Source organism: Bombina bombina, chromosome 3 (genome assembly GCF_027579735.1).
Source record: "Bombina bombina isolate aBomBom1 chromosome 3, aBomBom1.pri, whole genome shotgun sequence".
Classification (NCBI taxonomy): Eukaryota; Metazoa; Chordata; class Amphibia; order Anura; family Bombinatoridae; genus Bombina; species Bombina bombina.
The window spans coordinates 321,892,474-322,036,652 of NC_069501.1; the positions used below are offsets into that span (position 1 = coordinate 321,892,474).

Consider the following 144,179-nt stretch of genomic DNA (forward strand, 5'->3'; position numbering starts at 1 on the left):
ATAGAATCATGTTGCGGTCACCTCCACGTCTCAGTGGAGGGATGTGATCAATCAGAATGAAACGTAAGTCATTCACTGTATGTCCAGCTTCAACAAAGTGTCTGGCCACCGGTTGATCACTTTTCTTATTTTTCAATGCTATCCTGATGGCCGACCTGTGGTTAGCAAACCTTGTCCTGGTGTCATCAGTCGTTTTACCGACATAAAAACGCCCACAGCAACAGTTCAGAAGATAAACCACGTGTGTGGTTGTACACGTGATGAAGTGTCTAATCTTGAATCTCTTGTTGGTATGAGGATGGGCAAATGTTGGACCCATCAACATGGAGCTGCAAGTTGTGCAGCCAGTACACATATAGCAGCCATTCTTCTTCTTCTGCTGTAGCCAGTTAGATGGTGTGTAGCAATGTGCTGGATCCATGATCATAAGAGCATCTTTCAAGTTCCTGTTACGCCTGAATCCCACTCTAGGATGTTCCCACTCCTCGAATGGGAGGGAAGGATCACTCTTGATGATATGCCAATGTTGGTTGAGGCTTGCACCGATCTCCCTCATGGATGGACTATATGTAGTAGTAAAGGTAAGTCTTCTTATGTCACTTTGAGGTGTCATGTGCCCCCCTGGTTCCAAGTTAGTGACTTCATCCATGTTCTTGTTAATGAGGTGAGAGTTGTAGCCCCTCTGTTTGAATTTCTCAGCCATCGCTGTAATTTGTGTTGATATCAAATCGGGTTCGCTGTTATTCCTTACTACCCTTAGAAATTGGGCTTTAGAAATCGCCCTCAGCAGACTGTTTGGGTGGCTGCTGCTCGCGTGGAGCAGTGAGTTCCGGTCTGTGGGTTTACAGAATAATGCAGTGCCCTGGTGTCGTTGGCCTTTTTTAAAAATCCTCAAATCAAGAAATTCAATTGATGTTTCCTGCATGTTAAGTTTGAACTTCACTGGGTTGTCAAGTGTGTTGAGCTGGTCAAACCAACCTTGTAGACTCTCCGATGAACCACTCCAGATAATAAAGAGGTCGTCTATGTAACGACGATAATGGCTTCACAACTGGGTGGATTGATGAAAACACCATGAAATTCTTGGAAGTGGAATTTCCATCTTGCCCAATACTCTACACACTACCTAAAATTCACAAGGACATGAGGACACCACCTGGGAGACCTATAGTCTCTGCACAAAACTCCATTACATCAAAATTGGCAGTGTTTGTGGATTACTTCCTTCAACCACTTGTTAAAAACATACGGTCCTATCTCCGTGATTCTTCACAACTAATACTGGACCTGACAGAAGTAGAAGTGGACGATTCATGGATCTTGGCTACAGCTGATGTGAATAGCCTATACACCATCATCCCCCATGAAAGAGGTAAAAAGTGTGTTTCGGAGGCACTTGACCGGTATCCTTATATTGGTCCCCCTAGAGAGTTTCTCATAGAGCTGTTGGATTTGTGTTTGCGACTGAATTACTTCAGATTTGAGAATTCATTCTACCAGCAAATAGCTGGAACTGCCATGGTATCGAATGTGGCCCCATCCCTGGCCAATATATTCATGGATAATTATGAAACAACGGTCATGGGAATTTATGATAAACCTGAGGTGAAATATTATCGTCGTTACATAGACGACCTCTTTATTATCTGGAGTGGTTCATCTGAGAGTCTACAAGGTTGGTTTGACCAGCTCAACACACTTGACAACCCAGTGAAGTTCAAACTTAACATGCAGGAAATATCAATTGAATTTCTTGATTTGAGGATTTTTAAAAAAGGCCAACAACACCTGGGCACTGCATTATTCTGTAAACCCACAGACCGGAACTCACTGCTCCACGCAAGCAGCAGCCACCCAAACAGTCTGCTGAGGGCGATTCCTAAAGCCCAACTTCTAATGGTAGTAAGGAATAACAGCGAACCCGATTTGATGTCAACACAACTTACAGTGATGGCTGAGAAATTCAAACAGAGGGGCTACAACTCTCACCTCATTAACAAGAACATGGATGAAGTCACTAACTTGGAACCAGGGGGGCACATGACACCTCGAAGTGACATAAGAAGACTTACCTTTACTACTACATATAGTCCATCCATGAGGGAGATCGGTGCAAGCCTCAACCAACATTGGCATATAATCAAGAGTGATCCTTCCCTCCCATTCGAGGAGTGGGAACATCCTAGAGTGGGATTCAAGCGTAACAGGAACTTGAAAGATGCTCTTATGATCACAGATCCAGCACATTGCTACACACCATCTAACTGGCTACAGCGGAAGAAGAAGAATGGCTGCTATAGGTGTACTGGCTGCACAACTTGCAGCTCCATGTTGACGGGTCCAACATTTGCCCATCCTCATACCAACAAGAGATTCAAGATTAGACACTTCATCACGTGTACAACCACACACGTGGTTTATCTTCTGAACTGTTGCTGTGGGCGTTTTTATGTCAGTAAAACGACTGATGATGCCAGGACAAGGTTTGCTAACCACAGGTCGGCCATCAGGATAGCATTAAAAAATAAGAAAAGTGATCAACCGGTGGCCAGACACTTTGTTGAAGCTGGACATACAGTGAATGACTTACGTTTCATTCTGATTGATCACATCCCTCCACTGAGACGTGGAGGTGACCGCAACACGATTCTATTGCAAACTGAAGCGAGATGGATCCATCACCTGAAGACAACACAACCAAATGGACTCAACACTGTGGTAGATTGGCACTGCTTTTTGTAATTTGTAATTTCTACATCAGAATAATTGTCTATGGACCTATTGTTTGAGGGTCTTAATCCAGAGGGCCATGTTCCATTTTTTACAAAAGTGAAAGTCCAGACCCATTCTTGAATTAGGTTGAGACGCGTGGACGCGTGTGAGTGTTAACTTTTTATACTATGGTTTCCCTCTGTCTGTTTATGTGGGGACTAGTTATTCACTACTTTACTTGCTTGTTGATCCCCAAATTTTCAGTACTCACACAATTGTTCTAAGTCTAGACTTGATGCATATCAACAGATGGTTTATTGTGTTTTGTTCCCTTTTTTCCCATTATTTTTGTCCCCTTTGCATGTTGGTTCATCACCTACTTTATAAATCTTTTTTACGTTTTAGAATTTGTTTGGTCCTATCTTTTAAGTTTGTGCCCTACCACTTGTGGTGACAACTGTATTATATTGTCCATTGCTTGCACTGTCCCATCGGTTTATGTAGTCCTATTAAATTAATCTGTTAATCAGGACCTCTTGTTTCCCCCCCCCCCCTGTATAGTGGCGCTGCTGTGTATACAAGTGTGAGATTAGCAATGTTACTCACTAAGCTATACTGGGTGTGAACTGTGGTACAACATCCTGTGTGTTTGGGCTCTTAACCCACATAGGTTCTTTTCACTTTTTGTCCTCTGTTTACTTTCCTTTGCGGTCCGCGCATGCGCAGTGTGCGCACCACGCTTTTGCCATTGCCTTGGTAACGTGACGTCACTATACGCCCCTGTCCTTCCGGTATTCGGTATTACCGGACTTGGATGATTGTTCCAGCCTTAGAAACCCATTTTTACGCAGTAAGTGTACATTAGAGCTTTGAAATAGGCGTTATGTGATTGTTCATAGGAAGTACTCACCTCTCTTATTCTTTAACCCCATTATGTTGTGCATGCACACAGTCCCTGACATGTGAACGATCAAACAGTGAGATATGTATGTTTGTATGTGAGTATGGGCTTCCCAATTTATTTACTACGCAGTTTCCCCACCAAACTGTTTTGGAATGTGATATGCGTGTGAATATAAAATCTATTATTATTTTGAATTTATTACTCCATATAAGTTGGATATGTGTATATATAGATTTTAATTATGGTTTCACATTTATATAGTGCTTCACTTTTGAATTTTTATCACTTGATCATTGAATCTTTATCACTTGATCATTGAATTTTGCAAACTAGTTGTTAAAATTAATTGTTTGGTTTTGCAATACTGACACTGTGTTTGGAGTGGTTGTCAGGACTACCTTTTTGGCGTTTTTTTGTCTTAATTGGGGGGAGGGGTTATCACTTTGTTTGTCTTTTTATACTGCTTGTTTTGCCATTTCACCTTTTTCTGAAGAAGGGGATACTTTGTCTCCGAAACATTACATTAAAACATTTTTTTTGGTGTTTGAAAAAGTCCAGTGAGTGCAAGTTTTTGTTACTATTATATATATATATATATATATATATATATATATATATATATATATATATATATATGAAAAGCAAAAGCCTCAGTAGCAGTTGCTCTGTTAACAACATACAAAGTAACCACTAGCTACACCAGGGAAACAAGCTACAATTTTCCCGTTTTCCTGCAGTTGCGATCCACAACCTCAAGCAACCTCTAGTATTATAATAGTATTCTATCTAGCATTATAGATATACAGTATATTTATTTCATGATATATAATGAAAGTTTTAAAGTTTTAAAACATGACAATAATATATAGATACACAAATATCTGATAGGATGTAAATGTGGTGAATAATCTGTGAATACCCACATAATTTAGCTATCTTTGAGCTAAGATAACATCAGTTTTTAACAGAAAAGCAGTGTATTTGGTAACTTGCAAATAAATGTTTGTTATTAGTCATCATTTATTTTATTGTGACTTTTAATCACTTTAGTAAATGTAATATAAATAAAATGATTTATTACGTAAAACCAAGTATTCTTCTTACACAGGATTTAATTAGTTTCTGTTTTTTTATTAGGTTTTCATATGAGAAATCAACCTATTTAACAATGATCCCCAGCTGTTTTTTGTTTGTGACAATAATACTGCAGGTTTTTCGCATCATTGCAATAGAAGGTAAGTTGTATAACCATAAAACCAGAAGTAATGAGGTAAATTACTCACTTTCAGTTAGATTATGAGTTTTGAGCGGCATTATTTCACCGCCCTATAGCGCTGCTATTACAAGTTTACAAAAAGCAGGCATGCGCGGGCGATATGATTGTAACAGCCAATAGAATACGAGCTCAATCCTATTGGCTGATTGGAACAGCAAATATGATTTTTTCCCCTTTAATTCCTATTGGCTTATAGAACATTTTCAGCCAATAGGAATGTAAAGGACGCCATCATCATTTTCCAGCGACGACTGTAAGAAGAGGATGCTCTGCGTTGGATGTCTTGAAGATGGACCCGCTCCGCCCCGGATGGATGAAGATAGAAGATGCCATCTGGATGAAGACTTCTTGCCGTTTGGATGAGGACTTCGCCGGCTGCATGAGGATGGATGTCCGGGCTTCGATAACTGTAAGTGGATCGTCGGGGGTTAGTGTTAGGTCTTTTTAAGGGTTTTTTTGGGTGGGTTTTTTGTTAGGTTAGGGTTTTGGGCAATATAAAAGAGCTAAATGCCCTTTTAAGGGCAGTGCCCATCCAAATGCCTTTTTCAGGGCAATGTTTAGCTTAGGTTTATGGTGGGTTTTACTGTTGGGGGTGTTTGTATTTTTTTTTTTAAAGGTAAAAGAGCTGATTTTTTGGGGGCAATGCCCCGCAAAAAGCCCTTTTAAGGGCCATTGGCAGTTTAGTGTAGGCTAGGGTTTATTATTTTGTGGGGGCTTTTTTATTTTGATAGGGCTATTAGATTAGGGGTAATTTGTTTTTATTTTTTCATAATTTTGTTTTTATTTTTTGTAATTTAGTGTTTTTGTAACTTAGAAAATTGTATTTTAATAATTTAATTTATTTTATTTTATTGTAATATTAGGTTTTAGTGTAGGGCAGGTTAGGTTTTATTTTACAGGTAACTTTGTATTTATTTTAACTAGGTAGCTAGTAAATAGTTAATAACTATTTACTAACTAGTCTACCTAGTTAAAATAAATACAAACTTACCTGTGAAATCAAAATAAAACCTAAGATAGCTACAATATAACTATTAGTTATTTTGTAGCTATCTTACTCCTAGATTTAGAGTTTTGTGTTAGAAGGGGTGCGTTAGCTACGCATGTTTTTTTCCCCTGCACCTTTTAAACAACGCTGGTATATAGAGTTCACTGAAGGGCTGCGTTAGGGCTGCGTTAGGCTCCAAAAAGGGAGCGTACAGGCATATTTACCGCCACTGCAACTCTAAATACCAGCGTTGCTTACGGACGCGGCCAGCTTAAAAAACATGCTCGTGCACGATTCCCCCATAGGAAACAATGGGGCAGTTTGAGCGGAAAAAAACCTAACACCTGCGAAAAAGCAGCGTTCAGCTCCTAACGCAGCCCCATTGTTTCCTATGGGGAAACATTTTCTAAGTCTGCACCTAACACCCTAACATGTACCCCGAGTCTAAACACCCCTAACCTTACACTTATTAACCCCTAATCTGCCGCCCCCGCTATCGCTGACCCCTGCATATTATTTTTAACCCCTAATCTGCCGCTCCGTACACCGCCGCAACCTACGTTATCCCTATGTACCCCTAATCTGCTGCCCCTAACACCGCCGACCCCTATATTATATTCATTAACCCCTAATCTGCCGCCCCCAACGTCGCCGCCACCTACCTACAATTATTAACCCCTAATCTGCCGACTGGACCTCGCCGCTACTCTAATAAATGTATTAACCCCTAAAGCTAAGTCTAACCCTAACCCTAACACCCCCCTAAGTTAAATATAATTTTATTCTAACGAAATAAAATAATTCTTATTAAATAAATTAATCCTATTTAAAGCTAAATACTTACCTGTAAAATAAACCCTAATATAGCTACAATATAAATAATAATTATATCGTAGCTATTTTAGGATTAATATTTATTTTACAGGCAACTTTGTATTTATTTTAACTAGGTACAATAGCTATTAAATAGTTAATAACTATTTAATAGCTATCTAGTTAAAATAATTACAAAATTACCTGTAAAATAAATCCTAACCTAAATTACAATTAAACACTACACTATCAATAAATTAATTAAATAAACTACCTACAATTATCTACAATTAAATCAACTAAACTAAATTACAAAAACAAACAAACACTAAATTACAAAAAAAAAAACACTAAATTACAAAAAATAAAAAAAGATTACAAGAATTTTAAACTAATTACACCTACTCTAAGCCCCCGAAAAAAATAACAAAGCCCCCCAAAATAAAAAAAATGCACTACCCTATTCTAAAATAAATATTTTACAGCTCTTTTACCTTAAAAGGGCCTTTTGTGGGGCTTGCCCCAAAGAATTCTGCTCTTTTGCCTGTAAAAAAAACATACAATACCCCCCCAACATTACAACCCACCACCCACATACCCCTAATCTAACCCAAACCCCCCTTAAAAAACCTAACACTAAGCCCCTGAAGATCTACCTTGTCTTCACCACGCCGGGTATCACCAATCCGTCCAGAAGAGGGTCCGAAGTCTTCATCCTATCCGGCAAGAAGAGGTCCAGAAGAGGCTCCGAAGTCTTCATCCTATCCGGCAAGAAGAGGAGATCCGGACCAGCAAACGTCTTCATCCAAGCGGCATCTTCTTCCATCCGTTGCGGAGCGGGACCATCTTGAAGCAGCCGAAGCGGATCCATCCTCTTCTAACCACGTCCTAAGTGCGAATGAAGGTTCCTTTAAATGATGTCATCCAAGATGGCGTCCCTCGAATTCCAATTGGCTGATAGGATTCTATCAGCCAATCAGAATTAAGGTAGGAAAAATCTGATTGGCTGATTGAATCAGCCAATCAGATTCAAGTTCAATCGGATTGGCTGATCCAATCAGCCAATCAGATTGAGCTTGCATTCTATTGGCTGTTCCGATCAGCCAATAGAATGCACGCTCAATCTGATTGGCTGATTGGATCAGCCAATCCGATTGAACTTGAATCTGATTGGCTGATTCAATCAGCCAATCAGATTTTTCCTACCTTAATTCTGATTGGATTGGATTGATAGTGTAGTGTTAGGTTTAATTGTAACTTAGGTTAGGATTTATTTTACAGGTAATTTTGTAATTATTTTAACTAGGTAGCTATTAAATAGTTATTAACTATTTAATAGCTATTGTTCCTAGTTAAAATAAATACAAAGTTGCCTGTAAAATAAATATTAATCCTAAAATAGCTACAATATAATTATTATTTATATTGTAGCTATATTAGGGTTTATTTTACAGGTAAGAATTTAGCTTTAAATAGGATTAATTTATTTAATAAGAATTATTTTAATTAGTTAGAATAAAATTATATTTAACTTAGGGGGGTGTTAGTGTTAGGGTTAGACTTAGCTTTAGGGGTTAATAAATTTATTAGAGTAGCGGCGAGGTCCGGTCGGCAGATTAGGGGTTAATACTTGAAGTTAGGTGTCGGCGATGTTAGGGAGGGCAGATTAGGGGTTAATACTATTTATTATAGGGGTTTTGAGGCGGGAGTGAGGCGGATTAGGGGTTAATACATTTATTATAGTATCGGTGAGGTCCGGTCGGCAGATTAGGGGTTAATAATTGTAGGTAGGTAGCGGTGACGTTGGGGGGGGGCAGATTAGGGGGTAATAAATATTATGTAGGGGTCGTCAATGTTAGGGGCAGCAGATTAGGGGTACATAGGGATAATGTAGGTTGCGGCGGTGTGCGGTCGGCAGATTAGGGGTTACAAAAATGTAATAGAGTGGCGGCGATGTGGGGGGCCTCAGTTTAGGGGTACATAGGTAGTTTATGGGTGTTAGTGTACTTTAGAGCACAGTAGTTAAGAGCTTTATGAACCAGCATTAGCCCAGAAAGCTCTTAACTCCTGGCTTTTTTCTGTGGCTGGAGTCTTGTCGTTAGATTTCTAATGCTCACTCAGCCAAGACTCTAAATACCGGCGTTAGAAAGATCCCATTGAAAAGATAGGATACGCAATTGACGTAAGGGGATCTGCGGTATGGAAAAGTCGCGGCTGGAAAGTGAGCGTTAGACCCTTACCTACAAGACTCTAAATACCAGCGGTAGGCCAAAACCAGCGTTAGGACCCCCTAACGCTGGTTTTGACGGCTAACGTGGAACTCTAAATCTAGGCGTTAAAGTTTTTTTTTTACAGGTAAGTTTGTATTTAGTTTTAAGAAGGAATTATTTAGGTAATAATTGTAAGGTTTATTTAGATTTATTTTAATTATATTTAAGTTAGGGGGTGTTAGGCTTAGGCTTACGTTAGGGTTAGGATTAGGGGTTAATATATTTATGTAGAGTTAGTGATGTGGGAGGCCAAAGGTTTAGGGGTTAATTATTTATTTAAGTATATTTCGTTGTGGGGGGCTTGTGGTTTAGTGGTTAATAGGTTTTTTATTGCGGTGGTGTGGGCGGACGGCAGATTAGGGGTTAATAATAGTGGTGGCGATGTCCGGAGTGGCAGATTAGGGGTTAATAATTTTATTATAGTGTTTGCGGTGCGGGAGGGCCTTAGTTTAGGGGTTAATAGGGAGTTTATGGGTGTTAGTGTACTTTGTAACAATTTACCTATGAGTTTTATGCTACAGCTTTGTAACATAAAACTCATAACTACTAACTTTAGATGGCGGTACGGATCTTGTGGTTTAGGCTGTACCGCTCACTTTTTGGCCTCCCAGGCAAACTCGTAATACAGACGCTATGGAAGTCCAATTGAAAAAGGACTTTTTTAAAAAGTGCGGTACTAACGTTGCGTGACGGCCAAAAAGGTCTGCGGTGCAGCTATACCGACAAGACTTGTAATAGCGGCATTAGGGAAAAAGCAGCATTATGGGCCATAACAATGCTTTTTCACTCATAACGCAAAACTCGTAATCTATCTGAATGTATACACACTCCTAATGGATATAACTGGTAGCAAGTTAAAGTCAGTCCTCATTTAGTGGGAGTGATGCGTGCATCAATGCATAAGAGCATTTAAATAACACTTATTGAAGCATAATGTCTAGGTCACATACAACTATGACATAAATGCAGCAGAATAGATGCTCTACCGGATGTGGCTTTGGATACTGACATAGTAAATATAGTTATGAATTGTTATACTGAATAGGACTATGCCTTTAATCTTTTTGAAACAATATTTGTGTTAGATCTTAGATCGACAGATCAGGCTATATCCCAACTTTTGGATTTCACAAAATCATAGTCTGTTTCATCTAGGACTCATTTTGACTTGAACTGTCTAACACAATGGGTCTTCTATTCAGTTTTTGATGTCTCCTCATATACTAATGGATGCTTTACCCCTGGTCTCATTGAAGAGACAATAGTTTTGTGTTTTAATTGTTTTTAATCTTCAGTATTATATATACTGTTTTAAAGTAATAATTAAAAGTTATGTTTTATCTCAGAGCATTTCCTTTGTTGTTTGATACTGTTTGTGTATACAGTGTTAAAAGTGAGTGCTATAAGGGTGTTACTTTTTCTTTGATTTTCTTCTTCAAATTTAACTTTGCTGCCTTGCACCCAGTACCACCAGCCCCCCCCCCCCCCCACACACACACACACACATATGCCTCTGGTTAGTTAAGGTATATCAGGAGCAGCATCTGGGTTTAGATATAGTTTGGGTTAATTTGATAATATGGTTCTAAATACCTTTAAAATATTTTACAAAATGCCTGTTATATTTAGAAGTGAGTGACCCATATTTAATTAAGAATAATCTTTTGGATTATATCTGCATGGTCTGATTTTGTTTTTCACTATTGTCGCAGCAGGTAAACTCCATTACCTTAGCTATTCCAAACTGCGTATCTGGCACCTATTATTACAATAATTAATTCATTGTCATTTTGGTACTCAGAGATACTACACTATGAGAGTGCCCTTTCTTTTTATTTTGTAAATTCTATATATATGATGTGAAGCTAATACATTGGCATCCTTCTTAACGAAAACATCCTAGGACACTTGGTCATCTGGTGGAATCTTAACTCTGTCCAAATGTTAATCTTTAGATAGTGTATATAACTGGCATATATATATATATATATATATATATATGACAATTTTGTTTAAAGTAACTGAAGGTGAAATAAACTTGCTGAATACTCTATATCATCAGAGGCATTAAGTTTCGTAAGCCATGGGAGAACAAAAACAACAGGATATGTAAGAGACAACATTATATTAAAGGACAACAATTCCAAACGCTTGGCATCATAACCTAACACTGTACTTAAACATTGCTTTAAAAACAATTTATTATATGCAAAAAAGAATAAGAGTGCACTAACAAAGAAGCAATATTAGGATAAAAACGAATGTGTACAATATAAAATGGACATGCAGATTTTATTATATATGTACAATTTGATAATAGAAACAGTTAATCTAACTAAACCACTGGTGGTAAAAAAAGATATAATTAGGGACGTGTCTCTGGGCAGCACCTTGAATGGTTGCAATATTGGTTGCTTTAAGTGGATCACTGATAATCTGCCTATTATCAGTGAATTTGAAGACCATCCAACTACTTCACCCTGATATTTAAACTCTACAGATCAAGCCAATGTGAATGATATGTTCTTATTGGGAATTCCACCTTTGCTAGCCAATCTGTTGAGGCCTAAGGCAGACTCTTCATCGAGAGGCTCTCAACACTGGTCCCCGGTAAATCTGCAATCTGCAGGCAGGGTAGACAGTGCGTAGATACTGATAACTTTTTTTTTATTTTTTATCCACAAATATATATTTGAAGATCCAAGTCCAGACTACTCCTAAAATAATTTGCAGCCTGACGATATCCACCTCGAAGCAACAGGGAAGTGCTTGTTCCCGAAGATGCCATATTATTTACCCCCCCCCCCCCCCGGAGCTCTCAGAGCCAGAAGGACGCAGTGGTGCCGACATGTAGCCGCAATCCGGTCAATGTTACATGGCCGAGTGTGAAGGGAATATTGTTTGCTGCTTTGCAGTATAGGTATTAGCAGATACTTCCCACATTCTTACCCCACTATGACCAAACTAGAGCTGGATATTGGGTCATCTGTCCTGAGATGGCTTGAAGACATTTCATACCGGCCTTTTGATCCAGGGGGATTCTCAGGACTGCTACTGAACGAGCTGCTCTATGAGGTTTGCACATACTTTTAGACTGCACTTGCGCCTTGGCTGCAATATGGACATATATCTGCACTCTTATGTTCCAATGTAATGGACGCTTAACACATCTGAGATTTTCACATTATGCCCATCTGTATTTACTTTACTCCCTGAAGTCACTGTATGTTTGAATACCAGATCTAATAACCCATAGTCACAGTTTAGAGAACTCAATTCTCCCCTGGTATTATTGCTCAAAATATGTTCTCCCTTCAGAATAGATGCAGACACTTAATTATATTGTCCTCATACCCGTGCTCCATAGTACCCCAGGTATAATACAGATGCTCATGCTCTTTAAGCGATGCAACTTCATAGCAAGTTCAGTAGGTTTACTGACACCTCTCACAAGCTGGTAATATGAAGAGACATAGCCATACCAAGTAAACACATGTGAGAATAGCAGAGTGACTAATACCAGTTACACAGTGTATAGACATAAAGGGGCCTATTTATCAACCCGTCAACTTACTTGCATTCACTGGCACCAATACGCTCGCCTAAGATCGCCTAACATCGCTGCCGTGGATCTGAATACGCTCTCAATATTTAGCAAAAAAGCTGTCAAAAAGCTGCGCACCAAGTACGGGGCGATGAGCAGCGGACTGTTGTTAACTAACAGTCATCGATCTCGCTGCTCTTCGGGTTTTCCCCAGCTTTATTTATACCCTGTCACTAAACACCCACACTATACTAAAACTGTTTAACCCCTAAACCGCCTCTCCCTGAGCCCACCACCACTTGAAAAAAGTTATTAACCCCTAAACCGCCACTCCCGCACCACGCCGCAACAAAATAAACTGTTTAACCCTTAAACCGCCACTCCCGGAGCCCACCTCCACCTACATTATACTTATTAATCCCTAATCTGCCGCCCCCTACACCGCCGCCACCTACATTACATTTATTAACCCCTAATCTGCCGCCCCAACGTCGCCGCCACTATTCTAAATGTATTAACACCTAAGTTTAAACCACTAACCCTAACACCCCCTAACTTAACTATTATTTAAATAAATCTAAATAAAAATTAATATTATTAACTAAATTATTCCTATTTAAAACTAAATACTTACCTATAAAATAAACCCTAAGCTAGCTACAATATAACTAATAGTTACATTGTAGCTATCTCAGGGTTTATTTTTATTTTACAGGCAAGTTTGTATTTATTTTAACTAGGTATAATAGTTATTAAATAGTTATTAACTATTTAATAACTACCTAGCTAAAATAAATACAAATTTACCTGTAAAATAAAACCTAACCTAAGTTACAATTACACCTAACACTACACTAAAATTAAATTAATTCCCTAAATTAAATACAATTAATTACAATTAAATAAAATTATCTAAAGAACAAAAAAAAAAACCCCATAAATTACAGAAAATAATAAACAAATTACAAGATTTTTAAACTAATTACACCTAATCTAATCCCCCTAACAAAATAAAAAAGCCACCCAAAATAAAAAAAGCCCTACCCTACACTAAATTACAAATAGCCCTTAAAAGGGCCTTTTGCGGGGCATTGCCCCATAGTAATCAGCTCTCTTACCTGTAAAAAAAATTACAAATCCCTCCCCCCAACATGATATCCGACCCGGAGCATCCTCTTCATCCGAAGTCTTCTTACTAAATGACGGTTCCTTTAAGTGACGTCATCCAAGATGGTGTCCCTTCAATTCCGATTGACTGATATAATTCTATCAGCCAATCGGAATTAAGGTAGAAAAAATCCTATTGGAACAGACAATAGAATGCAAGCTCAATCCTATTGGCTGTTCCAATCAGCCAATAGGATTGAAGTTCAATCCTATTGGCTGATTGCATCAGCCAATAGGATTTTTTCTACCTTAATTCTGATTGGCTGATAGAATTCTATCAGCCAATCGGAATTGAAGGGACGCCATTTTGGATGACGTCACTTAAAGGAACCGTCATTTAGTAAGAAGACTCCGGATGAAGAGGATGCCCAGCGTCGGATATCATGTTTGGGGGGGATTTGTAATTTTTTTTATAGGTAAAAGAGCTGATTACTTTGGTGGCAATGTTTTAACAAGGGCCTTTTAATTTACAAATAGCAAGTGTCAAGATGGCAAGATGTGTTTACTGTTTGCCATCTTGACACTTGCTATTTGTAAATGAATGCCGATACGTAATTATATGTGTTAGTGGGTGTGAACAGTGGTCAACTCCAGGTGAATTTTTTATCCTATCAGGTTGCTTTATGACACATATAAGGCTCATGGGAACTTCTCACTGTAGCTACGATTACGGCCAGCAGAGCCTAAACGCGTCAGCGTACAGTCCCTGGAGTGGACATTTTCCTCCCGTTGAGCCTTTGGAGTGTATATTGCCCTTTTATATACACATGCTGATTTTAAGTATTATCTAATAAAGACGTTCCTTTACAAGCCGCGCCTACATGTGCACCTTGATTTGAGGTTGTTAAATAGCAAAAGTAGTCAGATAGTGCTGAATTTGCATTTGGAACATCTGTAGTGACGTAAACATCGATCTGTGTCAGACTGAGACCGGCGGATCTTATGTTACGTCACTAAATTCTACTTTTGCCGGTTTTAGGGTTTGATAAATATGGAGAATCAAGCTCACCACAATTATGCTGCCGAATTACAGCGTATTTGCGGTTGACAGTTTGATAAATAGGCCCCAAAGATTTATAAGATCATTTCCTGACCATGATATCTTTCTAATACTTAGTGACCCTGACTCAGACGACAGACATCTGTTTAGACTGAAGGCAAGTACATATAAAGTTTAATATTGTATTAAGGTTCCTCCTTAACAGCTCTGGCACCAGACCTCTAGGCTATAAGTATTATATATTTTACTATTCAATGAGGAATTCATGTATGTTGTCTAACCATCCACCCATGCTAATGTTACCGGTCCTCCAAAAGAAGGAGCTCAGACATAAGATAAATGAGAGCAACACAATGACATGAGGTCCCCTACCTCCCTTACCTAGTTTGTAAGTCACTATTCTAAGCCATTCCCCTATACAAGAATACTTAGAATTGCAGTGCCAGAACATACACCAGCAGTACACTTGCTGTTTAGACATATTTTCATTTAATGTGCCACTATAAGCGAGACCCAATGTCGCCTAGTCTATAGTTTTTTGTTTTTAAATTAGACACCTGGTAATATAATCTAAGGTACTTTTTCATACCAACCACTCAGTCTCAACTCTGTGAAGAAACCAGTGTTAGATATATTATTAATTTATATTTTGCTTCTCCTCTCAATGTTGTTCATTATTATTTATGCTATATTCAGTCAGTCTCATCTTGGTGAAGAAACCAGTGTTAGATATACTATCCATTCATTTTTTTATTTTTAGGCTAGGGTAGAGTCGGCTCCTGTGTGCATGTGGTGGTAACGTCATCGCTGCACGCTTCTTTCATTCTGAAGCCGGTCAGGATCTCCTGTGGCGCGAATCCTGTGCCTATGTAAGTTGCTCACTTTCTACCTATCACTGCCCAAGTATAGGTGTTACTTAGTGTAACACAAATACAGGCGCAGACAACTGCAGTATCTGGTACATTGGAAGGGTTACTCTGTGGTGGATCGTTCCTGGGTTCCTGCCCGTGATGTGCATGCTTCTTTTTTGGTCTCCAGATTCCATGCTGCCCATACTTTGAGGCCGGCTCTGGTTCCCGGAGGGAACCCTAGAGAGGTGGGCTATGTCATGCCGTGCTGCTCTAGCTGTTGCTATGGACGTGGCGCATGCTGTTCTGCTCATTGCCTAGGGTAGAATCGGCTCCTGTGTGCATGCGGTGGTGACGTTGTTGCAGCACGCTCCTTTCATTCTGAAATCTGTCAGTATCTCCTGTGGTGCGAATCCTGCACCTATGTAAGTTGCTCGCTTTCTACCTATCACTGCCAACGTATAGGTGTTACTTAGTGTGCTCCTGGGTGTCATTGTTACTGTATCCTGGATTGCCACAACATTATTGAACTCTGCCTGTCTGACTACTCTGCTTGCTTAACCCCTAAAGTACTGGATTGCCATACTGTTATTGAACTCTACCTGTCTGACTACTCTGCTTGCTTAACCCCTAAAGTACTGGATTGCAATACTGTTATTGAACTCTGCCTGTCTGACTACTCTGCTTGCTTAACACTAAAATACTGGATTGCCATACAGTTGCTGAACTCTGCCTGTCTGACCACTCTGCCTGTTTAACCCTTGAACCATTGGATTGCTATACTATTACCAAACTCTGCCTGTCTGATCATTCTATTGGTTTATTCCTGAACTGTAATAATTGGATTCCCTTTGTTGCCAATTCCTACCTGTTTCCGGACCTTCTATTGGTTTACCCTTGAACTGCCATACCACTGGATTCCCTACCTGTTGCTGCCAAAGACTACACTGCCTATTGTGAGTACCGCTTACCTCATTTTGCGAACTTTCTCTGCTCTGGGATATACCCTATCATTCTAGCTTGACGCCGGGATAAGAAGACTACTGGCCAAGTTTGGTCTGATAGTGGAATGTCCCACGAGCATTACATCCTCTCAATGTTGTTTCTTGTTATGTATGCTATATTTAGTTTTTATATAATAAGCATATGTGGTTCACATACTATCTATTAGTTAATACTATTTCATCCCATGGTCCAGAAGTGACAGTTTTTCAGAGTTTACTACCTATATTATATAAATAAATAAATGGAGGTTCATCATCTGAGGCCCAAGAGTGATCTCCTTCTGCTTGAGATTACCACCTGCAGATTTGTAATTTTTATTTTACCAAGAGGTCCATGGGTGGCCTCATACTCCAACTAGAAGGTATACAGATTCAATAGGCAAGTGATATGCAACGCTATACTAGTATGATATTCAGACACAATTATACTGTATATTCTCTTTTCCTATTGTTTATATACCATGTACCATTTTTTTTCTCTTTTATGTATTCCCTAATGACATTGATCTACATGTATGCCTTGTACTGAACCTCAATAAAAATTATTTAAAAAAAAAAAAAGATTATTAAAAATGATAATCCTAAAATTGTTGCATAACAAATATAATAACAAAATGTCAATGTTGCTGCCCCTAATATAATGTATGTAACAGTATATTGTTCATAGAATAACAGTCACTTGATCCAGACTAGTGATTTCAATAATAAAAATATAGCTTAGGATGTATTCATTCCTATAGTTTTGGCTGGATCCGATATGTAAACATGACTCCAAAAATGGTGTATCACCCAGAACTCACCGGAATACAAATCTTACTTTGGTTAACGATTTCTCTACTCACTGAATCACAGCTAACACTCTCGACCTCTCCAGCCTTCTGCGATATTCAGCTTATGAAAAAGAGAGTATCTCCAGCATTTGTTGTGGTCACGTGCCTTCCAGTGACCAATGGGATGGGTAGATTACCGGTTCTAACTGCTGGAACATCTTTTAGCTGTTTCTTTTGTAATTAATTGTCAATTTTAAAATCAGAGCACTCTAGTTAAAATGGCAAGACTTGAAATGTAAGTGTAGGAAAAACTCCTATCTTCATCATCAACGCGTTTTAGCTAATGAAGCTTTTTCAAGGTGAGCTGTTCTTACCAGGGGCTTATTACTGCCTAGGCCTACAAGGCACGGGCCTAGGGCGGCAGCTTGAGAGGGGCGGCATTTTTATCACTATGCAGTCAGACAAACTAAATAAAGCAACTTAGAAAGAGAAAAAAAAAAATTGGTGCTATATATTTTTTTATTAGTAATGTGTGTCATGCCGCCGCTGTGTTTAACAGTCAGGACTCAGGAGCCTTATCTGAGTAATTATAAAAGTTACTGCTTATTGAGCACGAGCAGGACTCAGGAGACATACTCATACTGTCTTGCATACAGCGGCTGTGAGACTGAGTATCCACTTACAGTCGCTGTATGCAGGAGAGACAGGTGCTGCTGGCTGCCTGCTATGGATCCTGAACAGGGGCTTCCGAGATCTGTGCACTGCTGACGTGAAATCTCCTGAGTACTCCCCTACCCAGAGCTTGCAGCGGTCCTTTTCCTCACTTGATCATCCTAATCTTCAGAGACAAGCAGTGATGAACAGCTTCTGGCAGCAGTCTCAGTACAGCACTCCCAACCAAATGTCGGCACAGCTCAGTTACACTCTCAGCAATACTATATGAGTACAACCAAAGCTCCAGCTACTCTACATTACGATATGATGCTGCTGCCCCTGTCCCTGCCACGCGAAATAGCAGGTCACTCAGTTCTCTCACCCTTATAGAAGTGAGAGCCTGGAGCAGGAGCCATCATTATAGCAGAGAATCCTAATTAAAAAAGGACTGTGATTTTTCCATTTATTTTAGACTTACGGTAATCAAAGGTTTTGAAGAATTTACTGCTATCACAGTTACACAAAAATAAGTTGCATGAGCAGACAGGCTGTTCACTTTCCTTACTATGGCAGTGTTTATACTCAGATCTGTATTATTGTGCTTACTAGTCTGTCTGTCTACCTATCTTATCTCTCGCTCTGTCTATAGTAACATGTAGTATAGTGCAGTGAGTGAATACTTCTGGTAGTGTGAATAATTTAACACAAACATTAACTTGAGAAACATGAAGATTTAGATTACTTAAAAAACTGCTGGCTGGTAGGAAGTGACTGAATGAGAACATGACAGACTGACCTCCTGCTCCCTCATCACTTCCTCCCAGCTTGGCAGCTTCCTATGTATCTCTGCACTGCGCGGGAAGAGGGCTAGCAAACAGGCAGCAGCAGGCACACAGTGAGGCTGGTAAGAAAAACATTTTTTTAAATAATATGTCAGCACAGTCAGCAGGACAATTCCAAGTCAACCGCCGGTCTGAGGATCTGTCTCTGCAGATTGTCTTATTCTGCTCTCAGCCTTCCCGGACCCCAGGTAATAAATCAAGTCTATCTTTATCTCGGATGTCTGCTCCACCTCCTACACTTGTACAGTACTGTCTGTGACTGATTTGTAGTCTGCACAGCCACAGATTTTATTAACCTTATCCCTGCCTGTTATGCTTGCATGCAAGGATAAACATATTCACACTGCAATATCATTAGCTACTTTATTGCCCACCTAAATCAGAGCACTAATAAAGTTTTTGTGTGTGTAAATCTGTTTGTGTGTGTGTAAATATGTGTATGTGTGTTTGTGTGTAACTGTAAATGTATGTTTGTGTGTGTGTAAATATGTGTATGTGTGTTTGTGTGTAACTGTAAATGTATGTTTGTGTGTGTGTAAATATGTGTATCATTACCAAATCTTGCTTTTTATTTTGAATTTCAGATCCGCCTCCACCTCCACTCCAGGACAGATTCTTCACATGTCCTATCCCTGTAATTTTATTAACATTACACTGTTACATACAGTATGGGCAGCAACATTGATAGTTTGTTATTATATTTTTTTTGCAACAATTTTAGGATTATCATTTTTAATTATATCTTTTTCACCACCGGTGGTTTAGTTAGATATTTCTATTAACAAATAGTTCATGCATGTCAATTTTATATTGTACACATCCATTTTTATTCTAATATTGCTGCTTTGTTAGTGCACTCTTATTCTTTTTTGCATTTTATTTTTGAGAGATTTGGGGAATTATCTGTCACCAAGAGGAGCCACGCAATAGGGTATTGTTTTGTCAATATTAAAGAATTTATTATACACTGGTCACTTTTCCTATGTTCAAGGCTTTGCTATAATGGCTGTAAAAAAACTGTTGTTGTTTTTAGATTTAAAGGGACACTGAACCCAATTTTTTTCTTTCGTGATTCAGATAGAGCATGCAATTGTAAGCACCTTTCTAATTTACTCCTATTATCAATTTTTCTTCGTTAACTTGCTATCTTTATTTGAAAAAGAAGGCATCTAAGCTTCTTTTTTGTTTTAGGACTCTGGACAGCTCTTTTTTATTGGTGGATGAATTTATCCACCAATCAGCAAGAATAACCCAGGTTATTCACCAAAAATGGGCCGGCATCTAAACTTACATTCTTGCATTTCAAATAAAGATACCGAGAGAAGGAAGAAAATTTGATAATAGAAGTAAACTAGAAAGTTGATTAAAATTGCATGCTCTATCTGAATCATGAAACAAAAAATTTGGGTTAAGTGTCCCTTTAAGTAAGGAAGATTAAGTCAATTACCCAAAAATATAAAGATAGTATTATGATTCATTTAAAGTGGCTTGACCACTATATTTGTGATCATGTGCTTTTAATTATACCAGGAAATTTATATTTGAACATTTAAAAAAGACTAAGCAATCATAAAAGCAAAGTGGTGCTATAAAAAATGTGTATTTGATCTGGTCACTTACCTAGATTAATGGAATATGTTGTTTTGTTGAAAACGCCCGTCCCATTAATAATTTGTATGATGGATGTGAGTAATAGGAGTTGCAGTATTGGTATCACTGTCGGATTTATTATTTTTAGTGAAAAGAGTGAATAGGGAGAGGCAGAAAAGAGAAGGAAAAGAGGAGGGAAGAGAATACAAGAGCAAGATAATTGGAGAATATGAATAAGTGGAAAGCCATCCTGACCCTCATACAAAAAAGAAAATCTAAAATAAAATGCAAGAAAAACAAAAATTAAATCAAGCAAACAGAAATGTCTATATCATGGCTCATATGCCTAGATAATAAACGCCAAAAATAATTTCAGGCTCCGGTGGTGGGGGGAACAAATTCCAGAGCTGGAAATGCATGCTGCAGACTTCTAGAGGCTAACCCTGCCATATATGTGTTTTGTTGTTTACAGATTTAACCGTCTCCACACAAGGCCTCTATACGCAATGCAAGTGGTGGGCGGAGTATTGCTAATGGAAAAACAATTGCAGAAAAAAAGATGTTAAAAGAACAGTTTACTTGAAATGTTTTATTGTTTAAAAAAATAGATAATCCCTTTATTACACATTCCCTAGCTTTGCATAACTAACACACGGCCAGATTACAAGTTTTGCGTTATGAGCGGCTCGGTAATAACTTGCAAGTTATTTCCACCGCTCACCTTTAATAGCGCTGCTATTACAGGTTTTTCAAAAACCTGCGTTAGCGGGCAATATGGTTGCGTTGAGCTCCATGCCGCACACAAATACCAGCGCTGCTTTGAGCTGGTTTTTTGTGCTTGTGCATGATTTCCCCATAGACATCAATGAGGAGAGCCAGCTAAAAAAAAGCCTAACACCTGCAAAAAGGAGCGTAAAGCTCCGTAACGCAGCCCCATTGATTTCTATGGGGAAAGAAAATTTATGTTTACACCTAACACCCTAACATAAACCCGAATCTTAACACCCCTAATCTGCCGCCCCCAACATCGCCGACGCCTACATTACACTTATTAACCTCTAATCTGCCGCCCCTAACGTCGCCGCCACCTACATTACAGTTATTAACTCGTAATCTGTCGCCGCCACCTACCTACACTTATTAACCCCTAATCTGCAGCCCCCAATCTCACCGCCACTTACATAAATTTATTAACCCCTAATCTGCCGCCCCCAACGTCGCCGCTACCTACATAAATGTATTAACTTTATTCAATTTATTTATTTTTTATTTTGTGTCATTTAGTTTTTTTTTTTATATTGTAATTTAGTTAATTGTATTTAATTAATGTAATTTATTTAATTTTAGTTTAATGTTAGGTGTTAGTGTAAGACAGGTTAGGGTTTTTTTTACAGGTACGTTTGTATTTATTTTAACTAGGTAGATAGTAAATAGTTAATAACTGTTTACTAACTAGTCTACCTAGTTAAAATAAATACAAACTTAGCTGTGAAATAAAAATAAAACCTAAGATAGCTACAATGTAACTATTAGTTAGTTATTGATAGTAATTTTTATTTAGATTTATTTTAATTATATTTAAGTTAGGGGTGTTAGGGTTAGAGTTAGACTTAGGGTTAGGTTTAGGGGTTAATATATTTATTTAGAGTTAGTGATGTGGGAGGCCAGAGGTTTAGGGGTTAATAACTTTAGTATAGTGGTGGCGGTGACGTTGGGGATGGCAGATTAGGGGTTAATAATATTTAACGAGTGTTTGCGATGCGGGAGTGTGGCGGTTTAAGGGTTAATATGTTTATTATAGTAGCGGCGATGTCCGGAGCGGCAGTTTAGGGGTTAATCATTTTATTTTAGTGTTTGCAATGCGGGAGGGCCTCAGTTTAGGGGTTAATAGGTAGTTTATGGGTGTTAGTGTACTTTGTAACACTTTAGTTATGAGTTTTATGCTACAGCTTTGTAGCACAAAACAGATAACTACTGACTTTAGATGGCAGAACAAATCTTGTCGGTATAGGCTGTGCCGCTCACTTTTTGGCCTCCCAGGCAAAACTCGTAATACCGGCGCTGTGGAAGTCCCATTTGTATGGGCATTGCCCTTAAAAGGGCATTCATCTCTTTTACTACCCTTAAAAGGACAATCAGCTATTTTCCAGCCCAACAATCCCTAATCTAAAAAAAAGCCACTCCAAAAAATAAAAAAAATCCTAAAACTAAGCCCCAAATAGGTACTCACCATTCCTGAAGTCTGGTGGAGATCTTCTTCTAGGCATCTCCATCATCTTCTATCTTCATCCGGAATGAATGCGTTGTGGAGCGGAGGTGCAGAGCTGTCTTTTCCGATGTGTGGATCCTCATCGGCGATCCTCAACAGCAGCGGTCCTCGGTGGCATTCCTCGGCGGTGTGGATGCTCCTCTTCATTCGATATCCGTTGTACACTGAAGATTGAATGCTAGGTACCGCATTCAATTTTGGGTACCTTGCATTCCTATTGGCTGAAATTTGGAAATCAGCCAATAGGATTAGAGCTACTGAAATCCTATTGGCTGTTCAAATCAGCCAATAAGATTTCAGTAGCTCTCATCCTATTGGCTGATTTCAAAATTTCAGCCAATAGGAATGCAAGTTACTCCAATAAATATGGGGTACCTTACATTCAATCATCAGTGTGCCACAGACGATCGCATGAAGAGGAGCATCCATGCCGCTGAAGACCGCCACCACTGAGGATCCGTGCATCGGGGAAGTCAGCTCCGCACCTCTGCGGCGCCTTCGCTCCGGATGAAGATAGAAGATGATGGAGCCGCCTGGAAGAAGACCTTCTCCGCCGGACTTCAGGAATGGTGAGTACCTATTTGGGGCTTAGTTTTAGGAATTTTTAAAAAAAAATTAGTTTTTTTTTTATTTTTAAGATTAGGAATTTAATGGGCTGTAAAAGAGCTGATTGCCCTTTTAAGGCCAGTAATAGAGCTGAATACCCTTTTAAGGGCAATGCCCATACAAATGCCCCTTTAGGGGCAATGGGTAGTTTAGGCTTTTTTAGTGTTAGGTTTTTTATTTTGGGGGGTTTGGTGGGTGGGGGGTTTTTACTGTTAGGGGGGACTTAGTATTTTTTAAATGTAAAAGAGCTGTTTAACTTAGGGCAATGCCCTACAAAATACCCTTTTAAGGGCTATTGGTAGTTTAGTTTAGGGGGTGTTTTTATTTGCGGGGGCTTTTTTATTTTCATTTTAGGTTTAATGTTTTTATTTTTGATAATACTGTTTATTTTTTTCTGTAATTTTAAAGTTTATTATTTTTTTGTAATTTTAGATTATTATTTTTTGTAATTTAATGTTAGATTTTATTATTTTAATTGTAACTTAGTATTGAGGTTAATTTAGGGGGTGTTAGGTTAGGAGGCTTAGTAATTAAATTAGTTATTTGCGTTGTGGGGGGGGGTTGGAGGTTTAGGGGTTAATAGGTTAATTAGGTTTATTGTGATGTGGGGGTTTGGTGGTTTAGGGATTAATAGGTTAATTAGGTTTATTGCGATGTGGGAGGTTGGCGGTTTAGGAGTAAATAGGTTAATTAGGTTTATTGCGATGTGGGGGTTTAGCGGTTTAGGGGTTAATAGGATAATAAGGTTCATTGTGATGTGGGGGTTTGGCAATTAAGGGGTAAATAGGTTAATTAGGTTTATTGCGATGTGGGGGGTTGGCGGTTTAAGGGTTAATATTTTAATTATGTTATTTGCTGATTGGGGTTAATTACTTTTGTTTGTTAATACTTCGGGCAGGCGGTTAGCTTTTTTTGTTATACTTCATGCGGGCAGTTAGGTTTTTTAGTTATTTTGTGCGGTCGGTTATGTGTTTTTTATTTCTTGCGGACAGTTACGTGTTTTTTCGTTATTTCGTGCGGGCGGTTGCATGTTTTTTTTTTTTTTAAGGCTTCTGGTTTGCCTACGCTGCAACCAGGTGGATTCTTTTGGCTGCGCGCACAGCCAACATTCTTTGAGGATGCGTGCGCAACTGGCGTCGGACGAGTTACATCTAGTATAGATGTGAAAACCATAACTATATTTTTATATTGATTTCTTATTTTTTTAATATAATGTTAAGCATCATCTATCTTTTCTTACCAGAGATCGCCCCAGTACCTTCAGATGTCAAAGTGACTGTACAACCAAGGCTTGTTAATATGACCTGGGATTGCAACATAACGGAGGAAATGCGGAAATACAACTATTCAGTTATAATATGTAAATCGAAAGAAAAAATTAATGTAAGATATGTCACAATATTTTTTGATTATATAGTTGTTTTTATTAATTGTAATTATAGTTCTAATATGTAAAGGTAAACATAATCCCAAGTCTATACCTTTTTGTTAGAATTTAATTTATTTTTTCTTTAATATTCTACTGTATTTGAATTGACTGAGATTATGGGGTTTCAAAACACAAGTTTGTTTCTTAAACTTTGCATGCAGATCTAGGGCCCAATGCTCTAAAGCTCTTTGTTGAGACTATCTAAAATGTCTTGTCAGTACTGCAAGAGTTTTAGAAAGACAAATATTTTAGCTTGAAGTGAAGGAGAGACACATACATTACAATATAAGATAAACAAATATTATTATTAGTGTGTATCTGTATAGCACAACAAAATTCCGTAACGCTGAATAAAAAAAAAGTTTCTGCGTGAGTTCTCTCCATGCCACTGAGTTTACAGTATATATATATTTGCCTTCAGCAGTAAATCAGTACTTGATATTTTTTAATGAAGGTTTTCAGGCTTCTTGAAATGCTTTGCATCTAGGTTGTCAAGGAAAATAAAATTGATTGTGCTATATATTGAACATTTTGTAGATATTCTGTAAGGAGGCAAATACACATAGTATATGCATTTAAAAAAAGACTATGGGGCCTATTAATCAAAGTGTCAACCGAAAATATGCTGGAATTCCATGTCGTATTTGTCGCAAGATTGATTCGCCGTAGTTATCAAAGCATCAAGATCGGCAAATGTTGAAATTTGTGACGTAAAATACGATCCCGAAATCTCAATCCAACACAGACCGATGCGAGTTGAATTGTGTTCATTCGCCCTCCTAATTGACTCTATTTGATTATACATTTACGCTTGCGTCTTTTCCGACTCAGCATACCTAGTTTTCAATCAACTCAATGGGAATCTGAAAACACAGAAAGCTTATGTTCGATGCTGCAAGAGAATGAAGCATATGACAAAATAAAAGTAAAATAGAAACTTTATTAAATTTGTATACCCTTTCTAAATCAAACAATATTATTGCTCCACATTTGGTGCACTAGTAGATATAGGGATAAAAATGAAATATACATTACTGCTTATGGATTATGTTACAACTTTGTCTCTCATTACAAAGCAAGGGGACAATATTTCTACAAATTTGGTGCAAAGTTTTGCCCCAAACTTGTTGCACTAATAGATCTAGAGATATAAATAAAATAAATACACAACATAATATAGCTAACTTCCTTTTTATTTTTTGGAAATATCTATGTGCACCATGTTTAAACCATGTAATACAAATCCCACTCTCCACTTTGCACCAAATTTGACGCAACACTTTACGCACCAATTATGATGCAAACTCCTTAACAACCCACACACTAGTGAATTTTTCAACCACTTTTGATTGGAATATGCATAATCAAATGATTTATGACATCTGCCAATCTGATTCAAATATACATTATAAACTATCACTAACTAATCAAATTGCTTGATACTTGTGTCATTGATCACTCGTCATCAGAACTTGTAAATGCCATTTGTTACATTGTGTATTGTTACATTGTGTATTATACTTTGAAAGTATGTATATGTGAAACTAGTATTAAAGATGAACATTGATTCTGACATTAGGACACACAGTGTAATGTTTTAGACAAGGATTTTAAAATTCGAATTGATGTTTGATTCAATACAATCTTAAGCTGATAGCTCAAAGGTATAGCCCACCTAACTTTAAACTGTCATGATTTAGATACAGCAGAAATTTAAATCACCTCTTTACCTTAAAGGGCCACTAAACCCAAAATCTTTCTTTCATGATTCAGATAGAGAATAGAAATTAAAAACAACATTACAATTTACTTCTATTATTTATTTTGCTTAGATTTTTTAGATATCCTTATTTGAAGAAAAAGCAATGCACATGGTGAGCCAATCACACAAGGCTTCTATGTGCAGCAACCAATCTGCAGCTACTGAGCATATCTAGATATGCTTTTCAGCAAAGAATATCAAGAGAATAAAACAAATTAGATAATATAAGTACATTAGAAAGATGTTTAAATTACATTCTCTTTCTAAATTATGGGTTTCATGGCCCTTTAATGCTATTTTCAGTGTATTTCTTTCTTTTCTTAAATGTATTTTTCAGTAAGAAATGTCATCTTATAAGTCAGCCCATTTTATAACACCTGTGTAGGGGTGGTTTTTTAAAATAGTTTGCAATCAGGAGGGGTTAGACAGGTTCAGAGAGAAAACTGGCCCAGCTCTTAAAGGGACAGGAAACCCCAAAATATTGTTTCATGATTTGGATAGAACATACAAATTTAAACAACTTTCCAATTTACTTCTATTATCAAATTTGCTTCATTCTCTTGTTATCCTTTGCTGAAGGAACAGCATTGCACTACTGACAGCTACCTGAACACATCTATTTAGCCAATCACAAGAGACAAATGTGTGTAGGCACCAATTAGTAGCTAGCTCCCACTAGTGTAGGATATGTTCGTATTATTTTCCAACAAGGGATACCAAGAGAACAAAGCACATTTGAAAATAGAAGTGAATTTTTAAGTGTTTTAAAATTACATGCTCTATCTGGATCATGCAACTTAACTTTTTACTTTCCTATCCCTTTAAAATATCCATTCATTGCAAATAAATACATATGATACTCTGATTACATGTTATATTTGCAATTATTCCTGTTCAGAATAATAATACATTTACAATATATACATATAGTGGAATAAATAAACACAGAGATATGACAAACAACATTATTTAGAACAAACAAAACAAACTTAGTAACATGTAAATATGTTTGCAAAAGATTTCTGACATAACACACTTGTTCATGGACAGTAATGAAATGGTATAAATAAAGTTGTGAAAAACCTGAATAACCACAACATTGATGACTGTTAGTTAACACCAGTACGATGCTCTTCGCACCATACTTGACGCGCTTGTTTTTGATGGCTTTTTTGATAAATAAGGAGATCGTATTCAGGTCCGCGGCAGCGATGTTTGCCGAGCGTATTGACGCTGGCGAATGCAACATAGTTGACGCTTTGATAAATAGGCCCTATGCATTTTTTTTATTTATTTTTTTCCATATCAATCAAGGCTATATATTTTATGTCTATTTTTATCTAATATTTGTGTGGTATTAGTTTATCTGTTTAGCTATACTGTAAAAACTTATAGTAATTTAGTAATAATTTGATTGCATTAAAGCACATAAAACATATAAACATTTAATTATGTGTCCTTTTCAGCTAGATAACTGTTTCTACACATTTATGGTTAGACCAAAAGTTTGTGTGCTACATGATGGAGAACTTCTGCAAATTGAAACAGAAAGAAATGTTACAGTGAAAAATAATTGGACCGAAATACAATTATTTCCTGAAGGTAAATACTGTACTAAATTAAGAAATGGTACTGTTTGATGTAAGAGAAAATTTGTGGAAAGCGAAATGAATGGGATGTCTAAGGAAGGTAAGTTATAGTGGAATTGTAAAGGAGAAAGAATTGTGATATGAAATAAGTGGCAGATTATGTAAGTATGACTGGAGAAGGAGTACGAAATATGGTTTGATAGCATGGTGTATCACAGAAGATAGAGAATGGTCAATAACTCTGATGAGAATTATATGGGGGTAGATGAGGAAGAGGCATGAGACCTAAAACATTTTTTAAAAGTTTCAGACAGAGTGAAAAAAATAATAATATATAAAATGCACTTTAATCAGAGAGAGGGGGCTTTAAAGGAGCACCTATTCACTCCCACTGTTTATGGTAGAGGAACAAGTGGCCTCTCAATTGAATGAGGAGCTTACCCTTTCAAGTGGTCACTTGCCCCTCTAGGACAAACAGTGGGGAACAGTGGTTCTGTTATAACCCACCTCCCTAAGGTTAAACTGCACTTCAGATAGATAGATAGATAGATAGATAGATAGATAGATAGATAGATAGATAGAAAGAAATAAAGAGGTAAAAATAAAAAACATAATTTATGTAAGAACTTACCTGATAAATTCATTTCTTTCATATTGGCAAGAGTCCATGAGCTAGTGACGTATGGGATATACAATCCTACCAGGAGGGGCAAAGTTTCCCAAAACTCAAAATGCCTATAAATACACCCCTCACCACACCCATAATTCAGTTTAACGAATAGCCAAGTAGTGGGGTGATAAAGAAAGGAGTAAAAAGCATCAACAAAGGAATTTGGAAATAATTGTGCTTTATACAAAAAAATCATAACCACTATAAAAAGGTTGGGCCTCATGGACTCTTGCCAATATGAAAGAAATTAATTTATCAGGTAAGTTCTTACATAAATTATGTTTTCTTTCATGTAATTGGCAAGAGTCCATGAGCTAGTGACATATGGCATAGCAATACCCAAGATGTGGAACTCCACGCAAGAGTCACTAGAGAGGGAGGGATAAAAATAAAAACAGTCATTTTCCGCTGAAAAAATAATCCACAACCCAAAATATAAGTTTCATTTTTAAATGACAAGAAAAACTTAAAACATCAGCAGAAGAATCAAACAGAAACAGCTGCCTGAAGAAATTTTCTACCAAAAACTGCTTCTGAAGAAGCAAATACATCAAAACGGTAGAATTTAGTAGATGTATGCAAAGAGGACCAAGTTGCCGCTTTGCAAATCTGATCAACTGAAGCTACATTCTTAAAAGCCCACAAAGTGGAAACTGATCTAGTAGAATGAGCTGTAGAGGTAATGGTATATGAGAGTATATCGACGATCTGAAAAGGGAGGTAGGAGATGAATCTCTACGACCGATAACAGAGAACCTATGAAATAGACCCCTGTTAGGGAAATCATTGTAACTATAGATGATACTCCCTTCACATCCCTCTGACATTCGCTGTACTCTGAGAGGAATCGGGCTTCAACAATGCTGAGAAGTGCATGTCAACGTAGAAATCTTAGCACAAACTTACTTCACCACCTCCATAGGAGTCAAAGTTTGTAAAAACTGAATTGTGGGTGTGGTGAGGGGTGTATTTATAGGCATTTTGAGGTTTGGGAAACTTTACCCCTCCTGGTAGGATTGTATATCCCATACATCACTAGCTCATGGACATGAAAGAAATATAATTTTCTTCTAAGTAATATATTAAATTTTATATATACTAGTCCTAAAGCCCGTTCACACAGGACATTTTTTGCAGTACAGCGGTCCCACCCCTTGCTCTCTTTCTCCCCCTCTCTTTTGTGCTCTATTCCCCTCTCTTTTGTGCTCTCTCCCCCTCTCTTTTGCGCTCTCTCTCGATCCACCTCTCTTTTGCTCTCTCCCCCCTCTCTTTTGCTCTCTCTCTCCCCCCTCTCTTTTGCTCTTTCTCTCCCCCCTCTCTTTTGCTCTCTCTCCCCCTCTCTTTTGTGCTCTCTCCCCCTGTCTTTTGTGCTCTCTCGCTCCACCTCTCTTTTGCTCTCTCTCTCCCCCCTCTTTTTTGCTCCCTCTCTCCCCCCTCTCTTTTGCTTTCTCTCCCCCCTCTCTTTTGATCTCTCTCCCCCCTCTCTTTTGCACTCTCTCCCCTCTCTTTTACGCTCTCTCTCTCCCCCCTCTTTTGCATTCTCTCTCTTGCGCTCCCCCCCCCCCCTCTTTTGTGTGCTCTCTCTACCCCTCTCTTTTGTGCTCTCTCTCTCCCCCTCTCTTTTGTGCTCTCTCTCTCCTCCTCTCTTTTGCACTCTCTCTCCCCTTCTCTTTTGCACGCTCTCTCCCCCTCTCTTTTGCGCTCTCTCTCCCCCCTCTCTTTTGCTCTGTCTCTCTCTACTTTTTTTTTGTTCTCTCTCCATCCCTCTCTTTTGCGCTCTCTCTCCCCCCTCTCTTTTGCTCTCTCTTTCCCCTCTCTTTTGCTCTGTCTCTCTCCCCTCTCTTTTGCTCTCTCTCTCCATCCCTCTCTTTTTTCTCTCTCCCCCTCTCTATTGCTGTCTCTCCCCGTCTCTTTTTCTCTCTCTTCCCTCTATTTTGCTCTTTCCCCTCTATTTTGCTCTCTCTCCTCCTCTCTTCTGCTCTTTCCCCTCTCTTTAGCTCTTTCCTATCTCTTTTTGTTTCTTCCCCTCTCTTTCTATTTCTCTCCCCTCTCTCTCATGATGACTGCGCCCAGCCACACCCTGCCACACCTGGCCTCGCCCCGACTATGCCCGGTCACGTCTGGCCACGCCCACTTTTGCCTTAAACAGCATGTCAGGTAAGGCCAGGTGTGTTTGTCCTTGTGCTGTCTCTACTGCGCAAGACAGCTTCAGACAAACACACTTGACCTTTTATATTATAGGATGTGCGTGTGTGTGTATATGTGTTTATATGTATATGCACACATACATATAAACACATACACACATATAGGTATATATATATATATATATATATATATATATTTATATGTGTGTGTGTGTGTGTTTTGTTATACTTTTATACATATACTTATATACTTTAATTTACTTCAGGTCTTAAGTAGTAATAATTTTTTTGCACTGTTATGTGTTGTGCTTTAATTTTAAGCAATTTTCTAATTTACTCAAATTCTCTTTGTTCTCTTGCTATCTTTGTTTGAAAATCAGGAACGTAAAGCTTAGGAGATGGCCCATTTTTTATTCAACACCTGGGTAGTGCTTGCTTATTGATGGCTAAATGTAGCCACCAATAAGCAAGCGTTATCCAGGGTGCTGAACCTAAAATGGGCCCGGCTCCTAATCTTTATATTCCTGATTTTCAAACAAAGATAGCAAGAGAATGAAGAAAATTTGATAATAGGAGTAAATTAGAATGTTGCTTAAAAGTGCAATTAGGAAAGAATAACATTGGGTTTAGTATCCCTTTAAATGAAAGAACATAAAAGAAAAAAACAAACATATTGGTGCAGGAATTAGCACAGGGTTTTTTTTTTATCATTGTTACTGTGTCATCCAAAAAGAAAAAAATAAACAGATTATGACCAGGAGAAAAATAGTTATCAACTTAAACAAATGCATTACAACTATTACCAGGTAAACAAACAAAAATATTGTACAGTCCACACAAAAATAAAAAGTCCAAGCACCAAAAGACTCTGTCCTTTTCCTTCAATAAACCCCTGTGTACGGAACTCCCACTGTGTCGCTCTAATGAGCCATTTTAGATTCACTTTGATTTTAAATTGTAACAATGTATTGTGGAAATAAAAGCAGGGCAGTCTTTACTTTGTTACTTTAATCAGCTTGTGTCTTACCCGCTCTCGGCGGAACGTACAGTTTCAGTCACGCCTGATCCGATTGTCGGTCCACAGGAGCCGCTTCAAATGCCGGTCTGTATATCCTTAGATCTGTTAAAGCTCTATTCAGCTTTTGGCTCCCTCCTCGATCAACTCAGTTAACGGCTGTGACTTGACTTGCTTGTATCTCTCGCCCATTCAGCTTCCACTTGCGCCACCGTGTACTGCGGGAGAACCTCTTTTTCACATAGGGTCTGACGTACCTTACGAAACCTGTGCTCACTCTCCGAGCCCCAATTCACATGTGAATATGTAGTGATCAGACGATCAAAAATAGAGGAGCACCAGGCTGGTTCGGTTAAATAAAACTTAACATTTATTTAGCTTTCTTGCTGTCAGTTAAAACATCTCACTTGAACAACATAGATACAGATAGCGTAGCATTCTCTTCTTACGCGTTTCAGCGATAGCCGTAATCATAGCATGAGAACTTTGTACATAAAACACTCTTTTAAAATCCCCACTTCTTTCTGATTGGTTGATCAAAAACTGCCTGCTTGCTATCTGATTGGTTCCATGTTCAGGACTGTGTACTCTTCGGTAATATAATGAACAGGTGTGTGTTTAGTCTGGAGGAAGCGTTAACTATGTATCGAATCACCCTAAAATCTGTGCTTTATTCAACCACTGACATACTTATTACACCTTAATTATTGTGCCTGCATTACCCATCTTTTACCGTAATTAAAAATTCTTGACAATATTTCAACTTTATTATTTCAACTTACTTTATATTGCTAGATTTACTTTATTGTGGTAAAAATAATGTTTGGGCTGATTTATTTATCTCAATGCGTGATGTTATTGCACAGTCCTTCTTCTTTAAATATCTTTTAACTGGATTTTGTTTGTGTTATTATTGTGTCACAACTTTGGATATTGTTTTCTTATTATTATTATTATTCTTGTGTTCACTGTCCATTTGTATTAACAAGATATTTATCTTTCTTTGTTATCCTCACCATATTGACGGTATCTCTCTTGTCTTTAACTTATTATGGCCATTATTGATTTTAATGGACTTTATAATACAACTCTGTGTATATAACGATTTGAATAAAATCTATATAATACAATGCAATATCTCCCCTCAACTGATTTCTACAGCATATTTTCATATATGCGGGATTGCTAAGATTGATTACTGCTTTAAAATTGTTAAACACATAGTTGAAACATACTCGTAAATAGTTTTAAATAGTTGAACTTATAGTTGAAATTTCAAATGTACTAACTGTCTGTGAACATATTCGTTCAATTGTTCTTTCATCAAAGAATTTGTTTCCCTTCTCATTATTATATTTATATTTAGTACAAGAGTTAAACACATAGTTGAACCCATCATTTAGATTTCTTGTTCTATCTCTTTAAGACCATCTCCATGTTATGCTCAATATATTACACATTCTTTACGGAAACAAGGGTGAAAGTTTATACATATATCGTGTCACATGATCAAACAATTATTCGCAACAACTTATTGTTTTAATATGAAATATGCCCCTCAATTGTTAGCTCCATCCTTTTGTTTTATTTTATTTTATTTGTTTATTTTGGTGTTCAATTTCTTTTTAAGTTGTTTTTCTTTCTTTTCTCAAGTATTCAGTATAATTTCAATATTATTGACAAAAATGTATATATATGTTTGAGAATGTGAAATTCAGAAAACTCACTTTGGATTTTGATTGAGTTTGATTATAAATGTTAAACTCATAGTTGCAACTGCTTGTTCTGCCACTATAAGTTTATTTTCCAATTTTATTTTATTTTTATTTTTGCCAAAAATTGATTAAATCAAATTTTGTATTTAAACCTAGTGGTGCCCTAGTTTTTAGCTTGTGTATCCAAAATACCTCTTTTAATGCTAAACTATTCTCTCTATTGAATTTATCTTTCTTGGGTTTCTCAATGATGGTCCATTTAGGAGAGGAAGGGTCACTATGGTGTTCATTTTTAAAGTGTTGTACCAATGGTGTTGTTAATGTCCCATTTTTTATGTTATTTACATGTTCTCTTATTCGTTCACGTACTTCCCTTGTCGTGAGTCCGACATATTGTACATCACATAGTGTGCCATTCAGTAAATATATTACATTGCTTTCTCTGCAATTAAAACATTTATCATGGTTATAAGTTTGACCTGTGACTGCACATTTAAACACGTTTCCTGGCTGTAAAAATTCACATGCTTTGGAAGTCTGATTACTGCAGCGATAGGTTCCTTTGCATGTTAGCCATGAACTTTTATTTACTTCCTTGTGTTTTAAGCGTGATGTTGCTATTCTATTCCCTATAGATCTGCCTTTTTTAAAAGAGAACCTACATCCTTGTCTTACCGTGTCCACTAGCTTTTCATTCGCTTGTAACATCGGTAGATGTTTCTGTATGATATTGCAAATTAGATGGTACTGATTACTGTATTGGGTTACAAAAGTAACCCTATTGTCTTTGATTGTATGTTTACTCTTATCCTTTAATAGATCACTCCTATTTATTTGTGATACAGCCTCTTTGGTTTTTGTTATTAGTCTATTTGAGTAACCCCTATCTTTCAACTTGTTTGTTAAAATGTTGGCATGTTTTTCATATAAAGAGTCTGTGCTGCAATTCCTTTTTAGTCTAGTGTATTGACCTTTAGCCACTGAGTCAAACACTTGCTTAGGGTGATTGCTCTTTGCATGTAATAGTGTGTTTCCACTAATTGTTTCGTGAAAACCTCTGTTTCTATTTGTTTGTTGTTATACCTCTCAGCTGTACATCTAAATAATTAATCTCATTCTTGGCCCACTCAAATGTGAATCTTAACCCTGCATTGTTATTGTTTAGTAGTGTAACAAAATCTTTGGCACTGTCAAAGGTGCCATCCCATATAAAGATGAGATCATTTATATAGCGTTTGAAATAAACTACTTTTGTCCTAAGCGGGTCTCGACATTCATAGATGTGGGACAGCTCCCACCAACCCATGTAAAGGTTGGCATAGGAGCGGGCAAATTTTGCCCCCATAGCTGTCCCACATCTCTGAAGGTAAAAGTGAATGTGGGGAACTTGTTGAGTCTTAGTCCTCTTGGGACCATGCCCAGTTTGTAATACTTGTCCAAAGTCCACACATCCCACTTTAGTTTATTTTCTTTTGTTAGAGAAAATTACAATTCTTGAAACAGTCTGGGTAAAGTAAATGTAGAATAGTCAGTTGTGAAAACAAAATTCAATTCCTCTAAACAACCCACTCTCTGTAGAGTAGAGAGGTAGAAATAGAGGAAGAAACATCAGCAATAGAGGTCCTAATAGAGACTCCATAAGCTCACACACCCCTAAGAAAACAGTAACCTTTAGTGAGAGTGAGATTGAATCAGATTTCTCAGGGGAGGGACCCTCATCAGGTGAAGAAGAGATAACTGCCATTGTACAAATACAGAATAGGGAAGAGTCAATAGTAAGACCCAAAGAAACGGCAACATCTAGTTACATTAGAACTGACACTAATCTCAATCCCAATCCAAATATACAAGGCATCCTTAAAGATTCTGATTGCAATGAAGTCTCACAGGTTTTTTACACCCCCCCCCCACAAGACCAGAAGGGGGGGTAAAAGGCAGAGGAAATTTCAGACAGGACAGGTATCCAACCAGGAGAGGCAGGGGATTAGCAAAATACAGTTAAACACTATAGTTAATCTATCTACTTATAGTTTAACAGAAAGCGAACAGAAGGTATTAGAATTAGGTTTGAATTTTGTTCCTTCAGAGAATTTCAATCTTTTTCACACTCTTTTAGATGTGAACAAACTAATACGCAATCTTACTCTAAGAAAACATTTTTCCAGTGAATCTTTAAGTGCAACCAATCAAATAGATGTAATATCAAGAGAAACAGATGACACAGAAGTCCTATCCTTTGGGGAGGCATGTGATTTGGTTGCACTTGAAGGCTTACTGGCAGAAGGTAATCAAGGTACAGAGGAAATGACATTAAAGGTATCAAGTCCAAATTTATGCAATCCATCACTTTTTTATCCAATACAAAGTAGAGGAAACCTACTAGAAAAATTCCAGGAAAGAATAGAGCAGGATTTAAATAAACTTGAATACACAGTGGATAAACATGGGATGCCAATCACAGTTGGCTCACGATTGATGTACAATCGCTATACTCATCCATTCCGCATGACATGGGTTTAAAAGCCATTCGTTTTTTCATAACAAGAATTGCTGGACATGACAAACTATTTTGTTACTACATTTATGAAGTAACAAAATATCTTTTGACACATAACTTTTTTTCGTTTGAGGGAGTCTTTTACCTTCAGAGATGTGGGACAGCTATGGGGGCAAAATTTGCCCCCTCCTATGCCAACCTTTACATGGGTTGGTGGGAGCTGTCCCACATCTATGAATGTCGAGACCCGCTTAGGACAAAAGTAGTTTATTTCAAACGCTATATAGATGATGTTACAAGCGGATGAAAAGCTAGTGGACACAGTAAGACAAGGATGAAGGTTCTCTTTAAAAAAGGCAGATCTATAGGGAATAGAATAGCAACATCACGCTTAAAACACAAGGAAGTAAATAAAAGTAATTGCAGCACAGATTCTTTATATGAAAAACATGTCAACATTTTAACAAACAAGTTGAAAGATAGGGGTTACTCAAATAGACTAATAACAAAAACCAAAGAGGCTGTATCACAAATAAATAGGAGTGATCTATTAAAGGATAAGAGTAAACATACAATCAAAGACAATAGGGTTACTTTTGTAACCCAATACAGTAATCAGTACCATCTAATTTGCAATATCATACAGAAACATCTACCGATGTTACAAGCGAATGAAAAGCTAGTGGACACAGTAAGACAAGGATGTAGGTTCTCTTTTAAAAAAGGCAGATCTATAGGGAATAGAATAGCAACATCACACTTAAAACACAAGGAAGTAAATAAAAGTTCATGGCTAACATGCAAAGGAACCTATCGCTGCAGTAATCAGACTTCCAAAGCATGTGAATTTTTACAGCCAGGAAACGTGTTTAAATGTGCAGTCACAGGTCAAACTTATAACCATGATAAATGTTTTAATTGCAGAGAAAGCAATGTAATATATTTACTGAATGGCACACTATGTGATGTACAATATGTCGGACTCACGACAAGGGAAGTACGTGAACGAATAAGAGAACATGTAAATAACATAAAAAATGGGACATTAACAACACCATTGGTACAACACTTTAAAAATGAACACCATAGTGACCCTTCCTCTCTTAAATGGACCATCATTGAGAAACCCAAGAAAGATAAATTCAATAGAGAGAATAGTTTAGCATTAAAAGAGGTATTTTGGATACACAAGCTAAAAACTAGGGCACCACTAGGTTTAAATACAAAATTTGATTTAATCAATTTTTGGCAAAAATAAAAATAAAATAAAATTGGAAAATAAACTTATAGTGGCAGAACAAGCAGTTGCAACTATGAGTTTAACATTTATAATCAAACTCAATCAAAATCCAAAGTGAGTTTTGTGAATTTCACATTCTCAAACATATATATACATTTTTGTCAATAATATTGAAATTATACTGAATACTTGAGAAAAGAAAGAAAAACAACTTAAAAAGAAATTGAACACCAAAATAAACAAACAAAATAAAACAAAAGGATGGAGCTAACAATTGAGGGGCATATTTCATATTAAAACAATAAGTTGTTGCGAATAATTGTTTGATCATGTGACACGATATATGTATAAACTTTCACCCTTGTTTCCGTAAACAATGTGTAATATATAGAGCATAACATGGAGATGGTCTTAAAGAGATAGAACAAGAAATCTAAATGATGGGTTCAACTATGTGTTTAACTCTTGTACTAAATATAAATATAATAATGAGAAGGGAAACAAATTTTTTGATGAAAGAACAATTGAACGAATATGTTCACAGACAGTTAGTACATTTGAAATTTCAACTATAAGTTCAACTATTTAAAACTATTTACGAGTATGTTTCAACTATGTGTTTAACAATTATAAAGAAGTAATCAATCTTAGCAATCCCGCATATATGAAAATATGCTGTAGAAATCAGTTGAGGGGAGATATTGCATTGTATTATATAGATTTTATTCAAATCGTTATATACACAGAGTTGTATTATAAAGTCCATTAAAATCAATAATGGCCATAATAAGTTAAAGACAAGAGAGATACCGTCAATATGGTGAGGATAACAAAGAAAGATAAATATCTTGTTAATACAAATGGACAGTGACCACAAGAATAATAATAATAAGAAGAAAACAATATCCAAAGTGACACAATAATAACACAAACAAAATCCAGTTAAAAGATATTTAAAGAAGAAGGACTGTGCAATAACATCACGCATTGAGATAAATAAATCAGCCCAAACATTATTTTTACCACAATAAAGTAAATCTAGCAATATAAAGTAAGTTGAAATAATAAAGTTGAAATATTGTCAAGAATTTTTAATTACGGTAAAAGATGGGTAATGCAGGCACAATAATTAAGGTGTAATAAGTATGTCAGTGGTTTAATAAAGCACAGATTTTAGGGTGATTCGATACATAGTTAATGCTTCCTCCAGACTAAACACACACCTGTTCATTATATTACCGAAGAGTACACAGTCCTGAACATGGAACCAATCAGATAGCAAGCAGGCAGCTTTTGATCAACCAATCAGAAAGAAGTGGGGATTTTAAAAGAGTGTTTTATGTACAAAGTTCTCATGCTATGATTACGGCTATCGCCGAAACGCGTAAGCAAGAGAATGCTACGCTATCTGCATCTATGTTGTTCAAGTGAGATGTTTTAACTGACAGCAAGAAAGCTGAATAAAAACATAATTTATGCTTACCTGATAAATTTATTTCTCTTGTAGTGTATCCAGTCCACGGATCATCCATTACTTGTGGGATATTCTCCTTCCCAACAGGAAGTTGCACTAGGATCACCCACAGCAGAGCTGCTATATAGCTCCTCCCCTCACTGCCATATCCAGTCATTCGACCGAAACAAGACGAGAAAGGAGAAACCATAGGGTGCAGTGGTGACTGTAGTTTAATTAAAATTTAGACCTGCCTTAAAAGGACAGGGCGGGCCGTGGACTGGATACACTACAAGAGAAATAAATTTATCAGGTAAGCATAAATTATGTTTTCTCTTGTTAAGTGTATCCAGTCCACGGATCATCCATTACTTGTGGGATACCAATACCAAAGCTAAAGTACACGGATGATGGGAGGGACAAGGCAGGAACTTAAACGGAAGGAACCACTGCCTTTAGAACCTTTCTCCCAAAAACAGCCTCCGAAGAAGCAAAAGTGTCAAATTTGTAAAATTTTGAAAAGGTGTGAAGCGAAGACCAAGTCGCAGCCTTGCAAATCTGTTCAACAGAGGCCTCATTTTTAAAGGCCCAGGTGGAAGCCACAGCTCTAGTAGAATGAGCTGTAATCCTTTCAGGGGGCTGCTGTCCAGCAGTCTCATAGGCTAAGCGTATTATGCTCCGAAGCCAAAAGGAGAGAGAGGTTGCCGAAGCTTTGTGACCTCTCCTCTGTCCAGAGTAAACGACAAACAGGGCAGATGTTTGACGAAAATCTTTAGTAGCCTGTAAGTAAAACTTCAAGGCACGGACTACGTCCAGATTATGCAAAAGACGTTCCTTCTTCGAAAAAGGATTAGGACACAATGATGGAACAACAATCTCTTGATTGATATTCCTGTTAGAAACCACCTTAGGTAAAAACCCAGGTTTGGTACGCAGAACTACCTTGCCTGAATGAAAAATCAGATAAAGAGAATCACAATGTAAGGCAGATAACTCAGAGACTCTTCAAGCCGAGGAAATAGCCATCAAAAACAGAACTTTCCAAGATAAAAGTTTAATATCAATGGAATGAAGGGGTTCAAACGGAACTCCCTGAAGAACTTTAAGAACCAAGTTTAAGCTCCACGGGGAGCAACAGTTTTAAACACGGGCTTAATCCTAACAAAAGCCTGACAAAATGCCTGGACGTCTGGAACTTCTGCCAGACGCTTGTGCAAAAGAATAGACAGAGCAGAGATCTATCCTTTTAAAGAACTAGCTGATAAGCCTTTGTCCAAACCCTCTTGGAGAAAGGACAATATTCTAGGAATCCTAACCTTACTCCATGAGTAACTCTTGGATTCACACCAATAAAGATATTTATGCCATATCTTATGGTAGATTTTCCTGGTGACAGGCTTCCGAGCCTGTATTAAGGTATCAATGACTGACTCGGAGAAGCCACGCCTTGATAGAATCAAGCGTTCAATCTCCATGCAGTCAGTCTCAGAGAAATTAGATTTGGATGATTGAAAGGACCTTGTATTAGAATGTCCTGCCTCAGAGGCAGAGTCCATGGTGGAAGAGATGACATGTCCACTAGGTCTGCATACCAGGTGCTGCGTGGCCACGCAGGTGCTATCAGAATCACCGATGCTCTCTCCTGTTTGATTTTGGCAATCAGTCGAGGGAGCAGAGGAAATGGTGGAAACACATAGGCCAGGTTGAAGAACCAAGGATCTTCTAGAGCATCTATCAGCGTTGCTCCCGGGTCCCCGGACCTGGATCCGTAACAAGGAAGCTTGGCGTTCTGGCGAGACGCCATGAGATCCAGTTCTGGTTTGCCCCAACGATGGACCAGTTGAGCAAACACCTCCGGATGGAGTTCCCACTCCCCCGGATGAAAAGTCTGACGACTTAGAAAATCTGCCTCCCAGTTCTCTACGCCTGGGATGTGGATTGCTGACAGGTGGCAAGAGTGAGACTCTGCCCAGCAAATTATCTTTGAGACTTCTAACATCGCTAGGGAACTCCTGGTTCCCCCTTGATGGTTGATATAAGCCACAGTCGTGATGTTGTCCGTCTGAAATCTGATGAACCTCAGTGTTGCTAACTGAGGCCAAGCTAGAAGAGCATTGAATATTGCTCTTAACTCCAGAATATTTATTGTGAGGAGTTTCTCCTCCTGAGTCCACGATCCCTGAGCCTTCATGGAGTTCCAGACTGCGCCCCAACCTAGAAGGCTGGCATCTGTTGTTACAATCGTCCAATCTGGCCTGCGAAAGGTCATACCCTTGGACAGATGGACCCGAGAAAGCCACCAGAGAAGAGAATCTCTGATCTCTTGATCCAGATTTAGTAGAGGGGACAAATCTGAATAATCCCCATTCCACTGACTTAGCATGCATAATTGCAGCGGTCTGAGATGCAGGCACGCAATCGGCACTATGTCCATTGCCGCTACCATTAAGCCGATTACTTCCATGCACTGAGCCACTGACGGGCGTGGAATGGAATGAAGGACATGGCAAGCATTTAGAAGTTTTGATAACCTGGACTCCGTCAGGTAAATTTTCATCTCTACAGAATCTATAAGAGTCCCTAGGAAAGAGACTCTTGTGAGTGGTGATAGCGAACTCTTTTCCACGTTCACTTTCCACCCATGCGACCTCAGAAATGCCAGAACTATCTCTGTATGAGACTTGGCAATTTGAAAGCTTGACGCCTGTATCAGGATGTCATCTAGATACGGAGCCACCGCTATGCCTCGCGGTCTTAGAACCGCCAGAAGTGAGCCCAGAACCTTTGTAAAAATTCTCGGGGCAGTGGCCAACCCGAAGGGAAGAGCTACAAATTGGTAATGCCTGTCTAGAAAGGCAAACCTTAGGAACCGATGATGATCTTTGTGAATCTGTATGTGAAGGTAGGCATCCTTTAAGTCCACTGTGGTCACGTACTGACCCTCTTGGATCATGGGTAGGATGGTCCGAATAGTTTCCATTTTGAATGATGGAACTCTGAGGAATTTGTTTAAGATCTTTAGATCCAAGATTGGTCTGAAGGTTCCCTCTTTCTTGGGAACCACAAACAGATTTGAATAAAATCCCTGTCCCTGTTCCGTCCGCGGAACTGGATGGATAACTCCCATTACTAGGAGGTCTTGCACACAGCTTAGGAATGCCTCTTTCTTTATCTGGTTTGCTTGAAAGATGAAATCTCCCTTGTGGAGGAGAAGCTTTGAAGTCCAGAAGATATCCCTGAGATATGATCTCCAACGCCCAGGGATCCTGAACATCTCTTGCCCACGCCTGGGCGAAGAGAGAAAGTCTGCCCCCCACTAGATCCATTTCCAGATAGGGGGCTGTTCCTTCATGCTGTCTTGGGGGCAGCAGCAGGCTTTCTGGCCTGCTTGCCCTTGTTCCAGGACTGGTTAGGTTTCCAGGCCTGTCTGGAATGAGCAACAGTTCCCTCTTGTTTTGAAGCGGAGGAAGTTGATGCTGCTCCTGCCTTGAAATTTCGAAAGGCACGAAAATTAGACTGTTTGGCCTTTGATTTGGCCCTGTCCTGAGGAAGGGTATGACCCTTGCTTCCAGTAATGTCAGCAATAATTTCCTTCAAGCCAGGCCCGAATAAGGTCTGCCCCTTGAAAGGAATGTTGAGTAATTTAGACTTTGAAGTCACGTCAGCTGACCAGGATTTAATCCATAGCGCCCTACGCGCCTGGATGGCGAATCCGGAATTCTTAGCCGTTAGTTTAGTCAAATGAACAATGGCATCAGAAACAAATGAGTTAGCTAGCTTAAGCGTTCTAAGCTTGTCAATAATTTCATTCAATGGAGATTGCTGTGCAAAAAAACGCTAAAATAGGCCCCTCCCACTCATATTACAACAGTGGGAAGCCTCAGGGAACTGTTTCTAGGCAAAATTCAAGCCAGCCATGTGGAAAAAACTAGGCCTCAATAAGTTTTATCACCAAACATATGTAAAAAACGATTAAACATGCCAGCAAACATTTTAAAATACACTTTTATAAGAGTATGTATCTCTATTAATAAACCTGATACCAGTCGCTATCACTGCATTTAAGGCTTTACTTACATTACTTCGGTATCAGCAGCATTTTCTAGCAAATTCCATCCCTAGAAAAATATTTTAACTGCACATACCTTATTACAGGAAAACCTGCACGCTATTTCCCCTCTGAAGTTACCTCACTCCTCAGAATATGTGAGAACAGCAAAGGATCTTAGTTACTTCTGCTAAGATCATAGAAAACGCAGGCAGATTCTTCTTCTAATTACTGCCTGAGATAAACAGTACACTCCGGTACCATTTAAAAATAACAAACTTTTGATTGAAGAAATAAACTAAGTATAAAACACCACAGTCCTCTTACGACCTCCATCTTAGTTGAGCGTTGCAAGAGAATTACTGGGTATGGCAGTGAGGGGAGGAGCTATATAGCAGCTCTGCTGTGCGTGATCCTCTTGCAACTTCCTGTTGGGAAGGAGAATATCCCACAAGTAATGGATGATCCGTGGACTGGATACACTTAACAAGAGAAAGTTAAGTTTTATTTAACTGAACCAGCCTGGGGCGCAATCCGATATAGATCGTAGTTTGCGGCGCAAGCGAGGGAACCCGCGTCGCCCGCAGTTTCAGCTCGCAACTCGAGCTATCCCATATACGGCGCCGTCAGATGCTAAAGTGCCGTAAGTCTGACAAATCAGCGATGTCCAGAAATCTGCGCAAGTACAAATTTCTGGCGTCGCCAGTGACTTACGGCACGTTAGAAACTTCCGGCGCCTACAAAACCTGACTAGTGACTAATGTCTAAATCACCCGCACTGTCTAACATGCCTCACTAACATAGCCCGACACGTCTAACCCTCTATCCGCTATCCCCCCTCACTATCCTAACAATAAAATATGTATTAACCCCTAAACCGCCGCTCCCAAAGCCCGCCGCAACCTAATAAAGTTATTAACCCCTAAAACGCTGCCAGCTATATTAAATCTATAACCCCCTAAAGTGAGCCCCTACCCCGCCGCTATCTATTTTAAAATAATTAACCTCTAATCTAATCCCCCTACATCGCCGCCAGCTATATTAACTATATTAACCCTAATTATATTAGGGTTAATATAGTTAATATAATTATTATATTATATATATTAACTATATTAATCCTAATTATATTAGGGTTAATATAGTTAATATCGTTATTATAATATATATAGATATATATATATATATATATATATATATATATTAAGTATAACAACCCTATCTAACTCTAACGTCCCTAACTAAACTCTTATTAAAATAAACCTAATATTAATATTATTAATTAAAATATTCCTATTTAAATCTAAATACTAACCTATAAAATAAACCCTAAGATAGCTACAATATAATTAATAATTACATTATAGCTATGTTAGGGTTTATATTTATTTTACAGGTAAATTGTTAATTATTTTAACTAGGTATAATAGCTATTAAATAGTTATTAACTATTTAATAGCTACCTAGTTAAAATAATTACACAATTACCTGTAAAATAAATCCTAACCTAAGTTACAAATACACCTACACTATCAATAAATTAAATAAACTACAAATATCTATTTAAAAATACAAATAGCAAATCGGCATCCAATCGGATTGAACTTGAACTTGAATCTAATTGGCTGATTCAATTAGCCAATCAGATTTTTATAGCTTAATTCCGATTGGCTGATAGAATCCTATCAGCTAATCGGAATTTGACGGACGCCATCTTGAATGACGTCATTTAAAGGAACCTCATTCGTCGGGAAGTCGTCGTGCTGGATGGATGCTCCACAGCGGAGGAGCGAAGAAAGAAGATTGAAGATGCCGATTTGCTTGAAGACATCGCCGATGGAAGAAGACTCTCTGCCGCTTGCTTGAAGACATCCCGCGGATGGAAGAAGACTTCACTGCCGCTTGCCCAGATCGGATGAGGAGTTCGGCCCGGTTGGGTGAATACAAGGTAGGGAGATCTTCAGGGGGGTAGTGTTAGGTTTATTTAAGGGGGGTTTAGGTTAGATTAGGGGTATGTGGGTGGTGGGTTGTAATGTTGGGGGGTGGTATTGTGTGTTTTTTTCAGGCAAAAGAGCAGTTTTCTTTGGGGCATGCCCCAACAAAAGGCCCTTTTAAGGGCTGGTAAGGTAAAAGAGCTTTGAACTTTTTTAAATTTAGAATAGGGTAGGGAATTTTTTTATTTTGGGGGGCTTTATTATTTTATTAGGGGGCTTAGAATAGGTGTAATTAGCTTAAAAATCTTGTAATCTTTTTTTTATTTTTTGTAATTTAGTGTTTGTTTTTTTTTGTAATTTAGTTTAGTTTATTTAATTGTATTTTTAGATAGATATTCGTAGTTTATTTAATTTATTGATAGTGTAGGTGTATTTGTAACTTAGGTTAGGATTTATTTTACAGGTAATTGGGTAATTATTTTAACTATGTAGCTATTAAATAGTTAATAACTATTTAATAGCTATTATACCTAGTTAAAATAATTAACAATTTACCTGTAAAATAAATATAAACCCTAACATAGCTACAATGTAATTATTAATTACATTGTAGCTATCTTAGAGTTTATTTTATAGGTAAGTATTTAGATTTAAATAGGAATATTTTAGTTTATAATATGAATTAGATTTATTTAATAAGAATTTAGTTAGGGGTGTTAGGGTTAGATAGAGTTAATATAGTTTATATAAATACTATAGTAACTATATTAACCCTAATATAATTAGGGTTAATATAGTTAATATATATAATGTAATAACTATATTAACTATAATATACTTAGGGTTAATATAGATAATATAGCTGGCGGCGCGGGTTTGGTATACCTGCCTATGGCCCAAAAAACTACGGCGACGGCAGAAATATACACAGCGTAACTTCTAGGTTACGCCGTATATAGGATACCAAACCCGCGCAAATATTGGCGTCGCCGACTTTTGCGGGCGACAATTTTTATCGGATCGACCCCCTGGTGCTCCTCTATTTTTGATCGTCTGATCACTACATATTCACAAATAAAAATATTGGTCACAGCAGTACTGGTTTTTGTCTGATTCCTCCTTAAAGGGACACTAAACCCAAATGGTTTCTTTAAGGATTCAGATAGAGCATGCAATTTTAAGCACATTTCTAATCTACTCCTATTATCAATTTTTATTCGTTCTCTTGCTATCTTTATTTTAAAAGTAGGAATTTAAAGCTTAGTAGCCGGCCCATTTTAGATTCAGCACCATGGATAGCGCTTGCTTATTGGTGGATACAGTTAGCAAACCAATAAGCAAGCATAGCCCAGGTTCTCAATCAAAAATGGGCCGGCTCTTAGCTTTACATTCCTGCTTTTTAAATAAAGATAGCAAGAGAACAAAGAAAATTTGACAATAGAAGTAAATTAGAAAGTTGCTTAAAATGGCCTGTTATATCTGAATCATTAAAGAAAAAAATTGGGGTTAGTGTCCCTTTAACATCAGTCTTGATTCATGCAGGGTGTTTTATTTTGGCTACAGTATGTAAAATGTATCATTTTGGGGAAATTGATAGATTATATAAATAAACTGGGACTTTTCTTGTATCTAATTCTATGTAAAAGATAGATATGAATAGAGCAAGGCATCTATTTTTTTAATTAAAATGTTTAAACTATTTTATTCTATACCATAAAAGAATAGTAGATGATACATAATTAAATGCATAAAAAGTGTTAAGAATAGAAGTCATGTTAACCATTTATAGTGAACTTTAGACTAGTGATACCCATAGCAGCTGAATAAATGAAAAGTGGTACAGAAGAAATATTAGCATACTTTTTTATCTGGACTTGTATGGGACCGGTATATACCTGGACTGAATCAATGCATAGCTATAATGGCAGTTTTTAAAATATATTAAAAATATATTGACCTATATTTACTAATAACTTTCTTTTAAAACTTTTTTTAACTGCATTAAAGGGAAAATAAACACGTTGCAATGACAATATGACAACATATTAGATGAGTGTGAACATGTTTTAATGCATGAATGCCTTGTTTGCTGCATTTGTTTTTTAATAGCCAAACTAAACCCTCCATTTACCTTATTTGGAGGAGCCAATAATGACAGTCTGTAATTAGGGATAGATATGTGGTGGGTTTAGTTGTGTGAAGTCTGCCAAGTGCACCAACAGTTTTACATTTAAATGACAGGAAATGGGAACAAAATACATAATAAACACATTGCAAAATTGTTTTACTATACATAGTTAAATATTTGGTATCCAAATCTCAAAGTGTGTACTGTCCCTTTAACTCCCTAAGAAGTTCAGCTTTCTTTGAGACCCTTATTAATTTCTCATCAAAGGTTTTATGTTATTTAATAAGTTAATATTTAAACCTGTTTGAAGCCAAAATAGAAGTATTTTAAAGCTTTAAACAATTACAAAAAGATACTAAACTACATTTTAGACATATATCTTGCAATGATTGTGTTTATTTGTTATAGAGATCATTATTATGTAATTACAGCAAAGCAAAAGCATTTTACTGCTACCTTGATGCATATAAATCTACAATGGCAAAATATTGACATTTAAAACAAATTAACTAAAGTGTTTGATACACTCTGCATACTGTTTTATGTGATGTTTCCTAGGAACGACAAGAACATCTGCCCAAAATATTTCCTGCACAGTGTTTAATGTTTCCTTTATGAACTGCTCATGGGAGGTCGGCCAAGATGCTCCAGAAAATACAAAATATTCATTTTATTTGTAAGTAGGAATAAATCAAGCATATATATTCATTCTATAATATGTGATTGTTAATACAAAAAAAGAGTGAATTATATTTATTTCCTATTTGTTTTCTGTTGTTTTATAGGGAAGATCACCGTGAAGACTGTAAACAATACAAATATGATTCATTTGGAAGAGAGACTGCATGTTACTTCATCAGTCTTATCAGTGTATCCACTAAATATCTTTATATATATGTGGCAGGAAAAAGCAATACAACCAAAATTCCATTCTATGATAAATGGATTATTCCCTATGAGCACGGTAAAATAAGTCACTTTACCTTTGTATATTTGTGTGCATATTGATAATTTTGCTAAATTCAACACTGTGTTTTAATGTGTTTGCTCATATTTTTCTTTATTTATACTTCATAGTGTTAAGTGGTAACAATGGTTATGGCATCTGTGCTTGGATGAGAAAATATTTAAAATAAATTATATTTGGTATAACAAATGTTCCCCTTGATGTTTGGTTTTCCCATTAAAGGGAAAACTTGTAAAAATTGCATGCTCTGTATTTTTGCATCAATGAATTAGGCAACTGTGTTCAGCCGCTTGCATAGGTAAAGTTCTGTTTATTGACACAACTCTGTCAATAACCAGCGGTGTCCTGAATGGGACTTCACTTTATCCACGTTAACCCCTTTTTGGTGGTAAAACATAGTAGTTAATCACAATCTATTATTTAATAATTAAGGTGCAGAAAAAATACCAAGGAGGCAACACATCCAAAATGGGATAATTATCAGTGTAACAGCTACCGATGGAACGTTTTCGATGTCCACAAAATCACAACCATTTTCATTGTTTATCAGCAGCATTTTATATCATTAACATTTCAGTAAATACATTGTTTTATGCTTAAAGTGATTGTAAAGGTTAATGAATCACTACCTAGTATCTAAAAAACAGAATTTATGCTTACCTGATAAATTACTTTCTCCAACGGTGTGTCCGGTCCACGGCGTCATCCTTACTTGTGGGATATTCTCTTCCCCAACAGGAAATGGCAAAGAATCCCAGCAAAGCTGGTCACATGATCCCTCCTAGGCTCCGCCCACCCCAGTCATTCGACCGACAGACAGGAGGAAATATATATAGGAGAAACCATATGATACCGTGGTGACTGTAGTTAGAGAAAATAATTCATCAGACCTGATTAAAAAACCAGGGCGGGCCGTGGACCGGACACACCGTTGGAGAAAGTAATTTATCAGGTAAGCATAAATTCTGTTTTCTCCAACATTGGTGTGTCCGGTCCACGGCGTCATCCTTACTTGTGGGAACCAATACCAAAGCTTTAGGACACGGATGAAGGGAGGGAGCAAATCAGGTCACCTAAATGGAAGGCACCACGGCTTGCAAAACCTTTCTCCCAAAAATAGCCTCCGAAGAAGCAAAAGTATCAAATTTGTAAAATTTGGCAAAAGTGTGCAGTGAAGACCAAGTCGCTGCCTTACATATCTGGTCAACAGAAGCCTCGTTCTTGAAGGCCCATGTGGAAGCCACAGCCCTAGTGGAGTGAGCTGTGATTCTTTCAGGAGGCTGCCGTCCGGCAGTCTCATAAGCCAATCGGATAATGCTTTTAAGCCAAAAGGAAAGAGAGGTAGAAGTCTTTAGTAGCCTCTAAATAGAATTTTAGAGCACGGACTACGTCCAAATTGTGTAACAAACGTTCCTTCTTTGAAACTGGATTCGGACCCAAAGAAGGTACAACTATCTCCTGGTTAATATTTTTGTTGGAAACAACTTTCGGAAGAAAACCAGGCTTAGTACGCAAAACCACCTTATCTGCATGGAACACCAGATAGGGCGGAGAACACTGCAGAGCAGATAGCTCTGAAACTCTTCTAGCAGAAGAAATTGCAACCAAAAACAAAACTTTCCAAGATAATAACTTAATATCTACGGAATGTAAAGGTTCAAACGGAACCCCTTGAAGAACTGAAATAACTAGATTTAGACTCCAGGGAGGAGTCAAAGTTCTGTAAACAGGCTTGATCCTAACCAGAGCCTGAACAAATGCTTGAACATCTGGCACAGCTGCCAGTCTTTTGTGAAGTAAAACAGATAAAGCAGAGATCTGTCCCTTCAGAGAACTTGTAGATAATCCTTTCTCCAAACCTTCTTGTAGAAAGGATAGAATCTTAGGAATTTTTATCTTGTTCCATGGGAATCCTTTAGATTCACACCAACAGATATATTTTTCCCATATTTTATGGTAAATTTTTCTAGTTACAGGCTTTCTAGCCTGAATCAGAGTATCTATTACAGAATCTGAAAACCCACGCTTTGATAAAATCAAGCGTTCAATCTCCAAGCCGTCAGTTGGAGGGAAACCAGATTCGGATGTTCGAATGGACCCTGAACAAGAAGGTCCTGTCTCAAAGGTAGCTTCCATGGTGGAGCCGATGACATATTCACCAGGTCTGCATACCAAGTCCTGCGTGGCCACGCAGGAGCTATCAAGATCACCAAGGACCTCTCCTGATTGATCCTGGCTACCAGCCTGGGGATGAGAGGAAACGGTGGGAACACATAAGCTAGGTTGAAGGTCCAAGGTGTTACTAGTGCATCTACTAGGGTCGCCTTGGGATCCCTGGATCTGGACCCGTAGCAAGGAACCTTGAAGTTCTGACGAGACGCCATCAGATCCATGTCTGGAATGCCCCATAATTGAGTTATTTGGGCAAAGATTTCCGGATGGAGTTCCCACTCCCCCGGATGGAATGTCTGACGACTCAGAAAATCCGCTTCCCAATTTTCCACTCCTGGGATGTGGATCGCAGACAAGTGGCAGGAGTGATCCTCCGCCCATTGAATTATCTTGGTCACTTCTTTCATCGCCAGGGAACTCCTTGTTCCCCCTGATGATTGATATATGCAACGGTCGTCATGTTGTCTGACTGAAACCTTATGAATTTGGCCTTTGCTAGTTGAGGCCAAGCTCTGAGAGCATTGAATATCGCTCTCAGTTCCAGAATGTTTATCGGGAGAAGAGACTCTTCCCGAGACCATAGACCCTGAGCTTTCAGGGATTCCCAGACCGCGCCCCAGCCCACTAGGCTGGCGTCGGTCGTGACAATGACCCACTCTGGTCTGCGGAAGCTCATTCCCTGTGACAGATTGTCCATGGTCAGCCACCAACGGAGTGAATCTCTGGTCTTTTGATCTACTTGAATCTTCGGAGACAAGTCTGTATAATCCCCATTCCACTGTCTGAGCATGCACAGTTGTAATGGTCTTAGATGAATTTGTGCAAAAGGAACTATGTCCATTGTTGCAACCATCAATCCTATTACTTCCATGCACTGCGCTATGGAAGGACGAGGAACAGAATGAAGTACTTGACAAGAGCTTAGAAGTTTTGATTTTATGACCTCTGTCAGAAAAATCCTCATTTCTAAGGAATCTATTATTGTTCCCAAGAAGGGAACTCTTGTTGACGGGGACAGAGAACTCTTTTCTTTGTTCACCTTCCATCCGTGAGATCTGAGAAAGGCTAGGACGATGTCCGTATGAGCCTTTGCTTTTGACAGGGACGACGCTTGAATCAGGATGTCGTCCAAGTAAGGTACTATTGCAATGCCCCTTGGTCTTAGAACCGCTAGAAGAGACCCTAGTACCTTTGTGAAAATCCTTGGAGCAGTGGCTAATCCGAATGGAAGTGCCACAAACTGGTAATGCTTGTCCAGAAAAGCAAACCTTAGGAACTGATGATGTTCCTTGTGGATAGGAATATGTAGGTACGCATCCTTTAAATCCACGGTAGTCATAAATTGATTTTCCTGGATAGTAGGTAGGATCGTTCGAATAGTTTCCATTTTGAACGATGGTACCCTGAGAAATTTGTTTAGGATCTTTAGATCCAAAATTGGTCTGAATGTTCCCTCTTTTTTGGGAACTATGAACAGATTGGAATAAAAACCCGTTCCTTGTTCTCTTATTGGAACTGGATGTATCACTCCCATCTTTAACAGGTCTTCTACACAATGTAAGAATGCCTGTCTCTTTATTTGGTTTGAAGATAATTGAGACCTGTGGAACCTTCCCCTTGGGGGTAGTTCCTTGAATTCCAGGAGATAACCTTGAGAAACTATTTCTAGCGCCCAAGGATCCTGAACATCTCTTGCCCAAGCCTGAGCAAAGAGAGAAAGTCTGCCCCCCACTAGATCCGGTCCCGGATCGGGGGCTATCCCTTCATGCTGTTTTGGTAGCAGTGATAGGCTTCTTGGCCTGCTTACCCTTGTTCCAGCCTTGCATTGGTTTCCAGGCTGGTTTGGGTTGTGAAGTATTACCCTCTTGCTTAGAGGATACAGAATTAGAGACTGGTCCGTTTCTGCGAAAGGGACGAAAATTAGGCTTATTTTTAGCCTTAAAAGACCTATCCTGTGGGAGGGCGTGGCCCTTTCCCCCAGTGATGTCTGAAATAATCTCTTTCAAATCAGGTCCAAATAATGTTTTACCTTTGAAAGGAATGTTAAGCAATTTTGTCTTGGAAGACACATCCACTGACCAAGACTTTAGCCAAAGCGCTCTGCGCTCCACGATAGCAAACCCTGAATTTTTCGCCGCTAATCTAGCTAATGCAAAGCGGCATCTAAAACAAAAGAGTTAGCCAATTTAAGTGCTTGAACTCTGTCCATAACCTCCTCATACGAAGATTCTTTACTGAGCGATTTTTCTAGTTCCTCAAACCAGAAACACGCTGCCGTAGTGACAGGAACAATGCATGAAATTGGTTGTAGAAGGTAACCCTGCTGTACAAAAATCTTTTTAAGCAAACCCTCTAATTTCTTATCCATAGGATCTTTGAAAGCACAACTATCTTCAATAGGAATAGTAGTGCGTTTGTTTAGAGTAGAAACCGCCCCCTCGACCTTGGGGACTGTCTGCCATAAGTCCTTTCTGGGGTCGACTATAGGAAATAATTTCTTAAATATAGGGGGGGGGAACAAAAGGTATGCCGGGCCTTTCCCACTCTTTATTTACTATGTCCGCCACCCGCTTGGGTATAGGAAAAGCGTCGGGGGGCACCGGAACCTCTGGAACTTGTCCATCTTACATAATTTCTCTGGAATGACCAAATTGTCACAATCATCCAGAGTAGATAACACCTCCTTAAGCAGTGCGCGGAGATGTTCTAATTTAAATTTAAATGTCACAACATCAGGTTCAGCTTGATAAGAAATTTTTCCTGAATCTGAAATTTCTCCATCAGACAAAACCTCCCTCATGGCCCCTTGAGATTGGTGTGAGGGTATGTCAGAACAGTTATCATCAGCGTCCTCTTGCTCTTCAGTGTTTAAAACAGAGCAATCGCGCTTTCTCTGATAAGTAGGCATTTTGGATAAAAGATTTGCTATGGAGTTATCCATTACAGCCGTTAATTGTTGCATGGTAATAAGTATTGGCGCACTAGATGTACTAGGGGCCTCCTGTGTGGGCATAACTGGTGTAGACACATTAGAGGGTGATGTAGTATCATGTTTACTCCCTTCATTTGAGGAATCATCTTGGGCAATATCATTATCTGTGGCATTACTGTCCTTACTTTGTTTGGACACTATGGCACAATTATCACATAAATTTAAATGGGGAGACACATTGGCTTTCATACATATAGAACATAGCTTATCTGATGGTACAGACATGTTAAACAGGCTTAAACTTGTCAACAAAGCACAAAAAACGTTTTAAAATAAAACCGTTACTGTCACTTTAAATTTCAAACTGAAAACACTTTATTACTGAATATGTGAAAAAGTATGAAGGAATTGTTCAAAATTCACCAAAATTTCACCACAGTGTCTTAAAGCATTAAAAGTATTGCACACCAAATTTCAGAGCTTTAACCCTTAAATTAACGGAACCGGAGCCGTTTTTACATTTAACCCCTATACAGTCCCAGCTATATGCTTTGCTGAGACCCAACCAAGCCCAGAGGGGAATACGATACCACAAGACGCCTTCTATAAGCTTTTACAGTGATTCTTAGCTCCTGACACATGCATCTGCATGCCTTGCTCTCCAAAAACAACTGCACATTAATGGCGCGAAAATGAGGCTCTGTCTATAACTAGAAAGGCTCCCATCTGAAAAAAGGTGTCCAACACAGTGCCTGCCGTTTTTCTAAACGTTCCCCAAGATTATAATACCAATAATTAGTTAGAATCTGCATAATATGCCTAGTAAAGCAATCGTTTTAGCCCAGAAAAATGTCTACCAGTTTTTAAGCCCCTTTTGAAGCCCTTTATTCTTTTATGTTTAACTAAGAAAATGGCTTACCGGTCCCCATGAGGGGAAATGACAGCCTTCCAGCATTACATGGTCTTGTTAGAAATATGCCTAGTCATACCTTAAGCAGAAAAGTCTGCTAACTGTTTCCCCCAACTGAAGTTACTTCATCTCAACAGTCCTGTGTGGAAACAGCAATCGATTTTAGTTACTGTCTGCTAAAATCATCTTCCTCTTACAAACAGAAATCTTCATCCTTTTCTGTTTCAGAGTAAATAGTACATACCAGCACTATTTTAAAATAACAAACACTTGATAGAAGAATAAAACTACATTTAAACACCAAAAAACTCTTAACCATCTCCGTGGAGATGTTGCCTGTGCAATGGCAAAGAGAATGACTGAGGTGGGCGGAGCCTAGGAGGGATCATGTGACCAGCTTTGCTGGGACTCTTTGCCATTTCCTGTTGGGGAAGAGAATATCCCACAAGTAAGGATGACGCCGTGGACCGGACACACCAATGTTGGAGAAATAATATTAAAAACAGGGGCACTTTAATTCATTAAACGTTACATTGCGGTAAACATACCGCCAATCCTCTGCCCACATCTCCTACTGTATTTAGCACAATGATGATGATGAATACAGCTTTCTCCAATCGTTTCGTGACCCACGAGCTGGACACCAAAGGGGGCAGATAGATTCCCAAATTGAGACCCATTTTCCCCACAACATTTCATACATAAGGATCTTTGTGCTGTTTTGGAGGTAACAGTTTTGAGCTTTGAGTGTATTAATGGGATTGTGGTCACTAGAAAAATACAATAGAATACCTGTTGATGTTCACAATTCATTCATTACTGAAAAAGTCTCCTGATCTAATTCATAATTTTGGAATTATTATATCTCTTTAAATGTTTCTAAACAAATGATAACCCAAGATTTTTTATTTTATTTTGCTATTTCCAATGTTAACAGATCACTATAATGCAGGAAAACAGTTTCAGTAACATTCTTAAGGAAAAAACACATTCTAAAAGCCTTCATATCAGAGATTAAATAATTTTTTTAACATTCATTGAAATCTACACGTTTTGACTACAAATAAGTTTGATTGTTTGGCAAACATTGAACGTTATTTCATTCAAATGCTTATGTTATCGTTTCAATATATACAGTATATATATATATATATATATATATATATAAAGAAGATAGAACTCCCACCAGGGAGGAGTGAACTAAATGAGACACTGCCCCCAGAAAATGAGTTGGAGTTCAGTATACCCTTATCTGGCACACAACCTGTTAAGGGAAAAAGTTATTCAAATCAGTAGAAAAACAGAATTGGTATGCATCAAACATGTATTTTAATTATACTATCCTCTATAATGCCACATAGCAATATAACATTTCTTAAAAAAAGTCCCATCAGGGTACCCTTGAAAGTTCAGGGAGCTCCCAAATAACAGCAGCACACCAGTCTAGATAGATAGATAGATAGATAGACACACACATTATAAACATGTGTTCTAAACTGAAGAAGTTTTTTGAAGCCATATTTTTTATTTCATATAATGGATTTTTTGTACCTTAGATTGGCTGCCATTTAAGCGCTGGATTACAAGTGGAGCGTTAAATTATTGCGCAGCCACAAACGGGCAAATTAACCAGCCATTACAAGTTGCTGGTTATTGCTACCATGAGCTTGTGGTAGCAATTAGTGCTTATAAAACTAACCAGAGATCAGATCTGTGGTTAATTTTATAAATGTGCCCCAAATGCCCTCAAAATACAGCCTACTTTATTTTATTAACATATAAATATAGCACAATCTTTATTTTTTAATTAAAAAAGAACTGCACTAGGCTGTATTTTGGAGCTTAGGTTGGCAGGTGCGGGGTGTTAGAAATAATAAGGCACTAAAAAGTGCTTTTACCATGCGGTCTATGGGAACTGTGTGTTCCCTGTAAATATATATGTATATGCTGATATACATATATATGTATGTGTTAATATGTGTATATAATTTTATACATATATATTTAAGTTTGCTGCCATCACTGCGCGACTTACCCCCTTCGCTGTGCAATGTTCTCAGGAGCCTATGGAAGCGTGTTCTCGTGAGCCCAATACTTTCCCACACTGCAAAATCAAGGTCACGTTTGCATTGCTGAAAACTTGTAATGACAGTGCACATTACAAGTGCTGGTATTACACAGTGGAGGGCTAATATCGCTTTCATGAAAGCGATTTTTAGCGCTCCACTCGTAATCTAGCCCTAAGGCATCTACTTATCAAGCCGTCAGCTTACTTGCATTTGACGGCACCAATTCGCTCGCCTAAGATCGCCTAACATCGCTGCCGCGGACCTGAATACGTTCTCCAAAATTATCAAAAAAGCTGTCAAAAAGGTGCGATGAGCAGCGGACTGTTGTTAACTAACAGTCATCAATCTCGCTGTTCTTCGGCTTTTTCCCAGCTTTATTGGTACCCTGTCACTAAACACCCACACTATACTATACTGTTTACCCCCTATACCGCCACTCCTGGACCCCGTCGCAACTCAAATAAATGTATTAACCCCTAAACCAACGCTCATGGACCCCGCTGCAACTAAATAAAGTGTTTAACCCCTAAACCACCGCTCCTGGAGCCCACCGCCACCTACATTATACTTATTAACCCCTAATCTGCCGCCCCCTACACTGCCGCCACCTACATTATATTTATTAACCCCTAATCTGTCCCCACCTACACCGCCGTCACTATATTAAATTTATTAACCCTAACCCTAACACCCACTAACTTAAATATAATTTAAATAAATCTAAATAAATATTCCTATCATTAAATAAATTATTCCTATTTAAAACTAAATACTTACCTATAAAATAAACCCTTAGGTAGCTACAATATAACTAATAGTTACATTGTATCTAGCTTAGGATTTATTTTTATTTTACAGGCAAGTTTGTATTTATTTTAACTAGGTAGAATAGTTATTAAATAGTTATTAACTATTTAATAACTTCCTAGTTAAAATAAATACAAATATACCTGTAAAATAAAACATAATCTAAGTTACAATCACACCTAACACTACACTATAATTAAATAAATTCCCTAAACTAAATACAATTAAATAAAATTATCTAAAGTACAAAACAAACAAACACTAAATTACAGAAAATAATAAACAAATTACAAGATTTTTAAACTAATTACACCTAATCTAATCCCCCTAACAAAATAAAAAAGCCCCCCAATATAAAAAAGCCCTACCCTACACTAAATTACAAATAGCCCTTAAAAGGGCCTTTTGCGGGGCATTGCTCCAAAGTAATCAGCTCTTTTACCTGTAAAAAAAAATTACAACCAATAGGATTTTTTCTACCTTAATTCCGATTGGCTTAATTCCGATTCTATCAGCCAATCGGAATTGAAGGGACGCCATCTTGGATGACGTCACTTAAAGGTACCTTCATTCAACAAGAAGACGTCGTCAGAAGAGGATGCTCCGCGTCGGATTTCTTGGAGATGGACCCGCTCCGCGCCGGATGGATGAAGATAGAAGATGCCATCTGGATGAAGACTTCTGCCCGTCTGGAGGACCACTTTTGCCGGATTCGTTGAGGACTTCGGCCCGGTTGGGTGAAGACTTCTCACGGTAAGGTGATCTTCAAGGGGTTAGTGTTAGGTTTTTTTAAGTGGGTATTGGGTGGGTTTTAGAGTAGGGTTGGTTGTATGGGTGGTTGGTTTTAATGTTGGGGGGGGTTGTAATTTATTTTTTACAGGTAAAAGAGCTGATTACTTTGGGGCAATGCCCCGCAAAAGGCCCTTTTAAGGGCTATTTGTAATTTAGTGTAGGGTAGGGCTTTTTTATTTTGGGGGGGCTTTTTTATTTTGTTAGGGGGATTAGATTAGGTGCAATTAGTTTAAAAATCTTGTAATTTGTTTATTATTTTCTGTAATTTAGTGTTTGTTTGTTTTTGTACTTTAGATAATTTTATTTAATTGTATTTAAAGGGACAGTCTAGGCCAAAATAAACTTTCATGATTCAGATAGAGCATGTAATTTTAAACAATTTTCCAATTTACTTTTATCACCAATTTTGCTTTGTTCTCTTAGTATTCTTAGTTGAAAGCTTAACCTTGGAGGTTCATATGCTAATTTCTTAGACCTTGAAGGCCACCTCTTTTAAGAATGCATTTTAACAGTTTTTCCCCACTAGAGGGTGTTAGTTCACGTATTTTATATAGATAACACTGTGCTCGTGCACGTGAAGTTATCTGGGAGCAGGCACTGATTGGGTAAACTGCTAGTCTGTCAAAAAAACTGAAATAAAGGGGCAGTTTGCAGAGGCTTAGATACAAGATAATCACAGAGGTTAAAAGTATATTATTATAACTGTGTTGGTTATGCAAAACTGGGAAATGGGTAATAAAGGGATTATCTAGCTTTTAAAACAATAACAATTCTGGTGTAGATTGTCCCTTTAATTGTATTTAGTTTAGGGAATGTATTTAATTATAGTGTAGTGTTAGGTGTAATTGTAACTTAGGTTAGGTTTTATTTTACAGGTATATTTGTATTTATTTTAACTATGAAGTTATTAAATAGTTAATATAACTCTTTAATAACTATTCTACCTAGTTAAAATAAAATTGCCTGTAAAATAAAAATAAACCCTAAGCTAGCTACAATGTAACTATTAGTTATATTGTAGCTAGCTTAGGGTTTATTTTATAGGTAAGTATTTAGTTTTAAATATGAATAATTTATTTAATGATAGGAATATTTATTTAGATTTATTTAAATTAAATTTAAGTTAGTGGGTGTTAGGGTTAGGGTTAGACTTAGGTTTAGGGGATAATAAATTTAATACAGTGGCAGCGGTATAGGAGGGCAGATTAGGGGTTAATAAATATAATGTAGGTGGCGGCAGTGTAGGGGGGACAGATTAGTGGTTAATAAGTATAATGTAGGTGTCGGCGGTGTCGGGGCGGCAAATTAGGGCTTAAAAGTATAATGTAGGTGGCGGCAGTGTAGGGGGGGCAGATTAGGGGTTAATAAGTATAATGTAGGTGGCGGCGGTGTAGGGGGGGCAGATTAGGGGTGTTTAGACTAGGGGTACATGTTAGGGTGTTAGCTGTAAATGTTAACATAGGAATCAATGGGATATCGGGCAGCAGCGAACATGAGCTTTCGCTGCTTTCAGACTCCCATTGATTCCTATGGTATCTGCCGCCTCAAGGGCAGCGGATTGAAAACCAGGTACGCTGGGCCGGAATAGTGGCGAGCGTACCTGGTAGAAATTTGATAACTAGCAAAAGTAGTCAGATTGTGCCAAATTTGCATTCGAAACATCTGTAATGATGTAATCATCGATCTGTGTCGGACTGAGTCCGGCGGATTGTATGCTACGTCACAAAATTCTACTTTTGCCGGTCTGTATGGTTTGATAACTAAGGGGAATCAGGCTCGCCACAAATTCGCTGCGGAATTCCAGCGTATTTGCGGTTGACGGCTTGATAAATAGATGCCTAAGAGGCCCATTTATCAAGCCCCGAATAGAGCTTGAGGGCCCGTGTTTCTGGTGAGTCTTCAGATTTGCCAGAAACGCAAGTAATGGAGCAGCGGTCTAAAGACTGCTGTTCCATAACCTGTCCGCCTGCTCTGATGAGGCGGACAGAGATCGCCACAATTCAACCCAATCGAGTATGATCGGGTTGATTGACACCCCCCTGCTGGCGGATGATTGGCCGCGAGTCTGCAGGGGGCGGCGTTGCACCAGCAGCTCACAGGAGCTGCTGGTGCAATGCTGAATACAGAGAGTGTATTGCTCTCCGCATTCAGCTTTGTCTGTTGGACCTGATCCGCACTGTCGGATCAGGTCAGACAGACCTTTGATAAATAGACCTCTAAGTCTTTAGTGGAAGCAAATGGGGTTAAATGCAAGACAGAGCAATAGGAGGGGTTGAGTTCTTGAAATAAAATTAATGGGCTGTGCCTGGTGCCTATCCCCAGCTGTATTTGTAGGAGAGCTACATTAACCCTGCACAGACAGCTATGTGAGCGGCAGACCCCCTCTCCCTCCCTCAATCCTCTTACATGATAGCCTGCAGGATACAAGAAACAAGAGCAATACATTAGCTTAGAAAACTATCCACATGAGTGTGATCCACGACAGACGGACCCTACAGGAGGCTGGGCCTGGTTGCAAATGTAACTAAGCAGCCTCTATAGTTACACCCTTGAAACATAGAAGTCAAAAATATTTTTTATAGCTAGAGGGCTGCTTTACCAATCATACAACCGCTGCTTAACCACATATTCATTTGTGGTGATTGACTGGTCGCATAAGAGCAGGGGGGGGTGTTGCGCAAGGCAATCCTTGTGCAATAGTATATGCAGGCAGTGCTCATCGCAAAGGCAGGTGGAAAGGTTTCCAACCTTATCCATCTGTTCCTTTGTACATATGGCCCCAAGTATGCAAATAAAAAAAACTAATAAAAAACACAGACCTTTCTCTTTTCATACTTTGCAAGACTATCTCCTTTTCATGAGAGCATAACTAGGCAGGCTCATGAGTGTGCACCTGTCTTAAACACTATATGGAAGCAATGTTTTTGTTAATTTATTTTCTCCATTTAATAGATAGTTCCCCCAATCTATTAAGTAGATAAACCAGACTAATGAATAAACTCATTGGGCCAGATTACGAGCTTTTGCAAAATCGATATTTGCGTTCCACTCATAATTCCAGTGCACACAAATGTGCACTGGTTTTTAAGGTGGACACAATGCAAATGCGAGCTCATGTTTGCATGTCATGGAAGCTTTGCGTTCAATAGTGCGTGCTTCCATAGGCTTCAATGGGACCCTCATTCTCTTGCTGTGAGACATGGCAGTGAAGCGGGTAAGTTGCGCAGCGATGGACAACAAATGTTATATATATATATATATATATATATATATATATGTATATGAATATATACATATATATGTATGTGTTTATAAGTTTATATACACATATTAACACATAAATATATATATATGTATATAAGCATACACATATATATTTATAGTGAACACACATTTCCCCATAGAGTGCAATGTACAGGGAGTGCAGAATTATTAGGCAAATGAGTATTTTGACCACATCATCCTCTTTATGCATGTTGTCTTACTCCAAGCTGTATAGGCTCGAAAGCCTGCTACCAATTAAGCATATTAGGTTATGTGCATCTCTGTAATGAGAAGGGGTGTGGTCTAATGACATCAACACCCTATATCAGGTGTGCATAATTATTAGGCAACTTCCTTTCCTTTGGCAAAATGGGTCAAAAGAAGGACTTGACAGGCTCAGAAAAGTCAAAAATAGTGAGATATCTTGCAGAGGGATGCAGCACTCTTAAAATTGCAAAGCTTCTGAAGCGTGATCATCAAACAATCAAGCGTTTCATTCAAAATAGTCAACAGGGTCGCAAGAAGCGTGTGGAAAAACCAAGGTGCAAAATAACTGCCCATGAACTGAGAAAAGTCAAGCATGCAGCTGCCAAGATGCCACTTGCCACCAGTTTGGCCATATTTCAGAGCTGCAACATCACTGGAGTGCCCAAAAGCACAAGGTGTGCAATACTCAGAGACATGGCCAAGGTAAGAAAGGCTGAAAGACGACCACCACTGAACAAGACACACAAGCTGAAACGTCAGGACTGGGCCAAGAAATATCTCAAGACTGCTTTTTCTAAGGTTTTATGGACTGATGAAATGAGAGTGAGTCTTGATGGGCCAGATGGATGGGCCCGTGGCTGGATTGGTAAAGGGCAGAGAGCTCCAGTCCGACTCAGACGCCATCAAGGTGGAGGTGGAGTACTGGTTTGGGCTGGTATCATCAAAGATGAGCTTGTGGGGCCTTTTCGGGTTGAGGATGGAGTCAAGCTCATCTCCCAGTCCTACTGCCAGTTTCTGGAAGACACCTTCTTCAAGCAGTCGTACAGGAAGAAGTCTGCATCCTTCAAGAAAAACATGATTTTCATGCAGGACAATGCTCCATCACACGCGTCCAAGTACTCCACAGCGTGGCTGGCAAGAAAGGGTATAAAAGAAGAAAATCTAATGACATGGCCTCCTTGTTCACCTGATCTGAACCCCATTGAGAACCTGTGGTCCATCATCAAATGTGAGATTTACAAGGAGGGAAAACAGTACACCTCTCTGAACAGTGTCTGGGAGGCTGTGGTTGCTGCTGCACGCAATGTTGATGGTGAACAGATCAAAACACTGACAGAATCCATGGATGGCAGGCTTTTGAGTGTCCTTGCAAAGAAAGGTGGCTATATTGGTCACTGATTTGTTTTTGTTTTGTTTTTGAATGTCAGAAATGTATATTTGTGAATGTTGAGATGTTATATTGGTTTCACTGGTAAAAATAAATAATTGAAATGGGTATATATTTGTTTTTTGTTAAGTTGCCTAATAATTATGCACAGTAATAGTCACCTGCACACACAGCTATCCCCCTAAAATAGCTATAACTAAAAACAAACTAAAAACTACTTCCAAAACTATTCAGCTTTGATATTAATGAGTTTTTTGGGTTCATTGAGAACATGGTTGTTGTTCAATAATAAAATTAATCCTCAAAAATACAACTTGCCTAATAATTCTGCACTCCCTGTAAAGGCACTTTTCAGTGCCATTTTTTTCTTTCTGATACCCCACAACTCACCAACATTAAGCCCAAAAACTGCTTTCTGCAGTTATTTTTATTAAAATTAAAGATGTTATATATTTGTTTTATTACAAGCACACTATACATAATTTTGGGGCCAATTTGGGGACATTTACAAAATTAACCAGAGATCTGATCTCTGGTTAATTTTATGAGTGTGAGCTTGCAGTAGCAATAACCAGCCACTTGTAATGGCTGGTTATTTATCACAAGCCTGTACACTGAAGAATTTGCCCATTTACGGGCACGTGGTAAATTAGCATTCCACTTGTAATCTAGCCCATTTTGTATTAGTTGATTAGTTTGTTTAGTCAATGAACACATTTTGTTTAGTTTATGAACAGTTTTCAGACAAAACTACTTCAATAACTAAAAAAGATGTTACTATAAAATTTAAGCTGGATTCTACTATTGATTATTATTTCATTTTCAGAAATTTTGAATGCTCCAGGGAACATAAAATTCAATTTTGATTCGAATGAAATTACATGGGATAAACCAGTCACAAGAAATAAAAGATCAGATCATTGTTTTCAATTTGAAATTAACATAAGCAGTAAATATGAGGTAACTATTTACATTATTTATATTAAATTTTTTGGCAAATGTTGTAATATATATCTTATTACTTCTGTCATGTCTGTACCAAAACAATTATAATTAGCTAATCACAAAAACAAGGGTGACATAAAAATAACAATGAACTCCTGATTGTTTTCAAGCGAGGAACAAAATGTAAGAGCCTATGGGGCCGAATTATCAATGTCGGTCTGACATGATACGCTGCAGCGTATCACGTCCGACAGACATCGCACTGGTGAACTGCTTGTGCAGTGCAACCACCTACAGATTCGCAGCCAATCGGCCGCTAGCAAGGGGTGTCAATCAACCCAATCGTATAGGATAGGGCGGATTAATATCCGCAGCTTCAGAGCAGGCTGACCAGTTATGGAGCAGTGGTCTTGGCTTCATAACTGCTATTTCCGGTGAGCCTTCAGGCTCGCGCGGAAACAGGGGCATCAAGGGCTGTTCGGACCTTGATAAATTGTACCCTAAGAGCACATATACAGATTTAACTTCTCACGCACTCAGTCAGTACTAAAGACTTTGATGGGGCTTTAAAAATAAATGATGATTATGATGATAATAATTAAGATGATAATAATAATAATAATAAAGCACCCTGGGTTCTGCAAGAATGAAATTACATTAAAATTTGAATAATTAAAGGGACATTAACTACCTTGTAATTACAAATACATTTCTGCTACCTTGAATTAAATTAATATATTTGGTGAGTGTGAAAAGAATTTGTATGAATTTACCTTATTTGCTGCAAATAATTTTCAATATTAAACATCCTTCTACCACTTGCCTTATATACTGTATAGTGGAGCCATTTGTTACTGTAGTATACAAGGCTAGCCACTGTCATTTTGTTAGCACATTTTCTATTGTTTTGCAGTTTCTCATGTGAAAATCTTTTGCTCTGGTCGATTAGAGACAGATAGGTAGCAGGGCTATGTTTGTGAAGCCACATGCACTTCCATCCTCAGAACCTGAAAAAATCTTAATTTTATGAGTTAAACTACTTTATAAATTCTAAATGCAAAGTTTTGCAGTGCATAATTAAACATGTATACAAAGTATTAAGTGTTAAAGGAGACTTAAAGGGACAGTCAAGTCCAAAAAAAAAAATTATTTTTCAAATAGGGCATGCAATTTTAAACAACTTTCCAATTTACTTTTATCAACAATTTTGCTTTGTTCTCTTGGTATTCTTAGTTGAAAGCTAGACCTAGGAAGGCTCATATGATAATTTCTAAGCCCTTGAAGACAGCCTCTAATCACATGCTTTGTATTTGCTTTTCACAGCAGGGGAGAGCTAATTCAGGTAAACCCTATAGATAACATTGTGAGCATGCCCGTGGATTGTGGCAGACACTGCACTAATTGGCTAAAATGCAAGTCAATAGATAATAACTAAAAGTCATGTGATTAGGGGCGGTCAGAAGATGCTTAGATACAAGATAGTCACAGCAGTAAAAAGTGTATTAATATAACAGTGTTGGTTATGCAAAACTGGGGAAGGGGTAATACAGGGGTTATCTATCTTTTTAAACAACAACAATTCTGGTGTTGACTGTCCCTTTAAATATAGGATAATTAAAAATAATTATATAAGATGGGGGTTTTTTCTCCAGAAATATCCAAAGTAGTTCTAGATTTAGAAGTGCTGTGTCTGTGTCTATTTAAATATAGCAATACATGTATTTCTAAGTGGTTACATTTTGCATGGAAATCAGTATGAGAGAATATCTCCAACATGTATATGTTATAACCCAGGGCCAGTAATGTGTGGGAAGGAAAAGTAAATCAGGAGCAAAATCTGAAAGGTCCAGGTGTGGGGTTTTGGAGTTCTTGAAAGGGTTTGGGTAGTGTCTACTTTTGCAAATGAAATTGGGGCATTAATAAGAGTGGAATGGTGGATGGACAGCAGAAGAGACTTCTCAAGTCAAGATATTTCATAAAGTAGTGGAACGAATCCCTTGTGGAATGAACGGGTTAGTCAAACTTGATCTTGAAGACAACTTTGGAATTGGTGAATTCAGAAAATCCGAAGAGAAATTTATAGAGTCTTCTCTCTTAAATTCCTGGAGTTGAAGAAGGTGGAGCTGAAAATATATATAAAAATGATTAAATAATAAATATAAAATATATAGGGAGGGAATAATAATAAACAATGAAAGAGGTGGGAAAATATTCGTCTCTGTCTCTTTAATAAAATCTAGATTATTCCGTCATAATATTAGGATAATCAGAATTTTATTACAAGGACAGAGACTTCATATTTTGCTAGTTTAAAGCAAACAAAAAATTAAGATACCAGGTGGTGTGGAATAGAAGAAATAGGTTTAAAATAAAATTGACGAAAAACAGAATCAGAGGACCAATCTGCTGCATTCAAAATATCTTGTAAAGAAGCAGATTTTGAGAAAGCTTTAGAAGCTGAGGCTCCTCTAACTGAATGAGAAGTAAAAAATGTATCCACACCAGCTTGCATCATAATCCATTTAACCCACCTACTAATAGTAGTAGAGGAAACAGGAGAGTGAGGAAGAGAAAAAAAAAAATCAAAAGTTGACTAGAAGAAGAATTTCGAAGAGAAATAGTTTTAGATTCATAGATTTTTAAACAAGATACAACACAAAGTTTAGGCTGTTCATAGAAATAAGGATAAAATATAGAAGAGGATAAAGTTTTAGTACGTCTAGACAAGGAGAAAATGACACCATGAGGAGAAAACATCTTTGCATCATAATCTATAGCTCTAACATCTGAAATTCTTTTACATGATAAAAGACATAATAATGTAGCTAATTTACATGTAAGTTGTTTTAATGATAAATCAGAGTTATCAGGCCAATATTTAAAAAGGTTTATAACTAAGTCTACATCCCAAAAATATTTGTATCTTGGTACTGGAGGTTTTTTAACTCTAATAGCCTTCAGAAGTTTACATATAGTAACATGTTGACCTATAGGAGTATTATGAAGAAGTTCATGTCCAGCTGAAATAGCAGAACGTGCAACATTAATTGATCTGTAAGCCAAACCAACCTCAAATAAAGAAGTGAGATAATTAATGACTTCATTTAAAGGGGCTGAAAAGGGATCCAGACTCCTGATACTGCACCAGCTAGACCATTTAGACCAGGAGGTAAGATAAAAATTTTTGGTTCCTGGTGCCCAAGACTCTTGAAGGAGGAGTTTAGCTCCTGACGAAAGACCATCGGAGGACCAGGATCCCCTGAAATGTTCCAAGCAATAAGTTGAAGGGAACCTAGAAGAATTAGTTCGTGAAACTCTCCTATGGGATTTGTGAGGAGGTCTTGTTGAAGAGGAATTAATATTGGAGGAAGGAAAGACATCTCCAGAAGAGAAGGGAACCAAGATTGGGTTGGCCACCAAGGAGTTATTAGAAGGAGAGATAATAGATTCCTTTTCACAAATGAGATTGTTCGAGGAATCATCGAAAAAGGTGGAAATGCATAAGCTCCTTTGACTGGCCAGTGTTGCAGGAAGGCGTCTGTCGCTAATGCTATGGGATCTGGTCTCCAACTGAAAAAGGGAAGAATTTGAAAATTCAGACGAGAGGCAAAAAGATCTATAGAAAAAGGACCTCTCAGAGATTGTAAAATAAGAAAAATATTTCTGTTCAATTTCCAGTCGCTGGCATCCGATAAATATCGAGAACCCCAATCTGCAGCTTGATTGTTGAGACCTGGTAAATATTCTGCTTGCAGAAAAATATTTTGAGAAAGACATAGATGAATAAAATCCTTGGTAAGATTGGATAAAATCTTTGAAGTCGTACCTCCTAAACGATTGACATATTTGACTGCTGAAATATTGTCCATCCGAAGGAGAATTGAAATTGGTTGATTGTTTTTTACAAAACTTTGAACTGCAAAAGAGCCTGCTAAAAGTTCTAGACAATTGATATGAAGATTCTTCTCTGACCAAGACCATTTTCCTCCTGTAATATGAGGGCCGCATCTTGTACCCCAACCTGATTTGCTTGCATCCGATTCCAGAATAATGTCTGGAGATTTCCCGAAAATTGCTTTGCCATTCCATGCTTCTATGTTTGCAAGCCACCATTGTAATTCTATTCTGGCTTCCTCTGACAAAGAGATTTTGTGGAAATAGGAGAAACCTTGACGAAGATATTGAATCTTCAATCTTTGAAGGGCTCTGTAATGAAGAGGAGCTGGGAAAATAGCTTGAATTGAAGCCGACAAAAGTCCTATAATTCGAGCAAGAAAGCGAATGGGAAAAAGATCTCTTTTGAGAAGATACATAATTTCTTTCTTTATTTTCTTTATTTTCTCTAATGGAAGACTCAATGTAGCAGATTGAGTATTGATATGAAAACCTAAGAAGATAAGATTCTGGGAAGGAATAAGAACAGATTTTTTGAAATTTATGATAAAACCTAAGTTCTGAAGGAGAGAAATAGTGAGGTGTAAATGATCCAGAAGTTGAGAATAATCTTGGTGGAGTAAAAGAATATCGTCTAAATAAATAATTAGACGAACACCTCTTGTTCTCAACCAAGCTACAACATGTTTTAAAACTTTCGCAAAAGCCCAAGGAGCTGAAGAAAGACCAAAAGGGAGACAAGAAAATTGCCAAACACAATCTTTCCAAAGGAAGCGAAGATAATTTCTGAATTCTGGATGAATAGGAATGGTTAGATAAGCATCTTTTAAATCCAGGCGAACCAACCAGTCGAAATCTAGAAGACAATCTCTGAGAAGATGAATACCCTCCATTTTGAAGTGATTGTATTCTAGAAAACAATTTAAATCTCTTAAATTTATTACAGGTCGAAAAGATCCTTCTGTCTTCTTCACCAGAAACATATTGCTGATGAAGGAGTTTGAAGGGAAATGTACTTTTTCTATTGCTTCTTTTTCTAAGAGGTCTTGTAATTCTAGATTCAAAAGGGACAAATCTAATTGGGAAAATTTTATTGGATTTGGAAGAAATGTTTGAATTGGAGGGGAAGTGAAAATTAAATGAAGACCTGAAATTGTCTGTAGAACCCAAGGGTCTGAAGTAATAAGGTGCCAATTTTGAATAAAAAAAGGGCTAATCTTCCTCCTATTCTTTTTTGGGAAAAAGGAGTGAGTAGAGAGATGTGAGAACTTACCTGAGAAAGGTCTGCGGGATGATCTGTTTCTGAAGTTCCGATTTGCCCATTGTCTGTTCCTTGATGGGAAGAAATATGAATGGGAAGTTGCTGGAGAGGGCATGTTTTGAAAATAGGACCGGGAGATTGCTGGGGTACGGCTGGGAAAGCGGCCCCTGCCTTTCCCAGCCCTGTCAAAAATTCTATTTTGTTGAGGATAAAATATTTTTCTAGTACTCATTTTAATTTTGTTAAGAGAATTAAAACTATTAACATAATGACCCAGTTCTTTCAGTCCGGCGTCACCAAAAAGTAACCCATTAGCTTTAGGGCCCATCTCAGTTAAAGCGAAGTCAGAGATTTTAGGATCAATACGTCTTAGAACAATGCGTCTACGTTGTGAGGCTAAAGACGTGTTAGCGTCACCTAATAAATAAACAACTCTCTGAATCCATTCTCTTAAAATGTAAGGATCAACATGTGAGTCTACAGAAATAGCCTCTTCAGAGATTTCAAACAATTTTGTTACAGGTCCTAAAACATCAAGTAGTTTATCTTGGCATGCTTTTAAATAATGGTCAGGACCTTTTCTCAAATTATAATCTTTAGAACCAATAAATTTTAATAAATTTACATCAATTTCAGGTGTTAAATGAGTATTATGAGGAAGGTCAGGCCTAGGGCATTCTGCCTTCAGAGTAGATTTTGTTTTCTTAGATAATGGTTTCCTGATATAATAATCTAAAAACTTCGCAACACGTTTAGATGGTCTCCATTGGGAGGATCTAGGATGTTGGAGTTCATCAGGATCAGTAAATAAATCTCCTTTATTATCAATGAGTTTAGGTTTAGGAGAATTAGAAATTTTTCTCTTTTTCTTTTTAGATTCTTCTTCAGAAGAAGAATCAATAATATCTGTAAAATTATTATCATTGTTATTATCATCATTATTATCATCCTTATCATCATTCTTAAATTCTTCATCAGAAAAATCATAGGAGTCATTTGACTCAGTTGTAGAAACTAAGTCTACATGTTTTCTGTAATCAATTATTTTCTGAAATTGAGAAGCAGATTCAGAATCAGATTCTGAGTTAGAAATATCATCACGTTTTTGTAATGTAGAATCTTTATTGTCTGAACCAGGCAGACGTAAAACAGACTTTAATTGTCTTTTAGATTTTTTAGGTAAAGGTTTATGTATAATATGTTTTGTTTTCTTAGAAGTCTTTTTGTGAACAGCAGACTGAGAACTATTAACTGTAGCAATAACACTTTGCATCTGTTCAGACATTTGCTGTTTAAATTTCTCCATGGATAAAATAATATTACTTAAATTTGTTTCATTTAAAGATGGAGATGTATCTTGAGACATTTCAATTAAATATAGGATAATTAACTGTAAAAAATAATCTCAAAAGATATAATTTAAAATTATATAAGGAACAAAACTAAATATAAAATTTTAAACCAAATAAAATTAGTCAAAAAAGATCCTTAAACCACTTAACTATTGAATTAAATGCACAACAGTTCAAAGAACAAATAAAGAAATAATTGTTGCTAATCACAGTAAACTAGTTGAGCAGAAAAACTGTCAGAGTCTTGTCAGGGCGTAGCTGAATGAGGTAATGAGGAGGCGGGAGATTGTGAGTGAAGGGAAACCTAAAAGGAGGCGGGAAAATGAGTCCCGTGACGTAGGAGAGAAAGAAGCAAAGGAAATGGCGGCCGGAGCCTAAGACAGTTACAGGGAACAAACGAGCAGAGTAAGCAAGGAAACAACTGTAAAGGGGGAATAGCAGAAAACGGATCTAGCGAAAATGCTAAATAAAATAAAAGCGAATGAAAAAAGCGCTTTAAAATGAAAGTAAAAAACGAAGCAATTAAAATCAATGTTAAACAAAATAAAATAAAAAACGGCAGTAACATAAAGATAATAACATGAAATAGACCTCAAAACACCTATACATAAGTATAAAAGTATACAGTATGCAAATAAAAAACGAAAGGAACAAAGTTTTATTAACCATATATGAGAGCAAAAATAATACTTATCTTTGTCAAGCAGCAAAAGAAAAGAGGATGTTTAACTGTCTACTTGGACTATTTATACCTATTACTGTTTACTGGACATTCAAATACTGTCCTATGTTATCCTATTCTCATTGGATGTTATTTATGTTTTTTCTTTTAAATGATGGCAGTTTATATGTTATACTTTGAAAAGCTGTTAAGCAGTAAAGAAAAGTTATAAGCAAAATATGAAGTCTCTGTCCTTGTAATAAAATTTGTCAGTTCTTATTTTAGAAGAGCCTTGCAGGAATTAAACAATGAGGGTAGTCCTTTCCTACTAAAAGTAGTCTAAGAGAAAAAGCAGTACTGCTGGCCAAGATATAATATTGACATGCTAAAAGCGCCAAACCCATGATCAAACAAAAAATAATATGTGAAAAAATATATAAAAGAACAAAAGTCTATATCACATAAAAGAGTCCACTTGGTGATAACATTCACCTAGATTACAAGTTTTTGTCGATAAGGCTGTGCGGGGCTAACAAGCCTTTTTTTCTTACCGCTCACAAGCCAACGCTGGTATTACGAGTTTTCTTCAAGCCGGCGTTAGCCTCAGAAAAGTGAGCGTTGAGCAAAATTTAGCTCCACATCTCACTGTAATACCAGCGTTGCTTACGGTAGCGGTAAGCTGGCAAAACGTGCTCGTGCATGATTTCCAAATAGGAAACAATGGGGCTGAGCTGGCTGAAAAAAAAACTAACACCTGCAAAAAAGCAGCGTTCAGCTCCTAACACAGCCCCATTGTTTCCTATGGGAAAATTAATTTTATGTCTGCACCTAACACCCTAACATGAACCCCGAGTCTAAACACCCCTAATCTTACACTTATTAACCCCTAATCTGCCGCTCCGGACACCGCAGCCACCTACATTATCCATATGAACCCCTAATCTACTGCCCCCAACATCGCCGACACCTACATTATAGTTATTAACCCCTAATCTGCCCCCCCCATGTCGCTGCAACTATATTAAATCTATTAACACCTAATCTGTCGCCGCCACTATAATAAATTTATTAACCCCTAAACCTAAGTCTAACCCTAACCCTAACACCCCCTAACTTAAACATAATTTAAATACATCTAAATAAATTTACTACAATTAAATACATTATTCTTATTTAAAACTAAATACTTACCTATAAAATAAACCCTAAGCTAGCTACAATATAACCAATAGTTACATTGTATCTATTTTAGGATTTATATTTATTTTACAGGCAACTTTGTATTTATTTTAACTAGGTACAATAGTTATTAAATAGTTATTAATTATTTAATAACTTCCTAGTTAAAATAAATACAAATTTTACCTGTAAAATAAACCCTAACCTAAGTTACAATTACACCTAACACTACACTATAATTAAACTAATTACCTAAGCTACCTACAATTAATTACAATTAAATTAAATAAACTACATTACGAAAAAAAATAAACACTAAATTACAGAAAATAAAAAAAGAATTACAAGAATTTTAAACTAATTACACCTAATCTAATCCCCCTAATAAAATAAAAAAGCCCCCCAAAATAATAAAATTCCATACCCTATACTAAATTACAAATAGCCCTTAAAAGGGCCTTTTGCAGGGCATTGCCCCAAAGTAATCAGCTCTTTCACCTGTAAAAAAAAAAATACAATACCCCCCCAACATTAAAACCCACCACCCACACACCCAACCCTACTAAAAACCCACCCAATCCCCCCTTAAAAAACCTAACAATACCCCCTTGAAGATCACCCTACCTTGAGCCGTCTTCACCCAGCCGGGCACAAGTGGTCCTCCAGAGGGTCCGAAGTCTTCATCCTATCCGGCCAGAAGAGGACATCCAGAACGGCAGAAGGCTTCATCCAGGCGGCATCTTCTATCTTCATCCTTCCGGAGCAGAGCGGATCCATCTTCAAGACATCCGACGCGGAGCATCCTCTTCATCCGACGGCCGATGACTGAATGACTGGTCCTTTAAGTGACGTCATCCAAGATGGCATCCCTTGAATTATGATTGGCTGATAGAATCCTATCAGCCAATCGGAATTAAGGTAGGAAAAATCCTATTGGCTGATGCAATCCGCCAATAGGATTGACCTCGCATTCTATTGGCTGATTGGAGCAGCCAATAGAATGCAAGCTCAATCCTATTGGCTGATTGGATCAGCCAATCGGATTGAACTTCTATTTTATAGGTAAGTATTTAGTTTTAAATAGGATTAATTTATTTAATTGTAGTAATTTAATTTCATTTTATTTAAATTATATTTAAATTAGGGGGGTTAGGGTTAGATTTAGGGGTTAATACATTTAATATAGTAGCGGCGACGTTGGGGGCGGCAGATTAGCCAGATTAGGGGTTAATAAATGTAGGTAGGTGTTGGCGATGTTAGGGATGGCAGATTAGGGGTTAATAAAATTTAACTAGTGTTTGCGAGGCAGGAGTGCGGTGGTTTAGGGGTTAATACATTTATTAAAGTGGCGGCGATGTCGGGTCTGCAGATTAGGGGTTAAACATTTTAGTGTTTCTGATGTGGGGGGGGGCCTCGGTTTTGGGGTTAATAGGTAGTTTATGGGTGTTAGTGTACTTTTTAGCACTTTAGTTAAGAGTTTTATGTTACGGCGTTAGCCCATAAAACTCTTAACTACTGATTTTTAAATGGGGTAGGAGTCTTGCCAGGAGAGGGTCTACCGCTCACTTTTTCAGGCGATCGTAATACCAGCGTTAGGCAAATCCCATTAAAAAGATAGGATGCGCAATTGACGTAAGGGGATTTGCGGTAAGCTAAAATCGCGGAAAAAAAGTGAGCGGTAGACACTCTCCTGCCTGACTCATAATACCAGCAGGCGTTGAAAAGCAGCGTTGGGACCCCTCAACGCTGCTTTTTAAGGCTAACGCAAGACTCGTAATCTAGGTGATTGTGTTTAAGGGGTTCGTGATACAAATAAGCCAGCTTCCTCTTAAAATGATCACTCATGGGATCCAAAGCTAGAAAACTGAAAACAGAAAAATGGTGTGATATCTTCGGATTATATCTTTGGATAGAATAAGCAAACGTACTCACAGATTTACAAGCATTTAAGTGCTATTTATGCAGGCTGGACAATTGGAAGTCGGCCAGCTGACTTGTGAACATTCGTTGGTAAAGTGTGGATCCTCCGTCTGCTGGGAATATGTCATGCAGAAGCTCTGTAAGGTGTAGTGAGCCCAATTAATTATTTTAATTTTATTTATTATTAAAAAAATAAATAAATAAAATTACATAAAAAGTGATGAATCTCACAACGCATTTCTCAGATTTACCCTTTTATCAGGTGAGCATCAAGAGCCTCTAGTATCTGCTTAATGCGCTCTTCTTCTATGATGGTGAAGGAAGCTCCTTCAACAGCAATCAGATGTATAATAGGCTGTGTCAACTTAATGGACTGCTGTTTGAATGTAAAACACTGAATTGTTCAAGTGTTGCTTGCCCCACTGCTCTCTGTTCTTGAAAGGTCAGTGGACGTGAAAGCTTGATCATGTCCAATGTTCTGGCTAGCAATGTTTTATTCTAAATGTAGAACAGCCCTGTGGTATGTGGGTACATGGTGTTTCATCCCAGAACTAGTGAGTTGTTCCAACACTTTAAGTAAAGAGGATGGTGCTGCTTTGTTCCTAACTTGATATACCAGGACTGCTAGTGGTATAAGAGGAACACTGAGTCTAGCACCTATGCGGGAAAAGACTTTATGTGATTCCAACCTGCTGCAGTGGACTTGGCATGACAACAGATGGAGTAAAGGTAGGATGAGATGGTATAGAAAGAGATAGTGTTTTATGACTCTTCCACACACTCATTATCTCCCAAGACTTGTAGTCCCTCCACATGTAAGGCAAATGTAAGGTTGTTGCATATTTGTGCAGAGATAGGGATGAGAATTTCATCTACAACACATTTTGAAAGTGATGTCAACATTATACTAGCATCTACAGTGCTTCCTCTAATTCCATTATACTACTGCTGCTTATGCTGTCCTAACTTCTTAAATCTGGGGAGTCTCAAACAAGATAGTGCTGCTGCTTAGTAAGGTAATGGAACCAGTAATGGAGGATGCATAGGAAACAATGGCAAACATGGCAGGTGTGGTGCAGATGCTGTAGATAGTTGTAAATAGTAGAATTGGTGCTGCTGCTCTTACCCTGGATCACATACAAAGAGTTTAAATGAAACACTGGGTTCAGTGATAAATGGCCCCTTGCTACTGGAAAAATGGTGGTGGGGTGTGACCATGTCCACTAGTGCTGGTCCTGATAAGTTGACCAACACCCCTCTACTACTAATGCTAGCAGCAGGTTGGTCCATTGCCCGGCTGAGGCTGATGATTTTGCAGCTTCTGTGATATCTGTGAAGGCTTGGACTTTGAGGGGATAGTTCTCTTGGTGATGGGCTTCATGAAGTGGAATGGGTCAGAAGCAGCTGCTTCATAAAATGACCCCATTGTCTTGGTATCCTTTGTTACAGAAGCAGCAATGCACTACTGGGAGTATACTGAACACATTGGGTGAGCCAATAACAAGAGACATATATGTGCAGCCACCAATCAGCAGCTCCAGAGCCTACCTAGGTATCCTTATCAACAAAGGATACCTAGAGAACAAAAATTAGATAATACAAGTAAATTAGAAAGTTGTTTAAAGCCACATGCTCTATCTGAATCATGAAAGAAAAAATTGAGTTTCATAACCCTTTAATTCTCATATTTAAATGTTGTGATTTTTTAGCTGACATTTGCCTATAAAACATTTGTTTATAAATGCTTTTCATAACTCATGTTATAAGAAACTTATTATGCTTAAGAAATAAAATGGACCTTACTATGTTTTATGAATATCATTGAAATTTAAAAGACCTTATTTTTCTTTTAGAAAAAAAACATTATTCAAAGGGCAAAACGTAACATTTCACTTGATAATTTGAATCCAAAGAGGGAACATATTTTAAAAATAAGAGCATATCTACTAACTACATGTAACGGTGGTAATATACCGGGTATATGGAGTGAACCACTGAAATTTGGTAAGTATTATAATTTTCAGACTAAAAAATTATTGTAATTAAATAAAGGCATTTTTATAGTACAAAACTAGGTCAATCAGGGATACTTTGATACAATTATTAACAAAAATATTACATCCTAACTAATCAGGCTAGATTCACTGCTCATCATCCCATTTCTGCATTACACTGTAATAGCTGCTATGTAATTGGATTTCTTCGTCATTGTTTTTCTATATTCCACATATGCACAATAATCTCTCTCTTTCTCCCATTGTCTTAAATCCCCAAGATCTTCCTTTACAAGCCTTGCCATTTTAACAAATAGCATCACTATTATACTCATTGATACACATTAAGCCGTTCCACTTCTGAGGGTATAGTATGTTTTTGTTTCCATGATTTATAATCAGTTTAGTGTCTTTTTGTTGTTCTTTATGTTACTCACTGCAGCTAAAATATGTTTATAGTTACATTAGGAGTGTTTGGAATAATCAAGAATTTGTTATTCGTTTTGACAGAAGAATCCTTAGTTATGATGAAACTGTCTACCCTGTGGGGAGAGAACTATGAACAAGTGTCTTAGGAATAAAAAAAAAAATTATGCTTACCTGATACATTTATTTATTTTTAGACACGATGAGTCCACAGATTTCATCCTTACTTGTGAGATTTCACCTCCTGGTCAGCAGGAGGAGGCAAAGAGCACCACAGCAGAGCTGCTATATATAGCTCCTCCCTTCCCTCCCACTCCAGTCATTCGACCGAAGTAAGGTAGAGAAAGGAAAAGCCAAGGTGCAGAGGTGTCTGAAGTTTACAAAAAATAATAACCTGTCTCAGAGAACAGGGCGGGCTGTGGACTCATCGTGTCTAAAAACAAATACATTTATCAGGTAAGCATAAATTTTCTTTTCTTTTTAAAGACACGATGAGTCCACGGATTTCATCCTTACTTGTGGGATACAATACCAAAGCTAGAGAACACGGATGATAAGGGAGGGACAAGACAGGGAACCTAAAACGGAAGGCACCACTGCTTGAAGAACCTTTCTCCAAAAAACAGCCTCAGCCGAGGCAAAAGTATCAAATTTGTAAAATTTAGAAAAAGTGTGAAGAGAGGACCAAGTTGCAGTCTTGCAAACCTGTTCTACAGAAGCTTCATTTTTGAATGCCTATGAGGAAGCAACAGCCCTAGTGGAATGAGCCGTAACTCTTTCAGGAGGCTGCTGTCCAGCAGTCTCATGCAAAATGGAGTATACTCTTCAGCCAAAAAGAAAGAGGGCTAGACGTAGCTTTCTGACCCTTACGTTTCCTAGAGAAAACGACAAACAAAGAAGACGACTAACGAAAGTCCTTAGTCGCTTGTAAATAAAACTTTAAAGCACGGACCATGTCTAAATTGTGCAAAAGACGTTCCTTTGGAGAAGAAGGATCAGGACACAAGGAAGGAACTACAATTTCCTGATTAATGTTCCTGTTTGAAACAACCTTAGGAAGAAACCCTAGGTTAGTACGTAAAATTGCAACAAGAAACAAAACTTTCCAAGATAGCAACTTAATATCTAAGGAATGCATAGGCTCAAATGAAACCCCTTGAAGAACCTTGAAAACTAAATTCAGACACCATAGAGGAGTAATTGGTTTAAATACAGACCTGATTCTAACCAAAGCCTGACAAAAGGATTGACCATCAGGAACATCCACCAGATGTTTATGTAACAAAATAGACAAGGCAGAGATCTGACCCTTAAGAGAACTTGCTTATAACCCTTCTACAATCCTTCTTGGAGAAAAGACAAAATTCTAGGAATCCTAACTCTACTCCATGAGTAGCCCTTGGAATCACACTTATGGTAATTCTTTCTAGTCACAGGCTAATGAGTCTGGATCATGGTCTCTATGACTGAATCAGAAAACCACCACTTGGATAGGATTAAGTGTTCAATCTCCAAGCAGTCAGCATCAGAGAAACCAGATTTGGGTGAAGCAAGGGCCCTTGAATGAGAAGGTCCTTCCTCAACGGAAGTCTCCAAGGTTGCAGAGATGATATGTCCACCAGATTGGCATACCAAATCCTGTGAGGCGATGCTGGAGCAATGAGGATAACTAATGCCCTCTCCTGTTTGATTTGAGCAATGACTCGAGGAAGAAGCGCAAATGGAGGAAAAAGGTATGCAAGATTGAAGGATCAAGGAACCGCCAAAGCATCTATCAGTTCAGCCTGGGGATCCCTGGACCTCGACCCGTATCTCGGGAGCTTGGCATTCTGATGAGATGCTGTAACATTAACAGTATTAACTTGAGTAACTGTTAAATTTAAAGACAATAAAATTGTGTTTTGTAACACCAAATCAGAAAGTGAACACTATGTGAAGTGACACCAGGTTGATTTGGTGTAAATTTAGCCTTTTAATATTGGTAGGATTCTGAACTGTTTAGCTAACAGTCAGATACAAACAGCACAGGAAATTAGTAAGTTAGCAAGGTACTTTGTAGTTCAGGAATAAATGCAAGTAGTAGTCATACAGTCATTAGACATAGAAATCTTATACTTTAGTTAACTAACCAGATCAGATATGCTTGTCTCCCTTCAGTTGAAGCTGCAGCTGACATGCAGAGATGAGATCCTGTGTTGAGGGAGAGAGGCGCGGTGTTTGGAGTGTGATGTCACCACAATCACTTATCCAGAGCTCAGAAGGATTTCTGACAATATTAAAGCTGAAACAATTATGGAACAAGGTTTGAGAGTTACCTTTGATGAGATTGGATATTACACTCCTTAGTTAGGTAAATCAGTCTGTGAAAATGTGGAACAGGCTGCAGTCTGATTAGCTGAGTGCAGCTGGAAGTCTGTGAAAACTGCAGGCATCCGGTTCAGGGAGAGATGAAACAGAAAGGCTGAATCAGTCTGAAATATAAATAAACACTCTGAAAGGATTAGATTAGGTTTGCTCACACAGATAGAAATAGTTGAATAGTACTTTGAAATCCTTAGGTTGTTTAAAGTATAGTTAAATTGGTAGTTAGCTCAGGAACAAGTATGTCTCTCAGGGAGTTTTACAAATTACTAAGCAAAGCTTGGGGGTGTGAGCGGGTGTGATAAAGGGAGTGTGTACCTGTGATTGGTTAGTACACCTTAAAGGAAAAGCAGCATAACTGAAATACTCTGACAGGACCCCCTCCTCAAGCAAGCTGATCCTCAGCTTGAGGTCGAGGACGGTCTGGGTTGCGACGATGGAAAAGGGATACCAATCTAGGTGCAGAAAGATTGCTAGATGGTTCCCAACTATCCTCCTCCTCTGTGAAGTTTTTCCATCTAATTAGATATTGGAGAACCCCACCGGACGTTTGGGAAACCAAGATCCTTTCAACTTCAAAGACATCATTTTCAGATGGTACCAACGTTGTGGGCAATGGGGGAACAGAAGACCTAGTGGGATGGTAGGGTTTCAACAGAGAAACATGGAAAGTGGGGTGGATCTTCATGGTTGTCGGAAGCTGTAACGTGACAGCATTGACATTTACCACTTTAGTGATAAGGAAAGGACCACAATATTTCTGAGTGAACTTTTTACTTGGCAGATGAAACTTCAGATTCTTCGTCGACAACCATACTTGATCACCTATTTTATATTCTGGTGGTTTCCTATGTCTCAAGTCATAGTAAAATTTCTGGGAATTTTGCGCCTTTCCAATATTTTCTTTGATGATACGGAAGTTTTCTAATAGGGTGTTCTTTAGTTCATCCACCATAGGTGAGTCTGCTGGTGTTGAAGATAAAGAAGTGAAGCTGGGATGGTACCCATAATTTGCATAGAACGGGGTCATCTTTGTAGAGGTGCTTGTTAAGTTGTTATATGCAAATTCTGCATAAGGTAAGTATTTCGTCCAATCTTGTTGTTGACATGAACAGAAACAGCGGAGGTATTCATCGAGCCACTGATTCACTCTCTCAGTCTGTCCATTCGCTTGAGGGTGATATGATGTTGTATAATGGTGTTGAATATTTAAGGCTTTGCATAGGTCTTTCCAGAAACGGGACGTAAACTGAGACCCTCTATCAGAAATAATTACGGAAGGTACCCCATGTAATTTTAGGATATGATTCAAGAAGAGAGTAGCAGTTTCCGATGATGATGGAATTTTGTGATATGGTAAAAAATGTGCCATTTTGGTGAATGTATCAATAACAACCATGATGGTATTCTGGTTATTGGAAGGTGGTAACTCTACAATAAAATCTATACCAATCTGCTGCCATGGAGAATTCGAAACTGGGAGGGACATAAGCAGTCCATAAGGTGTTGACCGGTCATTTTTTGAGATCTGATATATTACACAACTTTTAATGTATTCCTTGATTGTATCCTTCATGTGAGGCCACCAGTAATTCCTGGAAATTAGTTCCAGAGTCCTATTTACCCCTGGATGTCCTGCTAAAGGAGTGTCATGATGTTCGTTTAGAATCTTTAAACGTAAGTCAGTTGGTAAGAATATTCGATCATTATAGTAGTAAACACCATCTTTTTGCTTGATGTTTTTGTTATGAACTTGTTCAACAGGAGCTGAGATATTTCTTATTTCTGTTAAGAGATCTGAAGTGAAACCAATGAATTTTTCTGCTGGTATAATAGCAGTTGGAGTTGGAGAGTCATCGATCTTTAGAAGTTGTCTTGAGAGGGCATCAGCCTTTCGATTTTTGTTAGCAGGTCTGTAAATGATGTGAAAGTCAAATCTAGAAAAGTATAAACTCCATCGCACCTGACGTGAGGACAGTGTTTTGTTATTTTGGAGGTATTGTAAGTTCTTGTGATCCGTATAAATTAATATGGGATGCTGGGCTCCCTCCAAGAGATGTCTCCAAAATTCTAGTGCCCTCCTAATAGCTAGTAGTTCTTTATCACCGATGGTATAGTTCTTTTCAGCAGGAGACATAATCTTGGAGAAAAAGGATACAGCATGAAGTGGGGAGCTTTCTGAAGTACGTTGTGATAGAATGGCACCGATTGCGTAGTCTGATGAGTCTACCTCCAAAACATATTGTAAATTTACATTTGGAAATCTTAAGATTGGTGCTGAGATGAATCGATTTTTTAAATGTTGAAATATTTCAGTATGTTTCTGGGTCCAATGGAATGATACTGTGGAGCCGGTGAGTTGCGTGAGTGGTTTTACTATCCCCGAAAAATCTCTAATAAATTTGCGATAGTAATTAGTGAAGCCTAGGAATCTCTGTAGTTCTTTTTTATTGGTTGGTACTGGCCAGTCTCTAACGGAATCTACCTTTTCGGTTTGCATCTGAATTCCTGAGGAGGAAATTGTATAACCTAAAAATGAAATTGTTGATTTGTGGAATGAACATTTTTCCAATTTAGCATATAATTTATGTACTTTTAATCTGGCAAGCACCCAACGTACATGTTTGATGTGATCTGTCATATTGTTGGAGTAAATGAGAATGTCGTCTAGGTAAACGACTATGCATATATCCAGTAAGTCACGAAAAATGTCGTTAATGAAATGTTGGAAGGCTGCGGGCACATTACAAAGACCGAATGGCATCACTAAATATTCATACAGACCATACCTGGTTCGGAAAGCAGTGAGCCATTCGTCACCTTCTCTAATGCGAATTAAATTGTAAGCGCCGCGCAGGTCAAGCTTTGTGAAAATCTTGGCATTGGTAAGTCTTTCAATTAGTTCCGGAATTAATGGTAACGGATATCGGTTTTTAACGGTTCGTTTATTTAGCTCTCTGTAATCAATTATTGGTCTCAAACTAGAATCCTTATTTGTCACAAAGAACATACCTGCTGCTGTTGGGGATGAAGATGGTCTAATTAAACCTTTTTTAAGGTTATCTTGTAGGTATTGTTTTAAATAATCGAGTTCGGCTTGACTTAATGGGTATAAATGGCCAACTGGTAGGGTGGAACCTGGTATTAGTTCTATAGGGCAATCGTATACCCTATGGGGAGGTAAAGATTCAGCTTCGGTTTTGCTAAAGACATCTGCAAACTCATTATAAACTTTTGGGATGTTAAATTCTTCAGTAGAAGTTAGCATGATAGATTGTTGAGGATAACAAGTATTCTTACAATATGCAGAGTGTAAAGATAACTTAAATGTAGACCAATCTATTGTGGGATTATGAAGTTGTAACCAATGAACCCCTAAAATAATTGGAAAATGAGGAGAAGGTATGACATCAAAGGTGATGTATTCTGTATGTCCTTTGGGTGTAAGTACAAGTAGTGGGACAGTGTGGTGTGTGACTGGACCTTCTGTTAGTGTTGAACCATCAATAACTTTGAGGGACACCGGTATCTTTTTCAAAACAGTTGGAATTTTATTTTTTGTTACTATAGTAGCATCAATGAAATCGCCAAAGGCGCCCGAATCAATGATAGCAGTTGTCTCCAATCTTCTAAGGTCCCACTGTAGTAAAAGAGAGAGGTTACAGTAAGCTGTTGAACTGTTACTATAGTGTGAATTATGTAACATAATTAACTTACTCTTCTTGTTCTTGCGAAGAACTGGGCATTCAGAAACGGTATGGTTAGGGCTGGCACAGTACATACACAGTTGTTTAGATCTTCTTCTCATCCTCTCCTCTGGGGTAAGCGGCCCTTTAATCACTCCAATTTCCATAGGAGTAATGGTTTCTGAACTGATAGTAGTAGTTGGAGAATAAGAAGATGCATGAGATCGTGGTGTTGTTTCTGTCTGCATTCTTTCTGCCTTTCTTTCTCTCAGTCTTCTGTCTATCTGTGTGGCTACCTTAATCATAGCTTCTAAAGTATTGGGCATTTCTATACGAGAGAGTTCATCCTTTATACTTTCGGATAACCCTAACCTGTACTGATTTCTTAAAGAAATCATACTCCAAGAGGAATCAGAAGCATGCAACTTGAATTCTGCGGTGTAATCTTCAATAGGCTTCTTCCCTTGCTTTAGTTGTCTCATTTTATGTTCAGCTGTTAGTTGTACATCTGTATCTGTATACAATTCATCCAATGCATTAAAAAAATCTGTTAATTGATTTAGGATAGGTGAATTGGTTTCAAATAATTGATCATCCCATTTCCTAGGCTCTGCTCTTAAATATGATACAGTGGTAAGAACCTTCACTCTATCAGTGGGATAAGTGAGAGGCTTTAGGTTGTACAATAGATAACATGCATTTTTAAACTGTCTGTAATTCCTTCTGTCACCAGAAAATGCTTCTGGCAAACTCACTTGTGGTTCAGGTGTAGGAAATCTTTGTTCTCTATTGTCCTTGAACATATCCTTTAACACTTTATTCTCCACTTGTAAGTCTCTAATAGCTTGCCCCATCTGGTCGATTTTCTGACTCAAATTATAAACAACCTGGGGTAATTCAGCTGGATCCATAACTTTAACCAGCTTACTTTTCTTTTTCAGGCTTAGTAATATGTAACATTAACAGTATTAACTTGAGTAACTGTTAAATTTAAAGACAATAAAATTGTGTTTTGTAACACCAAATCAGAAAGTGAACACTATGTGAAGTGACACCAGGTTGATTTGGTGTAAATTAAGCCTTTTAATATTGGTAGGATTCTGAACTGTTTAGCTAACAGTCAGATACAAACAGCACAGGAAATTAGTAAGTTAGCAAGGTACTTTGTAGTTCAGGAATAAATGCAAGTAGTAGTCATACAGTCATTAGACATAGAAATCTTATACTTTAGTTAACTAACCAGATCAGATATGCTTGTCTCCCTTCAGTTGAAGCTGCAGCTGACATGCAGAGATGAGATCCTGTGTTGAGGGAGAGAGGCGAGGTGTTTGGAGTGTGATGTCACCACAATCACTTATCCAGAGCTCAGAAGGATTTCTGACAATATTAAAGCTGAAACAATTATGGAACAAGGTTTGAGAGTTACCTTTGATGAGATTGGATATTACACTCCTTAGTTAGGTAAATCAGTCTGTGAAAATGTGGAACAGGCTGCAGTCTGATTAGCTGAGTGCAGCTGGAAGTCTGTGAAAACTGCAGGCATCCGGTTCAGGGAGAGATGAAACAGAAAGGCTGAATCAGTCTGAAATATAAATAAACACTCTGAAAGGATTAGATTAGGTTTGCTCACACAGATAGAAATAGTTGAATAGTACTTTGAAATCCTTAGGTTGTTTAAAGTATAGTTAAATTGGTAGTTAGCTCAGGAACAAGTATGTCTCTCAGGGAGTTTTACAAATTACTAAGCAAAGCTTGGGGGTGTGAGCAGGTGTGATAAAGGGAGTGTGTACCTGTGATTGGTTAGTACACCTTAAAGGAAAAGCAGCATAACTGAAATACTCTGACAGATGCCATGAGATACAACTCCAGCCGACCCAATTTGAGAATCAGGTTGGAGAACACCTCCGGATGGAGTTCCCACTCTCCCGGATGAAAAGTCTGCCTGCTCAGAAAGTCCGCCTCCCAATTGTCCACCCCTGGGATATGGATCGCTGACAGATGACAAGAATGGGCCTCCACCCACCGGATTATTTTGGCTACCTCAGTCATCGCTAAGGAACTCCTCGTTCCTCTTTGATGATTGATGTAGACCACTGTTGTTATGTTGTCCGTCTGGAATCTGATGAACTGGGTTAAAGCCAACTGTGGCCAGGTCAGAAGAGCATTGAAGTTTGCTCTCAGTTCTAGGATGTTTATAGGAAGAACAGACTAGGCCGGAGTCCACACTCCCTGAGTTTTTAGAGGACCCCAGACAGCCCCCCACCCTAGAAGGCTGGCATCTGTTGTCACAATTACCCAGGATGGTCTGCAAAAGCATGTTCCCTGGGATAGATGATCCAGAAACAACCACCATTGAAGAGAATCCCTTGTCTCCTGCTCCAGGGTTATTTGAGGAGACAAGTCTGCATAATCTCCATTCCACTGCAGAAGTCTGAGGTGAAACCGAGCAAACGGAGTGATGTCCATTGCCGCCACCATCAATCTGATTAATTCCATGCACTGGGCCACTGACGGCCTAGGATTAGACTGAAGGGCTCGGCAGGTATCTAGAATCTTTGTTTTCCTGACCTCTGTCAGAAAAATCCTCATGGATATAGAATCGATTACGGTTCCCATGAAAGTCACCCTTGCTTTCGGAATTAAAGAACTCTTTTCCAGATTTACTTTCCACCCGTGAGTCCTCAGGAAGGACAGTACAATTTCGGTATGGGACCCTGCTTGTTGACAAGATGGCACCTGAATCAGAATATCATCCAGATAAGGCAACACCGCAATGCCCTGTGGCCTTAAAACTGCCAGCAAAGACCCCAGAACCTTTGTGAAAATTCTGGGTGTCTTGGCCAGCCCGAAAGGAAGAGCCACAAACTGAAAGTGCTGGTCCAGAAAAGCCAACCTTAGGAACTTGTGATGATCTCTGTGGATAGGAACATGAAGGTATGCATCCTTCAAATCCACTGTCATCATAAATTGACCATCCCGGATCAATGGAAGAATGGTCCGAATAGTTTCCATCTTGAATGATGGAACTCTGAGAAACTTTTTTAGACTCTTGAGATCTAATAGGTCTGAAGGTTCCCTCTTTTTTGGGAACTACAAACAGATTTGAATAAATCCCCTGCCCTTGTTCCTGTGCTGGAACGGGAACAATTACTCCCAGGGAGGAAAGGTCTTTTACACAATGTAAGAGCCTCTCTCTTTTTATCTGGTTTGCAGACAATGTTGAAAGAAATTTTTTGAACTCCAGTTTGTATCTCTGGGACACTATTTCTATAGCCCAGGGATCCTGAACATCTCGCACCCAAGCCTAAATGAAGAAAGAAAGTCTGCCCCCACCAGATCCGGTCCCGGATCGGGGGCATGCCCTTCATGCAGTTTTGGAGTCAGCAGCAGGCTTCTTGGACTGTTTACCCTTGTTCCAAGGCTGGTTGGGTCTCCAAGTGAGTTTTGACTGTGAATAGTTTCCTTTCTGTTTAGAAGAGTAAGAGAAAGAATTTCCCTTGAAATTGCGAAAGGAACGAAAATTATTTTGTCGTCCTTTTTGTTTATTTCTCTTATCCTGAAGAAGGAGAAGACCCTTACCTCCCGTGATGTCAGAGATAATTTCCTTCAAGCCAGGTCCAAACAAGGTCTTTCCCTTGTAAGGAATCGCTAGAATCTTAGACTTAGATGAAACGTCCATAAAACCATAAAGCTCTGCGGGCTAGGATAGAGAACCCTGAACTCTTAGCTGCTAATTTAGTAATTTGCAGAGAAGCATCCGTAATAAAAGCATTGGCTAATTTCAGAGCTTTAATCCTATCTTGGATCTCCTCCAAAGAAGTCTCAGACTTAAGAGACTCAGACAGAGCATCTAACCAATAAGCTGTCACACTAGTGACAGTAGCAATGCACGTAGCTGGCTGCAACAGCAGACCCTGGTGAACATAAATATTTTTAAGTAGACCAGTGTTCCAACTTCTTGTCCATGGGGTCTTTAAAGGCACAACTGTCCTCAATAGGGATAGTAGTTTGCTTGGAAATAGCCCCTTCCAACTTAGGAACCATTTTCCAAGTTTCCCTGATAGATTCAGCTATAAGAAACATCTTTCTGAAAATAGGAGATGGAGAGAAGGGAAATAGCCCCTTCCACTTTAGGAACTGTTTGCCAAGTTTCCCTGATAGTGTCAGCTATAGGAAACATCTTTCTGAAAATAGGAGACAGAGAGAAGGGAATACCTGGTCTCTCCCATTCCTTAGAAACAATCTCCGAAGCTCGCTTAGGAACTGGAAAAACATCTGAGAAAGTAGGAACTTCTAAATATTTGTCCAATTTACTTGCCTTCACAGGAGTGACTACTACTGTGGAATCACAGTCGTCTAAGGTAACCAACACCTCCCTGAGTAGCAGACAGAGGTGTTCAAGTTTAAATCTGAAAGAGACAACCTCTGAATCAGTCAAAGGTTCTGAATCTGAAATCTTGACATCTGATAAAACCTCTATACCCTCCATCTCTGTTCCCTGGGAGGGTACCTCTGAGACTGCTACCATGGCATCAGAAACCTCTCTGATAACATGTAACATGCTTGTCTTTCCTATTGTGCTTACCTGAAAACATAGGAAAAGCAGACAACGCATCAGAAATTGTGGAAGACATTACCTCCGCTATGTCTTTTAAAGTAGCTACAGCAGGTACTAGCGCAGAAGTGCAGGGCACTGCTGGTGGAGGCGTTCATTTTTGGGACGCTGGGGAGAAAGTTGCAGCATAAATTGACCCTCATCCAAAGATTCCTGGACAACCTCTGTCTGAGAAGAAATTGGCTCAGTAAAAATGTTATCCCTAAAATTTACAGTCCTTTCAATACATGTAGGACAGAAAGGGATTGGTGGTTCCACATTTGCATCCAGACATAAGGCACATGTAACAGATTGCACACTCTCTTGATCCATTATTCAATACAATATAACAAATAATCAACAGAAAAAAACATAAAGATTAGAAAAAAATAACTGCACAAAAACCGTTACTGTCCCTTTAAATACAAACGGTTTCTATATTTTTCTGCAAAACTGTCAGATTCTTCTTAAGCACATCGATTAAAAAACTGACTTCACAAAAAAGAAAACCTCTGCACCACAGCAGTCTGCTGAGGTGCTCCTACCATGCCAAATTACACCGGATCCCCTTTTTCTATGCAGGTCCGTTCAGACACACTGTGCAGCTCACAAACCGAGACCGGACTTAACGTATCTGTACTAGAGGCGCATGAAAATACACTACATGCAGCTCTAGTACAGACAAACAAGTAGCCCAGCTATGTCGCACTAATCCTGTCAGGAAAACAGCGCTCTACTTAGTGGCTCGCAAATACCGGAAGCCCCGCCCATCGTGGGCGTACCTAAAACTCAATGTCTCCCCTCCAGAAAAAACATCAAGTGAAACCACCAGAGCCAAAAAAATTAAAACAACACATCTCCAACCCCAGTGCCTGCTATATAATACTGCCCAGAAACACTATTCACATAAAAGTTGTATAAAGTCCCAACCTAATAAAGGCTTTGTTGTTAACCCTTTATGTTCCATAGTACTTTTTTTTTTTTACATAAAAACTGAGTCTCCTTATGTCCCAGAAAGGTAGCACTTACCTTCACCACTGCCTGACAGGAAGGCAGTTCCCAAGCTTGAGAGGTCCTCTCCCTCACATTGGCCTGAGAAGAAACAAATGCTGAGTTAGTGTGAACCTCAGACTGAAGGATATAGGGCAGCACAAATATGGGAGGCACAGTGAGAATTATGTCCCACAAGTTCCCATTGCTTTAAAGCCACCAAAAGCTCTACTGTAGAGACTGAAATGGAACCAGGCTATACCCCAGAACAAAGTAGCACTCTCTGGCACTACTTTAAAATAACAAACTCTTGATTGAAGAATCTAAAACTAACACCTCACTTTACCTCTTCCTATCACTAACGTAGGCAAAGAGAATCACTAGAGTGGGAGGGAAGGGAGGAGCTATATAAAGCAGCTCCTCCTGCTGACCAGGATGTGAAATCTCACAAGTAAGGATGAAATCTGTGGACTCATCGTGTCTTTAAAAAGAAATGTTGCTTTCTGGCAAAACATATTTCTGCTAAAATGTAGCATTATGGTTGTGCTATTAGGAATGAATTTATTAGTAAACTTCTATTAGTCATGTAGTTGTGGGTGGTCTTAGGTTTTTGAGTCTTATATACTCAGTGATCTCAGTGTCAGCGGATAACCATAGAAGGCTTTTGGTCTAGTTTCCATTGCTGTTGTAAACTGTGTAAAACTGATGTTAACAACAAATATCTCACTTGACGTCTATAGATTTGTTTTATGTTACCACAAGTTTACACCTTTTAAAACAGCAATTGAAACTAGGCCTTTGTCTTATCTTAAATTTTCTTGGACATGTTCATCTATTTCCTTGGTTATTTGTCATATGTGAGTCCAATCACTGTCTTTGATATTTAGTTTGCAATGATGACTCGGTTCTCCCTCTGGCTGATAAAGTTGTGTTTTTATCTGGCTCCCTTACTTAATACAATTTCTCTGATTCCTCTTTTTCTCATTAAAATAAATTATACATTTTGGGCCAGATTACAAGTGGAGAGCTAATTAACACTCCCGCTTGAGCATTAATTGTACTAGAAGAAAGCTTTTTGCGTGTCAGGTTGCGCTCGAATTATGGGTTGGCAGTAAACTGTTTTTGCTCGCCTCTAACCTGATGAGCGCAAAAAGCCGAACTTTGAATATCGCATGCGCGTTCACATATTCCACCATATAAGTCAATGGAAAAAAGCGGAAAAAAACACCCAACTTTTGCGCAAACCTGATTGCATATTCTCATGTGTGCTAACCTGACATGAAAATATGAATATTTCACATTCCAATGTTCCTCACATAGCAGAATATAGGTATATATATATATACATTTATATATATAAAAAATATATTTAGGAATATATACAGTATGTAAAAATACTTAGAACATATTCTGCTATGTGCAGAACATTGGAATGTGAAATATTTACAGTAAATACATAGTTAAAGGGAGAGTAAAGTCATAATTAGAAATTCATGATTTAGACAGAGCATACAACTTTAAACAACTTTCCAATTTACTTCTATTATTTAATTTGCTTCCTTCTCTTGTTATCCTTTGCTGAAAGATTTATCTAGGTAAGCTCAGGAGCAGCAAAGAACCTAGGTTCTAGATGCTGATTGGTGGCTGCATATATATATATATATATATATATATATATATAGTAGTGCATTGCTGCTCCATCAACAAATGATACCAAGAGAATGAAGCAAATCTGATAATAGAAGTAAACTATAACATTTTTTAAAATAGTATGTTCTACCTAAATCATGATTTTTTTTTGGTTTCATGTCCTTTTAAAACCTTTATTAAAAATTAATATTGCATAAATAGTGCATTAATATGTTTTTTTTCATGTTTTCATCTACATAACTGAAAATGCACACACACATGTATGTATATATATATATATATATATATATATATATATATATATATGTATACATATATATATTTATGTGTTTATATGTGTATGTATATCTGTAAATACATATATTTCTCCTGTTAAGTGTAGTCAGTCCACGGGTCATCATTACTTCTGGGATATTAACTCCTCCCCAACAGGAAGTGCAAGAGGATCACCCAAGCAGAGCTGCTATATAGCTCCTCCCCTCTACGTCACACCCAGTCATTCTCTTGCACCCAACTAATAGATAGGATGTGTGAGAGGACTGTGGTGATTATACTTAGTTTTTATATCTTCAATCAAAAGTTTGTTATTTTAAAACAGCACCGGAGTGTGTTGTTCCTTCTCAGGTAGAATTTGAAGAAGAATCTACCTGAGTTTTTGGATGATTTTAGCCGGCGTAGCTAAGATTCATTTTGCTGTTCTCGGCCATTCTGAGGAGTGAGGTAAACTTCAGATCAGGGGACAGCGGGCAGGTTCACCTGCAAAGAGGTATGTTGCAGTATATTATTTTCTGAGGAATGGAATTGACTGAGAAAATACTGCCAATACCGATATAATGTAAGTTCAGCCTTAAATGCAGTAGTAGCAACTGGTATCAGGCTGCTATGTATATATGTTTAAACTTCAGTATTCTGGGGAATGGCACTTCACTGGGATAATACTATATGCATATAACTTTTAGCCTAACTTGCAGTGGGAACATCTAGCAGCAGGCTGTTTAATGACATTTCATATTATTTGATTTTAAACGTTTTGCTGGCATGTTAAATCGTTTAATTATCTGAGGTACTGGGTGAAAAATTGTTTTGGGCACTGTTTTTCCACTTGGCTGTCGTTTATTTTAATTTAAGACAGTTTACTGAACTTCCCTCACTGCTGTGTGTGAGGGGGAGGGGCCTATTTTGGCGCTTTTGCTACGCATCAGAAATTCAGTCACAAGTCTGTTTCTCTCCCTGCATGATCCGGATCGTCTCTACAGAGCTCAAGGGTCTTCAAAAATTATTTTGAGGGAGGTAATCACTCACAGCAGACCTGTGAGATTGTGCTTTGACTGTGATAAAAAACGTTTATATTTTGTACATTTTTTTCTGCTATTAAGGGTTAGTTATCCATTGCTAATGGGGGCAATCCTTTGCTAAATTTATGCCTTTACCGGGAAAAATTTGGTTTTTATAATTTCTCCGGTTCATTGTTATTCAACTGTCATATTTTTTTTCTGTGCTTCTTAAAGGCACAGTGCGTTTTTCATATTACTTGTAAATTGAGTTGAAAAGTATTTCCAAGCTTGCTAGTTTAATTGCTAGTTTGTTAAACATGTCTGACTCAGAGGAATATCTCTGTGCTATATGTGCAAAAGCCAAGGTGGAGCCCAATAGAAATTTATGTACTAATTGCATTGATGCTACTTTAAATAAAAGTCAATCTGTACAAATTGAACATCATTCACCAAACAACGAGGGGGAAGTTATGCCGACTAACTTGCCTCACGTGTCAGTACCTGCATCTCCCGCTCGGGAGGTGCGTGATATTGTAACGCCGAGTACTTCAGGGCGGCCATTACAAATCACACTACAGGACATGGCTAATGTTATGACTGAAGTTTTGTCTAAATTACCAGAACTTAGAGGTAAGCGAGATCACTCTGGGGTGAGAACAGAGTGCGCTGATAATAATAGGGCCATGTCAGATACTGCGTCACAATTTGCAGAACATGAGGACGGAGAGCTTCAATCTGCAGGTGACGGATCTGATCCAAATAGAGTGGATTCAGACATTTCAAATTTTAAGTTTAAACTAGAAAACCTCCGTGTACTGCTAGGGGAGGTATTAGCGGCTCTGAATGATTGTAACACTGTTGCAATCCCAGAGAAATTATGTAGGCTGGATAGATACTATGCAGTACCAGCGAGTACTGACGTATTTCCTATACCTAAGAGGCTTACAGAGATAATTACTAAGGAGTGGGATAGGCCCGGTGTACCCTTTTCCCCCCCTCCTGTATTTAGAAAAATGTTTCCAATAGACGCCACCACACGGGACTTATGGCAGATGGTCCCTAAGGTGGAGGGAGCGGTTTCTACTCTGGCTAAGCGTACCACTATCCCGGTGGAGGATAGCTGTGCCTTTTCAGATCCAATGGATAAAAAATTAGAGGGTTACCTTAAGAAAATGTTTGTTCAACAAGGTTTTATATTGAAACCCCTTGCATGTATTGCGTCTGTCACGGCTGCGGCCGCATTTTGGTCCGAGTCTCTGGAAGAGACTCTTGACTCAATAACTATAGATGAGATTTCAAATAAGCTTAAAACCCTTAAGCTAGCTAATTCATTTATTTCAGATGCCGTAGTACATTTAACTAAACTTACGGCTAAGAATTCCGGATTCGCCATTCAGGCACGTAGAGCACTGTGGCTAAAATCCTGGTCAGCTGATGTTACTTCTAAATCTAAATTACTTAACATACCTTTCAAAGGGCAGACCTTATTCGGGCCCGGTTTGAAAGAAATTATCGCTGACATTACAGGAGGTAAAGGCCATGCCCTGCCTCAAGACAGAGCCAAACCTAGGGCTAGACAGTCTAATTTTCGTGCCTTTCGTAACTTCAAGGCAGGAGCAGCATCAACTTCCTCTGCACCAAAACAGGAAGGAGCTGTTGCTCGCTACAGACAAGGCTGGAAACCTAACCAGTCCTGGAACAAGGGCAAGCAGGCCAGAAAACCTGCTGCTGCCCCTAAGACAGCATGAATTGAGGGCCCCCGATCCGGGAACGGATCTAGTGGGGGGCAGACTTTCTCTCTTCGCCCAGGCTTGGGCAAGAGATGTCCAGGATCCCTGGGCGTTAGAGATCATATCTCAGGGATATCTTCTAGACTTCAAAATCTCTCCCCCAAAAGGGAGATTTCATCTTTCAAGGTTGTCAACAAACCAAATAAAGAAAGAGGCGTTTCTACGCTGTGTACAAGATCTTTTGCTAATGGGAGTGATCCACCCGGTTCCGTGGTCGGAGCACGGACAGGGGTTTTACTCAAATCTGTTTGTGGTTCCCAAGAAAGAAGGAACCTTCAGACCAATCTTGGATTTAAAGATCTTAAACAAATTCCTAAGAGTTCCATCGTTCAAAATGGAAACTATTCGGACAATCTTACCCATGATCCAAAAGGGTCAGTAAATGACCACAGTGGATTTAAAGGACGCTTACCTTCACATACCGATTCACAAAGATCATTACCGGTATCTAAGGTTTGCCTTCCTAGACAGGCATTACCAGTTTGTAGCTCTTCCATTCGAATTGGCTACGGCTCCAAGAATCTTCACAAAGGTTCTGGGCGCTCTTCAGGCGGTACTAAGACCGCGAGGAATTTCGGTGGCTCCGTACCTAGACGACATTCTGATACAAGCGTCAAGCTTTCAAACTGCCAAGTCTCATATAGAGTTAGTACTGGCATTTCTAAGGTTGCATGGGTGGAAGGTGAACGAAGAGAAAAGTTCTCTCTTTCCACTCACAAGAGTTCCCTTCTTGGGGACTCTTATAGATTCTGTAGAAATGAAGACAGGTTAACAAAGCTTCAAAATGCTTGCCGTGTCCTTCATTCCATTCAACACCCGTCAGTGGCTCAATGCATGGAGGTTATCGGCTTAATGGTAGCGGCAATGGACATAGTACCCTTTGCACGCCTACATCTCAGACCGCTGCAATTGTGCATGCTAAGTCAGTGGAATGGGGATTACTCAGATTTGTCCCCTACTCTGAATCTGGATCAAGAGACCAGAAATTCTCTTCTATGGTGGCTTTCTCGGCCACATCTGTCCAGGGGGATGCCATTCAGCAGACCAGATTGGACAATTGTAACAACAGACGCCAGCCTACTAGGTTGGGGCGCTGTCTGGAATTCCCTGAAGGCTCAGGGATCATGGACTCAGGAGGAGAGTCTCCTTCCAATAAACATTCTGGAATTGAGAGCAGTTCTCAATGCCCTTCTGGCTTGGCCTCAGTTAACAACTCGGGGGTTCATCAGGTTTCAGTCGGACAACATCACGACTGTAGCTTACATCAACCATCAAGGAGGGACAAGAAGCTCCCTAGCGATGATGGAAGTATCAAAGATAATTCACTGGGCAGAGTCTCACTCTTGCCACCTGTCAGCGATCCACATTCCTGGAGTGGAGAACCGGGAGGCGGATTTCCTAAGTCGTCAGACTTTTCATCCGGGGGAGTGGGAACTTCATCCGGAGGTCTTTGCCCAAATACTTCGACTTTGGGGCAAACCAGAGATAGATCTCATGGCGTCTCGCCAGAACGCCAAGCTTCCTTGTTACGGGTCCAGGTCCAGGGACCCGGGAGCGGTCCTGGTAGATGCTTTGACAGCACCTTGGACCTTCGGGATGGCCTATGTGTTTCCACCCTTCCCGATGCTTCCTCGATTGATTGCCAGGATCAAACAGGAGAGAGCATCGGTGATTCTAATAGCGCCTGCGTGGCCACGCAGGACCTGGTATGCAGATCTAGTGGACATGTCATCCTGTCCACCTTGGTCTCTGCCTCTGAGACAGGACCTTCTAATTCAGGGTCCTTTCAAACATCAAAATCTAATTTCTCTGAAGCTGACTGCTTGGAAATTGAACGCTTGATTTTATCAAAGCGTGGATTTTCGGAGTCAGTAATTGATACCTTAATACAGGCTAGGAAACCTGTTACCAGAAAGATTTACCATAAAATATGGCATAAATACTTACATTGGTGCGAATCCAAGAGTTACTCATGGAGTAAGGTTAGGATTCCTAGGATATTGTCTTTTCTACAAGAGGGTTTAGAAAAGGGTTTATCTGCTAGTTCCCTAAAGGGACAGATCTCAGCTCTGTCCATTCTTTTACACAAACGTCTGTCAGAAGTTCCAGACGTTCAGGCTTTTTGCCAGGCTTTGGCCAGGATTAAGCCTGTGTTTAAAACTGTTGCTCCACCATGGAGCTTAAATTTAGTTCTTAACGTTTTACAGGGTGTTCCGTTTGAACCCCTTCATTCCATTGATATTAAATTGTTATCTTGGAAAGTTCTGTTTTTAATGGCTATTTCCTCGGCTCGAAGAGTCTCTGAGTTATCGGCCTTACATTGTGATTCTCCTTATCTGATTTTTCATTCAGACAAGGTAGTTCTGCGTACTAAACCTGGGTTCTTACCTAAGGTAGTCACTAATAGGAATATCAATCAGGAGATTGTTGTCCCATCATTGTGTCCTAACCCTTCTTCAAAGAAGGAACGACTTCTACACAATCTGGATGTAGTTCGTGCCCTGAAATTTTATTTACAGGCAACTAAAGATTTTCGCCAAACTTCTTCCCTGTTTGTCATTTATTCTGGACAGAGGAGAGGTCAAAAAGCTTCTGCTACCTCTCTCTCTTTTTGGCTTCGTAGCATAATACGTTTAGCCTATGAGACTGCTGGACAGCAGCCTCCTGAAAGAATTACAGCTCATTCTACTAGAGCTGTGGTTTCCACTTGGGCCTTTAAGAATGAGGCATCTGTTGAACAGATTTGCAAGGCTGCAACTTGGTCTTCTCTTCATACTTTTTCCAAATTTTACAAATTTGACACTTTTGCTTCTTTGGAGGCTGTTTTTGGGAGAAAGGTTCTTCAGGCAGTGGTCCCTTCTGTATAAAGATCCTGCCTGTCCCTCCCTTCATCCGTGTACTTTAGCTTTGGTATTGGTATCCCAGAAGTAATGATGACCCGTGGACTGACTACACTTAACAGGAGAAAACATAATTTATGCTTACCTGATAAATTCCTTTCTCCTGTAGTGTAGTCAGTCCACGGCCCGCCCTGTTTTCTATGGCAGGTCTAAATTTTTAAATTATACTCCAGTCACCACTGCACCCTATAGTTTCTCCTTTCTCGTTCGGTTCTCGGTCGAATGACTGGGTGTGACGTAGAGGGGAGGAGCTATATAGCAGCTCTGCTTGGGTGATCCTCTTGCACTTCCTGTTGGGGAGGAGTTAATATCCCAGAAGTAATGATGACCCGTGGACTGACTACACTACAGGAGAAAGGAATTTATCAGGTAAGCATAAATTATGTTATTTAGAGATGTATATGTGTGTATCTCAATGTTAAAGCCCTTTACCTGCCTATTTTTTCTCTAACACCTGAGATCTTATATCTTTGAACACTTATAACTTTTGTGTGCGATATATTTTTAAATATTTTTTATTAATAGTGTTATTATGAGTGTAAGTTTGTAACTATTCTTTGTAATGTATTTTTGATGTGTTTTGTGCAACTTTTTAGGTTTGCAAACAATTAACCAGAGCACTGACAACGCGGTAATCATTCTAGCATAAATCGCAATTGAGCTCAAGTGATTGTGTTTACTTTCAACTCGTAATACGAGCGGTAAACCTGACGAGTGCAAACCCCCACGATAAACCCTTTATCAATCGCGTGCAAAGTTTTGCACTCCACTTGTAATCTGGCCCTTTGTTTGGCTTAAGATACTGTAAATTATTTTTTAAAGCCTTGGATCTTAATACTTTCATGATACACATTCAATATAAGTTTGCCATTCTTCCATTTGGGCTGGCAAGGGTTACAATCATTTTTTTTTATATATATATATGATTTTTACTAGAGGTCTCTAAGAGGACTTTTGCAAGCTCCATAAAAGTATATCATCCTAGTTAAGGCTGTGCACGTTAAGGAAGCAGCCAGCCATGCCTCAGTAGAAATCCAGTTTCTTTACAGATTAGGGTCGCGATCCGATATACGGCGTAGTTTGCGGCGCAAGCGAGGGAACCTGCGTCGCCCACAGTTTCAGCTCGCAACTCGAGCTATCCAATATACGGCGCCGTCAGATGCTAACGAGCTGTAAGTCGGATAAACCAGCGATGTCCAGAAATCTGCGCAAGTACAAATTTCTGGCGTCGCCAGTGACTTGCGCCACGTTAGATACTGCCAGCGCCTACAAAACCTGACTAAAGTATGAAATCACCCGCACTGTCTAAAGCACCTCCCTAACATAGCCCGACACGTCTAACCCTCTATCCGCTATCTCCCCTCACTAGGCTAACAATAAAATATGTATTAACCCCTAAACCGCCGCTCCCAAACCCCGCCGCAACCTAATAAAGTTATTAACCCCTAAACCGCCGCCAGCTATATTAAATCTATAACCCCCAAAAGTGAGCCCCTAACACCGCCGCCATCTACCTTACCTACCCCCTAAAGTGAGCCCCTACCCCGCCGCTATCTATTTTAAAATTATTAACCCCTAATCTAATCCCCCTACCCCGCCGCCATCTATATTAAATTATTTAACCCCTAAAATACTAAACTATCCCTACCACTAAACCTAAGTCTAACCCTACAAATAGCCCTGAAAAGGGCTTTTTGCGTGGCATTGCCCCAAAGTAACAGCTCTTTTGCCAGCCCTTAAAAGGGCTTTTTGCGGGGCATGCCCCAAAGAATTCAGCTCTTTTGCCAGCTCTTAAAAGGGCTTTTGGCGGGGCTTTGTCACAAAGTAAACTGCTCTTTTGCCTACAATCTACATCCCCCTACACCGCGGCCACCTATAATAAATGTATTAACCCCTAATCTAATCCCCCTACACCGCCGCCACCTATATTAAACACATTAACCCCTAATCTAATCCCCCTACACCGCCGCCAGCTATATTAACTATATTAACCCAAATTATATTAGGGTTAATATAGTTAATATAGTTATTATATTATATATATTAACTATATAAACCCTAATTATATTAGGGTTAATATAGTTAATATCGTTATTATATTATATATATATATATATATATATATATATATATATATATATATATATATATATATATATTAAGTATAATAACCCTATCTTACTCTAACATCCTAACTAAACTCTTATTAAAATAAATCTAATATTAATAATTAAAATATTCCTATTTAAATCTAAATACTTACCTATAAAATAAACCCTAAGATAGCTACAATATAATTAATAATTACATTGTAGCTATGTTTAGGGTTTATATTTATTTTACAGGTAAATTGTTTATTTTAACTATGTATAATAGCTATTAAATAGTTATTAACTATTTAATAGCTACCTAGTTAAAATAATTACCCAATTTCCTGTAAAATAAATCCTAACCTAAGTTACAAATACACCTACACTATCAATAAATTAAATAAACTACAAATATCTATCTAAAAATACAATTAAATAAACTAAACTAAATTAAAAAAAAAAAAAACACTAAATTACAAAAAATAAAAAAAAGATTGCAAGATTTTTAAGCTAATTACACCTATTCTAAGCCCCCTAATAAAATAATAAAGCCCCCCAAAATAAAAAAAATTCCCTACCCTATTCTAAATTAAAAAAGGTTCAAAGCTCTTTTACCTTACCAGCCCTTAAAAGGGCCTTTTGTGGGGGCATGCCCCAAAGAAAACTGCTCTTTTGCCTGAAAAAAAAACACAATACCACCCCCCAACATTACAACCCACCACCCACATACCCCTAATCTAACCCAAACCCCCCTTAAATAAACCCCCCTGAAGATCTCCCTACCTTGTCTTCACCACACCGGGCCGAACTCCTCATCCGATCCGGGCGATGTCTTTATCCAAGCGGCAGCAAAGTCTTCTTCCATCCAGCAGCATCTTCCATCAAACGGCATCTTCAATCTTCATTCGTCGCTCCTCCAACGCGGAGCATCCATCCCGGCCGACGACTGAACGATGAATGAGGTACCGTTAAATGACGTCATCCAAGATGGCGTCCGTCGAATTCCGAATTCCGATTCCGGAATTAAGGTAGAAAAATCTGATTGGCTGATTGAATCAGCCAATCAGATTCAAGTTCAATCCGATTGGCTGAACTAATCAGCCAATCAGATTGAACTTGAATCTGATTGGCTGATTCAATCATTTAACGGTACCTCATTCGTCGTTCAGTCGTCGGCCCGGGATGGATGCTCCGCGTTGGAGGAGCGACGAATGAAGATTGAAGATAACATTTGATGGAAGATGCTGCCGGATGGAAGAAGACTTTGCTGCCGCTTGGATAAAGACATTGCCCTGATCGGATGAGGAGTTCGGCCCGGTGTGGTGAAGACAAGGTAGGGAGATCTTCAGGGGGTAGTGTTAGGTTTATTTAAGGGGGGTTTGGGTTAGATTAGGGGTATGTGGGTGGTGAGTTGTAATGTTGGGGGGTGGTATTGTGTTTTTTTTTCAGGCAAAAGAGCAGTTTTCTTTGGGGCATGCCCCCACAAAAGGCCCTTTTAAGGGCTGGTAAGGTAAAAGAGCTTTGAACTTTTTTTAATTTAGAATAGGGTAGGGAATTTTTTTTTATTTTGGGGGGCTTTATTATTTTATTAGGGGGCTTAGAATAGGTGTAATTATCTTAAAAATCTTGTAATCTTTTTTTTTATTTTTTGTAATTTAGTGTTTTGTTTTTTTTGTAATTTAGTTTAGTTTATTTAATTGTATTTTTAGATAGATATTTGTAGTTTATTTAATTTATTGATAGTGTAGGTGTATTTGTAACTTAGGTTAGGATTTATTTTACAGGTAATTGGGTAATTATTTTAACTACGTAGCTATTAAATAGTTAATAACTATTTAATAGCTATTATACCTAGTTAAAATAATTAACAATTTACCTGTAAAATAAATATAAAACCTAACATAGCTACAATGTAATTATTAATTATATTGTAGCTATCTTAGGGTTTATTTTATAGGTAAGTATTTAGATTTAAATAGGAATATTTTAGTTTATAATATAAATTAGATTTATTTAATAAGAATGTAGTTAGGGGTGTTAGGGTTAGATAGAGTTAATATAGTTAATATAAATACTATAGTAACTATATTAACCCTAATATAATTAGGGTTAATATAGTTAATATATATAATGTAATAACTAAATTAACTATAATATACTTAGGGTTAATATAGATAATATAGCTGGCGGCGGGGTAGGTAGATTAAATTAGGGGTTAATAATTTTAATATAGATGGCGGCGGTGTAAGGGGCTTACATTAGGGGTTAATACCATTAATATAGGTGGTGGCGGTGTAGGGAGGGCAGGTTATAGGGCAAAAGAGCTGTTAACTTTGGGGCAAAACCCCGCAAAAGGCCCTTTTAAGGGCTGGTAATAGAGCTTATTACTTTATGGATATTAGATTAGGGGTTAATAATATTAATATAGCTGGCGGCGGTATAGGGAGATTAGATTAGGGGTTAATAATATTAATATAGCTGGTGGCGGTGTAAGGGGTCAGATTAGGGGATAGATCAGTTAGATGGTGGCGGTTTTAGGGGCTCACATTAGGGGATAGATCAGTTAGATGGTGGCGGTTTTAGGGGCTCACAGTAGGGGGTTAGTTTATGTAGATGGCGGCGGTTTAGGGGTTAAATACTTTATTAGGGATTGCGGCGGGGGATCGCGGTTGACAGGTAGATAGACATTGCGCATGCGTTAGGTGTTAGGTTTTATTTAGCAGATAGCGGTTGACAGGTAGATAGACATTGCGCATGCATTAGGTGTTAGGTTTATTTAGCAGCTAGTTTAGGTAGTTACGGGGCTCCAATAGTCAGCGTAAGGCTTCTTACGGCTGCTTTTTGTGGCGAGGTGAAAATGGAGTAAGATTTCTCCATTTACGCCACGTAAGTCCTTACGCTGTATATTTGATACCAAACTGCGCTGGTTTGGTATACCTGCCTATGGCCCAAAAAACTACGGGCGACGGCAGAAATATACGCGCGTAACTTCTAGGTTACGCCGTATATGTGATACCAAACCCGCACAAATATTGGCGTCGCCGACTTTTGCGGGCGACGATTTTTATCGGATCGACCCCCAGGTTGACAGTGAGTCTGGTCAAAAGTGCTGCTAAAAGGTTTCTTCAGATTGCCAAAAGGCATATTTAATATCTAAAACACACAATAAAATAATAACATTACATTAATAGGTCACGTAATTTGAATTTTAGTTAAGGATTTAAAGTTTTATGCATATTTGCCAAATAGATTGAGCTCTTTTGTTAGGTGAGTTTTCTTAACTAGTTGATGGAAGGCACATTTTACTTAAAGGAACATAATACTTATATGCTAAATCACTTAAAAGTGATGCAGCATAACTGTAAAAAGCTGACAGGAAAATATCACCTGAACATCTCTATGTAAAAAAGGAAGATATTTTACCTCACATTTTCCTCAGCTCACCAGAGTAAGTGTTCTTTAAAAAGGTATCTGTCAGTTACTACCCAGCTGCAGGTTAAAAAAAAAATGAAAGAAATGAACAGCAGCCAATCAGCATCAGCAGTGCTGAGGTCATGAACTGTGATCTCATGAGATTTCCTAGTAAACTTCCTTAAAGGGACTGGAAACCCAAATTTTTTCTTTCATGATTTAGAAAGAGTATGCAATTTTAAAAACTTTCTAATTTACTTCTAGTATCTAATTTGCTTTATTCTGTTGATATAGTGTGCTGAAAAGCATATCTAGATATGCTCAGTAGCTGCTGATTGGTTTACTGTACATAGATGCCTTGTATGATTGGCTCACCCATGTGCATTGCTATTTCTTCAGCAAAGGATATCTAAATAATGAAGCAAACTAGATAATAGAAGTAAATTGAAATGTTGTTTAAAATTGTATTCTCTACTTGAATCATGAAATATTTTTTTGGGGTTTAATGTCCCTTTAAACTGAATAGGGAAATAACATGAGTGTGCATGAGGCACACTCCCTTGCAGGTCCCAGGACAGGCATACTGATTTGTTGATTAAAGTCCTTAACAATGGGGTTTTTTATTTAAAATATCTTTCTTTTTTACATAGAGATGCTCAGGTGATATTTTCTAGTCAGCTTTTTACAGCTATGCTGCATCACTTTCAAATGTTTGAATATTTGGGTATCATGTCCCTTTAAGACTGAGTTTTCGACACCCTGTCTGTATTTCAGCAAACATCTGTACAAATAACTATATCTGTGGTCTAGAATCAATACTGAGCTCCTACAGACTCAATAAAAAACACTGAACAAACAGAAAATTCAACCAACTCTACACATATCATAATTATCTGGTACTTGTCTTTTCTATCAGGACACGTTTTGTTTTGTTTTGTTTTTTTGCAAAGTGGTTAATACTCATAACATCTATTTGACAGAATTAACAATTATCATAAAGACAAAGAGCTTCTTAAAGGTGAAGTCCATTTTGTTAGAGATGTGGCTTGGTCCAGTATCATAATTCATCAGTTGAGCATCTTTCCATGGCAGCCACCTGATTTTCCTTGTACACTGTCCATACATTTTATCAATTGAATGTGTTTTAGCTTTCCCAGACTACTTTTGCATTAAAGGTCTTGCTATTTTTTTCTTCCTAAGGCTTAAGGGTAGTTTATTTAACCTGTTGGTAGGTATAATAGTGGTCTCTCTGAAACATGAATAGGAGTGAAAGAGAAAACACGACAAGTGGTAATATATGATTGCCAACTTGTACACTTCTTTATTTCAAGTATTTTAGGTATTTTGTTTGATCACTGGCAAAATATCAAACAGAAATTAATTGGAGTTGTTGGGATATATAAAAGTGGGGGAAGTATGTCCATGACTTATGGGAGATTTTTTGCCTACGCCAAGAAGGCATGAGGCGGTATATTTCTCTATTATTAGAATATGATGTTATCAAGTTACCATTTTCAGGGTAAGAACACATATATATTAGGACATATTTTTATTATTTTTATTTCTTCCAGGTAATGAAGCAAAAATCACACAAAAGCACCTTGGGATAATCTTAACAATATGTATAGTCTTTCTTATATGCCTTCTGGCATTCCTGTGTCACAGGTAATGTATGCAGATTATAATATACATTTTACATTTGATTGCTTTTGCTGTACCTATCTTGACTCTGCACTAAAGCAGCCAGATTAGCACTACACTGGCATGAGGGAATGTGCTTTTAAACAAGCATGAGAAGCAAAACGAGGAAGCATTTTTTAAGCTCATTTGCATAACATCACTCAGAACTCTTGCTCTAGAGGAAACCCTGTTTTCTATTAAAGGGCCATGATACCCAAATGTTAAAGCACTTGAAAGTGGTGAAGCATAGCTATAAAAAGCTGACTAGAACATACCATCTGAACATCTCTATGTAAAAAAAGAAGATATTTTACATCAGCTTTTTACAGTTATGCTGCATCATTTTCAAGTGATTTAGCATATGAGTACTATGTCCCTTTAAGTGACCTGCAGATGTGATATACAAAGTTCTATTATGTGTCACGTTTTCCACAACAAAAAAATCACAATAGTTTATAGCAAGACTGGACACGTACAAATGAATTTATAAAATAGCTATCTCAAATATATTTTACTTCATTGCGCAGTCTTCTCCTATTAGAGTAAGACGTTTATTATAGGGATATGACCATATTAGGTTCACCTGGTCACATGTTTTAACATCTACACACGTACAAAATCTGTAAAACAAATTCATTGCTGTTGCACAGCAAAATGTGAATGTGAACACTTAGGACAATAAAGTAAATCAGTGCAAGGGATTTGTTTTGTAATGGAAGCTAAACATTAGTATATTTAAAAGAAAATCTATATTTAACTAAAAGCTATAATTCTCTTGAAATAAATGATGTATATAAAATGAGTCACCGATGATAGAAAGGTTTCTGGTTTTATCCTGTGGCGACTTTTTCTTTAACCTTCAGTTTTTAAATAACATTTAGGGAACCTAAAGAAATATGAGCTGCAAATTGTTGCTAAGCAAACGTTTTAACTTTGACTGAACATCAAAGAATAAAAAAAAAAAACATTTTTTTCACAATACATTGAAATGTAATCATATTTCTGAAAATCTTCAGATGAATTTAAATGTAGTTCTAAAATATATTTATAAAATACATTAAAATATTTTTCTATATAACTGCTTAAATATACTGTATATAATTTTTAATACTTTGTTTTCTACAATAAAATTGCACTGTTCATGACCTCATTTAATCCCCTCATACATTTTGTTTTTTGTTCTGATGTTTTGTTCTGGGGCTGTAACAAAATCCTTTCAGATTAAAGTGATTATGCAATTACACAGTTTATTATTGATTATAAAAACAGTCAAATATGCAATTACCTGAATATCAAACAACTTATTTTTAAACAGATTATATAGAAAAACTGGTTTATTCAGTTTACTATTTGTAAACAGAGAGTATTCAAATCACCACAAGAAAGAATAACACATAATGCTATATTCTATAATAGCCATCACATATCTGTTATATTCAGTCAAACCAAAAAGTTATTCCTAATTATAAGGAAGTAGTAAAAGAGGTTTTAGGTTATACAGTTTAGTACTTAATCAGTAGCTTTCAGCTTCTAAAATCGTGTTATTCTTCCTTGTCTTATTGATTTCTGCATCTATCCAATCAGACCCTTTATGTGCAGAAAACTGTTATAAGAATCTAAAGTTATTAAGGGCTAGATAACGAGTTTTGTGCTAACTGTAGCGAACAAGATGTTTTTTTTCATCTTTTTGTGCGCAACAGAAATAGCATGCACATTACAAGTTGAAAGTAAATGCGTTCAGTTGAGCACAATTAAATTTAATGCGCGTCAAGTTAGCGCAACTTAAGAGCTTGCATAAAGGGTAGGGGACGAAAACAAAATACATGTATAAGTACAGTTACACTCATATAAACACTGTCTGATAAAAAAATATTTTTAAAACATTTATAAAAAATGTATAAGTGCTCATGGATAGATGGTATAAATTATTTAAAAAAATATATTTATAATTTATATATACAGTAAATATTTAGCGCTCTTGAATAAATGCAGTCTGGTTAATGGGCGAGTATGGGTGTTCGGGTTTTTTGGCAGTTTGAGCACTTCATTAAAGTCTTTTGGAGAATATGATAATGTGGTTGCAATATTCGAAATTCAACTTTTTGCACTCATTGAGTTTTCGCTTGTGCACTGACTTTTAAATTCAACTTGTAATACAAGTGCAATCTGACACTAGCAAAAAGCTTCCATCTAGCAAAGTTAATGGGCAAGCGGTAGCCCTTAATAAGTATATTTTTGCAAGCACATCATTAGTAATACCTATAGTTTCCTGTATGTGAAAGTTAGAAATTCCAATAATTCTAAGAACAATGGTGAAGACAATTTGTTACCACCAAAGCCTGTTTTCTTCCTGAATTCCTGAAGCCCAATGAGACTTATATGTTATATTGTGTTAAAGTTTTAACCCCCCTGCAATAAACATTCCATTTTGTTAATCCCTAATTTTATGAACTACAAGCGACAATATGTTTTGTATCATATATTAAGAAGACATATAAATAAAACAAATTCGTATTCTACCAATGTTAATGGTTAGATGCATAAACATTAGCTCAAGTTATCTAAGCCAAAGTATATTGTTATCAGGGTCGCAGAATTTAAGTACAGGCTATGGTAAAGACGCAAAAGCTGTAAAAGTTTGAATAAACATATCAGCAACAGTTTTTGTTTTTTTAATTTTCAAAAGAGCTTTATTGAAATCAAATGAGGGTACATATAATAAATGGAATATAGATGGCTTACATCAGATAAATTGCAATAGGGTATATCACAGAAGGGAGCATATAATAGCTAGAGGATAACATGGTTCATGCATTGTGTTATACAACATTATAATTTTGGACCCTGTAACATTAACTAGTGGCATAAAGGGTTAGTATGGTCCTTTCTAACTAAAATTGGGACCTCTGTCATAATGAAATCTTAGATGTTGTAAGGTAAGCTTATAGTGAGGATAGCTGTAAGTAAAACAATTTGACACTAAGGGATATAACATTAACTCATTAAGGTAAGTATTGTGTTCTTCTATTGTAACTGTGAACAGGGTCCAGTCCACAAGGCAATATTCACTAGTTCAATGTATCTCATTCTTGGCCCCATCGATAACTAATAAGACCTCTCTTGGGTCTTTAATAAAGTCACTTATGAGCTGTATTGGGGTTATATAGAAATAAGATTTAATAAGATAGAAAAATAAAGTAAAGAAAGTAAAGAGTTATCTTTTCTAAGTAATGTGGGTCATTGGAGCTTATAGTCCAAATTGAACTAACAAATTATATTTCTAGTTTCCATATGATGATCACTTTGTACCTGTTACAATCTATCTGGTAGTAGTCTTTGGGAGATAGAGAAGGGTGTACGAACGAGCATGAAAGTGAGGTGTTATATTTACAGTTCTAAAATGGTAAAAACGTGATTGCACCTCCAGCTAGTTCTTAGTATTCAGTGCTATATGGTATGGTGATGTCACCCTCTAGTGGGCATGGGAGCGTTAGAGTGTCAATAAGCAGAGATTAAGATGTTTAACTGTTTAGGAATTATAAATGAACGGGCTTTTTCTTTAAGTTTATGGCTAGAGATGTCACTTTATACAGTTACATTATCCTTTCTGCCCCTCTGCAGCCCTGGCTGTAGGCCACAGAGTAGGGATCAGGTACAGATTGGACAACTATGCCTTATATGTCAACTGAAGTATAGCAAGTCCCAAATAAACTATTTAAAGGGTTAACTCACAGTGCCCTTATAACTTTACTAACAAAGGCCTAGATTATGAATCTTGCGTTACAGTGCGGTACGCTATACCACTGAAAAATTGGCCATTGCATGTGAAATGGCCGGTAACGCATATTATGAGTAACGGCCGTATAGGCTGTAATGCAAGCATTTTAGCCTTAACACAACCCTCCATTTCGCACTCCAAATATGAGGTTTGAGTGCAGGATTTTCCATAGCACCGTATTACAGGTTGTGTGGTCCGGCTAATAAGCTTGCGTTACAGCCTATACCGACACGAGCCGTTCCGCATCTGAAACCAGTAGTTATGGATTTTTTTTCCGAAACAAAAATGTTTCACAAAACTCATAACTAAAATGTTACAAAGTACACTAACACCCATAAACTACCTATTAACCCCTAAACAGCCATTCTCCTGCATCGAAACCACTATATTAAACCTATTAACCCCTAATTTGTCGCCCACCCACATCGCCGACACTAAAATAAACCTATTAACCCCTAAGCCGTCCGCCCCCCACATCGCCAACACAATATAAACCCTTTAACCCCTAAACCGCCAGCCCCCCACATCATAACTAATAAACTAAACCTATTCATCACTAATCCTCTGCTCCCCGACATCGCCAACACTAAATTAAGCTATTAACCTCTAAACCGCCAGCCCCCAACATCGCAACTAATAAACTAAACCTATTAACCCCTAAACCCCTGGCCCCCCACATCGCAAAACATTAAATTAAACCATTAACCCCTAAACCAAACACCCCCTAACTTTAAATTAAAAGTTACAATATAAGTATCTTAAAATAAATAAAAACTTACCTGTGAAATAAAAAAAAATAAGATTAAACTATAAATTAACCTAACATAACTATTCTAATAAAATAAAAAACTACCAATTCAAAAACTTAAATTATATGATTAAAAAAACCTGACACTACGAAAAAATAAACAAACCTAAATTAAAAATTTTAAAAAACCTAATACTACGAAAAAATTTAAAAACGCTAACATTACAAAAAATAATAAACACTAAAATTTACGAAAAATAAAAAAACTCTAAGATTACAAAAAATAATAAACGAAATTTTAAAAAATGAAAACAATTACACCTAATCTAATAGCCCTGTAAAATAAAAACACCCCCTAACCTACAATAGACTATCAATATCCCTTAAAAGGGCCACGTTTGTAGGGCATTGCCCTAAGTTAAACAGCTCTTGTACATTAAAATATTTCAAAGTCCCCCCTAAAAATAAAAAGCCACACTTAACCAACAAACACACCATCCGCCGCTGCAGATCCTGAGTGAGGCTGTATGACTTTGTAGAGCAGGTGACAGGACTAGTGCTATTGGGGTGCAGCCTGTAAAAACGGCCAGGAGGACCGTAAATAGATCAATAAAACAGTGTAACAGCCGCACTAAAAAAGGCTTCAGAGAGAAGGGCTGATGCAATAAAAAAAAGGAAATTTATTGTAACAGTTTGAAAACCAGGTACGTGGCAGGCAAACATCCTGACTAGTTTTGTGCTCTCAGGAGCACTTAATCATAATAACTTCAAGTATTAACCCCTAATCTGCCGACCGGACCTCACTGCTACTATAATAAATGTATTAACCCCTAAAGCTAAGTCTAACCCTAACACCCCCCTAAATTAAATATAATTTTAATCTAACAAAATAAATTAACTCTTATTAACTAAAGTATTCCTATTTAAAAATAAATACTTACCTGTAAAATATTACAAAACTAAATTACAAAAAAACAAACACTAAATTACAGAAAATAAAAAAATATTACAAGTATTATAAACTAATTACACCTAATCTAAGCCCCCTAATAAAATAATAAAAAAAAAATAATAATAAAAGTCCCTACCCTATTCTACATTACAAGGTAATCAGCTCTTTTACCAGCCCTTAAAAGGGCTTTTTGCGGGGCATGCACCAAAGTAATCAGCTCTTTTGCCTGTACAAAAAAATACAACCCCCCAACATTACAACCCACCACCCACATACCCCTACTCTAACCCACCCAAACCCCCCTTAAATAAACCTAACACTACCCCCTGAAGATCTCTCTACCTTGAGTCATCTTCACCCAGCCAAGCCGAAGTCTTCATCCGATGGGGCAGAAGAGGACATCCAGACCGGCAGAAGTCTTCATCCTATCCGGGCAGAAGAGGACATCCGGACCAGCAGACATCTTCATCCAAGCGGCATCTTCTAGAAGAATATCTGTAAGATGCCTATAGGAATCGGCGGATTATCTAGAAACAAGCTGGAGCTCTGGAGAGAGGTGACCGTTCAAGGCCATTGTTCGGGACATGCCCCCTGCAATAGGTTTTTTATAGTGAAAAATAGAGGCGTAACTGTTAATTACTGGGTTCCAGGGTAAAATATGTGGCCCCCCTCATATGAACAAATACAACATACATACACACATATATACACATACACAAATATATACAGTATATATTTTTTTATATATATATATATATATATATATATATATAGACACACAAACACATTTATACATGCACACATACAAACACATACATACACACAAACAGATGCACATACAAACACGTACACAAGAGGGAGTTGATGCATAAATTAGCAAACACCCCTAACAAATACTACAGTACTAAGAAAAACTTAACAAAGCAAACTGTTTGCTTTCTTTGCAAAGATTTCTTTTTCTCAGTTGTTTATCAGTAACCACAAGTTTAGCAACCTCTAATGGTGAAAAACTACAGCCCCATAAACAAGCTGCTCTGAAATCTGATTCTGCTTCAGCAGCTGCGGCCAGGATGCCTAAAGAGACAATAAAGTCCTTATAGGCAGGGTGGCAGCAGCTGCTCAAGCAGAATCAAATTTTGGAGCTGCTTGTTAATGGGGCTGTAGTTCTTCTAATTACCACTAAAGGTTGCTAAACTTGTGGTTTGAGTTCTAACAGCAGCTTGCTTGATAATGCTGCTTTGCGCTCAGTGTGTTCACCTGTAATGAAGGAGTCGTTCTAACTGGGGGGGGTCCTTCATAGTATCCTGCCAACTTTGCGCTACAGAAATAATAAATATATTCTAAAGATGTGCAAATGTACATAAAACATACTGAGCTGCAATATTAGATAGACAAGCAAGTGTAAAATGTCACATCAGGTATTATTGTCGTGCGGTCGCGGGATTGGTATGTATTAAATGAAGAACGTTCACCTAATATTTGTGTGTAGATAATTTTTGCAATGCACTTGTGTGTGTCAATATTACTATTGGAAATGCGTTCAAGAGTGAGCAGCCATAATTAATATTAAGCTAATGCTCATTATGCAGAGCGCATGAATTGGACTGTTCCAATCCATGTCTTTCCTGATTTTCCGTTAGGCAGTGTGGAGCCCTAGAAAAAAAACAGAGGATTTTATAGTAAGTATTTTATTTATTTAGAAAAATCGTTAACATTTTTTAATGAACAATGATCAGAGATATCAAAGGAAATATATGTTATGTTTAAAATCTATTTATAAATACAAAGATTACTGGTCCTTAAAACTTCACTGAGGCTGTTCATTCTTCACTGAAATGGCTCCAAAGAATATAACTGAAACTTATGAGACTGGAGAGTCATAAAAGGTTGGACTGGCTAGAAAGACTGACTAATGAGTGAACCTTAACATTAAACTATAGACTTAATTTCTCTAGCATTGTATGAAGATGTTTAGATTGGAAGTAGAACTGGGAACATGAGGCAAGAACCAGTAATAGACAAATTCATTAGAACTATGCAAAGTTTTTTCTTCTTTATATGATAGCCGTGTCAGGGTTTTTTCCCTGCCTTGTTTGCTGTGTGCTACTGGCAGCCATTTTACTCACCTCTCTTGCTGACTCTGGTGCATACTGTGTGATGCTGCTCATTTCCTGCACTTCCTTTTATGGTCAGACTGGTGTACATCATCCGTGTGAGACAGGATGCAGTCTCAGAATTGTGATGTCATCACTTTTTATTTAAAGGGCATAATAAAAAGACAAGGCAATAACATCTACTTTGAATTTCAAATAAACAGCAGATTTTTTTTCCAACAAATTTATTTCTTCTCCCATTTAGCCATTCCCCGTATCATGTGGCAGACATCAGCCAATCACTGACTAGTATACGTATACACTGTGAGCTTGTGCACATGCTCAGTATGATCTTGATCCCCAGAAAGTGTGTATATAAAAAGACTGTGCATATTTTGATAATGGAAGTAAATTAGAAAGTGTCATAAAACTGCAAGCTCTTTCTGAATCATGAAAGTTTATTTGGATTTAAGTGTCCCTTTAATATTTTTACAAAGTGTCCATAAAGTACTAAGGACAGATGTATCTTGTTTCACTCTTTACCATATGAAACATTTGCAAAGGCCGAATTCCATAAAGGATGTTGGCATCATCATGATTGAATTCTACAAGTTTGTATCTTGAGCTGGGTTATCAGTAAAAATGTATTTGCCTGTTTATTTTGTGCCTCTGGATGGGATCGAAGCCTGGTGTTCTTCCTTGATTGAATAATGGTCACAGATATTTGTGTGTTGCACTTTTTCTTTATTAAATCTAGAGCTGAAATTAGCTGAATTCTGCAGACAGACAGCCACCAGCATTCGTTTCACTAACATCCCTACATATTACCCTAAGTATATGGTAAAACATAGCAAAACTACCCAATCCATAAGAATATTGTTAATATAACATGAAACTTTTGTTTTCTTAAAGGTACCAAATATTTGGAAAGATATTTCCTCGGATACCAAAACCAATAGATAAATTAAAAGACTTTCCAATCAAAGACACCGATACTTTGGTATGTTATTCATTTAAGATTATTTTACATATTAATACTAAAAAAATGTTTAAATGTCCATATTTTTATAAATGTAAATATGAATATTTTTTTTTTATTTATATATATATATATATATATATATATATATATATATATATATATAATATAAAAGTAGAATCCTAGAAAAAATTCCAGGAAGCTCTGGGTCCACTAGCGCTCCTGGAAAAGGGGGTATAAAACCAAATGTCCCTAAAAAATAAAAACAGTTAATTAATACTGTAAATGCAAATGGCTGCAGCTAACCTCAAGCGAGGGGAGATTCTCTGTATCACCCTTCTATATGAAAATAAATAGGTATAGAATAAAAGGTAAGCGCTGCCTAGCATATAAATACAAGTGTACAAAAGTATACACACAATGCAAAAATAATATATAATAAAAACAAAATTTCATAAACACATAGATAAAAACATAAGTAAAGTTCATAAAAAATTCCTGGTATTCTTAATTCATCCGGTCCCCATAAGGGTGTGCACTTACTTGAAGTTACCTCATTCAGTATGAGGTAAGTAAAGACGTAATCACTTGTATGTTTCACACTGTCTAGAAAAGCCTCTTGTATGGAGTGAGATGGCCCCTTTATAACTTGCAATATCCACCGGTAGAGAAACGTTCAGATCCTCTAATCCTTAGAGTGAGGTAGATACTCGATAGGAAGGCATGCAAAAATAAAAGGACACTGATAGTGCATTAACCTTTTATTAAATGTGACACATAACACACCTGTAGATTAAGCCTACTCACAAGTAAACCCTCAATTAATGAGGTAAATCAAGAGCATATAAACAAGTAATGGCCAATAGCAGCAGTAGTGAAGCATTCAATCGATAGCAGCAGAAAAATCACCTTACGCGTTTCAAAGGCATATAAGACTTGTGTCTGCCTTCTTCATCAGAGGTATGATTTGCTATGAGACTTGCGTGTCTATTTACGGACACCAAGCGTGATTACATGGTCTTAATAAAGATATTGACATTGCTGCTTTCCTCTAAATGTAATTTTGACCTCTTTTATTTATATTCCTTTATAATTTTAGGAATTCAATATATATATATTTATTTATTTTTTAAAGGTTTTTAAACAATATTTATTTTTAGCTCTATATTATAAGTCTAGATTGTTTGTTCCCTATGCAAATGATCTCGCTTTTACAATTAATGTTTGCATTTTAGATTTACATCTCGCGTAAGGTGATTTTTCTGCTGCTATCAATTGAATGCTTCACTTCTGCTGTTATTGGCCTTAACTGGTTTATATACTCTTGATTTACCTCATTTATTGAGGGTTTACTTGTGAGTAGGCTTAATCTACAGGTGTGTAATTTGTCACATTTAATAAAAGGTTAATGCACATCAGTGTCCTTTTATTTTTGCATGCCTTCCTATCGAGTATCTACCTCACTCTAAGGAATAGAGGATCTGAAAGTTTCTCTACCGGTGGATATTGCAAGTTTTAAAGGGGCCATCTCACTCCATACAAGAGGCTTTTCTAAACAGTGTGAAACATACAAGTGATTATGTCTTTACTTACCTCATACTGATTTAGGTAACTTCAAGTAAGTGCACACCCTTATGACCGGATGAATTAAGAATACCAGGAATTTTTTATGAACTTTACTTATGTTTTTATCTATGTGTTTATGGAATTTTGTTTTTATTATATATTATTTTTGCATTGTGTGTATACTTTTGTACACTTGTATTTATATGCTAGGCAGTGCTTAACTTTTATTCTATACCTATATATAGATATATATATATATATATATATATATATATATATATATATATATATATATATATATATATATATATTTGTGTGCTACAAGCAGCATTCAGCAATTTTCGGAGCCGGATTTATTCTTGTGAAAGTGCGATACGCTAACGTCTGGATTTGCACTGATCATAGTGTGTTGCACTTTCACAAGAATAAATCCAGCTCAGGTACCACGTCAAGGTCCTTTCCAATACCTGAGACCCTAAAACAGCCACACAATGCAAGCTTTCAAATCCAAACAAACTGAAAACAAGGGAAGGGTGCACATGAATATGTAACCACCCTAGACATATACAAAACACGAAAGTGAACTGCACTCTCATACCGGACCGGGTACACATCCCATGACCCTGCAATATGCTCAGCCCTGGGTGCCACTGGCACTCACAGGAGGCTGTGCTGTCCCCAGAGCCACAAGCAGTTAACCCCAGACAGTTCTGGGTGCAAGAACCATAGGGAAAATGACAAAACAAATTAATACAACACACAGAGAAAACCCAGCACTCACTTACAAGCTCTCAGCTAAGATTTAAAAGCAAAAATGTCCCATTTGGCCAGATGCGGTGACTAACCTTTCCATTTTTGCTTTTAAATCTTAGCTGAGAGCTTGTAAGTGAGTGCTGGGTTTTCTCTGTGTGTTGTATTAATTTGTTTTGTAATTTTCCCTATGGTTCTTGCACCCAGACCTGTCTGGGGTTAACTGCTTGTGGCTCTGGGGACAGCACAGCTTCCTGTGAGTGCCAGTGGCACCCAGGGCTGAGCATGTTGCAGGGTCATGGGATGTGTACCCGGTCCAGTATGAGAGTGCAGTTCCCTTTCGTGTTTTGTATATGTCTAGGGTGGTTACATATTCCTGTGCACCCTTCCCTTGTTTTCAGTTTGTTTGGATTTGAAAGCTTGCATTGTGTGGCTGTTTTAGGGTCTCAGGTATTTGGAAAGGACCTTGACGTGGTACCTGAGCTTGTCCCATTTGGCCAGATGCGGTGACTAACCTTTCCATTTTTGCTTTTAAATCTTAGCTGAGAGCTTGTAAGTGAGTGCTGGGTTTTCTCTGTGTGTTGTCTTAATTTGTTTTGTAATTTTCCCTATGGTTCTTGCACCCAGACCTGTCTGGGGTTAACTGCTTGTGGCTCTGGGGAGAGCACAGCTTCCTGTGAGTGCCAGTGGCACCCAGGGCTGAGCATGTTGCAGGGTCATGGGATGTGTACCCAGTCCGGTATGAGAGTGCAGTTCCCTTTCGTGTTTTGTATATGTCTAAGGTGGTTACATATTCCTGTGCACCCTTCCCTTGTTTTCAGTTTGTTTGGATTTGAAAGTTTGCATTGTGTGGCTGTTTTAGGGTCTCAGGTATTGGAAAGGACCTTGACGTGGTACCTGAGCTTGTCCCATTTGGCCAGATGCGGTGATTAACCTTTACATTTTTGCTTTTAAATCTTAGCTGAGAGCTTGTAAGTGAGTGCTGGGTTTTCTCTGTGTGTTGTATTAATTTGTTTTGTAATTTCCCCTATGGTTCTTGCACCCAGACCTGTCTGGGGTTAACTGCTTGTGGCTCTGGGGACAGCACAGCTTCCTGTGAGTGCCAGTGGCACCCAGGGCTGAGCATGTTGCAGGGTCATGGGATGTGTACCCGGTCCGGTATGAGAGTGCAGTTCCCTTTCATGTTATGTATATGTCTAGGGTGGTTACATATTCCTGTGCACCCTTCCCTTGTTTTCAGTTTGTTTGGATTTGAAAGCTTGCATTGTGTGGCTGTTTTAGGGTCTCAGGTATTGGAAAGGACCTTGACGTGGTACCTGAGCTTGTCCCATTTGGCCAGATGCGGTGACTAACCTTTCCATTTTTGCTTTTAAATCTTAGCTGAGAGCTTGTAAGTGAGTGCTGGGTTTTCTCTGTGTGTTGTATTAATTTGTTTTGTAATTTTCCCTATGGTTCTTGCACCCAGACCTGTCTGGGGTTAACTGCTTGTGGCTCTGGGGACAGCACAGCTTCCTGTGAGTGCCAGTGGCACCCAGGGCTGAGCATCTTGCAGGGTCATGGGATGTGTACCCGGTCCGGTATGAGAGTGCAGTTCCCTTTCGTGTTTTGTATATGTCTAGGGCGGTTACATATTCCTGTGCACCCTTCCCTTGTTTTCAGTTTGTTTGGATTTGAAAGCTTGCATTGTGTGGCTGTTTTAGGGTCTCAGGTATTGGAAAGGACCTTGACGTGGTACCTGAGCTTGTCCCATTTGGCCAGATGCGGTGACTAACCTTTCCATTTTTGCTTTTAAATCTTAGCTGAGAGCTTGTAAGTGAGTGCTGGGTTTTCTCTGTGTGTTGTATTAATTTGTTTTGTAATTTTCCCTATGGTTCTTGCACCCAGACCTGTCTGGGGTTAACTGCTTGTGGCTCTGGGGACAGCACAGCTTCCTGTGAGTGCCAGTGGCACCCAGGGCTGAGCATGTTGCAGGGTCATGGGATGTGCACCCGGTCCGGTATGAGAGTGCAGTTCCCTTTCGTGTTTTGTATATATATATATATATATATATATATATATATATATATATATATATATATATATATATATATATATATACATACATACATACATATGCAGTATGTATATATATATATATATATATATATATATATATATTTAAATAAATATATATATATATATATATGTACAGGGAGTGCAGAATTATTAGGCAAATGAGTATTTTGACCACATCATCCTCTTTATGCATGTTGTCTTACTCCAAGCTGTATAGGCTCGAAAGCCTACTACCAATTAAGCATATTAGGTGATGTGCATCTCTGTAATGAGAAGGGGTGTGGTCTAATGACATCAACACCCTATATCAGGTGTGCATAATTATTAGGCAACTTCCTTTCCTTTGGCAAAATGGGTCAAAAGAAGGACTTGACAGGCTCAGAAAAGTAAAAAAAAGTGAGATATCTTGCAGAGGGATGCAGCACTCTTAAAATTGCAAAGCTTCTGAAGCGTGATCATCAAACAATCAAGCGTTTCATTCAAAATAGTCAACAGGGTCGCAAGAAGCGTGTGGAAAAACCAAGGCGCAAAATAACTGCCCATGAACTGAGAAAAGTCAAGCGTGCAGCTGCCAAGATGCCACTTGCCACCAGTTTGGCCATATTTCAGAGCTGCAACATCACTGGAGTGCCCAAAAGCACAAGGTGTGCAATACTCAGAGACATGGCCAAGGTAAGAAAGGCTGAAAGACGACCACCACTGAACAAGACACACAAGCTGAAACGTCAAGACTGGGCCAAAAAATATCTCAAGACTGATTTTTCTAAGGTTTTATGGACTGATGAAATGAGAGTGAGTCTTGATGGGCCAGATGGATGGGCCCGTGGCTGGATTGGTAAAGGGCAGAGAGCTCCAGTCCGACTCAGACGCCAGCAAGGTGGAGGTGGAGTACTGGCTTGGGCTGGTATCATCAAAGATGAGCTTGTGGGGACTTTTCGGGTTGAGGATGGAGTCAAGCTCAACTCCCAGTCCTACTGCCAGTTTCTGGAAGACACCTTCTTCAAGCAGTGGTACAGGAAGAAGTCTGCATCCTTCAAGAAAAACATGATTTTCATGCAGGACAATGCTCCATCACACGCGTCCAAGTACTCCACAGCGTGGCTGGCAAGAAAGGGTATAAAAGAAGAAAATCTAATGACATGGCCTCCTTGTTCACCTGATCTGAACCCCATTGAGAACCTGTGGTCCATCATCAAATGTGAGATTTACAAAGAGGGAAAACAGTACACCTCTCTGAACAGTGTCTGGGAGGCTGTGGTTGCTGCTGCACGCAATGTTGATGGTGAACAGATCAAAACACTGACAGAATCCATGGATGGCAGGCTTTTGAGTGTCCTTGCAAAGAAAGGTGGCTATATTGGTCACTGATTTGTTTTTGTTTTGTTTTTGAATGTCAGAAATGTATATTTGTGAATGTTGAGATGTTATATTGGTTTCACTGGTAAAAATAAATAATTGAAATGGGTATATATTTGTTTTTTGTTAAGTTGCCTAATAATTATGCACAGTAATAGTCACCTGCACACACAGATATCCCCCTAAAATAGCTATAACTAAAAACAAACTAAAAACTACTTCCAAAACTATTCAGCTTTGATATTAATGAGTTTTTTGGGTTCATTGAGAACATGGTTGTTGTTCAATAATAAAATTAATCCTCAAAAATACAACTTGCCTAATAATTCTGCACTCCCTGTATATACATACATTAATAGCATCTATTCTTCTTTACATGCAGGAAAACAAAGGCACAGGAACTGAAAGACAATCAACTCATCAAAAAAATGAATTTACTTTATTTCCTGTAGATGAAGAATCAGATTAGCTAAAAGAAGATACAAAAGTTTATAACAGCGCTTATGTCATTAAATAGTTAATGTATAGATACAGTATAAAAAATTATCAAACCTGTCAAAAGTTAAGAATGCAAACTATATAAAGTATCTGTTTTTGTTGCCCTGTTTATGTCTTATTACCTGCTGAAATGCCAAAGACATTATTACTATTATTGGTATATCTAAAGGGACAAAAAGTTGCAATAAAAATGTTTGAAGCAGGTTGTACATTTTCCTTTTGCCCTTTTCTATACACAAAATTAAATTAGTTCTACAGCCAAAATGTGCTGCTAGTTCTAAGCTGACCATGAGCCAGTGAGCCAATCATGAGTTCCATAGACTTAGTTATAAGTAAAACAGTAGTGCAAAAGGAAATTATATTATGGGGCTGATTTATCATTGTGCTGGCGGACATTGATAAATGTCGACATTTATCATTGCACAAACCTGTGCCCCCTGCACATTCGCGGACAATCGGCCGCTAGCAGGGTGTGTAATTCATCCTGATCATATGTGATCGGGATGATTGCTGTCCACTGCCTCAGAGGTGGTGGACGAGTTAAGGAGCAGCGGTCTTAAGACCGCTGCTTCTTAACTTCAGTTTCAGAGGAACCTGAAACTATGGGATAGATTGCAGCATTCGCTGCTTGATAAATCTACCCCTATTAACATCTTAATGTCCCTTCAGAGAGATGGGGTGTAAGCTGAAATATATCCGAGAGCATTAAAGTTTTGCATAGAACCATCCTTGCTATACACTATTAGCTAAAATGCTTCTCAAGTTATATTATTTACTGTAAATATTTCAAATTTCAATGTTCTGCACATAGTAGAATATGTTCTATGTACTTATAAATATATATTCCGATATATATCTGTATATATCTATACCTATATATAATCATGTATACATATATATATATATATATATATACCTGTATAGATAGATATTGTACCAAAATGCCATCAGATATATGCAGAAATATGTATTTATAAATAAATAGAACATATTCTGCTCTGTTAAGATTATTGGAAGGAGAAATATTCATATTTTCAAGTCGGGTTAGCGCACTTGAGGATATGCGAACAGGTTTGCAGCTTTTTTTTTCTCAATTGACTTCTATGGGGAATATGTTAATGCCCGCGCCATATCTTAAGTTCGGCTTTTTGTGCGCATTGGGTTAGCGCTCATGCAAAAACAGTTTACTTTCAACTTGTAATACAAGCACTACTTGACGGCGCACAAAATGCTTAATTCTAGCAGAGTTAGCGAGCAAGCGGGATCCACTTGTAATCTGGCCCTTAATAGGAATATGAGCAGACACTGGGGCCTATCTATCAAGCTCCGAATGGAGCTTGATGCCCCGTGTTTCTGGCGAGCCTACAGGCTCGCCAGAAACAGCAGTTATGAAGCAGCGGTCACAAAAACAGCTGCTCCATAACCCTGTCCACCTGCTCTGAGCAGGCGGACAGACATCACCGGAATTCAACCCGATCTAGTATGATCGGGTTGATTGACACCACCCTGCTGGCAGCCCGTTGGCCGCGAGTCTGCAGGGGGCGGCGTTGGAGGGGGCGGCGTCTGTTATAAAATATGCTTCATTGTCAAGGTATTTTACAGGATTATCAGTTTTAAAGCAAGTAGAATTGGTTGCTTTCATAGAAATTGAAGGGTCATTATAGTCATCTCTATGTGTTTAACTCCTGCAGTTTCAGCTTGGAACCAGCAGTTCTCTGCGTCTTTTGAGCAATGCATATAGCTGCAGGGTCAGTAGTGATAAAATGACATGCTCTACTGAATGAGAACATGCAATTGCTTCACTATAATGGCCCTTTACATGAATATTAATGGTACTAATTAACTGATCTGATACATTGCATACATTGCAATTTACAAATAAATTCTATATGAGGCGCCAAGAGTGAAGACGAGGGCAAAATTAAGAGAGCAGTAGAAATGTAAAGAAATAAAAGAAAATGGGAAAATGCAGGGTGCAAAAAGTTAGAATAATATAAATGTGTAATAAAGAAGAATAAGGAGACAAAGCGGTGAGGTAGAAAATGAAAGTTAGAGAAAAAATAAATAAATAGTAATACAAAATAAACAAAGTGGAAGAGATAGAGTGCAAGGTGATATATAAACATAAATACATTTCCCTTGTATACAGTATATGTATATAAATGTATGACGCACTCTATTTCAGACATCACTGCTGTATATTCGTATAACGTAAAACTCATTTTTGCAAAACTGCTGCCATATAGAGCTTTAGAAACATGCATGCTCCTGAGTTTACATACCTGCATTTAAGGTTTGTACCAATGCATTTCTGCAACTTCTATGCGTTGATGTCTGCAAATAAACAACATTGTTCATGTCAACTGTCATGTGATTTTTTTTTTAACAAATAAAATACTTGCCAACCGATTTAAATTCCATAGCAATATTTTTGCACATGGACATAGCATTATCAGTGTTGAAGCAAATAGTGTAAGTTGGTTTCACAGAAAGGGTTATTAAAATAATAAAACTGGCACATTCTCGTTCATTAGAGCATGTAATTTAATCACTATCTACCCTCAAACTCTATGGGCTAGATTAAAAGTTGAGCGCTAATGTATCGCGCACCCCTAAATGGGCAAATTTGAATTATTTTTCCATTTATTAGTATCTAAACTTTTTTTGTTAACCTCTTGCAGTTTACTTTGCAGGTTATTTACTGGCCTTGAACTGCTTAAACTTTAATAAAAACTGACAAATTGAGGTGTTCTTAATCACTGAATCATTTTCACCACAACTGATTTGCAGGTTTTAAGATGCTTCTCACATTTAAGCCCAACTGTAGGGCATTTTTCAGTGGGAAACCCACACATACTATATATGTTTTTTAGGCAACCCAGCAGATTCAAAATATACTATTATTTTATGTATATATTATCACATGTAAGAAAATGTTTTAAAAAGGCATTTTTAATTAAAATTTGAATAAACAAGTTTATAAACAATTGTGTGTGTTACATATTTAGGAATCAGTAAAATACAAGAACCTTGATATTTCTATTAAAAAGTTTCAAAATGTAGTAAAAATTCCTATAAAAAATGGAAGGGATCATCTTTGAAAAACTAGATCCTGTATCCTATCATATGAAACTTTATAATGTAGCATGAATTATCTCTATAACAATCATACCACCTATCCTACTGTATATAATAAAAGGCCAAGTGTGTTTGTCCGAAGCTGTCATGCGCAGTAGAGACTGCACGCAAGGACAAACACATCTGGCCTTCCAACTGACCTGGTGTCGTGTGGTGGAGTAGGCGTAGACGGGCAGGTGCGGAGTGGGCGTGGCCGGATGTGGACGTGGCCGGGCGTGATGTGGGCGTGACTTGGGAGGGGCAGGGTGTGCCATGGGCGGGGCCAGGCGGGCCAGGTGCCAAGAGATAGAGAGCAGAAGAGGGTGGATAGAGAGAGCAGAAGAGGGTGGATAGAGAGAGCAGAAGAGAGGGGGAGAGAGACAGCAAAAGAGAGGAGGGAGAGAGACAGCAAAAGAGAGGGGGGAGAGAGACAGCAAAAGAGAGGAGGGAGAGAGACAGCAAAAAAGAGGAGGGAGAGAGACAGCAAAAGAGAGGGGGAGAGAGACAGCAAAAGAGAGGAGGGAGAGAGACAGCAAAAGAGAGGGGGGAGAGAGACAGCAAAAGAGAGGAGGGAGAGAGACAGCAAAAAAGAGGAGGGAGAGAGACAGCAAAAGAGAGGGGGAGAGAGACAGCAAAAGAGAGGGGGGAGAGAGAGCAAAAGAGAGGGGGGAGAGAGCGCAAAAGAGAGGGGGGGAGAGTGCGCAAAATAGAGGGGGGGAGAGTGCGCAAAATAGAGGGGGGAGAGTGCGCAAAAGAGGGGGAGAGAGCGCAAAATAGAGGGGGGAGAGTGCGCAAAAGAGGGGGAGAGAGCACAAAAGAGAGGGGGAGGGAGCACAAAAGAGAGGGGGAGAGAGCGCAAAAGAGAGGGGGAGAGACCGCAAAAGAGAGGGGGAGAGACCGCAAAAGAGAGGGGGGAGAGAGCACAAAAGAGGGGGAGAGAGCGCAAAAGAGAGGGGGAGGGAGCACAAAAGAGAGGGGGAGAGAGCACAAAAGAGAGGGGGAGAGACCGCAAAAGAGAGGGGGAGAGAGCGCAAAAGAGAGGGGGGAGAGAGCGCAAAAGAGAGGGGGGAGAGAGCACAAAAGAGAGGTGGGGAGGGAGCACAAAAGAGAGGGGGGAGAGAGTGCAAAAGAGAGGGGGGAGAGAGTGCGAAAGAGAGGGGGAGAGAGCGCAAAAGAGAGGGGGAGAGAGTGCAAAAGAGAGGGGGAGAGAGCGCAAAAGAGAGGGGGAGAGAGCACAAAAGAGAGGGGGAGAGAGACAGCAAAAGAGACGGGGAGAGAGACAGCAAAAGAGAGGGGGGAGAGAGACAGCAAAAGAGAGGAGAGAGAGAAAGAGATCAAAAGAGAGGGGGGAGAGAGACAGCAAAAGAGAGGGGGAGAGAGACAGCAAAAAAGAGGGGGGAGAGAGCGCAAAAGAGAGGGGGGAGAGTGTGCAAAAGAGAGGGGGAAGAGAGCGCAAAAGAGAGGGGGGAGAGTGTGCAAAATAGAGGGGGGGGAGTGCGCAAAAGAGAGGGGGGAGAGTGCGCAAAATAGAGGGGGGAGAGAGCGCAAAAGAGAGGGGGGAGAGTGCGCAAAAGAGAGGGGGGAGAGAGCGCAAAAGAGAGGGGGGAGAGAGCGCAAAAGAGGGGGAGAGAGAGCGCAAAAGAGAGGGGGAGGGAGCACAAAAGAGAGGGGGAGAGAGCGCAAAAGAGAGGGGGAGAGAGCGCAAAAGAGAGGGGGAGAGAGCGCAAAAGAGAGGTGGGGAGAGAGCACAAAAGAGAGGGGGAGAGAGTGCAAAAGAGAGGGGGGAGTGAGTGCAAAAGAGAGGGAGAGAGAGTGCAAAAGAGAGGGGGGAGTGAGTGCAAAAGAGAGGGAGAGAGCGCGAAAGAGAGGCGGAGAGAGTGCAAAAGAGAGGGGGAGAGAGCGCAAAAGAGAGGGGGAGAGAGCACAAAAGAGAGGGGGAGAGAGCACAAAAGAGAGGGGGAGAGAGCGCAAAAGAGAGGGGGAGAGAGAGCAAAAGAGAGGGGGGAGAGAGTGCAAAAGAGAGGGGGAGAGAGCGCGAAAGAGAGGGGGAGAGAGTGCAAAAGAGAGGGGGAGAGAGCGCAAAAGAGAGGGGGGAGAGAGCGCAAAAGAGAGGGGGGAGAGAGCACAAAAGAGAGGTGGGGAGGGAGCACAAAAGAGAGGGGGGAGAGAGTGCAAAAGAGAGGGGGGAGAGAGTGCGAAAGAGAGGGGGAGAGAGCGCAAAAGAGAGGGGGAGAGAGTGCAAAAGAGAGGGGGAGAGAGCGCAAAAGAGAGGGGGAGAGAGCACAAAAGAGAGGGGGAGAGAGACAGCAAAAGAGACGGGGAGAGAGACAGCAAAAGAGAGGGGGGGAGAGAGACAGCAAAAGAGAGGAGAGAGAGAAAGAGATCAAAAGAGAGGGGGGAGAGAGACAGCAAAAGAGAGGGGGAGAGAGACAGCAAAAAAGAGGGGGGAGAGAGCGCAAAAGAGAGGGGGGAGAGTGTGCAAAAGAGAGGGGGAAGAGAGCGCAAAAGAGAGGGGGGAGAGTGTGCAAAATAGAGGGGGGGGAGTGCGCAAAAGAGAGGGGGGAGAGTGCGCAAAATAGAGGGGGGAGAGAGCGCAAAAGAGAGGGGGGAGAGTGCGCAAAAGAGAGGGGGGAGAGAGCGCAAAAGAGAGGGGGGAGAGAGCGCAAAAGAGGGGGAGAGAGAGCGCAAAAGAGAGGGGGAGGGAGCACAAAAGAGAGGGGGAGAGAGCGCAAAAGAGAGGGGGAGAGAGCGCAAAAGAGAGGGGGAGAGAGCGCAAAAGAGAGGTGGGGAGAGAGCACAAAAGAGAGGGGGAGAGAGTGCAAAAGAGAGGGGGGAGTGAGTGCAAAAGAGAGGGAGAGAGCGCGAAAGAGAGGCGGAGAGAGTGCAAAAGAGAGGGGGAGAGAGCGCAAAAGAGAGGGGGAGAGAGCACAAAAGAGAGGGGGAGAGAGCACAAAAGAGAGGGGGAGAGAGCGCAAAAGAGAGGGGGAGAGAGAGCAAAAGAGAGGGGGGAGAGAGTGCAAAAGAGAGGGGGAGAGAGCGCGAAAGAGAGGGGGAGAGAGTGCAAAAGAGAGGGGGAGAGAGCGCAAAAGAGAGGGGGGGGGTGCAAAAGAGAGGGGGAGAGAGCGCAAAAGAGAGGGGGAGAGAGCACAAAAGAGAGGGGGGAGAGAGTGCAAAAGAGAGGGGGGAGAGAGTGCAAAAGAGAGGGGGGAGAGAGTGCAAAAGAGAGGGGGGAGAGAGTGCAAAAGAGAGGGAGAGAGCGCGAAAGAGAGGGGGAGAGAGTGCAAAAGAGAGGGGGAGAGAGCACAAAAGAGAGGGGGAGAGAGCACAAAAGAGAGGGGGAGAGAGCGCAAAAGAGAGGGGGAGAGAGAGCAAAAGAGAGGGGGGAGAGAGTGCAAAAGAGAGGGGGAGAGAGCGCGAAAGAGAGGGGGAGAGAGTGCAAAAGAGAGGGGGAGAGAGCGCAAAAGAGAGGGGGAGAGAGCGCAAAAGAGAGGGGGGGGGAGTGCAAAAGAGAGGGGGAGAGAGCGCGAAAGAGAGGGGGAGAGAGCACAAAAGAGAGGGGGGGGTGCAAAAGAGAGGGGGAGAGAGCGCAAAAGAGAGGGGGAGAGAGCACAAAAGAGAGGGGGGAGAGAGTGCAAAAGAGAGGGGGGAGAGAGTGCAAAAGAGAGGGGGGAGAGAGTGCAAAAGAGAGGGGGGAGAGAGTGCAAAAGAGAGGGAGAGAGCGCGAAAGAGAGGGGGAGAGAGTGCAAAAGAGAGGGGGAGAGAGCACAAAAGAGAGGGGGAGAGAGCACAAAAGAGAGGGGGAGAGAGCGCAAAAGAGAGGGGGAGAGAGAGCAAAAGAGAGGGGGAGAGAGTGCAAAAGAGAGGGAGAGAGCGCGAAAGAGAGGGGGAGAGAGTGCAAAAGAGAGGGGGAGAGAGCACAAAAGAGAGGGGGAGAGAGCACAAAAGAGAGGGGGAGAGAGCGCAAAAGAGAGGGGGAGAGAGGGCAAAAGAGAGGGGGGAGAGAGTGCAAAAGAGAGGGGGAGAGAGCGCGAAAGAGAGGGGGAGAGAGTGCAAAAGAGAGGGGGAGAGAGCGCAAAAGAGAGGGGGAGAGAGTGCAAAAGAGAGGGGGGGGAGTGCAAAAGAGAGGGGGAGAGAGCGCGAAAGAGAGGGGGAGAGAGCACAAAAGAGAGGGGGGAGAGAGTGCAAAAGAGAGGGGGGAGAGAGTGCAAAAGAGAGGGGGGAGAGAGTGCAAAAGAGAGGGAGAGAGTGCAAAAGAGAGGGGGAGAGAGCGCGAAAGAGAGGGGGAGAGAGCACAAAAGAGAGGGGGGAGAGAGTGCAAAGAGAGGGGGGAGAGAGTGCAAAAGAGAGGGAGAGAGTGCAAAAGAGAGGGGGAGAGAGCGCGAAAGAGAGGGGGAGAGAGCACAAAAGAGAGGGGGGAGAGAGCGCGAAAGAGAGGGGGAGAGAGTGCAAAAGAGAGGGGGAGAGAGCGCAAAAGAGAGGGGGAGAGAGCGCAAAAGAGAGGGGGAGAGAGCACAAAAGAGAGGGGGAGAGAGCACAAAAGAGAGGGGGAGAGAGCGCAAAAGAGAGGGGGAGAGAGAGCAAAAGAGAAGGGAGAGAGACAGCAAAAGAGAGGAGAGAGAGAGCAAACGCGAGGAGAGAGAGAGAGCAAATGAGAGGAGAGAGAGCAAACGAGAAGGGGGAAGAGAGAGAGCAAAAAAGAGGGAGAGAGACAGCAAAAGATGGAGAGAGAGAGTGAAAGAGAGGGAGAGAGACAGCAAAATAGGGGGAGAGAGCAAAAGAGAGGGGGAGAGAGCAAAAGAGTGGGGGAGAGAGAGAGCGCAAAAGAGAGGGGGAGAGAGCGCAAAAGGGAGAGGGAGAGAGAGCGCGCAAAAGAGGGGGAGAGAGAGAGCGCAAAAGAGGGGGAGAGAGAGCGTGCAAAAGAGGGGGGAAGAGAGAGCGCAAAAGAGAGGGGGAGAGAGCGCAAAAGAGAGGGGGAGAGAGCGCAAAAGACAGGGGAAGAGAGCACAAAAGAGAGGGGGAGAGAGCACAAAAGAAAGGGGGAGAGAGCACAAAAGAGAGGGGGAGAGAGCGCAAAAGAGTGGGGGGAGAGAGTGCAAAAGAGAGGGTGAGAGAGCACAAAAGAGAGGGAGAGAGAGCACAAAATAGTGGGGGAGAGAGCGCAAAAGAGAGGGGGGAGAGAGCACAAAAGAGAGGTGGGGAGAGAGCACAAAAGAGAAGGGGGAGAGAGTGCAAAAGAGAGGGGGAGAGAGCAAAAGAGAGGGAGAGAGACAGTAAAAGAGAGGAGAGAGAGACAGCAAACGAGAGGAGAGAGAGAGAGAAAACTAGAGGAGAGAGAGCAAATGAGAGGAGGGAAGAGAGAGAGCAAAAGAGAGGGAGAGAGACAGCAAAAGAAAGGGAGAGAGAGTGAAAGAGAGGGAGAGAGACAGCAAAATAGGGGGAGAGAGCAAAAGAGAGGGGGAGAGAGAGAGCACAAAAGAGAGGGGGAGAGAGAGAGCACAAAAGGGAGGGGGAGAGAGAGCACGCAAAACATAATTTATGTAAGAACTTACCTGATAAATTCATTTCTTTCATATTAGCAAGAGTCCATGAGCTAGTGACGTATGGGATATACATTCCTACCAGGAGGGGCAAAGTTTCCCAAACCTTAAAATGCCTATAAATACACCCCTCACCACACCCACAAATCAGTTTAACGAATAGCCAAGAAGTGGGGTGATAAGAAAAAAGTGCGAAAGCATAAAAAAATAAGGAATTTGAATAATTGTGCTTTATACAAAAAATCATAACCACCACAAAAAAGGGTGGGCCTCATGGACTCTTGCTAATATGAAAGAAATGAATTTATCAGGTAAGTTCTTACATAAATTATGTTTTCTTTCATGTAATTAGCAAGAGTCCATGATCTAGTGACGTATGGGATAATGACTACCCAAGATGTGGATCTTTCCACGCAAGAGTCACTAGAGAGGGAGGGATAAAATAAAGACAGCCAATTCCTGCTGAAAATAATCCACACCCAAAATAAAGTTTATTGAAAAAAAGAGCAGAAGATTCAAACTGAAACCGCTGCCTGAAGTACTTTTCTACCAAAAACTGCTTCAGAAGAAGAAAACACATCAAAATGGTAGAATTTAGTAAAAGTATGGAAAGAAGACCAAGTTGCTGCTTTGCAAATCTGATCAACCGAAGCTTCATTCCTAAACGCCCAGGAAGTAGAAACTGACCTAGTAGAATGAGCTGTAATCCTTTGAGGCGGAGTTTTACCCGACTCGACATAAGCATGATGAATTAAAGATTTCAACCAAGATGCCAAAGAAATGGCAGAAGCTTTCTGGCCTTTTCTAGAACCGGAAAAGATAACAAATAGACTAGAAGTCTTTCGGAAAGACTTAGTAGCTTCAACATAATATTTCAAAGCTCTAACAACATCCAAAGAATGCAACGATTTCTCCTTAGAATTCTTAGGATTAGGACATAATGAAGGAACCACAATTTCTCTACTAATGTTGTTGGAATTCACAACCTTAGGCAAAAATTCAAAAGAAGTTCGCAACACCGCCTTATCCTGATGAAAAATCAGAAAAGGAGACTCACAAGAAAGAGCAGATAATTCAGAGATTCTTCTGGCAGAAGAGATGGCCAAAAGGAACAAAACTTTCCAAGAAAGTAATTTAATGTCCAAAGAATGCATAGGTTCAAACGGAGGAGCTTGAAGAGCCCCCAGAACCAAATTCAAACTCCAAGGAGGAGAAATTGACTTAATGACAGGTTTTATACGAACCAAGGCTTGTACAAAACAATGAATATCAGGAAGATTAGCAATCTTTCTGTGAAAAAGAACAGAAAGAGCAGAAATTTGACCTTTCAAGGAACTTGCGGACAAACCTTTATCTAAACCATCCTGAAGAAACTGTAAAATTCTCGGAATTCTAAAAGAATGCCAGAAAAAATGATGAGAAAGACACCAAGAAATATAAGTCTTCCAGACTCTATAATATATCTCTCTAGATACAGATTTACGAGCCTGTAACATAGTATTAATCACAGAGTCAGAGAAACCTCTTTGACCAAGAATCAAGCGTTCAATCTCCATACCTTTAAATTTAAGGATTTGAGATCCTGATGGAAAAAAGGACCTTGCGACAGAAGGTCTGGTCTTAACGGAAGAGTCCACGGATGACAAGAGGCCATCCGGACAAGATCCGCATACCAAAACCTGTGAGGCCATGCCGGAGCTACCAGCAGAACAAACGAGCATTCCTTCAGAATCTTGGAGATTACTCTTGGAAGAAGAACTAGAGGCGGAAAGATATAAGCAGGATGATACTTCCAAGGAAGTGATAATGCATCCACTGCCTCCGCCTGAGGATCCCGGGATCTGGACAGATACCTGGGAAGTTTCTTGTTTAGATGAGAAGCCATCAGATCTATTTCTGGAAGTTCCCACATTTGATCAATCTGAAGAAATACCTCTGGGTGAAGAGACCATTCGCCTGGATGCAACGTTTGGCGACTGAGATAATCCGCTTCCCAATTGTCTATTCCTGGAATATGAACCGCAGAGATTAGACAAGAGCTGGATTCCGCCCAAACCAGAATTCGAGATACTTCTTTCATAGCCAGAGGACTGTGAGTCCCTCCTTGATGATTGATGTATGCCACAGTTGTGACATTGTCTGTCTGAAAACAAATGAACGATTGTCTCTTCAGAAGAGGCCAAGACTGAAGAGCTCTGAAAATTGCACGGAGTTCCAAAATATTGATCGGTAATCTCACCTCCTGAGATTCCCAAACTCCTTGTGCCGTCAGAGACCCCCACACAGCTCCCCAACCTGTAAGACTTGCATCTGTTGAAATTACAGTCCAGGTCGGAAGAACAAAAGAAGCCCCCTGAATTAAACGATGGTGATCTGTCCACCACGATAGAGAGTGTCGTACAATCGGTTTTAAAGATATTATTTGAGATATCTTTGTGTAATCCTTGCACCATTGATTCAGCATACAGAGCTGAAGAGGTCGCATGTGAAAACGAGCAAAGGGGATCGCGTCTGATGCAGCAGTCATAAGACCTAGAATTTCCATGCGTAAGGCTACCGAAGGGAATGATTGTGACTGAAGGTTTCGACAAGCTGAAATCAATTTTAGACGTCTCTTGTCTGTTAAAGACAGAGTCATGGACACTGAATCTATCTGGAAACCCAGAAAGGTCACCCTTGTCTGAGGAATCAATGAACTTTTTGGTAAATTGATCCTCCAACCATGATCTTGAAGAAACAACACAAGTCGATTCGTATGAGATTCTGCTAAATGTAAAGACTGAGCAAGTACCAAGATATCGTCCAAATAAGGAAATACCACAATACCCTGTTCTCTGATTACAGACAGAAGGGCACCGAGAACCTTTGTAAAAATTCTTGGAGCTGTAGCTAGGCCAAATGGCAGAGCCACAAACTGGTAATGCTTGTCCAGAAAAGAGAATCTCAGGAACTGATAATGATCTGGATGAATCGGAATATGCAGATATGCATCCTGTAAATCTATTGTGGACATATAATGCCCTTGCTGAACAAAAGGCAAGATAGTCCTTACAGTTACCATTTTGAATGTTGGTATCCTTACATAACGATTCAATATTTTTAGATCCAGAACTGGTCTGAAGGAATTCTCCTTCTTTGGTACAATGAAGAGATTTGAATAAAACCCCATCCCCTGTTCCGGAACTGGACTTGCATAATTACTCCAGCCAACTCTAGATCTGAAACACAATTCAGAAATGCTTGAGCTTTCACTGGATTTACTGGGACACGGGAAAGAAAAAATCTCTTTGCAGGAGGTCTCATCTTGAAACCAATTCTGTACCCTTCTGAAACAATGTTCTGAATCCAAAGATTGTGAACAGAATTGAACCAAATTTCTTTGAAAAAACGTAACCTGCCCCCTACCAGCTGAGCTGGAATGAGGGCCGCACCTTCATGTGGACTTAGAAGCAGGCTTTGCCTTTCTAGCAGGCTTGGATTTATTCCAGACTGGAGATGGTTTCCAAACTGAAACTGCTCCTGAGGATGAAGGATCAGGCTTTTGTTCTTTGTTGAAACGAAAGGAACGAAAACGATTATTAGCCCTGTTTTTACCCTTAGATTTTTTATCCTGTGGTAAAAAAGTTCCTTTCCCACCAGTAACAGTTGAGATAATAGAATCCAACTGAGAACCAAATAATTTGTTACCCTGGAAAGAAATGGAAAGTAGAGTTGATTTAGAAGCCATATCAGCATTCCAAGTCTTAAGCCATAAAGCTCTTCTAGCTAAAATAGCTAGAGACATAAACCTGACATCAACTCTAATAATATCAAAAATGGCATCACAGATAAAATTATTAGCATGCTGAAGAAGAATAATAATATTATGAGAATCATGATCTGTTACTTGTTGCGCTAAAGTTTCCAACCAAAAAGTTGAAGCTGCAGCAACATCAGCCAATGATATAGCAGGTCTAAGAAGATTACCTGAACACAGATAAGCTTTTCTTAGAAAGGATTCAATTTTCCTATCTAAAGGATCCTTAAACGAAGTACCATCTGACGTAGGAATAGTAGTACATTTAGCAAGGGTAGAAATAGCCCCATCAACTCTAGGGATTTTGTCCCAAAATTCTAATCTGTCAGACGGCACAGGATATAATTGCTTAAAACGTTTAGAAGGAGTAAATGAATTACCCAATTTATCCCATTCTTTGGAAATTACTTCAGAAATAGCATTAGGAACAGGAAACACTTCTGGAATAACCACAGGAGATTTAAATAACTTATCTAAACGTTTAGAATTAGTATCAAGAGGACCAGAATCCTCTATTTCTAAAGCAATTAGTACTTCTTTAAGTAAAGAACGAATAAATTCCATTTTAAATAAATATGAAGATTTATCAGCATCAATCTCTGAGACAGAATCCTCTGAACCAGAAGAATCATCAGAATCAGAATGATGATGTTCATTTAAAAATTCATCTGTAGGGAGAGAAGTTTTAAAAGATTTTTTATGTTTACTAGAAGGAGAAATAACAGACATAGCCTTCTTGATGGATTCAGAAACAAAATCTCTTATGTTATCAGGAACATTCTGCACCTTAGATGTTGAAGTAACTGCAACAGGCAATGGTACTTTACTAAAGGAAATATTATCTGCATTAACAAGTTTGTCATGACAATTAATACAAACAACAGCCGGAGGAATAGCTACCAAAAGTTTACAGCAGATACACTTAGCTTTGGTAGGTCCAGCACTAGACAGCGATTTTCCTGAAGTATCTTCTGACTCAGATGCAACGTGAGACATCTTGCAATATGTAAGAGAAAAAACAACATATAAAGCAAAATTGATCAAATTCCTTAAATGACAGTTTCAGGAATGGGAAAAAATGCCAAAGAACAAGCTTCTAGCAACCAGAAGCAATGAAAAATGAGACTGAATAATGTGGAGACAAAAGCGACGCCCATTTTTTTTTTTTTTTTTTTAGCGCCAAGTAAGACGCCCACATTATTTGGCGCCTAAATGCTTTTGGCGCCAAAAATGACGCCACTTCCGGAACGCCGACATTTTTGGCGCAAAATAACGTCAAAAAAATGACGCAACTTCCGGCGACACGTATGACGCCGGAAACGGAAAAGATTTTTTGCGCCAAAAAAGTCCGCGCCAAGAATGACGCAATAAAATGAAGCATTTTCAGCCCCCGCGAGCCTAACAGCCCACAGGGAAAAAAGAGTCAAATTTTTGAAGGTAAGAAAAAATGATTAATTCAAATGCATTATCCCAAATATGAAACTGACTGTCTGAAAATAAGGAATGTTGAACATTCTGAGTCAAGGCAAATAAATGTTTGAATACATATATTTAGAACTTTATAAACAAAGTGCCCAACCATAGCTTAGAGTGTCACAGAAAATAAGATTTACTTACCCCAGGACACTCATCTACATGTTTGTAGAAAGCCAAACCAGTACTGAAACGAGAATCAGCAGAGGTAATGGTATATAAATAAGAGTATATCGTCGATCTGAAAAGGGAGGTAAGAGATGAATCTCTACGACCGATAACAGAGAACCTATGAAATAGACACCGTAGAAGGAGATCACTGCATTCAAATAGGCAATACTCTCCTCACATCCCTCTGACATTCACTGCACGCTGAGAGGAAAACCGGGCTCCAACTTGCTGCGGAGCGCATATCAACGTAGAATCTAGCACAAACTTACTTCACCACCTCCATAGGAGGCAAAGTTTGTAAAACTGAATTGTGGGTGTGGTGAGGGGTGTATTTATAGGCATTTTGAGGTTTGGGAAACTTTGCCCCTCCTGGTAGGAATGTATATCCCATACGTCACTAGCTCATGGACTCTTGCTAATTACATGAAAGAAAGAGAGGGACAGAGACAGCAAAAGAGAGGAGAGAAAGCAAACAAGAGGATATAGAGAAAACTAGAGGAGAGAGAGAGCAAATGAGAGGAGAGAGAGCAAACGAGAGGGGGAAGAGAGAGCAAAAGAGAGGGAGAGAGACAGCAAAAGAGGGGGAGAGAGAGAGCAAAAGAGAGGGAGAGAGAAGGCAAACTAGGGGGAGAGAGCAAAAGAGAGGGGGAGAGAGAGAGCGCAAAAGAGAGGGGGAGAGAGAGCGCAAAATAGAGGGGGAGAGAGAGCCTGCAAAAGAGGGGGAGAGAGAGTGCAAAAGAGAAAGAGAGAACGCAAAAGAGAGGGGGTTGAGAGAGCATAAAAGAGAAGGGGGAAGAGCGCAAAAGAGAGGGGGAGAGAGAGCAAAAGAGAGGGGGGAGAGAAGGAGCAAAAGATAGGGGGCAGAGAGACCGCAAAAGAGAGGGGGGAGAGAGAGCACAAAAGAGAGGGGGAGAGAGAGAGTACAAAAGAAAGGGGGAGAGAGAGCGCAAAAGATGTGAGAGAGCACAAAAGAGAGGGAGAGAGAGCGCACAAAAGAGAGGGGAGAGAGAGAGCGCAAAAGAGAGAATGCAAAAGAGAGGGGGAGAGAGAGGGGGAGAGAGAGCAAAAGAGAGGGGGGAGAGAAAGCAAAAGAGAGGGGGAGAGAGAGGGAGCAAAATAGAGGGGGTATAGAGAGAGCAAAAGAGAGGTGGAGCGAGAGAGAACACAAAAGAGAGGGGGAGGGAGCGCAAAAGAGAGGGGGAGAGAGAGCACAAAAGAGAGGGGTTGAGAGAGTAAAAGAGAGGGGGAGAGAGCAAGGGGTGGGACCGCTGTACTGCAAAAAATGGCCCGTGTGAACAGGCTTTAGGACTAGTTACTAATAAATCGCTAGTTGACAGAAAAAGTTCTAGGGAGCGAGTACAGCACATGATGAGAAAAAAAAACAAAATAAATTTGCATTAAAATAATAGATACAATAAAACATGATTTCTATATTTGTTATATTGCAAAGGCAAAGCTTCACACTGTGTAGACATGACTTGCTGCAGTGTGGAAACTGGTTAGTATAGGACCGGTCTGATGTGGGACACCTTGTAAGTGGTAGACTGGCTTAGCAGAATATGATCATATTGTGTGACTAAGATCCCATTTCATTTAAAGGCATTTTTTAAAAAGCAAAAAAATTTTTGCAGCATAAATATAAGTCAATACTATTGCAAGATGTTAATCTCAATTTTATTTGAACTATGTAAATATATTTAGCAGATGGAAGTATATTTGTTTTTGCAGCACAAATATAAGCTCATATTATTGCGAGATGTTTATCCCAATCTTATTAGAAGCTATGTAAGTATATTTGGCAGACAGAAGCATATACTAATATGCCATGAAAGAGTGGACTTAAGTGGTTGGATGTGCACCAAAATATCTTTTGTTGTTTTGTAATTATTTTGGTCACTTTGGTAGCACTCCCACAATATGTGTGTTAAGTTTAAACAGTCCTTTTGTGGTGTGCGTAACCAAAAAACCCCTCTGTTGTATTTCTTAAATAGGGAGCTGACCAAATCCCTCCCCTTTGGTTACTGCACGCCACCCAGCCCAGGTGTGTTCCTGATAAATATACTCAATAAGCTAGAAAGCTTCACACTGTGTAGACATGACTTGCTGCAGTGTGGAAACTGGTTAGTATAGGACCGGTCTGATGTGGGACACCTTGTAAGTGGTAGACTGGCATAGCAGAATATGATCATATTGTGTGACTAAGATCCCATTTCATTTAAAGGCATTTTTTAAAAAGCAAAAAAATTTTTGCAGCATAAATATAAGTCAATACTATTGCAAGATGTTAATCTCAATTTTATTTGAACTATGTAAATATATTTAGCAGATAGAAGTATATTTGTTTTTGCAGCACAAATATAAGCTCATATTATTGTGAGATGTTTATCCCAATCTTATTAGAAGCTATGTAAGTATATTTGGCAGACAGAAGCATATACTAATATGCCATGAAAGAGTGGACTTAAGTGGTTGGATGTGCACCAAAATATCTTTTGTTGTTTTGCATATTATTTATGTTACATTACTCCAACTGTGACCATGTCATCCAGAGTTGTAGCTATACCATGGATCATAACCCCTGCCTGCATAAACTGTTAGAAAAAAACAGCTATAACCCACAACAGCAACCCAAATATGTTATTAAGAAATGTTATATTCATGGATTTTTTTTTTTCCAAATGACTAATCATACAATAGTTTTTTATATATGTAGTTAGGACTGCTCTTCCACATATATTTTTAAAAACTATTGCCTAGATTATGAGTTTTGCGCTATAGAGGCTGCAAAACGATTGCAACAAAAGTTGCGTTCTTTCACCCTCCATAGCGCTGCCATAACAAGTTTCTGAAAAGCCTCCTTGTGTGTGCGATATGGTGGCGATAAGCTCCATACTGCACAAAATCCAGGGGCTGAGAATACGTGCTCGTGCACACTTTCCCAATAGATATCAATGGAGAGAAGGTTTTAGAAAAAAAACTAACACCTGAAGTGAGGAATGGCGATCGCCGTAATGCAACCCCATTGATGTCTATGGGGGAAAAAATCTGCTGCCCCCGACATCGCCAACAAGTAAAAAAGTTATTAATCCCTCATCTGCCGCTCCAGACATCGCCGCCACTAATAAAAGTTATTAACCCCTATTCCGCCCCTCCCCGACATCACTGCCACTATAATAAAGTTATGAACCCCTATTCCGCCGCTCCCCAACACTATAATATAGTTATTAACCCCTAATCTGCAGCTCCCGACATCGCCGCCACTAATAAAATTTATTAACCCTTATTCCACTGCTCCCTGACATCGCCGCCACTAATAAAAGTTATTAACCCCTAAACCTCTGGCCTCCCACATCACCGCCACTAAATAAAGTTTTTAACCCCTAAACTGCCAGCCCCCCCACATCACAAAAAACTAAATTAAACTATTAACCCCTAAACCTAACAACCCCTAACTTTATATTAATATTACAATATCCCTATCTTAAAATAAATAAAAACTTACCTGTGAAATTAAAAAAATCCTATGTTTAAACTAACAATTAACGTAACATAACTATTATACTAAAATTAAAATAACTACCAATTAAAAAAAACTAAATTACACATTAAAAAAACTAACACTACTAAAAAAAAGTCTAAAATTACAAAAATAAAAAATACTAAATTACAAAAAATAGCAAACGAAATGATCAAAAATAACATAAATTATTCTTACCAGATAATTTCCTTTCCTTCTGTGCAGGGAGAGTCCACAGCGGCATTCATTACTTGTGGGAATAATGAACTCGGCCACCAGGAGGAGGCAAAGACACCCCAGCCAAAGGCTTAAATACCTCCCCCACTTCACTCATCCCCCAGTCATTCTGTCGAGGGAACCAGGAACAGTGGGAGAAATATCAGGGTTAAAAAGGTGCCAGAAGAACAAGATAAAATTTAGGGCTGCCCAACGGAGAATACGGGCAGGAGCTGTGGACTCTCCCTGTATAGAAGGAAAGGAAATTATCTGATAAGCATAATTTATGTTTTCATTCTTAATACAGGGAGAGTCCACAGTTGCATTCATTACTAGTGGGAAAATTATACCCAAACTACAGAGGACACTGAATGCTAACGGGAGGGCAAAAAGAGAGGTGACCCCCATCTGAAGGCACCACGGCCTGCAAACTCTTTCTCCCGAAGGCTGCTTCACCGAAGCAGAAAACTCAATTAAATTTAGTTAAAGGAATGTAAGGAAGGCCAAATAGTGCACCCACCAAAAAGAACCATAGAGGCCTCATCTTAGAGGCCCAAGAGGATGCCACTGCTTGGAAAGACTGAGCCGTAAACCTCTGAGGAGGCTACGTCCCACTGAGTCATGACCTAAGCGGAAGATACTCCTCAACTAAAAAGATAAGGAAGACTAAGAGCCCTCTAAAATGGACATCCAGCGCCAGCAGCTGGATTTGAACCAACAACCTTTGAGTTGCAAAGCCACAAGGCTAACCACTAGGCTACATTGACTGCTTCTCAGATATATAATAAACATAGAAAACTGTCTATTCTAACATGGCCTGAAGATAGATCTTTAAGGCACTACTCCATATCAAATAGAAAACTTTCCTTCGTAAAGAAGGAATAGGAGATAAAAATGTACCCAAAACTTAACCAACATATCTGTGTTTAATTTGAGGACTAAACAGAAAATTCTTCAATTCCAGCTTCTGCTAGCAGACTGCAAAACGTCCATGACATAAATCTGACTCGAAAATGTTGAGGGAACCATCACCTCAAACTGAATGGAGATGCTTCCATAGGAAGTCTCTAAAAATATTGACAACTGAAGTCGTTGGCTTCTAACATCCCATATGACAAAACATTTTTCTAAAAAGAGTTTCAACAACAACCAAAAGCTCTTAAACAAAAAAACTATCCTAACTGGATATAAAAGAAAATAGGCAAGCACACAAAAAGTGATCGCCAAGAAGGAATGTGCAAAAAAAAACAGGTCCTGCCTGTCCTACAACACAAACTCCCCTGTAGAGCTCTGGACTGTGATTCTAAAAATAAAAATAAAATGTGTAGACGAGAAAAGAATAGGTACTCCATCATTCTCCACTCGTCTAATCAAGATCACATCTGATTTAGAGTACAGAGATTCGACTGACGGATCAGTACTAGGAGTCTCTAACATCGCCAAAACTTCTCTCAAAAGCAAGCCCAGGCGTGCCATTCTAAATCTAAATGCTAAATCCGCTTCAGTCAGAGGATTCAAATCAACAGACTCCGACCATGGAGGCCCTACCTCTGAAGATTCAGAGGGAAGCGCATCCCCTTATGACTGATCGGATACAATCGTCAATTTACACGATGGACCCTGGGCAGGAGTGCATAGATTAACCCTTCACTTGCAAGTAGCAGGAAGAGGCAAAATTGCTAAGGCCGTAGAGATGGCCATGCGGAACTGTGCAGTAACCTCTGGTGGAAGAAAGGCCCCTTCATGCAAAGGAGCAGTGGTACCCAGGGAAACTGCATGTGTAGGAACAGAAGATTCTAGGGAACACACCTCACGGGACGAGGAATCCTCAGAGGCAGACGGCTCAGTGATCTCTAACATGTCAACATTGGTTGATGAGAACACCCTGTTGCAGCATACAGAACATAATTGAGAGGGCTGGACTATCCGAGCCTCCTCCCAATATAAACAGGTATCAAAATCAGTATTAGAGGGATCCCCCTATAAATTATCAGAATCCTCCATAATTTGTCTAATTATAGAAAAAAACAACTGGCACCTTATAAACCAAATGGCTGGGACACTTACCACCTCCTATGACCCAGACAGAAAATCACTCCTTGCTGCAGACACATGATGAGGAATAGGAAATGGGAAAAAAACTTGACCATTCCCGGTCACCCGGTGCGTCATGCAGGACCGCCACTGCTAAGGAATAAGCGCGCCAGCTTAATAAAACTGCTCATCTCTCTATATTATAAAAATAAATAACCTGTATGTTCTGTATCAGCTTATGAACCCAAATGTCTTAGACACAAAGCAGTCAAAATCACATAACAAACATGATTAAACAACCCAACTGTTCAATAATCTCCCTCAGGGGATATTAACCCTTGATTCCTTACAGACCCTGTCTTCTATCGTTAACATATTTATAAAAAAATTAAACAATCTTACCGGAATCTATGCCGTGGAACAGAAACACGGTCCTTCAAGTTTGACAGATTGTAGCAGTGCTTCTGACATGGGCTTGAGTGAAGAAAAGCAGGTAGCAAAACTCGTCAACGCTGATTGCATAATATGAGTCTGGATGGATTCACAGAAAGACTCTCCCTGCATCTCCAGACTCTAACTTTCATCAATGTTCTCACTTAGAGGCTGACAAGACTACTTAAAACTCCAGTCCCATCCTAAAGGGTACTACCCTCCAAAAGGAACTACTCCGAAATCCTCTGACACTTCTCTGCCAACCTCCTATGACGAAAGGCAAAGAATGACTGGGGATGAGGGAAGTGGGGGAGGTATTTAAGCCTTTGGCTGGGGTGTCTTTGCCTCCTCCTGGTGGCCAGGTTCAGTATTCCCACAAGTAATGAATTCAGCTGTGGACTCTCCCTGTATTAAGAAGGAAAAAAACAATTCCACCTAATCTAATAGCCCTATAAAAATAAACAAGCCCCCCAAATAAAAACACCCCCTAGCCTACAATAAACTACCAATAGTCCTTAAAAGGGCCTTTTGTAGGGCATTGTCCTTGAAAAAAATACAAAGACCCCCTAACAGTAAAACCCACCACCCAACCAACTGCCGTAAAATAAAAAACCTAACTCTAACAAAAACCTAAGCTACCCATTTCCCTGAAAAGGGCATTTGTATGGGCATTGCCCTTAAAAGGGCATTCAGCTCTTTTACATTGCCCTGAAATGGGCATTCAGCTCTTTTAAAAAAGCCCAAACCCTAATCTAAAAAAAAAAAAAAAAAAAAAGTTAAAAAAAAAAACCTAACACTCAACCCCCGAAGATCCACTCACAGTTTCTGAAATCCGGACATCCATCCTCATCCAGGAGGTGAGAAGTCTTCATCCAGGCGGTGAGAAGTCTTCATCCAGGCGGCATCTTCTATTTTCATTCAGGCGGCATCTTCTGTCTTCATCACGGCAGCGTCTTCTATCTTCATCCCGGCAGCGCGGATAAAGATGAAGAGCGTCCTCTTCATACGGTCACCGCCATACACTGGATCTTCAATGCAAGGGAGCCTTTTCAAAATGGCATTCCTTGTATTCCTATTGGCTGATTTGATTCTTGAATTTCAAATCAGCAAATAGGATGAGAGCTACTGAAATCCTATTGGCTGTTCAAAACAGCCAATACGATAAGAGCTAATGAAATTATATTGGTTATTCAAATCGGCCAATAGAATTTCAGGCTGAATACCCTTTTCAGGGCAATGTAAAAGAGCTGAATGCCCTTTTAAGGGCAATGCCCATACAAATGTCCTTTTCAGGACAATGGGTGGCTTAGGTTTTTGTTAGAGTTAGGTTTTTTAATTTGGGGGTTTGGTTGGGTGGTGGGTTTTACTGTTGGGGGTCTTTGTATTTTTTTCAAGGTAAAAGAGCTGATTTCTTTAGGGCAATGCCCTGCAAAAGGCCCTTTTAAGGGCTATTGGTAGTTTATTGTAGGCTAGGGGGTGTTTTTATTTGAGGGGGGCTTTTTTATTTTTATAGGGCTATTAGATTAGGTGTAATTGTTTTTATTTTAGATAATTTTGTTTGTTATTTTTCGTACTTTAGTGTTTGTTATTTTTCGAAATTTAGTATTATTTACTTTTTGTAATTTTAGACTTAAATTGTTTTAGTAGAGTTAGGTTTTTTTAATGTGTAATTTAGTTTTTTTAATTGGTAGTTATTTTAATTTTAGTATAATCGTTTAGTATAATAGTTATGTGAGGTTAATTGTCAGTTTAAACTTTTTTTTATTTTCACAGGTAAGTTTTTATTTATTTTAAGATAGGGATATTGTAATTTTAATTTAAAGTTTGTGGGGGGCTGGCGGTTTAGGGGTTAATAGGTTTATTTAGTAGTGGTGATGTGGGGGGCTGGCGGTTTAGGGGTTAATAGGTTAAGTTAGTGTACTTTGTAACACTTTAGTTATCAGTTTTGTGAAACATTTTTGTTACACAAAATCCATAACTACTGCTTCAGAAGGTGGTACGGATCGTGTCGGTATAGGCTGTAACGCAAGCATTTTAGCCTCACCGCACAACCTGTAATACCGGTGCTATGGAAATCCTATTCAAAAACTTAATTTTTTTTGAGTGTGGGATTGACGTTGCGTTACAGGCTACAATGCTTGTGGCATAGCTATAACGACACGACTTGTAATGGCTGCGCTACTGTTTTTACACTGAAGTGGCCATTTTTTCAGCGTTAAAACCGTAATGCAAAACTCATAATCTAGCCGATTATTTCTTATATATGCTAACTCTATAATACTTCTGAAATAATACATTATTGTATGAACTATTTTAGAGATTTCAGTGGAGTGTATTTTTCATAAACCTCTACTTATCTATATTATAACAAAGGGAAAAACCCAATAGGGGGCGCTACCAAGAAATATATGTTTCAAACCATCAATACACAGATAACAAATATGACAAAATATGGTATTGGTGTGTGTATGCACACTACTAGATACCAGAGTCCTAGGTCCTGGATGAAAGACAAGATCAAAGTCCTAGGTGCTCAAATAAGGTAGAAATATCCGTCTTCTCAAAACCAGAGGCAGCACTCGATCTTCACCCTCCAAAGGTTAATATATCTAGAATCAAACACAAGGAAAGAGGCGCCGTATGTGTGAATCTGAAACAGCCAACATCAGATAGAAAACATGTGCAGGGTACTCACAATATGAAAAGGCACTCCAATGTGCCAATAGGAGCAGGCTGGTATTCACAGCAAACCAGCTGGCTGAACAGGCAATCCAGGATAACCAAAGTGAGAGACTCAGAATCTGGATCCCACGATATGGAGACAGGAGCTAGGTGCAAACAAAGGCACACCACTGTGTGAATCTGTAGGAGTACACTGATAAATTCACAATCTGTACAGGGTACTCACATTCTGTAGCGGCACTCAATTGTGCCAGTGGAAGCAGGCTGGTTTTCTCAGCAAACCAGCTGGCTGTATAAGGAGTAAAGCAGGAGCCTCCGCAGTCCTCCGGATAAAACAGGTAGCTCAGAAATAATCAATTTGGGATGAGGATATATGATTTAAAAAAGGTTTAATAAAGAATAAAAACAATTAAAAATACATATATCACTCATGTGCAGTATATAAGTGACATGCAACGCGTTTCTCGGAATCAACCGTTTCCTCAGGCATGAATTCTAACTCTACACACATCTTATAAATACCTGAGCTACCTGTACTGCCCCACCCTTCAAATTAAACCAGACCAATCACAGAAGCCCTTTGTTTAATTACCCATTAGTTGGTACACCTGCATACTTCTCATCCCCTGCCTTAATGTGCTTGATGGACTGGTGCAAGTGTTATATACAATGGGGGGGAAAGGAAAAAAATTGCCAGCTGCTTATTTTCATATATATATGTATGTATATATTATTATGATCTAACTAGCCCATCAAAGATCATAATATCTTAGATAAGGGTTTAGTGATAATATTCGTAATGCGTATGTGCTCACCACATAGTATATGTGGCCAGCTCCAAATTGCCTATTTGATCTGTTGTCAACCTCATAGAATAAACAAATCTATATAAATGTTCATACCTGTCTGCTTATGTGTGATGTGATGCGTGACTGGTACATAATTATACTGAATACCATATTGCTCTATTAAGACCTCAATATTTCTCTGTGAGTTCTCCTAACAAATCGCCTTATTCACAAAATTTATTGTTAGTCGGGATACCGAGACCAAGATCCTAAAAGGTAAACAATTCTCTGTGATTTTTTGGCGTCTGACGTAAACGCCAGTGATAGGTTGACAAACGCCAGCCTCCAGACCAATCCCGAGTGCTGACCGCTGCATGCCCCTACTCGAGTGTGTCAGCAGATCGTAGGCTCACAAATATGGTAAATTGTACCCCCGGTGCCAGCCGCCCACTACAATTATTGTCGGCGTTAGTGAAGAGTACCGATCAATCTTAGAGTTACTTCTCGAGTCTCAGGTCTGTCAACTGAGGTACCCGCCCCCTTACTACGTCACGGGGCTGTCAACATAAATTCTGTGGGCACTCACATAAATAAATGCATTCGTTTCTATGGCTACATATTTGTAATCCCAAATAGCTGCTCCTATAGGTTAAACTCTGGTACCAGTAAGTATCCAATTGGTGACACTAGATCATACGGCATATATCGATAGTATGCGACCAGCCCCTAAAATCCCCACTATATACATTCCTAAGTGTACCTCTGTCTAATACCATAGTACATAAACACCAAGATCATACGGCATATATCGATAGTATGCGACCAGCCCCTAAAATCCCCACTATATACATTCCTAAGTGTACCTCTGTCTAATACCATAGTACATAAACACCAAGATAATGAAGGGAATATATCTAGTAGTGGCCCCCACATTTATTGGTGATACTGTTAGGGTGACTAGTGTTGAACAGAAAGAGTTAATAAGACATATTATGAAGTAAGGGTCACAAATAGGCAAGCACTTTTCCGCATATAGTATCTTAGCTATAATGATAATAAATGGTGCTTTCGAAACAGACAGTCAGCTTTTTTTGACTTAAACAGGCTAACACTAATACTTATTATTATAAATACTGGTGAGCCGAGAATAGATATATCTCGGTTATTTAATATTCCCTTCATTATCTTGGTGTTTATGTACTATGGTATTAGACAGAGGTACACTTAGGAATGTATATAGTGGGGATTTTAGGGGCTGGTCGCATACTATCGATATATGCCGTATGATCTAGTGTCACCAATTGGATACTTACTGGTACCAGAGTTTAACCTATAGGAGCAGCTATTTGGGATTACAAATATGTAGCCATAGAAACGAATGCATTTATTTATGTGAGTGCCCACAGAATTTATGTTGACAGCCCCGTGACGTAGTAAGGGGGCGGGTACCTCAGTTGACAGACCTGAGACTCGAGAAGTAACTCTAAGATTGATCGGTACTCTTCACTAACGCCGACAATAATTGTAGTGGGCGGCTGGCACCGGGGGTACAATTTACCATATTTGTGAGCCTACGATCTGCTGACACACTCGAGTAGGGGCATGCAGCGGTCAGCACTCGGGATTGGTCTGGAGGCTGGCGTTTGTCAACCTATCACTGGCGTTTACGTCAGACGCCAAAAAATCACAGAGAATTGTTTACCTTTTAGGATCTTGGTCTCGGTATCCCGATTAACAATAAATTTTGTGAATAAGGCGATTTGTTAGGAGAACTCACAGAGAAATATTGAGGTCTTAATAGAGCAATATGGTATTCAGTATAATTATGTACCAGTCACGCATCACATCACACATAAGCAGACAGGTATGAACATTTATATAGATTTGTTTATTCTATGAGGTTGACAACAGATCAAATAGGCAATTTGGAGTTGGCCACATATACTATGTGGTGAGCACATACGCATTACGAATATTATCACTAAACCCTTAGCTAAGATATTATGATCTTTGATGGGCTAGTTAGATCATAATAATATATACATACATATATATATGAAAATAAGCAGCTGGCAATTTTTTTCCTTTCCCCCCCATTGTATATAACACTTGCACCAGTCCATCAAGCACATTAAGGCAGGGGATGAGAAGTATGCAGGTGTACCAACTAATGGGTAATTAAACAAAGGGCTTCTGTGATTGGTCTGGTTTAATTTGAAGGGTGGGGCAGTACAGGTAGCTCAGGTATTTATAAGATGTGTGTAGAGTTAGAATTCATGCCTGAGGAAACGGTTGATTCCGAGAAACGCGTTGCATGTCACTTATATACTGCACATGAGTGATATATGTATTTTTAATTGTTTTTATTCTTTATTAAACCTTTTTTAAATCATATATCCTCATCCCAAATTGATTATTTCTGAGCTACCTGTTTTATCCGGAGGACTGCGGAGGCTCCTGCTTTACTCCTTATACAGCCAGCTGGTTTGCTGAGAAAACCAGCCTGCTTCCACTGGCACAATTGAGTGCCGCTACAGAATGTGAGTACCCTGTACAGATTGTGAATTTATCAGTGTACTCCTACAGATTCACACAGTGGTGTGCCTTTGTTTGCACCTAGCTCCTGTCTCCATATCGTGGGATCCAGATTCTGAGTCTCTCACTTTGGTTATCCTGGATTGCCTGTTCAGCCAGCTGGTTTGCTGTGAATACCAGCCTGCTCCTATTGGCACATTGGAGTGCCTTTTCATATTGTGAGTACCCTGCACATGTTTTCTATCTGATGTTGGCTGTTTCAGATTCACACATACGGCGCCTATTTCCTTTTATCTATATTATAATTGCGTTTGTAATGCATCCGTCACCATCAGCAGTTGCGCACGCATCCTCAAAGGAATGTTGGCAGTGCGAGGCAGCCAACATAATGTTGGCTGTGCGGCCGGACTGGTAAATCAGACCGGCCCTGGAAATTTGTATGGCCTGGCCCAGCCCCGCCCCCTCCGACTCAGCCCCACCCCCTCTGACTCAGCCCCCCCCTCTCTGTCTCAGTCCCGCACCCCTCCGACTGAGCCCCGCCCCCCTCCGGCTCATGGCCGAATCCGGCCCTCTATGGAGCCCCATATTCTGACATTGAGCAAGCTTGTCCCACATATATGTAATCTGCTGGGGGATCCTAATAGTCACGTAACTTCAAATATGCGGGTGTAAACTGAAACTTAGTTTGAACCAAGTAAATGGTAACATACAAACTTATTTCACTCTTGCAAAACTAAAAGAATGCTGCTAAAGATAGCACTCATGTATGGGATAGAATACATATGTGGCACACACTAATCCCATGAAATCAATTTCAATTTGTTTCTTACCATATTGGAAATAGCGGGTGCCATAGCCGGGCCTTTGCGTCTCGCG

At 38.9% G+C, this 144,179-nt stretch overlaps 1 protein-coding gene across 1 annotated transcript; it reads left to right on the top strand.

Moving 5' to 3' along the window:
• Positions 1-4,760: 4,760 nt before the first annotated feature.
• LOC128651610 (interleukin-5 receptor subunit alpha) lies at positions 4,761-117,210 on the top strand. Its single transcript, XM_053704619.1, has 10 exons — positions 4,761-4,851; positions 24,501-24,640; positions 27,915-28,050; positions 47,443-47,560; positions 47,670-47,848; positions 62,999-63,132; positions 75,238-75,388; positions 102,122-102,215; positions 110,714-110,801; positions 116,890-117,210. The coding sequence occupies exons 1-10, from the start codon at positions 4,785-4,787 to the stop codon at positions 116,974-116,976; spliced, it is 1,194 nt and encodes a 397-aa protein (XP_053560594.1). The 5' UTR covers positions 4,761-4,784; the 3' UTR covers positions 116,977-117,210.
• The last annotated feature ends 26,969 nt before the right edge of the window (positions 117,211-144,179 follow it).

Coding starts and splice junctions, on each gene's coding strand:
- LOC128651610 (XM_053704619.1), top strand. CDS start 4,785: ATGATCCCCAGCTGTTTTTTGTTTGTGACAATAATACTGCAGGTTTTT. Junction 47,561..47,669: donor ACAAAATATTCATTTTATTT/GTAAGTAGGAAT, acceptor GTTGTTTTATAG/GGAAGATCACCGTGAAGACT. Junction 63,133..75,237: donor ACATAAGCAGTAAATATGAG/GTAACTATTTAC, acceptor TTTTTCTTTTAG/AAAAAAAACATTATTCAAAG.